The 142,309-nt window shown below is 50.1% G+C and overlaps 2 protein-coding genes across 3 annotated transcripts in view; both read right to left on the reverse strand.

The window, feature by feature from the left end:
• Positions 1-44,837: 44,837 nt before the first annotated feature.
• Positions 44,838-119,966, reverse strand: VPS13C (vacuolar protein sorting 13 homolog C). Of its 2 annotated transcripts, none has more exons than XM_044438615.1 (83): positions 119,847-119,966; positions 115,902-115,945; positions 115,495-115,537; positions 114,239-114,334; positions 113,816-113,917; positions 108,970-109,079; positions 108,318-108,377; positions 107,671-107,730; positions 105,811-105,891; positions 104,809-104,866; positions 103,924-104,051; positions 103,373-103,479; positions 102,262-102,433; positions 101,776-101,838; positions 100,820-100,958; positions 100,418-100,512; positions 99,328-99,470; positions 98,576-98,768; positions 98,323-98,437; positions 97,341-97,477; positions 96,232-96,355; positions 94,878-94,995; positions 93,875-94,004; positions 93,570-93,648; positions 92,479-92,621; positions 91,306-91,459; positions 90,834-90,910; positions 90,638-90,697; positions 89,757-89,919; positions 89,521-89,637; positions 88,654-88,757; positions 88,048-88,215; positions 87,158-87,462; positions 86,916-87,063; positions 86,269-86,377; positions 85,507-85,640; positions 85,146-85,302; positions 84,768-84,847; positions 84,237-84,296; positions 83,904-84,060; positions 83,354-83,470; positions 82,773-82,876; positions 81,494-81,661; positions 80,740-81,044; positions 79,995-80,139; positions 79,392-79,548; positions 79,032-79,156; positions 78,157-78,326; positions 76,887-77,125; positions 76,226-76,455; positions 75,355-75,447; positions 74,195-74,560; positions 73,889-73,978; positions 72,425-72,580; positions 71,716-71,980; positions 70,834-70,994; positions 70,286-70,407; positions 69,909-70,203; positions 68,461-68,850; positions 67,747-67,851; positions 66,635-66,799; positions 65,978-66,106; positions 64,978-65,111; positions 64,740-64,866; positions 64,123-64,358; positions 63,668-63,830; positions 62,632-62,772; positions 62,159-62,240; positions 61,997-62,066; positions 61,434-61,545; positions 60,718-60,831; positions 58,772-58,911; positions 58,138-58,219; positions 57,720-57,833; positions 57,173-57,248; positions 56,791-56,954; positions 55,508-55,553; positions 55,027-55,150; positions 53,771-53,885; positions 49,302-49,393; positions 47,954-48,077; positions 47,102-47,191; positions 44,838-46,519 (listed from the first exon to the last, which is right to left on the reverse strand). In XM_044438615.1, exons 1-83 carry the CDS (start codon positions 119,944-119,946, stop codon positions 46,412-46,414), a joined length of 11,184 nt encoding a protein of 3,727 aa, XP_044294550.1. In that variant the 5' UTR covers positions 119,947-119,966; the 3' UTR covers positions 44,838-46,411. The 2 variants fall into 2 exon arrangements, 1 of the variants encoding a protein (XP_044294550.1); XR_006415538.1 differs by lacking the exons at positions 44,838-46,519; positions 47,102-47,191 and adding exons at positions 50,244-50,852; positions 52,121-52,376 and having other exon boundaries at positions 48,059-48,077.
• A 21,533-nt stretch (positions 119,967-141,499) lies between these two features.
• The window catches only part of LOC123027777 (C2 calcium-dependent domain-containing protein 4C-like), a 2,253-nt gene continuing 1,443 nt past the window's right edge, over positions 141,500-142,309 (reverse strand). Inside the window, exon 2 of the mRNA XM_044438983.1 lies at positions 141,500-142,309. This exon is cut by the window's right edge and continues 640 nt beyond it. Coding sequence (XP_044294918.1) covers positions 141,595-142,309 — 715 coding nt within the window. The 3' untranslated portion in view covers positions 141,500-141,594.

The raw sequence follows: 142,309 nt of genomic DNA on the forward strand, positions 1-142,309 counted from the left end.
TTAAAATCATTTGTTCTACTCCCCACTGGTCAGACCTCACCATGAATGCCGAGTCCAATTCTGGACACTGCACTTCAAGAAGGGCTCAGATATATAGGAACAAGCTCAGAGAAATGCGTCCAAGAGGATCAGGAGATTTGAAATTAAGTCTGATGAGGAAAGATGGGAGGAGCTGGGTATATTGAGCCTTGAGAAGATGAGACCACGGGGAATTAGATCGCACTTTGCAAGAATCTTGTCACACCGAAGTGTTCCTCGACCCAGAGCTGTCCCTGGAAGCTCAGGTGACGGCGGTGGCGAGGAGCGCTTTCCTTCAGCTTCGGCTAATCCATCAGCTGCTTCCCTACCTGGAGGACGATTGCCTAGCGACAGTGACACATGCATTGGTTACTTCCCGGTTGGATTTCTGTAACGCGCTCTACGTGGGGCTGCCCTTGAAGACAGTCCGGATTCTTCAGATGGTGCCAAATAGAGCAGCCAGGTTGGTGATGGGGACTGGGCATTATTCTCACATAACTCCAGTCCTCTACTATCGAAGTCCGGGCTCAATTAAAGGTGCTGGTTATTACCTAGAAAACCCTTAACAGCTTGGGACCTGGATACCTAAAGGAACGCCTTCTTCCGTATTTGCGCTCCCGCCCCCTGAGATCGGCAGCAGAGGCCCTCCTCCAGGAACCCTCCGTGAAAGACATCAGGAGGCAAAGTACCCAGAGGAGGGCCTTCTCTGCGGTGGCGCCCCATCTCTGGAATGTGCTCCCCAGAGAAGTCCTCCTGATGCCGTCGTTATTTGTTTTCCAGCGCCAGGCTAAGACTTTTTTACTCCAACAATATTTTAATAATTTTTAACATTAGCTATATAGGTTTTAATCTGCAGCCAGGGTGGATCTGGATTTTATTTGTGTTATGTTTTATTTTATTCTCCTTATGTAAGCCGTCCTGAGGCTATGCAAAAGGACAGCATACAAATACTCTAAATAAATAAATAAAGAGGACGACAACTGGTTCTCAAGAATCCAAGACACAAAGTAGGACAGAAAGTAATACAGGAGGGCTGATTTTCAGCTGAAAATCAGGAAAAATATTCAGATGATGAAAGCAACTGCCTCTGTGACCAGAGGTCTTCCAGTCGAGACCAGATGGCCACCAGTCTGGCAAGCTCAAACTGGGCTCTTTCACTGAGCAGGGGGCTGGACGGGGCAGCCTAAATGACCATTTCCAACCCAAGGCTTCGGCGTCACCACATGCGGTCCAGTGATGGGCAAGCAGCTTTCTGGACAGGTCTGAATAGCAGCTTAGGAAAAAAATTGTTTCCCTTCCCCTTCAGACACAAGCTTTGGAACATGCGGTTTTATGTTTGAACATTGGATATATTACAATAGACCATAATGTTTATATGATAAGCAAACATGTGGAAAATGGACTATACTTGGAATGACAAAGTCCAAGATAAAAATCAAGAATATTCATTTTCTCTCTGCTGTAATACACTTGTGCATACCAATATTATCCTGGATTGCGGGTGATAATGCATTTAACTTTCACCATGCGTATTTCTTCTATAATAGTCCTCCTTTATTAATAAAAATTAGAATGCATGAGTGTGTACTCCAGTTCCCTTAAATGTTAAGCCAGTCTTCCATATGTGTTGCACTACAGATCCCATCATCCACCAGCCAGCCAATCAACCTTGAGTCTGCAGACATCCAGAAACATCATCAGAGATGGGATCAAATCCAGAAGATCCAGCACTTTTTAACAAAAATCTCAGCACCACTACAAGCCTGAGACAAGCTGCCCCCAACACCGGGGGGGGGGGGCAAGAGTGCAATCCTATGCATTGTTAGCTGCCGAGAGAGCATCAGTCACTGGCAGGATCAAGATGGATGGATCGATGGAATGGAATCTCATGCAGTTAACATCTGAGTAGACAGGTGTAGGATTGTCCTATTAAGGATACACATTCATAGGATCCCAAAGCATTGTAATTTCACTCCTGACAGTGCAATTGTAGGCAGATCTACTTAGAAGTAAATCCCACTGAATTCAGTGGGCTTAGGATCCAAACCACAACTCCAAAACACAGCTCAGCATCATCCCTGATACTTTGCCCAGGTTATTGCAGCTATCTCAAGTCAGGAAATTTACACGATAAAGGGGGATCAGATCCATGAATTACTGGAATTAGTGCTTCTTTTCTGGTGCTTCTTTTCAAAGGAGTTTTTTTGCTGGTGGAATCGGGGAGAGAAGAAAGGTAGGTGGATAGCAGGGGTCTATAAAGGGGAAAGTAAAGGAGGGATGGTTCCACTTCTCTATATTTATAGTTTAATGACCTTGGATAATTAGCGGTTCCCTAGCTAATTATTGGTCTCCTACCCTAGTTGCATGAAATGAGCAAGGCAGGTATTGTGCTGGAACCACCTTGAGATCCTTTCTTTGCCAAGACTTTTTAAAGGTCAGCTCACCTTATCTTACCTGGAGAGAAGTGAAGAATGTGTGTTCGATTAGGGCCTGGAAAGTACAAAGAATCTTCTCCGTCCAACCAGTCAGGCAAGTCACAAGCTGAGATGCACAAGCTAAGGCACAGGTGTTTAGACCCAGGCCCCACCTCTGTGCAGCTGCCTTCCCCAGTGGTCAAGAGATGCAGCACCAACGCAATCCAGGAGCAGTGTGCTGGACTGGAGCTAAGCCCCTGGCTCACCCTGTAAGGAGACCTTGGGCACACCTTCAGATGGAGGAAAGAACCCAGAAGAGATGACATTCCATGATGTATTCAGAGGAGGCCCCCCAAAAGGAGGCGACTTTGGTTAATAAAAGGCAATAATCAAGATCAACATATGGAAGAAAACGGTGGGTGCCCGAGGACAGAAGGATGGCCATGAATTTATGAGAGCGTAATTCAGCTCCTTCAAGTCGTGGCCATGAATCTGCATTCGAAGAAGAAAAAGATGTTTCCTGTCTGTGCCTTGAAATACGTCAAGTTGGAGCACCAAGCACATCTAAATAAAAAGCCATAACCTGACACAACTGATTTAAGAACCTGGGGCCTAAACTTGGCTGTCACAAAAGGATTGTTCATCGCCTTCAGATGCACAGTTTATGTCTGTAATATCAAGCACGCTCCTTTCCACCACTGTTGAAGAAGATGTTGTGGTTTTGATCGCTCCCTTAATTGCACTTCCCCGATCCTGCTATTAAAGGACCTTTTGGGTCCTGAGGGTCGGGAAGGCGGAACACTAACCTTTGCAGAAAACTAAAAACAAAACAAACCAAGTCGGTGATTGCTTGGTTTGTTTTGATTCCTGCCTCATAAATGGCATGTAGCGGACAAGAGAGATTGCTAATTCTTGAAGGACACATGAGCCTAGCCCAGGCTTGGACCACCAGCATTTGGCTCATGGCTGACAGTCTTAACCACGAACGCTATCTGAACAACATACCACATGTCCTTCTACACACCATGTGTGCAAAGAAAACCCACCTGAAAAAGGAAAGAAATGACAGTCTTCGAAATTTGCTGACTACAAACCGGAGCACCTTCTTTATCCAGGAATTGGTACCGCTTGGAAAGTGAGGCTGTGAGCTCGAGGCTGGCCCCTCCATTTTTCAGTAAAAAGACACCAGAAATGCAGAACATTACGCCTGCCTCTGGGAATCCACCCAGAGCAGAATCAACCAGCAGATTTTCAACACCCAAACAATATTTTGGTGAAGGAAACTTCGTAGCAGCGGACACTTGAAGAAATGAATCCTTGGGAAACAGAGCCAGCTCGCTATTCCCATATTGGTTGCTCTCCCCCCCTCTCTGCACACACTTGAACAAAACAGAAGAACTAACAGATGCTAAAGGCAAGCCAGCTGCTTTAATTGTAGATGAATTCAGGCATGGTTTTATTTTTCCTGACAGGAAATCTATAGCTTGAGTGGGATGTTACTGAGTGGAATTCTCTGTTCCCTACTCGGGGCTGAAGAAACATATTCCCCACAGAAACTGTCAAAATCTGAACTGAGACATTTTTGATAACAATTCGATAGGAGTCTCTGAGCGATCCCATTTCTCAAACATAATTGGTGGTGGAAGACAAGCTATTAAGGTTCAAAGCCTGCCTGGGATGGGCAGAGAAGCTCGAAAACTCTCCGCGGCCAAAGGGGGCCGTTCAATCTTTTCCCCGAGACAGCCCAGCCCTGCCTGGAGTGAAGTCCTGCTTCAAAGGCCGCGTGGGTGGGCTTGCTGAGCAGGCAGCGTCTCCCATCGGCCCTCTGTGCTGTGGCCACTGCTTTGGGTGGCTGCTGCCAGCCAGACACGGGCCTGTCTCTAAAATCCGAATGCTTGTGGAGCTCTCCGTGGTGCTGAAATTTGGGTGCTGGCAGGGTTCAGCCCCACAGGGAGCCCCCTGAGGATGCCTGCTGAGGCCCGCATTGGTTCACCGCCCACCCCATGGCGGGGCCCCTTCCTTCACACCCACCAGTACTGGTTTGCCTACTGTTGTCCTTGGGATGAGACAGGACAGTACCGCAGGGAGGACTCTGCTGGATACCAGCACCCATCAACCCCACCCAGTGGCCTTAGAGGAAGGGAATTGTAGGGCAATGACAGGATCTGGCGGCCTCCAGAGGATTTGAGCCAGGGAGGTGGGTTTGGCTAAAAGTCACCCAGAGCTCCAGGGCACCCTGCGGCCGGATCCCGGATCCCTCAGCCATCTGCCTGACATTCCCAGCATTGCACTATGCTGGCTCCCACACATTTTGCGGCTGAGCATCCTGGGCGATGCGTGGCCGGCCACCAAGTTTTGGCTTCTCCTGGGTGTTGCCCTTGCTTCAGCCTCTGCAATTGCACCCCCAGACACCCAGCTAGCTGCAGGGGAAGGAGCAGAGAGGACCTCCTTCCCTCCGTGTCCTTCTGCTCCAGCACTGAAGCCCCTGCCAGCAGCTGCAGCAAGAGCAGCGCACGTGAGCATCCAGCCCAATGGAGACCCTGTCACGGCGCCTTGACAATCGGTCTTGGGGAGCTCGCAAACACATTCTCTCACCCCCCACTCCCGCCACTGTCTGGCTGCAATGTAAGAAGAAAACAGAGCGCCGCTTTGGAACAGAGTTCTTGCAACATGAAAGGCTCGTTTTGATTTATTTCTGCAGCAGCAACGAAGCCCATAAATAAGGAAATAAATAGAAGATGCCCACAATGCAAACCATGTGGAGAGTTCCTTCATTCCCGTGCACAGGGCTGAACAGGAACGACGGGTACAGATGCTTCTGGCGCTAAAGGAGTAGGTGAAAGGACAAATTAAAGACATATTTTCCCACCGGGTCAGAGTGGTGATCCTCAGAAAGTAAATTGAGAGAGTGATGTTTGAGGCAAGATCAGAGGAGTGTATCAAACACACGTTCCTATTACCTAGAGGCCGATGCAAGCCTGCGATGCAACATTTGACAGATGAAAGTGAGTACACATGTAACGTTCCGCAAGCCGGCAGCTCCGACTCTGCTGCTGCCGAATGAACAAATGGTTTTCAGGCCAGGCTAGATTAGCCATTAGGTCAACAACCCAATCGTCTCTGGAAAGGGCAGGTGCCCTGGGATGTGGGCGCAACGCCGACACAGCTCCGGAAGGGCACAGGATGCTGTGGAAAGGGGGAGAACGTGCCAGCTCCTCGTTCTTTTAGGGAGAAGGTCCTGGCAGAGGAACCGGCTCATGTCCAGTGGTGCCCCAGCTGAGCAACAGCCGTGCTTGCCGACGTCTTCCCAAACAGGCGCAGGCCTTTCTCCTGTCTGACGTGAGGAGGACTGTGCAGCAAGGCCCGATCAAAACCAGACCGAGGGAATTTCTTGCACGTTCCCGGTTCCAAACCATTTCCTCAATAACCTCCAATTCCTGTAACATCAGTGTGCATTCAATGAGGGCTGACTTCAAAGCACATGTGTAAAAATGTAATTCTAAACATATATTCTCTCGAAATGCACGTTCGGTGTTGGCTTTCTTTGAGCTGACAACAATATCAGGACATTTGGGAGCCAGGGAACTGGGTGGAAAACAAATTCTTCATCTGCACATTTGCCTGGGAAGTGTAGATCGGATTAGTTTATTCATTTGTGGTATTAATACTCTGTCTTGCCCCCGACTCCCTGGCAAGGAGCCAAGGGCAGCTTAGGTGGTCTTTTTTCTCCTCTTCATTTTATCCTTACAACAGCCCTGCAAGGTAGGACAGGCTGGGAGTTGGGGACTGGCCCAAAAGTCACCCAGGGGACTTCAAGGCAGAATTGGGAGTTGCATGCCCCCATTCCCAGTCCACCTCCCCAAAGAAAGGCCCACTGCCTCAAGCACGGCTAGTTGAGGGCGGGTGGGGGTCAGATGTTCAGAGCTTGCTCCTTTGCCTCACTGCTCATGCCCCCTCTCACCACTTCCCCGCTTGCTGTGCTGCTGCTTTTGCATTTCTTTACTCTTCCAGGTTGAGCTGCCATCCACTCTTCCATGGTAGGGATGAATTCCTCACTGGGGTTCGCCCAATGCCATCTTGACTCCCCTTTCAGTGCCAGGCAAAGACTGCCCCTGATATTTCACATCTGGGTTTAATTGGTGAATGGAATGTTATGTATATTTTATACTGCATTTTATTGATTGCTGTACACCATCCAGACAGCTCTAGCTCATGGACAGTACAGAAATATTGTCAATGCTTATATTACTGCTCTCCTTCTTCAACTCAGTTCCAGCTGACCTGCCAGGCCTGATCTGCCAGGCTTGGGCGCCCCACGCCAGGGACACCCAAGACTCTCGCGCCCAAGGGCTCCGAGCAAGATGAGTCCCACCTTTGGAGAAGAACCACACCAACTGAAGAGGAGACCCAAGGTCTGGAAGATGCTGGGCCAAGTAACCTTTCTTAGTTTGGGGTGTGCTCCACCCTCTCCAGTTAGAGCGGGGTGTAAATGGGTGTCCTGCAACCCGGAGGCCTTTATGGCCCCCTCGCACTCCGCTGTTCTGCGATTCTGTGATTCTCAGACCTCCAGAGCGCACCTCTGGGCCAGCCTTGGTGCTTCCCTCGATGCCCTCTTCTGATTCTTAAAGCTTCCCTGGACTTGTTCCGCACACGCATTTATTTCAGGCCAATCCAGGCCTGCCAACGGCTTGCGCTGACCTGGCAAAAAGCAGCTGGAGCTGGGAAAGAAAAGCAACCGAGCTTCTAATCTCTGCTTTCCACTTTGTTCTGGCTTGGAGCGCGCCCAGTCCACCCCTGCCCCCCTGCGGATGGGGCCTGCAGAAGGGGCCCTGACCGGACAGCTCACACTCCGGGGTCCATCGGGCGGCATGCTCTTCCATGTGAACTGGGACCGGGAGGCCTGACAGCTACTGCTGGCACATGGGAGACAGCTCTGGCCCCCTCTGCCAACCAGGAAGGACATCTGTGCGGGCCCAGATGATCTCTGGCAACCAGACTCCAGTCCTTGAAGCCTCAAAGGTCCTCTGGCTGCGAGGATGAGATGCCGCGTTGGCCAAGAAGAGAAGCAGCCAGAGGGATGGCAGGCCGCGCCTTCTCCGCAGCCATCGTGTTCCCACATTTTGGCTTCTTCGGTGGCTCACTCAAGGCAGGGAAGAACACAATGGAGCCCTGATGTTGCGCCTGTCTTTTAGACAGTAGAGGTTGAGGTGAGACCTGCGGCTTCGAAGCCCGACTGTGGGGACCACCGCCAGTTGTTTTCATTCCCAGCTGCCTTCTCGGCCATACTCTTCCCTCATTCGCTTCTGTCACTCACGGTTTTGCTGACACAAAAGCCATGTGCCTTGTGCACGGTCGGGAGAGCGGGGGCTGCTGTCTCCTTGCTCCCTGGCAGGAGGGGAATCTCAGATCACAGCCAGGTTCGTCTCTGCCAAGAAAGGCTATCTTCAAAACACACCTCCCCTCCCCAAAGGCAGCCGAGCTTCTCTGAGCCACTCCCTGCCTGGCTGGGCAGAGGAAAACATGCCATCCCTGGCCATATTGCAGGAGTAGAGGCAGAGATGAATATTTGATGACAATAATTTCTATCATAAATAATTTTGCATAAAGCGTCGCTGCAGCCTGTCAAAGCACCTGCAGGATTGCTGGCTTGTCCGTGGTCCATCTCCACTGCCAGAGCTCCCAATTTCTGGAAGGCGGCATGGAAAATTCACACCGCCTGTGAGTCCTCTAGAAGGCGTCCAAAAGACTTTGGGGTTAAGAGTGGTGCCCCACTCAACTTCCACTTGCACTGAGCTTCCCTGAATGCGAAGCTGGCATTTTTCTCACTCCCAAAACGCCAAGCATAGCTGATTTTTCTGCATTTTAGGAATTCTCTGGCATTTTATTTGCATGTTTATGCCCATCATAATGAATGCAGATGTGTTTAATTTTTCTGTAAACTACCAAGAGGTGTTTCCGTATGTGGCCAGTGCTAAACGAGTCTAGTTAAGGCCCAGTGCGTGTTTTGATCAACAAGTCCCCTCTGTTCTTTGCCCCTTGTGAGTGGGTGGCCATGCGTCAGATAGAGGACCGTACTCCATTGACTGCCCTGGAATTGGAGGTCTGCCATGTTCAGTTCTGGCCTGAAAGGAAAGAACTTGTGCTCCTTGGCAGTTCACATCCAAGCAGGTGGGCACACTGCTCACCTGGTCACAGCTCCACACGACGCTGAGACAAACCGATGCTAAACATTTTGCCGAAGTTTGCACAGTTCAATTACCATATTCAAATCCTAGGCCCATCCCTGTTTCCGGACCCATCGCTCCTTCATTAATAAGTTTCTTGTTCTGGGGCAATTCATCAATGGCTACCGTAGGCCATGAGTGTCAAGGTAGTATTCAGCCCCAGAATGTAGACCTGTGTGCTAAAAAGGTACACCTACCATCTTGCCAGTCTTTCCATCTTCAACAGCATTCTGGCTTCATACAATCACACCCTGAAACCAAGAAACCAGACCAAGCTAAGATCACCAAAATCTGATTTCAGTGCCCAAATATGCAATTAAAAAACCATGCCTCTTTCAAAAAAGGCCATAAGCTTTTTTAAACAAAGGTGCTAATCAACGATCTACCTTTGATTTCATCAGACAACTGAGAGCCAAGTTCCACACAGAGGTCTTCTTTTCCTGCTTTTCTGCCACGTGGCCACCATTTCATTTTCCCTGCTCCAAAATGACCGAGAGAGTCAGAAGCAAAACTGGAGGTCACAATATCACGTAAAAACCCCACAAACTATCCTGAGTAAGGAATCACAAACACACAGGTAGGGCTTCCTGTAGAAAAACTCTCTATAAACATCTGAGCCACACCGGCACACACAAATGTGCGACTTCAAAGACAGCAGATCTGGGCACAGCCCAAATACTAGGAGGCAGAAATAATGCAAATTATCTTCTGCAATCTCCTCCATCCCATATGCATTTAAAATTAAGCACAGTCCAATGCCGCTGCAATGCAATTCAAACCGCTGTTTTCAGCACAAGTCCACATCCAGCAATTACTGCACAGTATTGCACATTTTGAAAGGATACTCCTTAAATTCAAAGTCTCGGCATGAATTGCGTAGCCGTTCTCGGAGTGGACTTGCGCTCCTCCTAGGTACAGCAATTCATGAATAACACCATCACTGTGCGATGCGTCTTCTGAATTTGCTTTGGGCTAATTCTGTTCTCGAAAAGACATAGAGAAGATCACAAAAGCTGTGGAAGCTTGTAAGTTTGATGCCATTTATGTAGAAATGACAGAGGCAGGGAGAGAAAGGAGCCAGCCTCAAGTGGCTGGAATTAAATCTTAAGATTTAGCTTCAACTAGGGATGGACTAGCCCATCTAGCTCTGTTTTTCTTTTCTTTTTTCTTTTTTTGCCAGTTTCACTTGTGTTCCCTCATCAATTCACTCCATCCTTGCATCCCTCTGGATCTCTTTCTAAAGCATAAGCAGTCATGTTTGCTTCAATATGCAACTTACTCTAACAGAAGTAGTAGTTCCTCTATACTCCTCACTAGTCAGACCTCACCTGGAATACTGTGTCCAGTTCTGGGCACCAAGACTTAAGAAAGATGCAGGAAAATTGGAAAGGGTCCAGCGGAGGGCAACAAAAATGATCCCGGGTTTGGAAACACTGCCCTGTGAGAAGAGACTCAGAGAACTGGGCATGTTCAGCCTTGAGAAGAGAAGGCTGAGGGGGGACATGATATTCCTCTAGAAGTACCTCAAAAACTGTCACAAAGAGGAAGGTCAAGATCTCTTCTTGCCTGTGCCAATGTGCAGGACACGGAATAATCAACTCAAGCTGCAAAAACCCAGATTCAGGCTAGTCATCAGGAAAAGCTTCCTCACTGTCAGAGCAATACAACAGTGGGACCAGCTGCCTGGAGAGGTGGGGGGCTCTCCCACACTGGGGACATTCAGAAAGAAACTGGGCAGTCACCTGAGTGGGATGGTGTAACGTGGTGTCCTGCAACAGCCGGGGGTGGACTAGATGGCCTTCTTGGCCCCTTCCAACTCTACTCTTCTAGGATTCTATGAACATGCACATTCTTTTCAGCCTTGTTCTCCCACATACCCATTTTTGTATGCCATTCCTGGGCTAAGAACTGTGCCCCACAGTTTGGAAAGGGGCACCATCCAAAGGGTAGTTGTGTCCTGATCCCGATTGCTCTGGGCAACACGAATTAGATGGGTTTGGCCTAAAGACGGACCAAAGGCAATCCACCTGTGTTCCTACTTCTACCCACAGAGGTTGTGTGGATGGTTTCTAGGGTCGTGTATGTCTTTCTCCAGATACTTGGAGGGGGACAATCTTGTGTCTCTGGATCAGCAGGAACATTCTCTCATGTCACCTGCAGCCCAACTGGGCCAGCACCAGAGTGATCTTTGAGAGGAAGGAAGTCCTCTGGGGAGGAGGCTTCGGTTTCAGTGCTTCTGTCCTGCTCTTTCTCTTCCAGTTCGGTGCACAGTCTCCATTTCTGGTGGATGTGCAACAGGAAAGGGCAGTTACAGGCTTGCAAGGAAGCTGGAAAACAAAATGCTAGTCTAGATGGATAATTAACAACGTGCAATCTCAGCATCTGTTCCTATGCAAAGGAACACAAAATAAATGACAGATTTTTTTAAACCCACATTCTATGGTATACAATTAAATCATAGCTAAAACAATTCAACCAAGCTGCCAAAGTTTTCCAAAAGTTTCTGCATTCTTTTTGGGTTCTTCTGGCCTATTTGCAAAATAATTCTCTGGAATCATCTCTCAGAGATCATCACCCCGAGGTGTAAACAAGCCTTGAACAACAGTAACATCTCCAAGTCCATTGATGAGAGTCCTGGCTTTTTGGGTTTTTTTCTTTTCTGTCATATAAACAGTCTGGAATCTTTGGGAATTTACCATCCTCAGCAACTGAGCTTATGCTAAGCAGATTACTGTGGGCTACTAATCTATAATAAAAGGAAAGCCAGAAGTACCTCTAATTTGGGAGGGAGAGAAAAACTGACCTGCCCCTTTAAGAAGCCAATTCAGGTATGTAAAACACTGCCGGGAATTTTAACCAATCGAACTGGGAGCACCACTTTCATTCATGATAAGGAAGGAGTAGATATGGCCCGTGCACCTTCTCCTGATTTCTCAGCCTTTTTCAGTTTAAGTTGAGATCATCATGAACTTTGAGAATTGCTGTAATTCACCCCAAACTTGGGGGAAATGCATGGGAGTGTGTGTGTGTGTTGCATGAAAATTCACAAGCAGAGTGTACACACATGCTGTGCACTTTCAGAGCAGATGGAAATGTGCTTGGAGAATACCATTCCGGGAAGAGAAGGCTAGTGACAGCATCCTGTAGAATTTTCCTGCAGGCTGCAGAAATTTCCTCCTGCCTGTAGAAAACTAGCTTTAATCCCTAGAACATTTGCATCTATTAATCCAGTCTGGAAGAGAAAGGAGCAGCATCCCGGAGGCAGGCGCATTTCACGACAGGCATTGTCAAGCGAAGTAACTACATCTGTAAGCAGCCATCTTAAACCCATGCCGGCACTTTGATCCCTGGCCAATTGCCTTGTGGCAGAGACTCTGAGGCTCCTTCTCCCACTGGGTGGCCTGCAGGCAGGGTGAGCGCCGAGGCCAGGCATGCTGGGGCACCTGCCAAGGCCCATGGCCCAGCAGGCGAGGCAGGGAAGATCCAGGAGGGTAGGGGCACAGGCAATAGGAAGGCGCAAGAGACCCCCTGGGGGTCTCCAAACCACGGCGCAACAGAGGCATTCAACACCCGTGCACCACTTGTGGCCTTCCGGGTCTGGACAGCCCGTCCACGGGATCCCCCATCCTTTCTCATCACAGCTCAGGCCTCACAGTCCACTGGAGTGAGGGAGGGGAGGGGAGAGGAGGGGAGGGTGGAAAGAAGAGGCCTGTGCCAGCCCCACTGTTAAACCCGGCCCCGTTTCTGGGGAAGCAGCAAGCTGCCTTCCTCCGGGACGCTTAATCAATCACCGTGAAACACCGGCAGGCACGAGGCGGGGACGCGCTCCAGCACTGTGCGTGCAGCATGTCACAGGGGCCTAATTCATCACGCCCTTAACCACGGGGACAGGGGCAGGCCTTGTGCGCATCTCTGGAAGTGGCGCCTGCGCTCGTGTGCAGGCGCATTTCCGGGCGGTGGCACTCCCGACGCTGCTGCCCCACCCCTGGTCTCGGCTTGGGAAGGCCCAGGCAGCAAGGGCAGAGCACGGCATCCCCGTGATCCGTGGACTGGCTGCCCTCTGCAGAGAGGGCTGCTGGCACCGAGCCTCCACGCCGCCAGCACGTGGCATTTCCCCACCTTCGGGCCACCTGTAGCCACTGTGGCTTCCATTCTCCGCTCCGTCTCACGTGGACGCTGCCACCGGTTGGTGTCCGGCGTGGCCTCCAGTGCCACGCAGGCGGCAGGCGGCCGGGGCATCGCAGCCACGCCGCCACGACCGGCTGCACCCGCCGTGCGCTTCGAGGCCCCCTCTTTGCCAAGCTTCTCCCAGCTATATTTAGCTACGTGCAATTTATCCGGCTGCATCCTGTGGAAAATAAACAACAACAAAAAGGTCTCATTAATGCTGCCGCACAAACGTTTCCTCATATATATTTAATAGGATCCCCCCCCCCCGATTTTCCCCCCAACCCTGTTTTGCATTAACCACATCTGAAAAGACGGGTGCGTGGGAGCTTCGGAGAAAAACAAAGTCTGAATTTAAGTCTGTGAGCTCCGTGGGGACGGGGGCCAGTCCACCAGATGCAAAGCAGCCCACCACCGCAACGGGCGCAGGAGGAACCGGGGCGGCATGCCACGCCTGGGAGCAGGGGGGGCTGCAAGACGTCCCCGGTATGTGGGGCCATTGTTGTGGGTCTGAACGGCGGCCCACTTTGGGGAGCCCATCACGGCTGGGACACTGGGGTCGTGGTACCTGTCACATTTTGAACACTGTGCTGTCTGCCCCCGCCCCCCGCCAGCTCCCTGGTGCCAGTCTGCCCCCCACCACTTCTTGTCCCGGTAACCAGGGGATCTTTTGCATTGATCAGGAGTGTGTGTCTACACCAGAGTAAGGTCGTTCAATTAAGTGGGAGATATTTTGTTAAACTCGTTCTGTGTTCTCTTATTGTCGATAATTTTTCATATCTGCTCATTATGCAACTGGATTGTTTTTAAGAGACGCACAAGAATGATTTTTTACTTGGACTGATGTGCATTGGCACAAATATGTCCCTCCAAAACTGGGGAGTCCATGAGACTTGGAAGAAGCCAGGCCGCTGCTGCACTGGAGAATCCGCGGGCCAAATTCATAGAAATCCAAACGGATTTGGCTCTGTTGCAGCGCCCTCCTCCATGGCCAGTCCGGCATCATTTCAGGGCCAGCTTGCACCCCAAAGGACTGGGTTTGGCCCACGGCACCAAAGTTCTGCACTCTTACCGGAGATCCTAATGTGCAGAGATGCTGAATAAAAGAGTCAAGCACCAGCAAAGAGGTACAAGGGTTGGGAAAGGAGGGCAAACCAGTTACAAGCCTCTCCAATGTTTCAGTCTCCCAAATCCCAAACAATGGATTACTAACCGCACGATGAATTGGGCCAATTTGCTCGCTGTTCAAACCTTTGTCAGGCAGTCATGAAACAAAATCAGCTCTTTTCCAAAAAGCAACAACAACAACCTGCACAAAACACACATATCCTCTTTCACCCTCACGCTGGTTTCGGTTTCGGGCTGTCCTTTGCTTTTGCCAGGGCAATTTAGGTTACTGGGTGCAGAGACGAGCTGCTTCTCAGGGAAAGGATCGCATCTGCCTGGGCTGGCTGTGCGGCACGGCCATCTGTCATCTGGGGCTAGCCGGACGGGGCTTGGCAGCGAGGGCTGCACTTGCGTCACCAGGCAGGAATCTTGGAATACGTGGGGTGGCCCCACGGCCTCCTCTGCTGGGAAAAGCTGCACCTGTCAGACTTCACCCTGCTGGGCAGCAGCTATTGAAAGCACGCCTCCCCTTTGGGCAGGGAGTTTGCAAGGATGCGAGAGGAAGATGGGCCGAACGCGCTAAAAAACAAAATCCATTCAACACACACCACATTCTTCAGTTACATCTAAAAGCGTGATTCTGTGCGTACCCAGAAGCAATCCCCATTGAATTCAATGGTGCAACACCCTGATAAGTGGATATTTCAGGCCACTCTGGCTCTGGTAAGCTACCGGAATAAAGGAAGCAAGACAAAAATATGAAAGCAGGTCTCTTCTTCCAAGGAATGAGAAGCAGAGAGAGAGAGAGAGAGAGAGATGTGGGGCTTGGGGTTTATAGACCTATACATCAGGAGGTGCCCTCAGGTGGCCTATTCCTGTGGTGGGAGGAGCCAAGGGAAAGGGGGTGGGGCCAAAATCCCAAGCACACCCAAATTACCAGCAGGTTTAGCATGCCGTCAGGAATTGAGCCTTACAGGAAGTATTTCAATCTCAGAGAATGGGGAGGAAACCGCACAAAATCCAGAAATGTCCCCAGTGATCAGTGGCTTGGAGAAAGGGGGTGGGGTGGATTAGAGAAGGGGCCGTGGTCTTCTGGAGGACATGGGAAGACTCCAGAGGACCGAGGTCCACCGAGGTCGACCAAAGAAGGTCCGAGTCCAGCATTCTCTTCACACAGCCCACAGGCCTGCATGGAACCGAAGTGAGAGCAGGGCCTCCCATGCCCATGTGCCCCAGCAACTAGTATCCACAGCCACACTGCCTCTGAGAAGCAGTGCATGCCTTCCAGGACCTGAAGCGGCTGGTAGGCATCCCCCTTTCAGTGCCATCCAAATTGGTGGCCGTCCCACCTTCCTCCGGGAGTGAAACCCACATGTTAAGCACATGTTCTGAGAAAGGGGACTGCTCAGGGTCTGCTCGGAATCTCCCCACAATCAGTTTGGCGTTCTGGAGGAAAGCTCTCTGCTCCTCTCACTTCCCCACCAGGGGCCTGCGCCCCGGTTTCGCACCCCCACTGTGGCGCATCTTGCCTTTCTGTCCACAGCCTAGCCAGGCACCTCACGCCCACAGAAGTTCTGGGGCCCACAGAAATGTGTTAGGACCGGATCACAGAACCCATCATGTCAACGGCAAGTGAGGGCACAGCCTTGGGCTGCGCTTGCCTGGGATCGTGCCCTCAGTCAGTGAAAAAGGGGTGAAGCACGAGGGCAGGCTCAGGCCGGTTCAGCTCCCCTGGCTCAGCCTCTCCAACCTTGTACCCTACGGATTTGTTGTATGGGAACTCTGGGGCTGACCGTCCAACATACCTGGGCAGCCCCAGATGAGGGGGGACAGGTTTGGGTCAATGCTAGCAGAGGGCCGGCGAGCCCCTTGGGTTAAGAGGAGCTCAGTACCGAGTGGCTGCAAAGTTGGGCTGGAGCTCGGGAGACCTGGGTTCTAGCCCACAAGAAGCTAGGATGCTGCCAGGCTCTCAGCCCAACCTACCTCACCAGGTGGTTGCAGCGAGGACAAGAGAGAGAGAAGATCCTCGTAAGCCGCAAGAGGAAGACAGATGAGGCACACCTGTAAAGGAACAGCAGCAGCAGCAGCCAGCAAGAGATCCACAGAATAATATCGCTCTTTGGACGCAGGGAGGGGAATGGAAAATTGCACCAGCAAATGAAGCGGCACGAGGCCCTCTCCACCGTTCCCCACTCTCAGAACTGCAAATATTCCTTCTCCCCAAAGCTGCATTGTTCACAGAATTTAATGCTCTAAAACTCAGTCCCATTTGAGCTGAAGTAAATCCTGAAAAGGCTCAGGGTGGCATATTTTTCCCCTTTAATAAGAAAGAAAAAGACCTGCCTCCATAAATCCGTGGAATGTCGCGTTTCTTCCCCTTGCTTTTTAAGTGCTTGCATGACTAATAAGGTGTGACATGGCTAAGATTTGCAAGCATTCTTTTCCATAACATAAGTTCTTCCAGCTGACAAAAAAATGGCTAAATTTAGATACCTGGAGCAAACAGGAGCCTTCCAAACAAGTAAGGCTTACAGACTCAAATGGGTTGCGACGTGTTGGTGTGCCAACATACATAAGTCCACCTAACCCCTTGTTCTCTGTGTCATTCGCAAAGTCAGAGGCTGTCTGGGCAAGAGCACCTTGCCGAGCACGGTTTTCCCCGTCACCTGCTCTGCCAGGCCGCCGCCGCCGCCGTGGTGAACAGCTGCCTTTGCTCTGCACATGGCGCACCGTCGTTCGGAGCAGGGTGGAGAGCCAGAGGTCCCCCTCAGGCAGTCATGTTGGTGGAAACACACGGCAAGGAACAAAACAAGGGAAACTCTTGCTGGCTTCTGACTGCCATCAGCCCCGCCGTCTTGGGCGATGCTTGCAGGGACAGGAGTTGTGGTCCAACAGTGGGACCAGCTGCCTGGAGAGGTGGTGGGCTCTCCCACACTGGAGGCATCCAAGAAGAAACTGGGCAGCCACCTGAGTGGGATGGTGCGACCTGGTGTCCTGCAACAGCAGGGGGTTGGACTGGATGGCCTCCGTGGCCCCTTCCAACTCTACTCTTCTAGGATTCTTTGATAAGGTCTGGAGGGTCAAGCAAGTAGTTGTGGAGATGCGAACATGGAAGGGGTCAACAGCAGCTGGCGAGCACAGCGGGAGAAGGTGGACTTCGTGAGGGAGGGAGCCCCTGGGGCTGCCTTGCCCCCCAACCTCAACCCCCTGGAGCCATCACAGACACGGAGCCGGGAACCCCTGCCAGAGCATGTGGCCGAGCCCTGGAGAGCTGCAGCTTCAGGACGGAGTGAACAATGCCAACCCCACATTCCCCACCTCGGGGAAAGTTGTTTCTGCTAACTTTGGCGTGACACTTCTCACCGAACTTGGTTCAGAAGGCCAACATTTCATCTTGTTCCCAGTTTAGAACTGCTGCTTTTAATTAATAAACAATGTCTCCTCAAAGAAAGAAGAAAGGGGTGCTCAAGCAGCTGCCACTCAACCGGGGTCTTTGTTGTTTAATTACCCCACCGCGGAGGAGCCGCTTAGGTGCCAAGTGTGAAGCGTGTTCTTCTCCTACCACAAAGGAATTCATCAGTGCAAAGCACAATGACATGTAATTAAGAAGGAGATGGAAGCATTCTGGCTGAGCTGGTGGGTGCCAGGAGCTCATCAGCAGACGTAACCCCATTAACGACATTAGACTGTCATGTGCTAGTTAGGAGCAAGGAAAGGACCCGGCGATGCTGCATGAAGTTACCTGAGAGTAGTTACCTGGTACAAGTGTCTAGACCGGGCGTGGGAGTGAGCAGCGACATGGGGTCCAATGGACGCATCTTGTCCGTTTGGGCTTTTCACTTTCTCATCTTAAGTTCAGCTCTCCTGTATGTTGAGGCGGTTTAAGGAGATTGCATGAAAATCCGGAAGTCTTTCTGTGCGTACTTATTCTAATGCATGCCTTTTTGTACACAGATCACTTAATATGCACATTTTTTGCATCCAGTGCTCCTGCTAGAATCTTTTTTACATTCTTTCCCAGAATATAGGCGTTTTCTCCATATTTTGAAGAAAGAACTCCATGAGGATATTCAGAAAAGTGCAAACGTCCACAGAACTTCAGTCTGAATGGTAGCTTGCAAGTGGGAAGCTAGGTATCAGAAGAGTCGCTCTCCCCGAATCATGCTTAGTCCTCTCCAAAGGTCATGTGCCACGATCAAGATGAGGTGCAGCTCAGCAACCAAACCACCAAATCCCGAGGTAGAGAGCTGCAGTTCCTGGACCATCCTCCAGGGGCATGCGAGAGCACCGCCTGGAGGGTGGGCATGCAGGGATGGCTGCATTGGACCTGTGGGACTCTTCTCATGCTCATCGTGGACTCGGGCACAACTCCCACGCATGCACAGCAGGGCCAGCGAAGAGAACGTCCCGGGCATGTGCCCCCACCAGCTGCATCCTGCCCACTTTCTCCTCAGCAGCCCTACACAGCACCAGACCTCTGCCACCTGCCAGGGGCAGCTCACCTTGCCCAGCACGGCGACCCCCCGTCGAAGCAATCGCTGGTCCCAGCCATCCATGGCTGTGCGCCATCGACAATGCAAATCCAGTCCTGCTGCGGGGTGGGGGCTCCTGTGGAGGGGGGGGACTGTTTTCCCGAGACATCTGGAGGGAATATTTTACAAATTGCAGCTTGTTCTCCCTCAGGGGACCATTCCATCATTTCATTTGATTATCTGCAATGTTTTAACTACCTCACTGAAAGGCTTTCTGTGCAAAGGAAATTTTGAACCCAGCCTGTGCGAAGTCCCAAAGGGAGAGGCGCGGGGATGCGGGCCCCGGGAGAGAACGAGAGAACCACCGTTAGGCTTAGCTAAGCCAGCCATGAGATGCAGAGCGAGGGCGGGAGAGGGGAAGATAAATTAGGCTATGCAAAGATGAAGGATGTGGAGGGGAGGAGGAGGAGGGAAATGCTGCTGGAGAAGTGCAGCTACCTGTGCGGAATGTGCCAAAAGGTCTCTCCTCAGGGTGGGATCCTATCCATCTTTAGACAGAAAAACGGCCTGTAGCTTCCAGCCAGTCATGCTTGCTGGGGCATGCCAGGAGCCGTAGAACTTTTCAGGTTTCAAAATAAAATAATTATGTTTTAAAAAGGGGAAGACAAAGCCTAAAAGTTGTCTATTTGCATATTAACGAAGATTATTCTTTGTATTTCCACCTGATCTTTCTGTCATATATTACAAGGCGCGTGCATTGAAGGTAATGTTTAAAAAATTATTCTGTGCCATGCGCATGAAGAACAACTTGACAAAGAAAGCAGAAAACAACACGAACTAAAGAGGAAATGCTTCCATGGTGAGAATTATTTACTCAGAGAAATATTTTTCTGGGTAATACAGGACACATGGTTGCAGCTGCAAGCCAAGCAGGAAAGTTTTTCCCCCGAAGGGAATGTGATAAAGGTGGGTGGGAAGCAGAGTCAACATGTTTGGAAAACATGCGCTCCAGTCTCCTTTGGGGATGCGAGCGGGGGCATTTTCAAATGATTCCTGCACTGCACTGAAATCCTCTTGCATCCATCGCTCTCCCTTGCTCAGCTCCTGTTCCAAGACTGGTGCTGGCCGTGGCTGATGGAAACCAGTGCAAACCAGTGCATCAAACAGTGGTGGAATTGCATGAATCTGCAAAACAGCCCCTGCTCAATCCTCAAGCGGCAGATCGTGGCATCTAGGATGTCCCCATCTCCTGGTTACCTGAATTTACTTTGAGGGTTCAACATAAGCTCTGCACAGAGAGCAAAACTCATCCATCCGGCAACCCATGAAAACAAGAATGTTTTGGTTCTCTTACCCATCAAGCTATGTAGATGAAAGGGTGAATATCAGTTGCGTTCACACCGTTTCCTTTCCATATTTAACTTTTTCTTTTTTTACTTTTTCCTCAGACACATTTCAACCAAACTTCTGAGTCTTCTGTTATTTTGACATTTTCTGCGGATAGCATATTTAGTCGCACTGGTGGAGGAAAACACATGCACACACGCACATATTAAATTATTAGCTTGTGTACAACACAGTGAGCTTAAACGCAATCCAGCCTGTCAAAAGAAATGTCTTAATTAGCTAGACGAGAGGCTTTTTTCTTGACACAGCTTGTCAGGCAAAATATCCTACTCTGAGGGAGTTTAAGTGAATTCAGTTGTACGAATTTAATAAGACCTCATTCCGCTTCCTGTGCAGGAGCAGGAAAAGGAAAGGGAACCGTGGTTTGGTGGGGCTTCCAGCTCCTCTGGGACCTGCTTTGGAAAACTGCCTGATTTCTGCTCTCAAAAGCAACGTTGGGGCTTAATCAGGAAAGGGGGAGCCCAGGAAACTATGGCAAGAGAGTGTCAAAGGATTAATTAGCTAAACCGAAACACGTAGGAACAAGAGACACCCCACTGCATTCTCCCCACCCCCCCCCCAACAAAGAAAGATGCCACCTGAACGATGTAAAATGGAAAGGATTAATAGATTGGGGTCCGTCTGCCCTAGGAGGCCAGTGTAGAAATTCAGGGCCAATTGTTGGACTTTGGAGCAAAATTATACCCATTGTGTGGTGCCGGCTATTGAAGGCGTTTTCGCAGTGCCAGGAAGACCCTGGAGCCCTTGCTGCAAGAGCCCTGAAAGAGACAGCTCCGTGGTGTGGCAGCCATTGTCTCTTTCCTTCGGAAAAACAGAAAAAGAAACTAAAAGAAAAATGAGCATGTGGGTTCGCTAGGAAGGTGAGTCGGTGGTGAAGGTGGTAGGCGGAAGCTCCAAATTCACAGGTTGGGAATGTCATTTCACAGGGGGGTCAAACAGACCCCACCATCGACCAGCAGGTCATCCCGCCCAACACACACACACACACACACACACTGCCCAGCCAAGCTGCGGGGATTTTCCCAGTGGCAACCACAAGGTGACCTCCTATGTCATTCAGCCCCTGCCCCTCCATGCGTCAATCGCACCCGTGCACAAGCCATGCTTGTGCAATACACACACTGCACAAATGCACAGCTGCTGAGCACAGCGTTGGACCGGCATGTGGGCCCAGGGGGCGCCCAGCCGGCAGGACCGCAGGCACCCCGAGACCACCGGCTTTCTTACATTTCTGCACGGTCCAATAGTCAAAGTTCTCTGGGCAGTTTACAAAAACCCCTGGAATATCAAGCATAACAGAGGAAGGATTGTCATGCAAGAACGATTTACCGGGCTCGAGGATGACGGTGTTGGCACCAGGCGGGCTTTCCTGGGGAGCACTGAGGGGCCACTCCTGCGAGGTCTTTTCTCCTCTTTAAATAACCTGGCAGGATTTTAAATCTTTAAATTTTAAGTAACCTGGCCCTGTGAAGAATCCTGCAGAGGAGGAAGCTGCTGCTGCTGCTGACATTCTTACTCACAGTGCCGCTGGCACAGTGGCTACTTGTGAACCGCCCAAAAGGGGGCACCTATTTGCATAAAATGCATACGCTAATGTAAATGTGCAGGCACATGCTTACCCATCAGCCTTGGGACTTAGATCCAGATGCAGCCCTTCCAAGAGGGTGCTTGCACAAGGCGCAAAAACTCCAATAGAGGACTGCCCTCGGTCAAGAAGACACCTGGACATCCTGGCTCAGGACAGCCCTGAGCAAATTCATTTGGGGAGTACCTTGGTGAGTAGGGGCACACAGCACCATCTCTTTGCAGCATTCGGCTGGGGGATCCCCAGGATCTTGCACAGGTTGCTACAGCTCCCAGGGAGGGAGATGGACATGCAAAGACACCTTGCTCAGGGCCCCACTGAATGCAGGCCCAGTTTATCTACAGTGAGTCATGAGGACTAGGAGCTTATGCCAAAGGCATCGTGGAAAATGTGGGTTTTGAGGAGAGATCCAAAAGAAGGAAGGATGGCGTCATGCAGGTGCTTCACGGGGGCCTCCTCCTCTTGCGTGTCCGGCCTCCATTCCTTCTGGATCACGTCACGGGTCCCCAGACCACTTGCCTGGCTGCACCTCCCCACACCTTGCAAGACCAGCTGCAGATGTGCTCAGGAGCTGTGGGGAGAGCCAGGGTCATCCTAGCCTGGGTTTCTGTGGCTGCCCCGTGGCCGCACCTGGAGAAAGCTCAGCTTCCACCTGAACCTGAAAGAACGAGGCTGACCAATTCAAGCGGCAGGCCTAAGCTCTGGGAACTTCAGAGACCCTTTCGGGCTCTGGGTTGCAGCAAGAGGAAAGCACACGACGCTACGAGCTCTGCCTGCTGAGAAGGACCCGGTTACGGGCAGATCAGGGCCTAGAGGATGACTCACGTCCTCCCCGGGCTTCTTGGCACTCATTGCGTCACCCAAAAGGTGAGGCGAAAGTGCTAGACTGGTGACAGCGAGCAATCAGAGGGAGAGCTACAAATTAGGGCTAAATATAATAAGCGGCGAGAAAGCTTTGTCACGTTCGGCTGAAATGACCTTCAGCTTCCGGAGTAACTTCCATCCTGACCTTCCGCACTGCCAGGTTCGGCCCGTCCGTTGCCTGGATTCCACCTCTAGGGAATGTTCTCACCACCTAGGATTGCCCTGCTGGCCAAGGCTGGCCAAGGGCACGGAAAAGCATCCCGTTCGGGCCGGGAGCCTGTCTGGGCAGGAGCCCCCTTTCCGTCTTCATGGTGTTTGGGTGTGGTTCTGGCTGGCCCTCCTGGCTCCTCATTCCCAGGGTTCTTTAAGTAAAGTTTTTCTACACCCACCGTCACTTATTGCAAGAAGCTCGTGATGGTTTACAAATTTCACAAACTGCCGAAATCTCACCTTCCTTGTACAAAGCTTTAGTGTGACCAGACTTGCAATATCGTGCTCAGTTCTGGTCACCTTCCCTGAAAAAGGACTCGATTGAGTGGGAAAAGGCAGAGAGGAGGGCAAGGAAAATGATCACGGAGCAGCTGCAGCAACTGGGACTGCTCAGCCTTGCAAGAAGATGAGGAAGGAGGGACGGGAGGCAGGTGTTTGAAATAATGCAAGGCGTGGGGAAAGTGGAGGGGGTTTTCTCCCCTCCCACAAGGCTTGAACCCGGGGCCATCCCGTGAAACTGGTTGGTGGGAGGTTTGGGACAGAGGAAGGGAAGGGCTTTTTCACACAGCGCTAACAAGAAGGTTGCCACCATGGGAAGTGGTGATGCCGCCAATCTGGATGGTTTTAACGGGGACGGGACAGATTCTTGGCGGAGGAGGCTGTCCGTGGCTACTAGCCTTGCTGGCCATGGCTTCGTCCTCCACCAGAGGCGGCCTGGCCTGCCTGCACGCACACGTGGCTGAGGAGCTGGGCAGGAGGGGGTCTTGCACCCCTCCTGCTGGAGGGATCCTGGGCAGCTGGTTTACTGCCATGTGCTGGATTGGATGGACCCGGGACCAGACCCAGCGGGGCTGTTCTAACGTTCTGATGTTCGCATCTGGTCCAGTGGAAGGGGAGGGTGTGAGCAGGGACAAAAATGCATCTGCTTTTCCTTCTGCAAACCCGACTGCTTCTTTAGGAACCCCACAGTGGCCATGATTAATACCGAGCACCAGATTTTTAAAAAATGAAAACCCCACAATTCCAGGAGGAAGGACAAGGGAATGTGCACCTGCTTTGTGAAAACAACCACTACTTCACAAACATTACTCATCTGCTCCCAAGAGCCAAGAGTAGAGAAGCAGGTCCCTGAGAAATAAAGGCTGGGAAATAGTGCAATTTAGCCAGTGCAAGGAGTGTCTTCCCAAAGAGTACAGCAGAATCCGCACATTTGGTGAATGCCACGGGAAGCAAAGCCTTCCCGGGGTTGTTTTGGGTGAAGGCAAAGCAGCTCTGGAATCGCGTTTATGGATTCTGTTCACATCTTGTTATAACACCCCTCCTTGGAGTGGATGAGGTAGTCGGAACGACAAGGGCAGGAAAGGAGGCCGCGGACGGTGTCTGGGAGAGGAAGCCGAACATGTGGTCTGAATTTCCGAGCACAAAATACTTTCTGCTAAGCATAACTAATCAAAGACACACACATTTATCAAGTGAAGGCTTCCTTATGCTTCCCAAAGCTCCCACCCCTCCTGCTCAAAATACACATGAGTGAGAACCCAGTTCTGGTACTCGGGGAGACGAGAGGCAAAAGGCAGCCCCCTCGCAGACACTTCAGCCCCCTTGCTCCTCGCAGGGCTTGTCATCTGGATTTCAGAAGAGGACCCAAGGGCCTGCGGAGCCTTCCCCAACCAGGTGCCCTCCAGAATGCTTTGAATGACAACTCTCCACATTCCTGATCCTGGCGCTGATGGGAACCTCAGTCCAAAACTCCATCAGGCACCAGCTCCAAGAAGGCACTCAGTGGCCTTCAGAACCCAGGACCTACCTTGCTGGACCGGACCAAACAGAAAGCACCTCCATACATACCCCAAAGGCTGTCACAAAGGGGAAGGTCAAGCTCCGTTCTCGCTGGTGCCAGAGTGCAGGACACGGAATAATCAAGTCAAGCTGGGACAACCCAGATTCAGGCCAGGCATCAGGACTTCTCCTTCTCTCCTCTTACTAGAAGTCAACAGAGTCATCCGCTGGAGCTGGTGGGTGGCGGATTTGAGACAGATCCAAGGAGGGCTTGGGCAGGGACTGGATAAATTCAGGCAGCCGGTCCCGATGGCGCTAGGCTGCCTCCAGCAGCAGAGGCTGCCTGTGGGTGCACACCAGCGGCTGGGGAACGGGGGTGGGAAGGTCGCACTGCTGCCCGGTTGCAGCGTCCTCTGGGATGCTGTGGAGAGCCGGCCAGCCATGGGGGGGGGGACCGGGAGCCCCCTGGAAAGCCCCAACAAGGGGCCTTCCATGCAGCCACCTCCTCCAGCCAGGAGCCCCTCTTGGAGGGGGCGTCCTGGGGAGCTGCCCAAGCACACCTGCCCAGGCACCAGCCCTGTGCCGGACCCAGGGTTTCTCTACAGCACAAGCCATCACCCTTGCTTCAGGGAGACTTGTTGCTGGGCAAAGGAGCCAGGTGTCCCATGCCGGGCATCGCCAGATGTCGCAATCACACGGCCGGAGTCCGAACCGCTGCGACGGCCTGGCCAAACAGATGCCGGACGTGCGGCCTGGATGACCTTTGCAGCCCCTCCAAGGCTTTGCGCTGCATTTCACACGCATTGCGACCGGCTGGGAGAAGAGAATAAATCTTTTGCTTAACCCGCAGGCAGAGGGGCGGGGGTGGGGGGGCGCGACTGATCTCTGGGATGCGGCACATCCACTCGCTCTCAGCTTCTCTTGGTGGGGTGGGGGGAGGATTGTTTTCTTCCCATCTTTAAGCTGAAGTTTGGGTCTGTTTACATTTCCTGCGCTGCAGGGGACAGCTTAAATATTTAAATCCCCCAAATCTCCATCTTCATTTATATCAGCAACAATTAATGGGGAGAAGATGACTTTCTGCTTAGAGTTCTCTCTGCATGCATGAGAGAGAGAGGCGCTTCCCACATCTCTCGGCCTCCCAGAATGCCGTTCGCTCGGCCTGGGTGCAACTCCTGCAAAGACGGCACGCGAGTGGGAGCGGGGCGAGGGCAGCAGCTGCCACCAAGCCCTTTAGGAGCACCCCTCAAAGGACGGGTCCCCGGCCGGCGTGAGAGCGAGTGCTGTGCCTCGCGGCCCGGTGAGCTGCCCCAGTGCGGCTTTCCGAGCCTGCAAGGTTACGAAGGGCGCCATGCGAGGAGCCCGGCCCCAGGAAACGGCTCGCGCAGCTGGGGCCGCAGAGCTTGCCGGGGCCGCGCCAAGCGCAGGCGGACGCCATGAGTTCCCTCGGGCAGAGGTCAAGTGGGATGCTCGATGGCGGGGACAGCCACCCGCAGGCGCTTGGACTCAGGGGAAATGCCGTCCCAGCCTCTGGCAGACGGGAGCCACTGGGCGATGGCGGTGGGGAAGGGGAGCCTGTGGGCTGGGGAGGATGGGACATGCAGTCCCAACATGTCTGGAAGTCAGCAGACCGGGGGAGCGGTATCCTCCACAGTGGGGCGAGAGCACATTCAGTTGCTGTAGCCCTTCGAACTCACCGGGGCCCGGGGTGGCCAGGCCTGACTGCACTCAAGGAATGACTAAGACTGCACCCAGCCCATGCATCCAAGCCACCTTGAGGACCAGGTGCTTGAACGTTAGCCAAGTTGGCACGTGGAAGGTGCAGTCCTATGCAACTTGGCAGGAAAAGTCCCATGACTCCCGGCCTTCCCAGCCATGGATTCTGCCCTAAACAGATCTTCCCCTCTCCTGCCGTGGCCCCTCTCCCCAAAACCTCAGTGCTACAGATCGCATTATAATTGCAGCCTCTGACATAAACGGTGGCATTTAAGTTAATAATGCATCACGTAACTCCACGCTCCCCGGGGAAAATGATGTTTACAAATTAAGATGCGCTTTTTAAGGCGGGGGCTGGTAGTGTGCCCTCAGCCACAAGAGATGCAAGCCCAGAACCGACAGAGAGAATATCATGACCAAAAGCGAATCGGCAAAGGGTCGCGCCGCCTGAGACCTCACAGTGGTGCTGGAGGTTCGGCTCTGTAAAGCGCACCTGTGTTCCTCCCCCTTCAACCGTTGGCGCTTGAAACGTGAGCCAACACAACAGGGCTCAGTTCTACAAAGGTCCGAAGCGATGCTCCGTCTTCAAAGTAATAATCTACTTACAACTAATGTGGTTTTCTTTAAAATTTCAAGACTGGGGACAGGCAGAAAGAGACCAAATTAAGTTACTCAGAGCTGCCTTTTGACGTGCGTGTCAAGGAGCCAAAGTGGACACTGGGCCCCCATTTTGGTGGCTTTGAAGGGGGGCCACGGACATCCACGGAGGAGACGGCTATCCGTGGCTACTAGCCTTGCTGGTTACGTGCCATCTCCAGTATCAGAGGCAGTTTAGCTGTGCACACCAGCTGCTGGGAAGCATGTGTGGGAGGGTATCCTTGCACCATGTTGGCTGGGGATGATGGGAGGTGTGGCCTGGCAGGCAGGCAAGGACAACTCTCAGTCGACAGTTCCCACCCTGCCTTGTGATACCAGATTCCATCTTGGTAGCCTTGCCAACCTTCCATCGGGGATCCTTCCGGAGCCTCTTTCCAATCTACAACCCTAAGCAATAATATTGCTTGAGTGAGAGCAAAAGCCCTCAAGCTGAATCACAATTTTGCAACTGCAAAGAACGGCATACAAATATCCTAAATAAATAAATAAATTTGCTCCTTCCCTCACAGTTCTGCATCCAGGAGGCCGGTACACACACCTCCGCAAGGAGACGCACACGCATGAAAACGTTACAGGCCCGTGTGAGATGCGCACTTGCACCACCCTGAAACCTCATGGCCCCCAACGTATATTACGAACCAGCGTCCTTTCTAAGATAATAGATCTTCCATCCAAGCACAAAGGACCTCTCTCAGCTGTAATTTAAAGCTGCAGAGGACTGTCTATTACGGGGTAAATGAAAAAAGCAGCCAGGAGGCAACAGAACTGCCTCCCCACACTGGTGCTCTCTAGATGTGTCAGACTACAACTTCCATCATCCCCGTGGCAATCCAACAGCAGGGGAGGTCTTCTGCAGCCATCCCTGGTATGGAAAGGCAAATGCATTCTTCTCGTTTCTGCATCCCCCTTCATGACGAAACTATTGGGAGGAAGTAAATTCCAGAATAACATTACAATGTACATTTTGCAAGGGGTTCTTTTTAAGAACCAGCAGCCGTAATGTGGGAGTTTCCATCCACAAAAGAAGTATGAGGTTGTTGTTGTCAGTCGCCCAGTTCTGCCCAAACTGAAAGAGGGTTGTGTAAACTCTTGCCGAAGATCAAAATAAACCAGTCGGGCCAAGACAGCGTCTGGCCGGTTTTGAGAGGCAACTTCCTGCTCCATCTCCTTCGCCCTTCGCATGCGAACGAGGCAGCAAGCGAATTCCCCGCGCCACCAACAGCCGTGGCGCCTGCCGGCACACCTGCTGCCCCTTACCCCAGATCACATCGTGGCCGTGAAAAATAGTTTGCTATTTTGGAAGCCCCGGCAGCCAGGAAAGATTGCGGAGGGCCAGGCCTCGTTTATCTTGTGTCAGGACAGAAGCCAAACGGGTGCCGTTTTGCCCCGGAGCTGAAGCAGAAGGGGAGGGAAGAGGCAGAGGAGGAGCCGGTGCATGGGGCAACTTTCCACGGGCAAAAGAGAGAGCACACAGACGCGTTTGTGGGCCTCGCCTCAGCACATGCCCAGAACACAAGCCGAGCTGGACGAGGCTGGGCCACTCGGCACTCATGGAGTAGCTTGGGATGGGCAGGCTTGGCTTGAAGCCAGCTGGCTGCTCTTTGTTCAATACACCCCCATAACGAAACAACAACAGAAGAGACAAAAACCGGACATCAAAGGAGCTGCATGGAGGAGAACTTCACTGAAGCCGGAAAGACACGGCTCTGGATCTGAGTGGGCAGTGGCAGTGGTTTCAAACTGCCTCCACAGGTCGGTCCCCCTTTTCTTTTCTCCCACGAGGAGCTGCCAGTGCCTCCCGCTGGAAAAGAAGACCCGGTCACAATGAGGACAGGACTTAGCCTAGGGGCCCTACCTGCAGGGTGGCATCCTACGGCACGGAGCAACAGCCCTCTTTCCACAGCAAGCGTCGAAGCAAACTGCCTCCCCATCACACGCCTCTGCTCGGGGTGGAAAAATCTGCAACGGGATCCAATTAGACTGGATTTCTCTGGATCCGTTCCACAAATCCTGCCGTGGACCAGCTTTTCCCGGGTCACATAGATTCTGCAAATAGACCATTTTTTAACTTTCCATTAACTTAGACAAAATCAGTGGCAGATAAGACACATTTAAAAAGAGTGACCAAAAACACACATTTTTTCTTGCACAGACCAAATGGCATTTTGCCTTTTGGGGGGAATTGTGTCTTTGGCGGAAATTTGCACCTTTTCTGAAGCACGATTTCCCTTAAGTGCAAATTTATGCAAATGTGTGCGAACCCATCAGTGCAAAGTCCAAATTTGTCAATGAGTGGACAGCGGCCTGGAAGGTAGCAAAATATCCACAAAGCAGAGACGGACCGGATTTTATGAGTCATGGGTGAGCATTTGTACTGTGCATGAGCTACCAACCCATCCCGACAGCAGAATGTATTTCTGCTTTTAAAAATGGTACTGCTAGGTGCATACCCTCTGAGCATGCACAGAGTGGACTTTTGCTGACACAGCTCACTGGCATAGAAAGAAGGAGAGGAGTGTAGAGAATTGGGAGCAGATCCAGTACCTAAAGATGAAAGTGCTTCTTCTGGAGATGGAGCCGCAAAGCTCTAGTTTTATTGTCGTGATTTGAGGGTGGGGGTTTCACGTGCCTCTCCAAGCCTTCATCCGGTGTGCCGCAGAGCAACGAATCCATGGAAAGGTCATTCTGTCATTCCGGGCTTCGTTCCCCACACGGACCAACCACCTGCGACAGCAGCGATGGAGCGAATCTTCTGAACAGCCGCGCAATAAAAACTAGTGAGGAAGGGCCATAAATTAGAATTTATGGATAAAACACGCTCACGATGGCGGAGTCATAATGCTCCGCTGAACATCCCTGTAAATAATGCAGCCAGATCCCTCCAAGCTCTGCTTTGATCTATCTGCACCTCACAAAGCGAAGGCCCTCTTCTTTGGGGCATCGCTGCCCTCTGGGAAGGAAGGCGAGGGTGGCCGAGAGGAGCCGCTGCGGTGGCCTGGCCTGGCCTGGCCTGGCCTGGCCTGGCCTGGCCGAACTTCCCCTGGGATGAAGCCCTGGGCAGCTCGTCTCCTGCAGCTCAGGTGTGAGTCAGAGCACCTCGGAGGGCTCAGGCGGGTCCTTGCTGGGCTCCAGGTTCGGCCAGAGGCCAACTCCAGCCGGCCCAAGGAATGCCGGGAGGTGCAGGCCAACTCTGGTCAGATCTAGGGCTGGGTGCAGAAATGCAATGCAGAAACCCAGGAGAGCGCTAAGCAGGCATCCCTGGGATGGATGGGCGATTTTTTAACAGACTGCACAGCAACTTTCAGCAAGTCGGTTCCTTCCAAATGCGTTGGATTACGAATCCAGAATCCCACCGCAATTTTGTCCCATGGGCTTCTTGTTTGAAAGCTTTTGGCAAAATCCAGCACCCTATACTTTTTAAAATCAAACCTTTTCACTAAGGTGAAGGAAGTGCAGAATTGCCCCAGACAACACACCTGGCTTGTCCTTACTTTGTTTAGGAGAAGCAGGCCAGGCGTCTTTGCAACCGGCCTTCTCTTGCCAAAGAGCCATCCGTTTGAAGCCTTCCTTTCCAGCTGGCACTCTCATCCCTGCAGACAGTTTGAAGCTGGGCATCTCTTCCTCCAAAGGAGCACAGCCCAATTTGCCATATTTATCAAATGCGTACGATAAGACTACAAGATGGCATTTTCACATTGAAATCCTTCAAATTTAGCACATCTACTCTGGCCTAAAGATACCAAACCCATCAAAATGGGGGCAAACTGCCTGCATCTGTAAATGCCTCTTTAGCTTGTGTTTAAAAACCGGTTGCAGTGTCTCTCCTGGGAAGGAAGTCCACAGACGGGTCCACCTCGGAGGATCCCAGCATCCAGAGCACTTTGCCTCCAACACCCATCTCTCCAGATGACACCCACAGATGCTCACTCTCGGGCAGGAAAAACCCAGCAGGCACCCCGTCCAAATATCTTTCCTAGCCTTTTTTCAAAGTGTGTGCGCGGCTGAGAATAAACTAGGACAAGTCGTATATCAAAGAAATGGGCCGGTGTCGTTTTGATGGCACGTCGGGATGTTGGGCGCATCAGCATCTTGTGGCCAGAGACGCACCTGGCTGAGCCGGATAAAAATAAAAGCCATGTGGGCTGCCACAGTGTGCACGTTTTCCCGGGAGTAAGCCCATGCTTCCGGGCAGGACTGCCAAGCAAGAAAAGCTGCGGGAGATGAGGCTGGTGTTCTGCATCCGGACAAATGTCCCCAGATTAATCATCCGCCCGGGCTATTAAGTGGGTGTGGAGGAGCACAGATCAACCCCCCTAGAGTTCTGCTTCCCCCTTCCACAAGTGCCCAAGGGCTCAGCCCCTCCACAATATCCTGCACCAGCCTCATGAAAGGCAGCTGCAGCCAGACCTCAGCAGAGGCTGAATTGATGCATTTATTTACTTACAGGTTTTATAGACCGTCCCATGACTGGCATCTCAGGACAGTTTAAAACAAGCACAAATAAAATTAAAATGGCACAGCATCCAGAGATTAAATGTTAAAACCACAATTAAAACCAATTAACTATTAAAATAATGGGAAAATAAAAAGGGATGTGCCTGGTGCCAAAAAGAAAGAGGTGTCGGCACCAGGTGAACCTCTCTGGGGAGCATGTTCCACAATCGGGGTGCCACCACAGAGAAGGCCCTCCTCCGGGTAGCCACCCTCCTGATCTCCTTCAAGGAGGGCTCCCAAAGAAGGACCTCCGCCTCAGCTCTCAGGGGTCAGGAGAGCATATAGGAAAGGAGGCACTTCCTCAGGTCTCCAGGTTTCAGGCTCAGGCTCAGGCTCAGGAAGAGGAAGCGCAGCCTGGCCTGGCCCACCAAGGAAGGGACCGAGGCCAGGTGTGGCCAGGTGTGGCCAGGGCCCACCCCTTGGCAGTGGCCAACCGGAAGGGCCCTGGATCAGCGCCGCCTCCTCGGCATCGCAAGCCATATGTCCACCAGCGTCCCGCTGCAGGTGGGGCGGAGGGGCTGCTGAGCAGGAGACAAGGCAGGCGCTGCGGCTGGCTTTTCCCCAGCCCACCGCTGTCCATCCAGCCGGTGGGCAGCGGAGAGGGAAGGAGCAGAGGGGCAGGAGCCGGGGGGCTGAAGGCCACCCCGTTGAGGAGGAAGCCACTCCGACAGCCCAAGAGCCCTCCAAAATCGGCCATGGCCAACGCTCCAAGCGTCCTCTCATCCCGCATGCGGCCCTCCCCCTCCCCACAGCGGAATGAACCCCCCACCCCATGGTTTCTTTTGAGCATCCCATTAGAAGAGAGAACATGCCCAGGCTTCTCCCCTCCCCTCCCCACACCGCACCCCCGGCTCGGTTTTTTAAATAGTCAGCTCATGCAAACCCAAATTTGTACCTCCCTATTCGGAGCTCCTGTCTGCCATCAAGATTGAAAACCTAATTTTCATTTCTTCTACTTGAATTGAATTGTTGTTATTATCCAGTTTTCCAGATGTGAAGATCTGTCAGGCTCTGTCAGCGTCCCCCCCCCCCCACACACCCCGCAGCCCCCTGTGCGTCTGAATTTGTATGGAGGTGGCAAGCCGGCGGGCGGGTCCGAGCCCCTGCTGAGCAGCTAAAAGGGGAAAAATGTAATTTCTTTCTCTCTGACAATCAATGCCCCATTGTTATGAGTGCAGTCTTGTCTTTGGAATGCACCCTATTATTTCTTAATAATGTGTGTAATGCACCTAATCGCCCAAGAGGCCTCCAGTTGCACACCTAAATCACAAAACCCGTTCCAGAGATTAGACTTTATTTGACACTGTGGTGCTGAAATTTTTAGCACAGCAGCCTGAATAATCCGGAGTGAATTATTTTTTCAATAACATCTCCCTGCTTTGTAACCGGGGGAGGTGGAGAGGGGGGGATACACCCTACAATCGCATCGCAAATAACAACACTGACAAGAAGGCTGCCTGTTCAAGGAAAACAAACTCTTCCTGGGGATCCGCTTCCGAGGGCCGCCGGCGGGGCAGGTGGGAGAAGATGGGGAGGCCAGCTCCAGCCGGGAACAGTGGCCGCTTGCCCCAGACGCAGAGGATGGAAGAAGGCCAACATGGGCCCACCCAGCACAGCCCGCACAAACTGGCAGCAGCCGCTCTCGGGGCTTTCTGGCCACGCTGGGGGCAGAAACGGGGGCTCAGCCACCCAGTCCCCTCCCCTCCAGGGAAGGGGCTGCTTCGGGCGAGCCAGACTCACCTTGGGGGGACACTAGGGAAGAGCAAGCCCCCGCAGGCGGCAGCCGTGCGGTGAGGACAATCCCCCACGCTCTCTCTCAAAACCAGGTGTGATCCCTGGCCCCAGAAAGCGGGGGGGGGGGGGCAGCACACGGACCCCTCCTTCCATCTCCCTTCCCCTGACCTTCGGCAGGCCAGCCCCACCTGCCTGGCCTGGCCGCCAGCCGCCTCCCCAGCAGGACGCAGATCTCGAGGCTTGTTAACCTGCCCGGGATGGAGCTGCATCCCTCTGGGAAGAGCAGGCTCGCCATGGGGGGCACTCCTGGCCCCTCGCGGCCACTGGGCTCGCTGCAGGGGCCCGGTGGGCCTTTGCACCGCCACCAGCCACATCTCCTGCGCCAGGGCAGCTTGGCCAAAGAGGCACAGGGATGCGCGCTGCATGGGCATTCCCTCCAGGCTGCTCTGGAAGATGGAACATGTGCAGAGCAGGGCAGCTCGGCTGCCTTGGGGGGCCACCCCCTTGCTCAAGGAACGGCACCGGCTGCAGAGCCAACCGTGAGGCAGATGAAGGCGCTCACATGAGTGTGGACGTCTTTCTCACCAACCCGCCCAGACCCTCTCCTGGGGGTTCCACAAGGACCCACGGCCTGACTGCAGCAGCGCAGGAGGAGAGTCCCCAGTGTGGTGGCCCCATTTCTGGGGAACCCTCTGCCCCAGGAACCAGCCCCGCGTGGTTCTTGGACCCTCCCTCTGGGAAGCCTCTTCATGCTCCCCAGCCAGGCTCTTAAGCTCCTCCTGTTCCTAAACTTCTTTAGTGGCTCGTATTGCTTTTTTCTGGTATTGTTACTGCCTCAAACTTCCCATTGTCCTGGAATCTGCTCGGAGGTGGAGCAGCAGCGACATCCCGGGAATACATAATAAATAACGGCACTCACCCCGTGAGCATCCCTTCTGGTTTCTCCAGTCATTGCCCGTCCGGTGCAGAATTGCCACCGGCTTTGCGCTCCCGAGCAGCTGTGGCAGGCAGGTCCCCAGGCCCGGGACGGGGACATGGGTGTGCCGGGCACACACTCCGCGTTGGAGCCCCAGCCAGCCCCGGTCACGTCCGTGCCGCTCCACGAAGCGCTCGGCATCGTTCAGCCGGCACGTTTCCCAGCAGCGCTTCAGGGCTTCCATGCTGCTTTGGGCAAAATGCTGTATTATAAATCATCCCCCATCAGGCCGAGTCTGACCTCCTGGTTGATGCATAATAAACTGACTTAATTTGGAGGATTAACTACACATTGTGGCCTGGAGGAGTGTCTGCTCCCCGCCTGCCCCTCTTCCGAGCCGAAACACTGAATTATACAAGAATTTCTCTCTCTTTCTCTCTCGGGTGAAACCAACAAGCAAATAAATCCCCAGTTCGTCCCCACTCACCGAATACACCAGGAGGGAAAATATTGTAAATCTGAAATACAGTCATATTGCAAAAAAAAATACACCATACAAGACATTTAAAAAAATACCTCTGTCTCTCTCTGGAAGAAATAAATGTCTCCACTGAAGCATTTGAACTTCCGGAGAACTCATCACAATCGATCTTTTTCAGGCGCTACATAATGACTTTGATGTATATAAGCCAAAGAGAAGCAAACCTGCCCCACAACCTTCTGTTCATCAACAGGGAAGTAAATCCCATTGAGGGGAGTCAAGATTGGTGCCCAGAAGGTGCCGAAGAACGATCTCCGGACCCAACTCAGTGCTGGGTTTGGCCCTTAGCACCCTGCTGGGTTCGGGACCACACCAGCTGGTGGATTGCCATCCCTCACAGGTGGATGCTGCACATGCCGAGCTGGCTGCCCCTGCTTGGGGTGGCCCACCTCTCTGGATCTCTCTGCCCAGGGAAAGCTGTGCCGCTTCAGCCTTGTGGTGGCTGTTTCGCTTTTCTTTTGAACATGCTGCAAGGAGACCTGTATGTCCGCATCGGCCGACTTCCACTGTCCTTACAAAATAAAGCCTTTGGCTGCCCTTTCGCGCTGCTCGAGGGCACTCTGGAGCGTCTTCCGTCCCTGGAAGCCACCTGGAAGGGCCCTGCCACTCAGTGGCCGAGCCCCTGCTTTGCCCGTGGAAGGTCCCAGCTTCTGTCCCCCTCAGCATCTCCAGGCAGGGCTAGAACCGAATCCAGCCTGACCATTGGAAGAGCTGCTGCTGCCAGCCAGTGCTGGCAAGCCTGGCCTAGATGGGCCAAGGAGGCTCCTGTGAAAGGCGAGTCGGAACAGTTGGACTACATTGCTTAAGCAAGCTGGTCCCGTCCTGCCAGGTCCTCACCGCTGCTTGTTCCACGATTTGAGCACGCTAGGGGACAGCTTCAGCCATGATGAAGGCCACACGAGCGAACAACTGTCGAGAGCATGGAACAAGCCATGGGACCTGGGTCCCATCTGCCCCGCAGCCATGAACCTCACCCTGGATCAGTCTCTGAACCCCTGAATGAAGTTGCAGGGTCACTGTGAAGATACAACGTGAAGGAAGCCCCTAGAAGGAAAGCAGGACACCCGGCATGGTAAGAAGGTGACCAGAGCTGGGATCCAACAGCAGCCCAAGCACGGTGACGATTTCCTCCCCAACTGGCACAGTGGCTTTCCCGACATGCCCACTCCCTCCCCTGGCTTGGATCTCCCCCTTCACTAAGCGTCACCACAAAGTCCTCCTCCAAGTCCGTCTGTCCGTCTGTCCATCTGAAGGTGGTGGCAACAACGGCGGCACCTACTTGGTGGTGGCCCCATATTTTGGAATGAACCGCTCTGTGACACCTGCTTGGGGCCCGGTTAAGATCCTCCTCGGCTCTCAGGCATTTGGCAGCACATGCCAGGTTTTTGACCAGGTAATGGGAGAGATTATGCTCAGATTATGCTTGCCGCTAAACTGTTTTTATATTCTGCGTGATGCCAGGTTGTTTGTTTGTTTTTAGGCTCTTAACCTTTGTAAACCAGAGAGCTTTGGCTGTGGGGCATTACAGAAAAGTAATAAATGAAATGAAAACAGCATCCACAGCTTTGTCATTTGCCTAATAAGATCCTCCCAGTTTTCCTGCTGAAAAATTAGAAGCGGAGAGCACGCGAATATAAAAAGACTCTTATCAGCAAGCATGTACTGAGCAAATATTTTGACTGCTAGCCCAGCTGCTCCCAGATTTCAAGCAGCAACTGCTTTTACCTGCTTCAAAGCTGCCCTGATCCGCCACTCCCTGATAAGACACCCCAAGTCACCCCGCTGTGCTCAGCACAACGATCACCTCTGGGAGACATGGATTTGGGAGGACACCCTTCCTCCTGAGGACACCCTGCCACCTGTTCCGGCCAGAACAGGGGGGCTTGCACCTGGCACCTTCTCCAGCAGGGAGGTGGCCCAGGGAGGCACCGGGCCTTTCCTCTTGGGGTGCACCACACACTGGGGGCTCCCTCCCCAGCAAGCTGACGGCTGCACAGGGAACCCACTGCAGACGCCTCTCTGATTTTCCAATGAAGGTGGGCCAGGTTTTCTGCAAATGCTCCCGTGGGCACCCTGCAACCAAGCGGGAGACACAGACATGAGTCGACACACCTCGGCACGAGCCTCCTCCCGGAGCAGAGGGAGAGGCCTGGGGTTGCTCCGGATCCCAGAACGGGAGGCCGCCTGATGCCCCTCAGTGCTCCGGTGGAGAAATCTCTCCAATTGCGCAGGCTAGCTCCTCACCAAATTTGGATGAAGGATGCTCTTCAACCATCTGGTCCCTATTTAAATTTTTAACCACCTCTCACTTGGAATATTTTCCTGTCTTTCTTTATACTCGTTCTGTCTTAACAAATTGGCCATCAGCTAAACGGCACCATCTGGGGCTCCCAGTAAATACAACTGTTGTTAATGAAATTACCCAGCTCCATCATTTTGATTTAAATGTCTCGCCTTGCTTCGCCGGCGACCTTTCCACGGCTTGACATCAAATCACAGGTTCCGCAAACCGAGAGACTCAGCCATGTAGGTCAGGCGTCCGGAAAGCCGTCCTGGTGCCAAGTTTGCTCAGCAAGCTGGCACTGAGCGCCGGCAGTGGTGCTGAGAAATCGAGCTCAACTGGTACCAGGCTCTGGGGCAGAACCCCTGCCGGGTCACCAGTCGGTCACGGGGCGGCCTGCGCTCACCTGTCATTTGCTAGGCACAGAACAGGAAGGGGCTGCGGGCTCGCTCCACCTTCTGGTCCGTGGCCACACATACTTTTGATCCGGGGGCTAAGGGAAAGCCAGGCTAAAGGTTCAGGGCCTCCAGTTAAAATAAGCAGCTTCGCCAGTGGAGCGAGGGTCGGGCTGATGCCTGGGGCCCTCGGCATCCAGGCCACAGTGCGATTGGACCACAGGGGCAGGTGGACCAAAGTTCTAGGCTGCTCATCTCGCCCTCTCCTCTAAATGCATTTTCCGGGGATACCTTAGCTAGAAAGACAAAAATGCAATGATCCAGCCAGGTGGTCACGGCAATTAAAATGCTCTGGGGGCCCCTATAGGCACTGAGTACTCTAGATAGGTATGTTCCATGTTAAGGGAGAAAATGAAAATGCGAGGGACGGCTTTTTCTGGAAGGCTATTAGCATCATGTTGCAAATAAAGAGACTAAAAGCTGAGTGGGAGGAGGAAAAAAAGATGTCTGGCACAAATCGCTTTGGATCAGGTGGGCAGGGCCTCCCCGGGGAGATTGTATTGTAACCAGGACCCTTTTCCTGGTCAGCAACTGTTGGGGTTATAGAAGGAGGGCCTTGCAGAAGACAGTCCCTGCGGGTGGACCTGACTCCCGTCCTTTGAAACATCGTTTGAGCGCATTTCACACGGCTCCATGCACATCAATACTCGTATACTCCCCTTTTTAACTGAAAAGTCAGCAAGGCGGTGCATGGCAATTTAAAACCCTGGTCCTTAATGCAGAAAAAGCGACCACCAAGGAAGTCATGAGCGGTCACAGGTGCACATCAAGAATGCTAGGCTGGGAGCCTGGAAGTCCAAGTTCTGGTCCCCGCTCAGCTATAAAGCTCATGTGGTGCTGTCGGGCCAGGCAGGGACTCCCAGCTGAAGCTACCGCACAGGGGTGTTGTGAGGATAAAGCCGGGGAAGGGGGACCATGCAAGCCACACCAGGTTCCTGGCAAGAAGGAAAAAGGCAAAAAAGACATTATAAAACAGAACCCTTTTCTGACGTCCGAAGAGACTGGATTTGCATGCTCACAAAGACAAATTCAACGGGGGGGGGGGGAGCAAAGAGCATTTCAGTGTGGGGATCAGCTGCTACCCCTTCCTCAGCCCGCTCAGCCAGCCAGCCAGCCCCAAAGCCACCTTTCCGTGCTTTGGGGTAAGATTCAGGCTCGCTACTCACTTTGTATTCAGGTGCACAGCACAGGCCTTGTTGCAAGGAAGAGAAGGCCAGCGGGGACATGGGCAGTCGCAGCCCTAAACGCCTGAGGAGCACCAGGTCGGAGCTATGTAAAGATACCGCTATCACTAAGCCAGTGGTTTTAAAAACAGACATCGTACCAAAGTTGTAGCTATGGTAAACTGAGGAAGGATGGACAGAAGGACAGGAGACCCTTTAAAGCTGGTCCCTTTGCTAATCAAGCTGCAGGAAAACCTGCAAAGGCTGTTGGCTCGTCTCTTTCCCCACGGGAATTGCGCTCCCAGAACGAGATGAGACACCTGTTCAGCCCTCCCATCAACAGGTTATCTGTGTGTGTTTTTCCTGAAATGATTATCGCTAATGAAGGCCAGCGAAGCTTGGAAGAGGATAGATGTGGCTCGAGGCAAGCACAGGTGGATGGAGCTGCAGGCCAGGTCAAGTGTGTGGCGAGAGAAGAAGATTGATCTTTTGTGGAAAGAAACGAGCAGAAGAAAAATAACCACTCAGACGGTGATGCACCAAGGTGAGCTGAGCAGCTGCTCATACTGGGACAAGCTGGTCAGGGAAGGCAGGCTAGAAATGGTAACCATGGGGCCATCTGTCAACCCAGGACTTTGCACCTTCCAGCTATGACACAAATTTGTCCTCCAAGAGCACCAGCGGTGAAGCTTCTCCGAGCCACACAGGCACCCGAGAAGGGCATGAAGGCGAAACCAAAATCACACTGTCCCTTCCATTTCCAAGACAAGAGGTCTGGGCAAGCCGTTTCTCGACTTCGCCATCCAGGAACTGGGGATCAACCCAGCCCCCTAGGATGGGCTTGCCATGGGCCAGCCACAGGTGGCTTCCAAGCGTGAGTTGAAGGCGTGCGCTGTAGTGAAGGATGCGACGCAGGGTTCAAGGGCCGGCAGCACCGGGGAGCTCAGGCTAAAGTCACCTCGGCAACCCAGAAAGCCATCACTGCTGGTCGGCGCTGATGGTCCCAGGTGACGAGACCCAAGCCAGGGCTTGACTAGGCAAAGTAGCTTCCAACTTGCCTAGAACTGCTGACCTGTTGGAGCCAGAAGAAGAGCCAGGAGATGCTGGGCGCTGCTGAACCAGAAATATGTACCTGTTCTCGATTCTCTCAAGGAGGCCTGCAGGGAAAGCTCCCCGTGCTCCAGAGGCCAGTCTCCAGTGCCTGGGGTTGGGAAGCCTGCAGCCCTCTTCAGTAGTGTGCCAGCCTCTGATCTGTCACCACTGGCAGTGCTGGCTTTGGCTGATGGGGACTGTAGTCCTAACCAAACTGGCTTGTGTCTTACGCCGCCAGAACTGAGCTCCAGCAGCAGGTGCCGTCTAGGCTGCAGGAATGAAAGTCGGGAGAAAACAACGGACTTGAGCCACACACTCAAGAAGCCCTGTGCTGACAAAGGGTTTAAACCCAGCTCTTGCCACCCCGGCTCGATGCAAGTTCAGCATCTTTCGCAGCTTCGTGGATCTAGCTTTCTTCAATTTGCTAAATCCACAGGTTACGAGTCTCAGGAGCATCTTTCGGCTGATGGCAGCTTCGGAGACATCCGTAGGTGAAAATGTCAGTAGGTGGACAGCCTTTAGCGATGAGCGAAGCCACACACACTCGGAAATGCTGAGGTTGCTGCTGGGGGAAAGCATGACGCATTCTGTCTGAGAGAGGAAGACTTTGCTGAAAGGGTCAGGCAGGGGAAGTTGGCTCACCTTACTGCATTTTACAGCCAGGTCACACATAAAGAAGTACCATTAAAACGCAGCTTGATCATTGCTTTGCCCAGTGTCGCCTTCTCTGTATATTTTGCTGGCCTCACACAATCTTCACAAATCGTCCAAAGAGTTTCCCTGGTTGGAACTTTAAGAAGAGGGCATGCATCTTAAAGAGATTGCTTTATAAGCAATACTGATCGCTGGCCCATTTTGGGGCCCCATTCAAAGCATCGGTTAGGAGCTAGAGGGCCCTAAACCCAGTGATCGCCTTCTCCCACTGGAACTTGTCTGGGGCGGATCATTTTTAAAAAATCAGAAAGCACAGTCTATCCTTCTTTTGTTCGTTCACGATCGACAACAGATAAGGGCAGGGGGGAAACGCTTCCTTCTCCCGCAGTGAAACGGGCTTCTGAAAGGGCATTCCCGCATCCCAGCCAGCACTGCAGTTCATGGATTCGCTCTCCCCTCGCCTTTTCTGCTCTCTGGCCTTCCTGGACCAGCTCGCCCCCTTCCTTCTTTGCTAGGAAAGGATCATGGGGTGCAGCAGAGATGCCAGAAGCATCCTTCACGACCTGTTGTGCGGCTGCTTGCTGGCGTTGTCAGTAAATCTCTCTCGTTGGGTACTTTGTGTTGCTGTCAGGGGAAAGAGGAGTGCCCGGTGTAAGCTCTCCGAGCTGCGGAACACAGCTAAGCTCCTTATGTGAATTTCCCTCGCAGAAGAGAGACTGCTTTCTGTGTACTTATTTTTAAATTTTCCCTTCAAACAGTGAATTGCCTGGGAAATGTGATGGCTTGGCAGTTTTGGAGCTGCAAGGGCTGTCGCTTAATCCGGAGAGGAGAGTTTAATCAGCTGCACGTCCACTCTCAAAAGCCTCGTCCCCTCCAGGTCTCATGGGTTCAGATCAAAACGTGGCCATCTCCAAACCCTCCACTCTATCCGAGTTTGGGAAATTAACTGCGGAGACCTTTGCATGCAAGAGTTCGGGCTCTTTGCTAGGTCGAGGAGGGACCAGGAGTGCTTCCCTGGAAGTAGGCCGGGAGGGGGGGCAGAGGCTCCCTTTTAAGGGGAATCAAGGGGGGGAGTCCTCTGAATCAGTGAGGCCACTCAGGCGGTGAACTGGCCCACGCGAAGGGCAAGCCTCCGTCTCTGAAGGCGCTTCCATCCTGAAGCCAGGCGTGGTGTTGTGGAGTTGGGTTTTACGGGGTGTGCACCACCACCGCTTGATGAGCATGATCAAAGACATTTCCCGCCCTGCCTTGCAGCTTTCCCTGTTCCCTCTGAGCCGCGATGAGATCCCTGCAGTTAGTTGGTGGCAAAGGAGAGGGCAGATTTTCCAGCCACGCGGGCTTCCAAGTGGACCAAAAGCTTCACTTTGCAAAGCACAAAATGAGGGCGAGTCGAGAGTTGTCCATGCTGTACTCTTTCTTTCCACCCTCTTCACTCCAGATGTCTCCCTTCTGGGGCCCGATGGGAGAAAATTGACAGAGATGTCATTTGAGAATTGGAACAAGGGCACCACCAGAAAAGACAACTCTGAGGAGAACTAAAGGCTGGCAGTGCAAAGCAGCAAACCGGCTTCAGGCAGCTTGCTTTTTCAAGGAAATCAAGAGCGTGCAGTTGCGCATACTCACGCCCTGCAACATGGCCCTGCACAGATTTGTCCTTCCCTGCAGAGATGTCCGTTGTCTTGGGCTTGGCCCAAAGGTCAGGCCTCAGCAGAACTGTCCATCTTACCCGGCTGTTTCAAGGCTTGGCGCTTTATGAAGTTACCCTCACTCACAATAACGACTCTGCCCTGCTTTCTGTGGCTCTGTAAGGAAAATCTTGTCCAATTACCATGCGTGCGCACACAGGACCCTGGAAGAGGGCAAAGTCTGTTCCAAGACCAGAACCAAAAGCCTGATCGATGCTATGGACAACAGCACCCCCAAATCGGAGAGCAACTCGACTCTTCCTGGCCAGCATGAGGACCCTTCACCCACGGCTAGCGGTACAAGCACGTGCGTTCTGCAGATTTGAGCTCCACAATGCAAGCAAACCCCGGGAGCCCCCAGTGTAACACATAAAAATGCATTGCCCTCCACCCGGCACAAAAGCCAAGCTGAGCCCCCCCTCGGCCCCAGGGGCAGGGGGCTTTTTGGCTTTGCTGGTCTCCACAGGGCCGACTGGCGAAACAAACAATGGCAATTGCCATGTGCCATTGATCACCTGCTGCAGGCCGAGACGAGCTCCTTAATCATGGTCTCTCCGGGAAGAACACAATTGAGATGGATACTGTAGTGTCGCAGGTGGAGAGCCGACTGCAACGCATCCATTAGGAGTGCTCCAGCAGACCAAAGGGCCTCCACACACACACACACACACACACAGACACACACACACGAGAGAGAGAGAGAGAGAGAGAGAGAGAGAGAGAGAGAGAGAGAGAGAGACTCAGATTGACTTTCCTTGCCCTTTCTTTCAGCCATCTGGAAGGCCAAGGGCTGGTGGTGGTGTGACACAGAAGGGTGGTGTCAGGGGAGGGGGGACTGGGCCTCCCCTCCCACGAGGCACCTCCAAAAGTTGTTGACCTGGACTCTGGTTCAGATGTGGAAAGGAAGCTCTGGGGGTGCCTCGAAATGCCAAGGTCCCTGCACGCAGAGCCGAGCCGAGCCACACAGAACCGGAAAGTTTCAAGTTGGCGGAGGGCAGGGTGGCCTTCTGGAGGCCAACCTACATTGGCTGGGGGGGAACCAACAGCAGCAGCCCTGTGATCTGGTGCCAGATTAAGAAGGTGGCCCAAGTGAAAAGCACCGGACATTCCTGGCGACTGGCCGGCGAGCAGCAGGGCTCGCCTTGACAGCTTGGAAGGGATCGGAGTGATTGCATTCAGAATCAACTTCATATACTGAAGTAGAAAGAGCATCCCACAGGACTCGGCTCTCCACCTGGAGACTTGGGAAAGGCCCATTCACTCTGCGGAAGTCGTGCTCTGAACATTCAGATTTCTCGGCTGCTCCAGCACACACAGGAGCACACGAGCGGAAGGGACTCCTGGCACCTTGAAAGACTAACACGTTTATTCCAGCAAGGCCTTGTGCTCCCCCCGTCACCGCCTTGGCCTGTAAGACACCCAAGTCTCTTCTTCCTGCTGCAACAGACCTGAGCTACCCCTGAAGACAATGGCTTTTCTCCTTCCCTTCCCCTTCCCCCTTTCTATTGTTCTTGTCACACTCCTACATAAACCGGCAACAGTCCTTCAAATGAGCCGCTCTCCAGCACAACCCATCCTGGCACGATCCATTCGTTCCACGCTGTTTTGCACTGCACGTTAAGTAAAAAAACCTATTTCTGGGCCTGATGAAATGCAAAGATCTCCTGGCTGCAGCAGAGTTCAGACTCATTCCTGAGACACACGGAGGTCTCTTGCGCCCTTCTCCCTGAATATTTATGAACTTTAAGATGTTAAGAGGTCTTCAAGAACAGCTCTGAGGAAACCACGGCTGGCTCAGAGATTAGTGCTCTCACTGAGCATCCAAATGCACTCGCAGCACAGCTAAGACCTTGGGGCTTGGTCAGTTGTCACGATACTGGAATCTGAGAGCGCTCGGTTTCCACACTGGCAGCCAACCAAAGGAGGTTTTGGTAAAGGGAGCTGTTGCTATGCTGTTTCAGAAACCCTGGTCTTCGCAGGGCAGGTCTGCCTAGCTATATCAGATCTAGTCCATTTCCAGCACAGCCTCCGGGCACTCAAAGTACGGTTGGGGGTGGGCATCCCTCCCTTATTCAACCTCTGGCATTAAGAGGATCGTGCTTTAGTTGGCTAACATGGCTGAGAGCCATCAGCCTCGGATATCCATCCACCCATCTCCCCTGATTGCATCCATTCCTTTTTAAGACGATATTGCAGTTATGTCTTTGAATCCCCCACTCTTTTGGGAGTAATCCCCAGCTTCCTGAATCCCTTAAAATCAAGCACTGCTGATAGCGAGCTTGCCACTGCACAGCTTTGGCAGAAGACTCCCACGTTGGCGGGAAGGTCCCCATCTGGTCACACGCAGCTCTTTGTTCTGCCTCACGGAAAAACTTCCCTCCTCGTGCATCAGTTCGGGCTTGCTCACAGACCCTGTTCTGCCGCCTAGAAGCAGCCAGCTTGGAGATTTTGAAGTAACAAGGGCTCCAAGATAAAACCGAACCTCATTGCTAAGCATGTCAAATCTCTTTCACTATTTTCCCGTTGACGCCTGATTGAAAAAGCCTTCAATATCATTTAAAAATGATGCCCTTTTGAAGGGCCACTGTTTGCAAATGCTCCTTTTTTGGTATGTGCGCGCACGCAGACACACACACACGTTCTTCCGGTGATGCACATAGAGGGCAACCTTCCACCAGAAAAACAGACGCTACTGACAGCACTTTGCCTCCCCTCTGCAGGTTCCCAGGCACACCCCAGATGTGCTCCAACATCGTACATAATTCAATCACTGAACATTGTTCTGTCCTTCCTAGAATTGTATCGCTTTCAGAAAACATTTACATGGATGGTCAAAATCCATACCCAAACCAGAATCTCTGTCTATGCAAGCGACCCTCCATCACCCTTTCCCAACGGAGAAAACTTTATCATGAGTTCCAATGATTTTGTGACAAGCCTGAGAATCACAGCCCTGGACAATACATTCTGCCAATACTGCAAAAAGACCAACAAAAGATCAGTTATAGCGGTGAGTAAATACCACCATCTTGTGGAAAGCAACAGAAAACCATCAAAAAAATAAAAGCACTCACCTCTTTGTAGGCCGAGTCACTTGCGTGTTTTTGCTTTATTCTTTGCAAACCCATTTTATTAAAATCCTTTGGCAAGGTATCAGATTAGCTTCATCCCATCAACTGTTTGCCATGAAAGCCACAGTGAGTTGCATATAAAATCTTTTATTTGGCAGAATTATAGGCATTACAAAAGTAAACATACCAAAAAAAAGTGCAGTTTATGGGACACAGAGTCGAAACATACCTGCTGGCTCGGACTGAGCTGCTAAGAAACACACCAGCGATTAGCTGTTGTGATGGTTTTACTCTTCATGATAAGTATACTGTGATATAGGAACTCACGCTAAAAACAAAGTTACCCCAAAAGAGTGTTCTCCTATAAAAGGAAACTAAAAGGCAAGTCAGAACTTGGACGGCCAAGCCTCAGCTTGCAGAGCATTCCCGTTCTCAGGGCTATTCCCGGTGATTTGGCATGGACTCAAAATCGCACCTGACTGAAGCCAGAGGCAGGTATGCATCGGCATCAAACTCCCTCATCACTGGGAGATTTATTCTTCTGCATTATAAAATATGCACGTGGCAGCAAAAATCATGGGCAGCATCTCTCTGGCAATGTTCCTGCTAAGCAGCGTCAGAGAAGCAAATGAGCAGGCGGCAACCAAAACCAAGAAAGGTTCACAAAGGCAAAAACAAGAGCTGTCACAGAAAAACAAAGTCCAGTGTAAGAAACACCAAGTTTGAGAGAGGGGTCCGTTCACCTGAGAAACGAAAATCTGGCAACCAGAATACGGGGTTTAGACCGGCCCTGCTTAACATACCCAAGCGCAAAAGAACAGCCGGGCTCCTGTAAACACAACACTCCAGAGAAGTCAGTGCCCAGACTGTCCTCCAGCACATGTGCCTTGTCGAAGCGCAGTCTAAAATTCAACAAAGAATTGGGTGCAGGGAATGGCTTGGCCCGTTGATGATCTTGCGTCTACGTACGTTCACAAGCACGGTGTCTCCCGAGGCACAACCCCATTGTGTTTAGACAAGAAGTCTGACCACTCTTGGCATTCCACAGCCAGCGTGCGGGATTCAGTCCAAGCATGCGCAGAATGCTACCCTAAGACCATTTATTTCATTCATATCAGCTAAAACACCCAGTAGAAATGCTGTGCCATGATCATTACCAGTGCGTTCTCTTTCAACAGTGATATATTTTAAAATCAAGAGATTAAGCTAGGCCTATATTATATAAACCTAAACATGACTGAATGTGATGGAAGCCTATTTACCGGCTGACACATAAGCTATCATTGCTAGTGCAAGTAAGTGCTCGTGCAACTTTGATTTTACTATTGTGCAACTCACGTTCTCCATTATCTCACTGAATCATGAGCTAGACATGAGTCCTCCATATTAAAAATTCCATCTCTGCGCCATGCAAGCCAACCTGCATGAGGATGGTTCTGCTCAGTTATTCATATAAACGCTGACTTAAAATTTATTTCCAACTATAGCAGATAATATTTTGGACAGTTTCCCATGAGCCGAAATTAAAGCTGAAGGAATGGCAACATTTCCCTCTTTTGAATCTTTGTTGTGGGTTTCTGATTTATATCGTGATGTGGAAATATGGAAAAGGAATAATTTTGAGAAAAGAATGATCTAGAGAGCTACGAAAGAGGTCTGAGGACCCTCATGCATTCAGAGAGTTTCCAGAACACGCAAAGGCCATCTAAAATCGCGACATTTGCCGCGGACTGCTTATTTTCAGAGATGCTTGTTTCACCAGCTTCTGCTGAACTCTGCTCGCTCTGGCCTCATCAACGGCATCGCAAACCTCCTGTGAAGCAAACAGAATTTTCCATTAGATGTGAAATGGCACGTATTTTTAAGGGACAACCTAGCTGCTTATATCTTGGCGGGGTGGGACCGCTTGAACTTGGCCCTGCCGATAGCAAGCAGAAATAAAACCTAATAAAGGGATGTTTGGAGAGGCATGGAGACAAGAAGCTATGAGAAAAATAGCCTGGATTTTTGTTAAAAGCCCTCATGCACAAAAAATGACTCCGTCAGGAGCAGAAAACTGCACTGGCCTTTAGATCCACACCCAATTTCCCCCCTTTTTATTAAGGCTTGCAAAACCTTTCAAACCCAGCTCCTCCTACGTTTATTCTTTGGACTGAAGACCCTTCCTATAACGAAAGACAGCACTAAGATCTGTACAATCCCTAACACCTTCTCAGTGGTAAACAGGGGTCCTTCGCCACTGCCTTTTAAACTTCCAGGTGGACAACCTGTTGGATGTTCAAGGCAACCGCATTTCAGGGTCAAAGGCCCAGGGTTTTATTGCTAACAGCAGAAACTGTGTTGACGTAGTTTAAAATGTGAAGCAACTCAAGGTGTTCAGTGCATCTATTGCTACCATTGCTGAAGATGGATTCCTGAGCGGGATTCGCCTCACTGTCTCTTGTCCTGAGCCCTCTCTTTTGTGGAATGTCAGCAGCCCTTGGTCCTGCAGGGGAAAAGCAACTTTAAAAGCTTGCACAGAAGTTCCGACATGCAACGATGCAGAAGGCCATCCTCACACCACAGCTGTTGAGGTCTAACTCTGGCCATAATTGTAGTTACAAAAGAAAAACAGAATTCGAACTTGACATTCGTGAGTTTACACACGAGAGCAGAGTGCCGGGTTATGAAATTGCCACCAAGAGAGCAAAATGATTTTTCTCTTTGTACCCATTCAACGCCAGCTTGCCAGAAAATCTTAAAGAAACTACCTTTGGGAGATGGAATTCCAGAGGTATAGCAATTTCTGACAGCACAGACTTTAAAGACCCGTACAGTTAAAGATGCAAGCCTTTTTGCCTAGAGCCCACTGGGGAAGGGTTACATCACCCTCAGAAATATTACATTTTGAGAGCTACAGAAATGCAAAGTTCCCACGAGGGCTTCAATTTTGAGGAAGAACCCCAGGGCCTGCACAACTTCACTGTGCAATGAATTTTATTGTGCTGCAATTTTACCAAGGTTGGGTTAACTCAGCCTACAGACGATGCAAGTCAGCTGCTGTCCCTACTCAGCTGGACAGCCCAGCTGATCTGGCTGGGGAAGTCTGACGTACGATGGAGGCGGCGTTTTGGTCTGACTTGCTGAAGCTGCCAGAGACTTAAATTAAGGCGATTCTGTTAAGAAACTGATTGGAGCAGCTTCTCCGCCACCTCTTTTGCAACTTAACTCTTCCAAGAATAAGCATGAATATGTTTCTCTACCTTACCCTAACAAAGATGCACAGCATGTTTTCAACCACAGTTGGAGGCCGGGTAAAATCTTCGTATAAGTAATCCCAGTCTGTCATGAGATGGCCCAGGATCTCCACCTCCTTGACCAACATGATTCTCCTGCAGGAGGACAGAAATGAGGCACTCCTGGTTCCCGTCCGTGGGAAACTTCTCAGAGGATGGGTCTCTATTTCCACAGACGGTGCAAGCAGCACGAAACAAAATTCAGCTTCAGCAGAAAATATTTGAAGTTCAACAGCTGGAGCTACAAAATGGCTTGAACAAGGGCCAGATTCACACGGAAGCTAATTATGCTCTTCTGCACACAAGTGCGGATGGAGGGGAAGAACCACTTCTCCACCCACAGAACATTCAAGGGGAAGAAACTTATCCCCAAATCGCGCACTGGGGAAAGGAATGAAATGTGGATACCAGGCTGCTTCTTCATCATCGTCATCATCGTTTTCATGCACTCAAACATACAAAAGAAAAACAGGCCTGCCAGAACAGAAAAGTTTTGCCTGCCTCCAGAAACACAGCCGGTGGAGCCCCCTCTAGCCTCCCTGGGAAGGGATCGCCAGAGCCTCGGGGCAACCACCAAAAAGGCCCTCCCCCGAGTTCCGCACAAGCGTGCCTGTGAAGCGATGGGACCGAGAGAAGGGCTCCGAAAGGCTTCTTGGGAAGCATGCTGTCTTCCAGGCAGCCCGGGCTTCGGGGGGCATAACCAGCCACACCTCAGCAAGCAGGCCTCTCCCTACAATCCAGCACGAGGGCACCCTGCTGCCCCTCCGGGGCAGCTTCCCAAAGGGGGTGACCCTCTTTGGAGCACCCTCATCCCTACCGCCACTTGGATTTTTGTGCCCCGGCTCCCAAAGTCGCTGCAGCTGGGAGTGGGGGCAGCTTTGCTGGCCCCGCAGCTGCAAGGAAGCTGGCAGCACATTCTGCCTGGGGAGGGGCTGGCGCTCAGGGGCCCGGCACTGCCGTGCAGCTGGAAGGAGCTTGGCTAAGAGGCCGGAGGGCTGCGGCCAGCAGGGCGAGCCATGCTGAGGAGCCCTTGGCACAGCCAACACTGACTCTCGAGTGGTGCTCAGCAACCAGGACGCCCAGGACCGAATCCTGCCGGCGAATGCCCCCAACCAGCCTCCGAGAAGCCAAACTGGCATTTTGCAGTGCACCAAACCTGAGTCGCTCTATACGATTCGAAGCTACACACAAATATACGGTTGAAACAGAGGTCCCCATCAGGAGGACTGGGACTGGAATGGCCATCAGGCTGTAGCCACCATTCTCCCATCGAGAGTCTGGGAATACACCCAGGCTGCAAAGCTAAAAGTGGAACCGTACCTGTTGGTTACGACGATGTGCGCCTTTCTGCCTCTTGGGAGAACGCAGTGGTACCGGAAAATCTCTCCCTCCAGCTTCTTGATCTGAGAGTTCTGGGGCAAGAGGGGAAAGGGCGACCTTTCAGGAGAACGTGAGGCGTTTCTTGTTCTCCCTCACCACCTCCAAGCTCTGGGCCGAATGGCAGAGGGGGCAGCCCTCCCAGGAGCCGTGGCTGGTGGACTCGGCCCCTCTTGCGCCAGAGAAAGCTCATTCCAGGTTTGGCAGCAGGCCAGCTCTGCACAGGGGGTCTGGAGCCCCAGACTGAAACCCGCTCTGGGATGAACCTCAGAGAACTAGGAAGGTGCACCCCAAGCGGCATGCAGGATTCTCTGAGCATGCCAACACTGTGAGATGCAAGTGCCTTACATCTGCCTAAAATATCCATGGATCCCAAAGGCAAAGCTGGAAGAAAACTGCCTCTGGTGTCACATTAAAAAGCCTCCTACACACAGGGTTCCTTGAAGGGGTGCAGCACTGGGCAGCGGCTGCCCCCCACAGCAGAAACGGGCTTGCGGTCGCTCAGCGAAGGACTACGTGGCCACTCCACAAACTGGAGCACCAACTTGGACAGGCCTCACCTTGTGTGTTCGAGGCAGGATTTATTTGCACCAGCCTGAAATACTTCTTCCAGATGCCGTCATGCCATTAAAACCCCCTCTGAATGCGCCACAAGGAAGGGAGGGGCTTTTCCATAATCAAGCACAACTGTGAGTCATGCAACTGCAGCATTTGTTGGATCAGAACCCGAGTGCCCACTTAATAAACAAGACCTCATTTGAAGGATATTTTATATGAACTGGCCTAAGGGATGCCTTATACTTTATTAATGTTACAAAACTGTAAAAAGACCAATATATATGACAATTAAATACAGTAGAATGTTAGGAACACAGCGATAATCACCTTGAAAAGCAGTTTTTACACATGGATGTCACTTTCCATGTAGGGAAAACCAACAACCGCACATCTTGTTTATCTCCGCCATGCGTGATAGAGCGAAATGCCCAGATTCTTGCCACTTGTGTAGACATTGTGGGTCTGACCAATGCCTTAAGCGTCCATGCTTTATGAAGGTATCTTAAGAAACCTGGCCTAGGAGATGCCACCACACCCCCTTTTCTCCAATGTGGCCTCAAAAGACTTCCCCCTACTCAAGGAAGCTTGGGGTCATTTTCTAACCCCACTCTTTCTGTTCTGTCAGCTAAGTTAAGGCTTGTCGATGGCACTGGAGTCTAGTCTTTTCGATTTTGTTAGAAGAGCACTGAGTAGCCGCTGCAACGGGGACATTTTAGGATGGCCAAAAACCGAGAACTCAGGCAGAGGAAGGAAAGAGATACCCACAAGCGAGAGAAAAAGCAAGCGAATTGCGTGGACTGTAGAAAATAAGAAGAAGCAGAACAGCTCGGCCTGATCCAGGACTTTCCTTTCCAAGCAAAAGTACTTTTCTTTGGGCTGGACATTTTGATGCGGATATTATCCATCAAACTGTTCTTATAAATGAAAGCCAGCAGCCTTTTAAATGAAGACAAATGAGTGTGCACGATATTATATTTACATTGGGCTTTTTAACCATTTATTACAAGATACATTTGAGAAAATAAATACCTAAACACATTTGAGTTAAGTTAAATATTAAGTTAAAAGCATGAATGGGATTTATTTATACGTTCCTGAAAACATACCTTGAGAAAGAAGTCTGCTAAGTCACCCAAAAGGACAAGAACAGGTGGACATTACCATTTGTTTAAGAGCTGAGTGAAACTTTGTATTTGCCACCAAAGCAAACCAGGCATTTCTTCACTTAGTATTAACAAAAGCCAGCAAGTATCTATTGCTTCAACAGAGACTGGAAGTCCGTTTCTTCCCATTAATACTACAAAAATGTTTTCCACCATCATACAATAGAGATACATTGTTCTCAAACATATGCTTCTCCTTTAAATCAATAACATCATACTGAAAGGAAACAAATACATTTCTTAAGGTAAAATGGATAAATAGTGCTGAACAAAAGCAACGACAAAAAGTTTCCTTTGAGCAACAAGGCACTGGCTTTACTTTTTAAGAAGAGTAACTCCACCTCCTGGGGCATCATTTTTTGAACGCCATTGCTCTATTTTGGGGGATTAACATATCCGGAAAGAAAACATTGTGCTGTTCACAACCTGGGGACGGACTCCCAAGAGACTCGGCGCGACAAGAGAAGGCGCTGCCAAAGTCAGGCGCAAGCACAAGGACGGGATTCCGTCACAAGCAGCTGGCCGGCTTGGGGTTCCCAACTATAACCAGGAAGCTGCGGCCACATGGAGCGGCCTATTGAGCCCCGGCCAGGCACGCTGACCCTCGCAGCTGCCTCCCCACCCACCTTCCACATCCCGGACGCCTACCTGCCTGCCTTCCTCCCTGACAGCTACTTCCAAAGGTGTCTTTTGGGAGAGATGCTTGGAGGGGGGAGAGCTGCCCCTGTGGGACAAGGGCAGCCCCCACCTAGCCTACCTGCATTTGAAGCCCCCCCACCGAGACCACGCCTGCTACACGCGGAGGAGGAGGAACAGACTGGCCACGTCCACCATGTTCTGGCCTCCCCGGCGTGACCTAACTGAACCAGTTCAGCAGTCTTATTCCACACCTGGGATGCCTCAGCGAGCGAACAGCTGACCCATCCTGACAGGAATGTCTTTGGAATACCGTAACTCTCCGGGCATCTCTGGAAAGCATTGGCACATTTACAAGGCAAACTCGCACCCCCCTCCCTCGTTCCCCGCCTCCCCCCTTCCTACCAGTCTCCCGTCCTCGCTGCCTCCGTCACACCGATTTTCCCAGGGAGGCGCCAGGCCCAGATGCAAGAAAGCATTTTGCCTTCCTGTGAAAGGGTGCGTTTAAAACTTGGCCCCGGTGAAAACTAAAGGCTCTGCGGAAGGCTGAAGTAGGTAGATCCCTACGGAGTAACATCCTTAGGGTTAAGATAAACCAAGGCAGAATAAACACGACCAGGAAACTAGAATGGGAACAGTGGCGCCATTATTCCAGCTGCTCCTGCGTACGCGTAGTGGGAGAGAGGAAGAAAGAAGAAATAGGTTAGAAATGGATCACATGCTGTAGCCAACAGACAGGAAGACTGCGCAGAAGGCGAGAGCGAGCCTCATTATATATTTAGGACACTTTTGGCGGGAACTTTATTCTTGATCTGTTCCAATGAACCAATAAAGGCAAGTTACTTCTGATCATACTTAGGTAGCACATTTTGGCTTTACTGATCTCGTATAAGCAAAATGGAAGCTCCCCAGATTTTACTATGTTTCTTGCCAATGTGGAAATCAAGTCCTTTTCTTCCTTTTCAAAGAAACAAGTATCACACAATTTGCCGTTGTGTGAAACAAATATCACACAATTAATTAACAAATGTCACACAATTAATTAACAAGTAATACCAGAGAAAAGCATGGCAAAATATGGCAGGTGCACGGATCCAGTAAAGAGCTAAGATTAATAATAGTTCCTAACTTAAAGAGTTTCTATCTGAACTATGGTTTATTGAATCATAGTGTGACGTTACCTCGTTTCAAGCAACCTATGATTGCAACTAGCCTATTTCGCTGGGTCTGCATGACAAAGCAAGCTGCAATTAATCAAAATCAGAAGCAAAAGTGAGTTGCAGCCATGCCAGACAGAGTGGGAAGGAAGCGTGTCGGCGCCAAGCTCGCATACGCAGCTCCCTCTGCGAGAAGTCTTGGTCTGTCATGACTCTGGGCACAGCTAGTGCAAGCAGCTGAACCATTTCAGGGCTTTACTTGGCACCGAATTCCCCCACAGGCGCTCAGGTATGTCCATGGCCAGTCTTTCAATGGGGAGATGCAGGTGGCAAGGGGGCCCCAAATGTTAAAAAGGCAGGACAGCAACTAAGGGCCCTCAGCCTGGTTCCCGAACGCTCCTGCTTGGACAGGCACGGGGGCAGCGGCAAGGAATCTACTCTCAGGACTAAGATTCCCCAGCTGTCATCCCCAGAAGTCTTGGACTTCCACCCCCTGGTGGCATACGAAAGACAGCCATCATCTTGACAACTGGCCTCTGGAAATTCTATTTCTAGAATTTGCGAGTCGCAAGACTGCCCCCGACCAAAGAGCTTTTGGATCCAATACGCACTGGATTCAACAGGGAAAAAATTCTTGGCACCTTTGATCCTGCAGCCGTGTTGGAGTGCTAACACACACACACACACACACACACACACACACACACACACACACCCCCCACGAGAGCTGCTGCCGCATTACATTGTGGTGTATATCTCACCACTTTCGAAAACAAACATTTCCACCACTTAACTCCTGGCTTTACCACAGTTCACTAGCCAATTTCTCTTGCAGAATCAGAGAACTTTGAATACATTTATTGCAACTGCTTGCAGTGATGGCCAGTATCAAACATACCTCAAACAAGTCGTAACCCTCGGCTTCACCTCTGTCGTAGGGCCGAATGATGCCGTCTTCGTGAATGAGCCGGGGAGGGCGGAGGGGCGACACTTCTTCAGTCGATTCCGCCACCCTGTCAAAGAACATTGTTAACGTCCACCGCCCCACCGTTATTTTAATTTCAACAGGCGGCACATCTGGGTGAACTGATGCCCTGACGATTCCACGTGGTTTCCTGAAGCCCCCTGTTCTTTCAGGCCGGCACGTCTGGGTGCAAGATCCGTGGGGAAGGCCCTTCTTTCTGTGCTACCGACAGATGCAGCTCTTTGGGAGGGACCTGAAGAGCCTTCTCAGCAGAGTTTCTGGGCTCTGCACCAATCCAGCCTAAGTCCTCATCGCCTTCCTTCAGCCGAACAAGAACACTGTTTACGCGGTCAGTTACAGCCTTTGTTGAGTTTGTGGACTTGTGTTAAGTGCTTGATGCTCTTATCCATTCTTATTAAGCTTGCCTGACTTGGTCTCACCTTCTGTTACTATCTTGTGCTTTCACAGCTGCTGGCTGCCTTGAGCCCCACTTGGTGGAAAGGCGGGACACAAACCCACAATGAACGAACGGACGAAATGCAAACCCAAAATGCAAGATGCTAAGATACACAGCACCCCGAGGGCTTTGTCTTGGTGAGCTGCGCAAGAACAGCATCCAGATCTTATGGAGAAGGCGTGCACTCAATACCAAAGCTGAGCTTTCCTCCACTCCCATGTTCCCCAGCTGGATGGCTAGAGTGCCTTTCGGGACACATAGGAACTGCCAGAGAGAGACTGGCCAGTACTCAGAGCTGCACTAGGGACAGGAAGGCCCAGCTGGGCTGACTCGACTGCCGGAAAAGGAAGCTTCGGGAGGCCAGGAATGGCACAACAGTCGGATGCAGGCCGCCTCCTCTGCACTGTTCTACAAGCATCACTGAACCGGGCAGTTCGTGCCTCCAGCACTCATGCACGGCTGTCGGCAGGAGGCGACCCGCTGCCCCACACTCACAGGCCGGGCCCTTCCTGCAAGAGTGGCCACGTGGCTTGGCCATGTGGGCGTGACGGCCTGTGGGGGACATTTGCCCCTCCTGTGGCCTCGTGGACATCCCTGGGCCTCCCCGTGGATGCCTGGCCCAGCACGCCAGCCCTTCTTTCGGACTAGACCGACTGCCCCGGGGAAGTCTCATTATGCCTCCGGGTCACTGCAAGAAGCCGGGATGCAGGCGAGCGGCCCCGGCTGCTTTTACCTCTGGATCCCCTGGAACGTGCTGCTTGCCATGTCCACGATGCCCCCCGTGGGACGGGCCACCACGCCCACGAGCCCCTTCCCGATCCCTTTGAAGAACCCAGCAGCCCCTTCCTTCTTGGCTCCTGCCAAAAGAAAAAGAGAACACAGAATGGATCTTCCTTGCTGGCAAAGGCCAGCTTTCCAAAAGGTTGAGGAGGCCTTCTGGTTTTCCTCTCTGCAAGAGTATCTGGCTTTCAACATCAATCCTGCAGAACGATCTCAAAGCAACCAGAGTCGTTTCTCAAGGTTGGCATGGTATTACTACGCCCTTTCCAACAGATCCATATTCCGCTGCACTCAGTACTTGCTCGGCAGGTCTGACTGCTCCGTCCTGGAAGACGTCAAGCGCATCCCCCGTGCAGCCCCTCGCCAAGCCCTTCTTCCACTCGGGAGACAGGAGAAGCCAGAGCCTGAGCTCCTAAAAAGCTCCGCTTGCTTACCTTCCACGGGCTTTGTGATGATACCGGTCACTCCTCCGACAACCCCCTTGAAGAAAGCCAAAGGAGAGAGGAACAGAAGCATGTCAGAGTGAGAAGGACGCGTGGCCATTTCCCCCACAACCTCTGGAGGAATATTTTCACATTTGAACTTGAGGTAGAATCTTCAAAATCATCCCCTGGGTCCTGATTATCCACTCTTCCATATGGGGAACCCAAGAAGAAGAGGGTCCATGAAGGGACCACATGAACACCAGGTGTGTACCTGTGCACACACCCACCAGCATATGTAGTATTCCATCTTCTTACTTCTAAACTACTATTTAAAAAAAATAATAGTTTGGAGCAATATAGCTAGAGATACATGATAGAAGTATGTCTAGGAATATCCCCACAACAGGAATGGGCATTTCAGTTGAGAGAGGCTGGAATACATGCACCTTCCAAGCATGGAAGGATCTGGAGGGGGGTCCGCAAGTGCCCCAGCCAGGCCTCGGGAAGGGGGCCCAAAGGTGAGTTACCCCCAGACCCACCTGGGCACTGCAGCCTGCAAGACCGGAGCAATGAGCACGGCGATCCCGGTGGGGCTGGGGGCTGCTCGTCTATTTACCTGTGACAGTTTGAGTGGGGCCCCTGTTGCTGCTGTGCCTGACACACCTGGGCCACCAAGGGCCCCAGGACACAGGCAGGGCAGTTGAGGGCAGGGGGCTGGGCTGGCTTCTCAGAGCGCTCCAGGCCACCCTGCCTCTGGCTGCTGGCGAAAACTAATCCGGAGCCCCACATTGGCCACGATGGAGCGGGAGCTGCATGACGACTCTGAGCTGGCCGTCCCTGATGTTTATCCCACGCAAGGAAGTGGAAAGGGAGTTTTGCACTGCCTGCAGGATTTCACACCTCCTCTGAAGATGTTGCCCGTGGTTCTCAGGAAGAAGAGAAGGCCACGGCTGCTCCCACTTCTCCATCTCTTGCTTTGTGCTGTCTCAACACCTCGCCTCACACCACTGGCTCTTGCCAAAAGCCCAAGGAGCCCCGTGAAGGCCACCTGAGCTGCAAGCATGCCATCCCTCTTCCAGCCTCTATTGCCCCCTTTATTTCCGTCTCTTTATGCCTCCATGCCACAAATCCAGTCCCTAAAGCTGTCTGCAAGCGCTCGAAACAAGCTTCCGCCTCGGGAACTACTTCCAACCTCCGCCTGCTTCACAGAACAAGGCCGATTTAAAGCAGTGAAGGGGAAACGCCCTTCGGATGGCTCAGCTCGGGATCGAAGAAGTACGCGAGCAACGTACGCGCAGAAGGCCCTTCCCTCCTTTGGCAAGGCTGTCCCCAAAGTCTTTCGGCTGGCGCCCCATCTCCTCTCTCCTCTTCTGCTGGTACTCTTTATCCATGGTGATGGCAGCCAGCCCTTTTCCCACGGAGCCAGTGATGCGGGAGACCATCCCTGCAGCTCCACCTGCAGCCAAGCAAAGAGGGGGTGAGGCTCCGCCACCGTCTCAAGGTGGGACACCTCGTGCCAGGTAAGCACGGGAGGGCAGACCGAGCAAACATGGGAGGCACCCCAGCGTAAGTGCTGCCCGGGCCTTTGGGAGGAAGACAGGATGGTTCACTCAGTCAAGGGTCTACAAACTCTGCTCTTGCAGAAACATTCCCGCTGCCTGTACATAGACGTACCCACTGTGTGGCCAAGCAGGCTTCTTACGCCGATCACAAAACCTTCGGCAAACTCTTCCGGTCCTTGGACAGCTCCCTAAAGGGAAGTGATAAACCATCGTGTTTAATTTTTGAAGCCCACGTGGGCACACACCTCACTACCCTTCTATTACGCGCAGCTTGGGGAAGCGCTGGAGAATTCTCGTGACCACGTTTGAAAGAAGTTGCTTTCTGCTCATCAGCCGGCACGTCAATGGTTGCAGGACCCCCGACTCTGAAGCTCACGTGAGGGACACAGAGGAGTAAACAGACATTCGGACCAATTCCTGCCCTGACCGCAGTTCCATCCTTCCGGCTGTTTAAGAAACTGGCTGTGGCACCAAACTGCTGGCAGGGCAGGGCATTATGGATAAACTCACCTTAACCGTTCCAGCTAGAGACAGTGCGTATATCGTGTTCCATGCACACTTTTTACACCAACCTTTTAGAAAACATTGCAAAGGGTTGCAGAAATGGAAGGGGAACATGAGAAACGGAGCAGAATCAAACATGACCGATGAGCTCATACCTGAAAAGGCTCGTAAAAAAAGGCCTCCACTCCGGCTGACAGGCCTCTGATTAAGCCGAAAGGATTGCCCAGGACGTCTAAACCCAGCACGAGAACGTACATCTGCTTCAGGAACTGAAGTTTAAAAAACAGAGTAAAACAAGTTGGGGTTTCTGTTCCAAAGCCAGAAATGAGAATGCAAGAATATGTCAGAAGAACCCCTTGACAGTGGCTGTAAAACAAAGCTAAAAAGTGCAATACGCCATGTTTACAATGCGAGCGGTGAGTATTGGTGGGGTGGGTCCTCCTGCTGAGGAACTGCGATTTTGTGTGCATTAGCTTCCCCTGGATACCGACATTCCCCCGAGATAAGCCTGGCCTACACGGAAGCACCACTGGAGGTACAGGGGAGGACGCGACCGGAAGGCAGGTGACTTACTTGGTCTCTGTAGTGCTGGATGACTCTCCATATTAATTCATCTCTTCTGTAAAACTGATACTTGATTTCAAAGAACGCCAGCCTGAAAGAAGCAACAATCAACGTCAAGGCAAACGATTGCCCATGGTCTGAAACGTCTGGTAACTGTTCACATTTATGCAATGCCTTTACTTCTTAAAGCACATCACACACATCTTTGCAGTAAAGTGTGCAACAATTCTGGAGTGTGGGTTGCTGTTGCCCTCAAGTTGTGGAGGCAGCGCTGAAGCTGACGAGCTGCAAGTGGACGCAGGAGGAGAGCTCCCGGCTGCAGCAAGAACTGCACCAGGAAACTCAGTTTGTGCTCGAAAGCATGTTCACGAGATCTGTTCGTATAAACCGCCGTGGCCGTCTTGCAAGGAAAAAGGAGGCGGAATATACAAGCACTGTATCCATAAGAGCATTTCTCCATCTATGCTGATAAGAAAACTCCATGAAGGAAAGTTTGCCTCTGCACTTTTCCCAATTAGCTATGGGATCCTGATCAACGCTGAGGGGCGGCATGCAGTAACTGTGACCAATATTACAGATATTGATCCTCAGTGTGAAGGAACCCTGTGAGGTGCCCCAGAAAAGAAGTGCCTGGCCTGCTTACTTGAAGATGAGGTCATCCACGTCCGTGAGGGTGGCCCCGATGCTCTTCAGCAGCAGATTCACAGAGTGGATGGCGATCATCTCACCCTTGCCCTTGTCGGATGCTTCTCCGCCGGAGCCCAAGGAAAGACTCAGGTGTAGCTAGCAAGACAAAGGCAGATCCTTAAATGCACCACGAACACTTGGGGGATTAACGGGCAAATGAACAGAGACACGGGAAGGCTCCATGCACGCCTTTGGAGAGGAAAAGCAAGCAGCGGCTAGACCTTGAGGAGCGGAAAGAGCTCAGCTGTGCTGCTAATGGCACACCCATCGTCCTTTCTGCATAACAGAGAATTCGTGTTTACATGGTATTACAAGAAAGGTCCACAGAAAATCAGATGCTGCCTTTTGCCTGCTAATTCAGCTTCGTTTCTCCCCCTCTAGTGTAGAATGGACTGGCAGGAAAAGAAAAGACAGCCACTGAAATTCCTGAAAAGCTTTGCTAAATTCCTCTAACCCTTTTTTTTTTTTATGTCAGCTAAGGTCAGAACGGGGCATGCCCATTTCAACAAACTGCTTGTGGTCAGGTAAGAGAGTAGAGAGAGCTGACCTAGGGTCCACCTCATCCAGAGGAAGCCCATGGGGGGACGTAAGGACAACAACAGCCCCCTACCCAATATCCCCAGGAGCTGGCGTGGAAAGGCGAACAGCCTCCAATGCTGGGAGACACGGGTAGCATCATCCTCCAAATCTGCCCGCCCCTTTTCAAGGCCATTAGACTGGGGGCCACCGCTGCACCTTGCAGAGGGGTGGGGGACTTCAGAGCTCAGCTACACACTATGTAAAGAGTCCTACCTCTCCAACTCAGCATCACGGGACGGCCCCTTTGGGGTCTAGCATCATGAGACGGGAAGGGAAAGGAAACATCTCCCCAACCCTGCTTTCTATACCAGGCATAGCCTTGCCTAGCCCCTTCATGCATGCTTCAATTTAGCTGCATTTCTGTAAGCTACAGTGCCCTTTTCCGGACTTTTCCAGCTTTACAATATCCATGCTTTTAAGTGCAGTGACTGGAATTGCAGAAGGTATCCCAAGCATGGCTTAAGAGGAGCTAAGCCGTCCGTTCCATGGAGGGTCCATCAGCCACGCTGTGGGACCTTCAGCCAAGCTTCACACTCTGCTTTCAAAGGCATTAAGAGCTCCTTGAATGCTACCCAAAACTCAAACAGAAAAATGAAAGAACCTTGCATAAGATAACTCACATGCATTGAGTTTTTAAGCTGTCGACAGTTTAGCACAGACCCAAGAATTCCAGGACAATATTTGAAGGGAAAACCTAAAATATTTCACGGTTTGGGGCGAACGGACGATGGCCACTAACGGTACACTTTAACCGCTACTTCCACGAAAAGCAGCAACGTACGCAAACCATTGTTGGCTAAGAACAGCTCGACTCTGGGCACTATTTTTTGTTTTGGTTTAAAGACACACATTCAAATCTAGGGAAGGTACCACAAATTACTTGGCAAGATCCCAGGAGACATTTTCTTCCATCTAGTTAGTTCGCTAATGGGGAAGCAAATTAAATTTACCACATGGAAGCGGAGCAAGCATGCGACCAAGACGCCGAGCCGAACTCTCCCCACTGTGCAAGCTGTGAGGTTATAAACAAGGAAAATGAGACGTGGAGTGTGAGCCTCAACGGGGAATGTTCCAGCCGGCCGTGCCCATTGCCGAGACATGTATTTTTGTTACTATCTGTGAAGTATGTGAAGCATCGGCAAGCGTCCACAAGAATGACCTTGGAACGTGCTGCAAAAGGGGTGTTTTATCAAATCTGCTCTTGCAATTGCCCTGCGATCTCTGCGTATGACAGCGATTCCACCCCAGCTCGAGCACCGTCCCTCCCTTAATCTATCCCTGGGCCTTCTCACACAGTCCAGCGGAATGAGCCTCTGCTTGTACCTTCAGCGGAGAAATGTGGAAGTGCTCAAAGAAGCTGAGAGGAGAGATATCCGTCAAGGAAGACTCCATCAGCTCCGTGTTCAGAGCATCGATATCCCTTTGGATCAACTTCACCTGTTAAAACAGAAATCATTTCCACGGAAATCATGAATTAGGTTCAAGCCTGAGCTACGCCAGACTGATGAAGTTCGATGTTTATAATATCAGTGCTCATCTTGGTCCAAGGTTTTTTTCTAAGAAGATTCCCTAGCAGCTTTGAAATTACTGTAGTTCTTCCATTTAATGCCATCTTCATGGTGCCTTTTCATGCATTTCTTCTCTCTCTGTTTCTCTGACTCAAGTTTGTAACAGGCCCAGGCGCCCTGCTGATGACACACTGAAGTCACACACAGCTAGAAACGCCTGTACCTGATGGCTGTTGAAAGTTGCAGGTCATGGGGTGGGCCCTTCATGGCTCTTGATCACATCCCAAGCCTGTCACTACGCACTATGCATCTTAGAAATGCTTGGTATATCTTTCATGCATTGCTAAAAATGTTGCCACTCTCTGTATTTGCCTAGTAATAACCTCTGGTATTAGGCTAGTCTCTGGAAAAATACAATTGTTTCCTACTGCAGACACGGGGACAGGTGGAACACGAGTGGCTCGTCATTTACAGGCTGGCAGGTTTAGAAACCGGACGATTGAGCAAACCCAAATACACAAGCTGCAATACCCTTTGTGTTTCAGCTTCTGGGTCTGTAGATGGAGTGAAGAGCTCAATAACAGCTCCGAGGAATCCTTGATCGATTCTCAAAGCCATCTCCTGAATGAGAACCATGGAATACCTGGGAGCAGAGGAAACATCAGGAATTGATGTGGAGTTTTAGTACTAGGATAGTGACATTGCTCTGCTTGGCTTTTGATGGAATTAGCATGCAATTGGAAATTTCACACTGTGATTTTGAAGATCCTATGGTATGTGTTTGGAAAACCTGTAGCTAGTTCGAGAGTCTCTCTCTCTCTCTCTCTCTCTCTCTCTCTCTCTCTCTCACACACACACACACACACACACACACACAGATGACCATGTACCATGGAACAGTTAAGGTGAAGTACTTCTTACAGGAACCATTTCTATCCCAGTAAAGACAGACTCTGACCAAGGATCAATTTGACCTCTTCATCTGAAACACGCAATCTTTTCTGTCTTCTTTTCTTAACAACATTTCATTATTTAGTCTAGGAATCACAGGAGCATGATGTATGTTTCAAAAACGTTAAGTATATTTTACTTACTTGAACTGCAGCACTTTACTGTACTCATTAAATCGAATGATGATGCTAACATCAATGAACGGCTTTGGTTCTGAGAAACAACAAGAGGCGAAATGAATACCTGTTTAGCCATGCAGTCTTGACTTGCTAGAGAAGCATCCAGAAATAATGAAATAGCATTACCAGAATCTAATGCGATGGATTTGGGAGGAGCTACAGGGTGGAACACGATGGGGAACACTGACCCAGGCAACTGGTTATCAACCTGCAAGGGAGTAAAACAGCGTGTGACACACAAGACCTTTAGAAAGCGTTTCTATCTTATTATAGGAAAAGCCTCGTCAGCATTTGCATAAGGAACACACTGCTGGGTCCCAAGTGATTGCAGATACATTTCAGAGCTCAAAGCAGATGGAGAGCTATATCCTACAAAGACAGGCCAGCAAAAGCACAGTTTGAACGTTCTCCTCAGTTAGTAGGGCTTCACTCATCCCGCAAACCACAACCGTCCTAAGGACATGCCTTCCGCATCGCTGCGAATCGGCCACGGCTGATGTAGCTCCCAGGGCCCCCTCCCACAGCCCGCCACTACTGCCCGAAGAACCCCGGCTTCCCGGCCCGTGGAGGGGTTTTTGCTGACATCCTCCGTAACTCACCTGAAGCCAGCACAGCTTGGCCCGTAAGCTCTGCTGGTGAGCGGACTGCTTGAATTCAACGTCGATGCCTGACAAGAAGTCGCGCCTGATGGGGCACTTGAAGGGAAGGTTCATTTCCATGGGCATCTTATCAAAGTTCACCTGGCAGTGGAAGTGCACGTTCAACTCTTGTTATTTAGGAACCATCAGTTCCGCACGCTCAGGACGCGGGGAGGGTCTGGCCAGGACCCCCGCTGCGTTTCCGGCACGCGCACACCTAGCGGCATTGGCCCCACGTCCCCGAGCGCCCTTCTACCACATATTATTCAGGGGAGCCGAAAGCGCTGGCCATGGGCTGGGGAGACCCGCAGGCTGGTTGCGGAGTGATGGTGGCCTGCGCCTATTCCCTTCCCTCACCACAAGATGGCCAGCACGGCCCGGCATCTTCCCCCGACCCACGTCCTCCTGCATGGCCTTCCCCAGGTGCACAGGTAACCCAAACCGGGGCTTTGCACAGTCTCAAAGTTACGACCTGGCCTTCCACTGCCGGCCTCACGTCTTGTGAGCAGCTTGCACATGGGGCTTGCACAGGGGTTCAGAGGATGCAGCCAAAAATACTATGGAACTTTCATGTCGGTGACAGGACCGTGCATCCTTGTGGAGCCACAGTCCATCTTTTCTGTGTGTGTGTGTGTTAATTATAGGTACGCACCTGTGTGCACACGTTTCCCTCTCTCCTCGGCTCGCATATCAGTCCTACCTCATCATACGCCCTGCCTCAGTTCACTACATGTATCGCCCACATGCTTGCTTTTCGCATTTAGTGAGCCTGTTCGGCCTACCCTGCCGCGACTGGCTCTCTTGCTTTTGCTGGCGATACCAGTTTTCATACCCCAAGACACCTTTTGCAGAGTGAAGGAATAGCTCTGCTCGCTCCCTGAGCCTCAGCGGGTCCCGCCTCCGTCAAGAAGTGAACGTGAGATTTTGCAAACTGTTTGTTCTCAGTTGCAGAATTGCGATGTGTGTGGTTTCTCCCACTGACGCGGGCTCCACATACCTCGAAATTGTTGTCTATTTTAACCCAGCCAGAAGCCTCCACAGCTCGGAGGCTTTCGGATGCTATCAGGTGCTTCTGATAGGCCTGCTCCAAGATGGTTATCCGCTTCTGATTAAATGGCTTCCACTTCTGCTTTGGTTTTAGTTCCCAGACCACACCTGAACTGCAAGGGAAAGAGCAGAGATTAAATAGGCAATTTAAGAACTCCAGGGAAACATGGCTTTTCAGGGTTCAGCAGTGTGTGGATGCAGGCTCCCTGGTCAGTCCTCCTTCAGTAAGTGGAGCAGGGAACCCCGGCCCCCCAAAGGGTGGTCTTCCAAGTTATCTTCACATTGTGAAGCAACCAAAGGTATTTGGGCAAAATGTTGTTTTAGAGAAATACAAATGACTCGTTGCTTCAGTGCAACAGAATTCCTGCGAATGGAGAGGGAGGAGCCACGGCTTACTCACAGTACCTGATGATCCCAATGTACGAGATTTCCTGTTTGCTTTCGTTGTTGACCAACGAGAGCCCGAGGCTGTGCAGAGCGAGGTGTATCTCCCGGTCAGGCTGTTCCATCTCTTCTGCCTCCCGTGCTTTGGAAACCAAGGCCACATCGTCTGTGAAAAGCAGCACCCTTTGCCGGCCATCCAAGAAGGAGACCCAGTGGATCTGCGTATTGGAGTTGTAAGGGAACTGGCCACATTCATCCTAGGTTGGCAGGAAGGAAAGAAACGGGCTCAACGCTCTGCAGCGAAGCCACGGCTCCGACATACACGTTTTAAGTCAAAATTAGGTGACGTCAGCAGCAAGCGCCACCGTGTTGAAGTATGAAGGGAAAGCGGTGCACAGGCCCACAATGCTCCAGAGTTGCCTCTGGGAATACGCGGCGAAAGAGACTTAAAGAATTAAGCTTGCTTCGGATGCGGGCTCTGAACGAGCATTGCCCCCACCTGTTGCAACATAACCAGTGTGCGCACAAGGAGAGGGGCAGCCGTAAGGGAAGCGCACCATCTGTACAAGTGTGCAAACTGCTTTCATGGGGCACAGTGGCCTGGATAACGAAGCTGGTTCTCTGTGGATGCAAAATACCTTAAGGAGGTCGAGTTCACCCACGTTGTGCGCATACGTCCAGGTTAGTTTTCTTATTCCGGTGGGATCCATCCATGTGAACAGCTTCACCTCCCTTGGTTTTAATTCTGTCTCTGCCTGCGAGCCGCTGCATGGATGAAAACACAAGGTGAGTAATACCGCTGCACAAAAGTGTAACGCAACCCAAGCATTTTAGCCCACCGTTTCTTTCGAAAGGCAGAAGCAGACTTCCACATACCTTTGCTTGTATTTCAGAGCACACCAAGGAGTGTGATTAATGATCAAAGCTGGAGCAGCTCCCTCGTGGTAGTCTGAGAAGCTGATAACCGTCGAATGCTCGGACACGTTCACGTCGACTAGGATGCCTGTGTTCTGTGGGATGCAAATGGACACCGTACAGAAAGGAACTCGAGTCTCAGCATCACTGTCACAGGTCACAATGGCAGCGAGCAGCCAGGGAGCACTGCTGGTCAAAAGACCCTTCGATCATTCGGTGTTGTGGACACTGGAGCCCAGACGAGGGCAACCAAAATGGGGCAACCATGTGGCCACACAAACAGGTCTACACGAAGTACGACAATCTTGTCTTCAGAGCAGACAGCAGCTTTCTGACAGTATCTTTAAAATACCCCAATTTAGGGCTGTGTTTCTTATGCATCTGGTTAAACTAGTTACCTTTGATTCAGGGGCTAATATTATTTGTATATCACCAGGAACCGTTCAATGCAAATTGGCTATCACCACAATCTCTGACACCCTAAGTGTATCTGCACAATTGCACACATTTCCCTCTGATCAGAGATTAAACGAGGTGGCCCTGGATTTGGTCCCATCGCTTTAGGAAATAGCATGTGGAGAATCTCAAAGGCCAGGCTTGCCCGGTTCTGGGAAACCTCCGCAGGGAGATGCACCAAACCGCCAGGTGGAAAGAGCTTACTAACTTCTCCATTCTTGAAATTGCTCGGATCGCACTGAGGGTGAAGAGTCTTGCTGCCTTTTATTTAAGCACTCGCTTGATAGCTTGGACAATGAGGAATTTCATACAGAGGGATGAGACAGCTGTTGAGGGAGGCAGGGACTGCTCTGGACCCCTGCCCTGGTCACCAGGAAAGCACAGTGGGTGGGAGGCAGCAGGATCCATCCCCTCCTGGCAGCCTCCGCTGTTTGCCGGCTCCAGCTTGCACCTTCTGTGTCACCTTGAGTACCTGAAAAATGCTGACGGCATTTACAATCCTTACCAGTTCTTCCACGCTCAATAAAGTCCCGTTGTCCTGCTGGTTATAGAAGAATGGCTTGGAGAAGTGGTCGCAGCCAATGACCTTGATGCAGAGTTTGCCAGACAAATTTTCCGGCCAAAATGGAAGACACTGGTGGGAAAATAAGAGTTTCAAATTAAAACCTGGTGTTTTGCTGCCCCCCTCTGCCCAAAATTGATGGCTAAATGGAAGTACTCTAGCTATGTTTGGAATTCTTTCTCAAGGAATCAATATCATAATCTCCAGCTAATGGGAGAGATGCATTAAGTTTGGCGTGATATTTGAAAGTGAGTATGAATTCGTTACTTCTGCATATTTTTAAATCAAAGAGCAATAACAACTATTCTTTAGCAGAGGAGGGAACAAGGAAGGCCTCTTGCTCCGGGTCCTGGCAAGACATTTTCAAGACTGCCACTGCTTTCTGTACCCTAATGCCCTCCAGACCTTCAAGCTGAGCCTGCTTGTCTGATCTGGCCGGGGGATTATAGGAGACATAGTCAAACATATCTGGGGTGGGGGAACACGTCTGAGGAAGAACGGGCTAAAGGCTCCGGCTATCAGATTAATCACAGTTGCTTCAGAACATTTCACATTCAAAGCCAAGCAGTTAAAGTGAGAAATGCAGCTTAAATATAGTACCTCTGAAGAGGCGAAATAACTCAGTTTATTAGTAGGAAGCGAACCATCAGCGCCAACTTCGCCCACTTCTATCTCAAAGGAAGATTTATTGGCTATGGTGTAGAATGGCGTCAACGTTACGATCCGGGTGAGATTGAAGCTGCTCATTTTAATGCTGACACCAACCTGCAGAGTGATGTTGTTATTAAAATTTGTATCTCAAAAGGTTTTCCTACCATAGGATTCTAGGCATCAAATAAAATCTGATATGACAAACTAAATTATGTTTGGGCCATTTTTACCTTTCCTTGGGTGTGACCATTCAAACTGGGAAGGGTGCAGGCCAAGGTAGATCACCTGTCTAAAAAGGTGAGGCAGCCACCTGTTTGCCGAGGACGGACCCTGAGTGACTGGCAGCCCCGGTGTGTGCTCCAGGACTTTCCTGTGGGACACCCCAGCCTGGTGTTCTTCCTGACGCACAAGCCCACTTTTCCCTTCATTTCCATACCACATTTATTATTATTATTATTATTATTATTATTATTATTATTATTATTATAGCATTTCTATGCCGCCCCTTGCCGAAGCCTCGGGGCGGCTTACAACGCAATAAAATACATTGAAATACAATAGAACATAATAAATTACCATTAAATAGAAAAATACAAAAAATACATTGAGTTACAAACATAATAATATAAAATTAAAATTATCAGTATAAAAACCACATGATGTCCCCAATGAGCACACCCCGTTCCTCCCATACCTCTCAGGTATGCAGGAACTGGAACCATTGGCTGAGATGAAACTGAAACGGAAACGCCCTCCAAACCGTGCAGCCGTGGCAACAAAAGACCACCCATGTTTGTTCTTTGGGTTGACTCATGGATACGGAGTGAGCTAGCAAGACTCGGCCATAACAACCCACCCGCCCTTCAAAAATACCAAGCCACCCCCCGTTTCCATCCCTACACCAAGGCCCACCCACCCCACCCCAGATATCAAAAGGAGAGGAGCCACGGAGGAGAAGAGGAGCAGGTGTCTGGGGGAGAAAGCTTGCACATTCTGAAAAGCAAACTGGGTGTTAGTACACATATTTGGTGTTAGCAAGAAGGATGGAGGCAGAGCTTTACCAGGAAAACCATGGAACTGAACGGGCACTTCACACATCCATAACTTCCGACTGTATCCAAAGAAAAGCCGTTGGACCACGTACTGGTTGAGATGCTTAACTGGATCTACATGGGGTGGGGGGAGAAGGAAAGGAGAAAGAACAGGTGATGGCAGGCCAGAGTCAGAAAAAAATGCCCCCCTCCAATCCACCTGAGAAACCGCATGCTTGTTTCACAGTAACTTTGCCCGGTTCTAAGTAAAATTAGCCTTTTTCTGTGCTTTGGTTCAGGACACCAGCATAAGACGAAAAGAGAACTACCAACCTGGAAACCAAAGCATAGAAAATAATCCAGAATGTCAAACCTTACACACTTGTGGCCATCTCGGGAACCCTGGTGCTCTGCCAAATGGTGTTAAATTGAGATTCTGTCCAAAGTAGGCTTCAGATTGCTTTTTCGTACTTCGAAAATGGAGGGAGAACTCTGAGCTTTTGACTTTAAAAAAATTCAGGTTCTCAATTTAATTTAGAAAAACCGTCTGCACGATGTAACCACAAAATCAAATGGATAGCAGTTTTAGCTAGCTTACACCTCATACAAGCTTCCACAAAATTAACATAACAGAAGGAGTCATACATAACCGATTGGAATAAATCCCTCTCCTCCTCTCAAATAAAGTTGATCAATTAAGAAAAATCCTCAGCATTGTGCAGTTAACTTTTTTTGGGATCATACCTTATTTTTGCTGAAAATGTTCTTTTTCTTAAAGGAGAACAAGATAATATCCCTGAAGTCCGCTGGGTGTTTTACATGCACGTCCTCAGCACGGTACTGCAGAACCCGAGAGGTTTTATTGATGATCCAGTAAGGACTGTACACCGACAGGACCATGCGGCTGCCCTCTTTCCGAACGTGGACGTAGATGTCAACTGTTGCCACGTCGGCCGAATCCGAGGTGAAGCACACGGGGAAGAACTCTGGAAGGGCATCAAAGAGCCGGATGCGCCCATTCCAGTTTTTACCCTGATATTTCATTAAGAGCAGCTCCATGATTTCTCCACTGATGGTTGAATGAAGCACGTCGGCCGTGCTCCCTTCCAGAAGCTCATGGGACTCGGCTGTTGCCTGAAAAGAAGCATCAACCATTGCAAAATTGCAACCGACGTTGGGGCAAAACAAGGACAACTCCGCTCATGAAGCATTACAGACCCTTTCTGCTGCTCTAGAAAGAATTAAAACCTGGAACGTTTATAAGAGCCGTGAAACACAATGGGCAGGCTCCACACTGCTGCCACACTCCTCTGTGAATGCTAGTGCAAATGGAGCTCCTTACTTGTGCAAGAGAAGGCTGGCAGTTCTACACAGCAAGCCTGAAAAGAAGGGGGGCCTGCTCATTTTTGCAGGGAAGCAAGTCACTGCAGCTTCCTTCAACTAGCTCTGCTAACCTGCCCGGTTTCAGGTAGCTGGTCATGGGGCCCACAGGTGTGGAAGGAGGCCTGAGTGCTGTACCATAGAACAGGTTTTCTTGCTGCAACCTTTTGGGAAGTTTATAACCGGCTTATTTTTTTGTGACGCTAAAATATTAGGAGGACAACGGTTAAAGATGAACCAATAGCAGTAAAAACTGGCACAAAGAAAAACATAAGCTATTCCTTCAACACATTTAAAAATGGAATGGAGAGAAATTCAGGAAAATGGCAACAATCTTACCCAAGATATTCTATTCAAATGGTCTATTTAAATTCTAAACACTTTTGAAGCATAAGCCATTCAAATTGTCTATTATGTTACAAAAGTGTTTAGAATTTAGTAATAAATATCTTGTAGTTTCAAGTGTTTAGAAATTAGCAATAAATATCTTGTAGTCATGTTGTTCTCTTTCCATTCAGCTAGCCAGGCCCTGCTGGAGGCATTTTTAGAACACGCCCCAGTACCAGCTCCAGGCCCGTCAGCGCCACTAGCCGACTGAAAACATCGCAAGACGAGAAGCACTGGACAAAAAGCAGCTTTTAAAAATGGTGAATCACTATTCAGATTTCCAATGGAGCCACCATTTATGGAGGTGTCACTAACAGTCCCACGAAGAATGAAGGCCCTTTCCAAGCTCAGTCAATCAATACAAAATGAAACTTATTTCTACCCCACTGCACGGCCGAAGCTCTCTGAGCTATTTCGGTGCGTACCTCAAGCAGGTAGCGCAAAGAGTAGGGCAGAAGATTCCGTAGGGTGAGGGTGGGGTACAGGTGAAGGATGTAGGCTGGGTCCCAGCTCTCCCCATGGGTTGCAATGAAGTTGAGTTCGTCGGGCACGGCAGCGGTGTTCACAATCAGAGGCAGCAAACTGACTTCCGTGGACGGGCACCGCAGCACGCTCGTGACCTCCCTGCTCCTGTGCAGCGCCTCCCTCCAGGATATGCAGGTGGTCGACGGCTCAAACCTGCCTTGCAAGGCCCCACCGGGCTGGACAAAGAGCTGGCACCTAAGGCAGAGCAGAAGCCCGGTCTTGAGAGGCTTTGTAAGTGCAGGAGTACCCCAGAAACCAGGCGAGCAAAAGCGCTTACCTGTACGAGTCTAGTGGGACGTGGAATTCCTCCTCGGGCTTCGACACGCCTATGGGCTGCAACAGGTCAGTGTTCTGAAGCAGCTTGTAAATTACAAATGGAATAGAGAAGTGGTTCTTGATCTGAAATGAGAAACAGCCCTTTTTTGCACGTTTGTGAACGAAATACACCCGGCACGGCTCATTCAGCCCTTCTGCCCTTGCTTTCCTTCTGCCCCCCTTCTCCACTGTTTCCCCTCCATCTGCGTGTCCACCCCTTTTGATTCTTCTTCAGGTCCCACATGCACAAATGGTGCTATATAACCACCACAACAGCACTCAGCAGATGCCATGTGATCCCACTTCGGAGATGTGCCAGGGGAATGCCAGTCCCCAGCCACGGGGCCCCTCTCCCAACCAGCACCCGACAACGAGCAGGGCACCTCACATTAAAACCCAGGAAGCGTGCGATTTCCCAGGTGACGTTTTTGCAGCGTGCCCTGGGATCCGAGTGCTTCGGCGCACACATCGTCCGTTCATTCAATGGGCACCAAGCGATCGTTTATTTACCTGCAGAGGCGAGCGTATGGTGATAACTTTGTTGCCTTCCTCCGCATCCGTCTGTACCAGAACGGAGTCCGAGTGGTCGTGGCAAGGATTCCTGACGTTGTGCAGCCTTCTGCCAGGCTTGGTTATGGGGACGCCGGCTACCTCCGTGTATCCTTCAGGCGCTGTTTGCAACAGTGAGGTGGCTTAAGGAACCCTGCCCCACCATACTGGGCTTTTTTTCCTAGCACTGATTTGGGCAGTTGTGTTGCAGTTCCTGAAGATTAAAAGGCTGGCACGTAATCTATCAATCTATCTTTCTTGGAGCCAAATCCTTTCAGGCCAGTACAGGATAAGAAAACATCCAAAACTTCCTTGGCAGTGACGTGCCAGCTTTTAGGTAGAGGGGCCCTAAGTCCAGTCTCCTACTTGAAGTGCCAGCCTACGTACAGATTTTCACTTTTATTTGTCATGCATCTAATCCTCTGTTTCCTAAACTGATGCCTGTGTCTTGTTTTCCTTCTCAGTGTGTGGAACAATTCCAAAGTAAACTCAAAACTGCTCCACACAGTTTGCTATGCAATGGGTTTGCTGTTCAAGCCAATACCCAGGCTAATACTGATAAAATTAAAATTATTCTAAATCCTACCATCCCCATAATGTTCATGTTCAGAATTTTCTCTGTAAAGGTAAAGCTCAGAATGAAAATGGAGGACAATAGTCTCACTACTCCTGAAATAAGCATTGCTGAATAGCAGCCCTCAGCTCAGAACCACAAAACCCAGGCTGATGTAGAACTGATGCTGCATGAATTCCAGGTGTTCTGTTGGACTGAGTGGCACCGTGCCTTTCCGCAAAGAAAATGGCACTGAAGGCAAGGACCTCGAGCTTTCCCGCTCCTCTTACCGAAGGTCAGCGTGAACAGAGAGCTCTCCTGGCGATGCAGGGCAGACAGCTTCCCTTTGTGCTGGGACTCGAGGGTGGAATAGTCCAGGTCTAAGTGCTGGCCGGCTCCTACATCATGAATGTCATCGCTTGCGGTCAACCCGACGACCTGGAGATTTCTGCACGTGTGCACCTTCACAGGAATGCCCAGAGCATTCTTCACAGTAAACGGAGCCCTGTCCTTCAAAGCATAGTCAAAAGTGGAAGCAGTGCCTTCCGAGAACCCCTAAGGCGAAGGAGACAAGGCATCCGTCAAGAAGAGCCAGGCTTCGTGGATTGCGAATCCAGATCAGCTGCCACCAGTTGTCTCCAAGAGGGGCACAGCCAGTGGGACACCAGCTCCCTCCTGTGTGTGGGGAGCCACGAAGAGAGGGCTGGCAGCCCAGCCTTGGCCGAACAGCTTCTCTGCATCCTCGAGCCTCATCCAGCAAAACCGAACCAGTGGTTGCTCTGGAAACCTCCGCGAATGGAACCGTTTGAACTGCAGCGAACCAAGTAATGACGGACGTGAGCATCACTGGCCGCAGAGCTCAGCACGGGGTGCTTCCACACCACCCACCACTCCTCTCCCTGGCTGGGGTGGCAGCAGGTCGCCAGCCGGGGGAGAGCTACCCAGCCTTCTGAGAACAAAGGAGATGGACTCTGAACCTTACGACGCATGCAAGGCTACCTTGGCTAGATTGCTAAAGACGGCCAGCGAGCACTTGGATATGGTGATATTCATGGTATCCTTAGAAGAGATATTTATGACCGTCTGGGGATCCGGTAGCACAAGGAAGTCGTCTCCAGGCAACAAGCCTTTATCTTGCACAGGGTTTGTGTTCATCTGGAAGAGAACAGCAGCCGGTCGAAACATTGCCACCTTGATCTGCGCAAGCTGGAGAGTGGAGGCAACGATGCAGGCAGCCCTTCCATCCGGGCTCCCTTTAAACAGCCGTCCCGCTTCTCTCGCCAGTGCATGGCCAGCCGAATGCTAGTCTCAAGCCACGTTGTTAATGGCACGGTCCCGAGTCCCCTGTGCGTGAGGGACAAGGCGAGCTGACTGCGAGCGGCAGTCTTCGCTGCCTTGTGCCAGCATTTCATCAAGACCCCAGTTTTCAGCCTCCGAGATGAAGCACCAGGGAACAGAGGAGGCAGGGGTGCTGCTTGGGTACAGGGAAAGCCACTGGCCCAGCCTCCCGTGAAGCATGGCCCTTCAGCCCTCTGTGGGGCTCAGTTCCAGACTTGGAGGGATGACTGGCAAGACTTTCCCAGGCTGGCTGAGAAGAAGCGTGGAGGGCTGACACTGGGAGTCCCCGCTCCTAAGTCGCAGAGCTGGGGCTCCAGCCCCCTCCCCAGAAAATCAGGGCACCTCTGGGCAATGTTGGGAGACCATTTGGCTGTGCCCTGAACCGCTATTAATGTTGCCACTTTAGATAAAATGAAGATGATAAATGGATCATCAAGAATTTTACAAATGAACATTTTAAGGAGCAAGAAGGCTTTTGCCAGCATGGACTTGGTCTAAGATGCATAAATATTTGCTTTAGAAGTTTAGAAGAAGCTTGCCAACATTACATTCTTTTTGGTGCCAGGCAAAAACCTTTTAATTTGCCCAACATTTTAATATTTAATTATTTTAACTAGAGTTTAACATTGTTCTGCTCAGCTATGCTCTCTGTTCACTTGTTGTGTTATGTTGTATTTATTTATTGTTTGATTTGTGTAGGGTTGTAAGCTGCCCTGGGATGTTTTGTAAAGGACGGGGTATACATATTGTTAAAATAAAAAATAAAAATAAAAAAGTTTCTAATTCATAAAGTTACTAAGGCCTTCCCGCTCTCCATGCTTAGAGTCTTGAATAACAAGCGCTGCAAGAGGAGCTGAGCATCTCAGTAACTTGAATACACTCCATTAGTGAAACAGCACAGGGTTGAAGTTTAAATATCTGGGTTTAATCCTGGCGTAATGGAAGCATATGGCAGTGTGCATGCTGCTGCCCTGTATCCCGTCAGCCACTCCAGATGTTTGCTGACTTACAAGGAAGGCCAGCTTTGCCAAACGACCTCATGGCAAATATCAACTCTTCGTTTCTAGCGGGTTGCAAAGACCACAAAAGATTGAAGCTGCCAATTTTAAAAAAAAGTTTGCCTACCTCTACTGTTAAGTTCCACTGGCGTCTTTCTTTGTCGACTCGCTCAATCAGGGGCTCCCAAACAGCATAGGTTTCGTTGTAATAGTGAACCTGGAATACAGCAAATTACAGCATCAAACCTCTTAATTTTGATTTTGATAAACTGTACCCCAACTTTAGGACCACATAAACATAGAAGCAAAGTTCTACATGGGAATCAACCCCCAAAACTAATTGGCAACAATCAGCACTTGACCGAGTAACAACAGGATTCAACAAAAGCAACGTTCAGACATCATACGCGACGCATCGCTTACATTCACCCACCTCGAGGGTCACGTCTGCAGTGGCAGCCATGAGGGAAGACCAGTTCTTCACCGTTCCGCCCAAAGTAGATTCTACTAGTAGCAGCGGAACGGTACGATGACCCAAACCGCACTCCAGGGTGATCTGGACAGAGGCAATGTGCAGCTCACAGTTTTCCTTCTCCCTCTCCTGCACGCCTTCTTGGGGGGTTTCAGTCGCTTCTGTGGCCATGTCAAACCCAAGAAACCAGTGCCGACACTGGTCGACAGACCTGGTCTCCCAGAGATTCCCCGTTCCGCAGGTGGCCCCTTCGGATTCTTCATCCTTCGGCTTCGGCTTCATGGCAGCCAAGATCGTCATCACAGTATTGAGAATTATTGGCGAAATCTTGAAAAGGAAAGCAAAGCTGCATTTTATATAGTGTGCGTGTGTATCGAAAGGTAGATGGGTCACCTTACACCACTGCTCAGCACAGTATCCACCAACTGGACCATGCAAGAAAAGAGGCTGAAATCCAAAGAGCAGCCCTGCTGGATCAGACGGAAGGCTCATCAAGCGCGGCATCAGGTTCTGGCGGCCCAGATCCACAAGCAGGTGGCACGCCTGCTGCCACACACTCCCCAGCAACGGTCGGGTAGGGACAAAGTGCTCGGGATCCGGGAGATGATCTCTAGCCGCCAGGACTAGAAGCCACTGAGTGGCACAAGCTGCGTGAAATCGGTGACTTTCTATCCATTTCCCTCATGCCAACAATTGCTGTTTCCTTGCGTGTGCTGGACTGTCTCTGAAGGGGAGAAGCAGTACTGCAATGGACTGAAAAGCTCCAAAGACAAATCAAAGCAGGATTGTGCGACTGACAATCAGCATCAACAATTACTTGGCAAGACAGAACGGAGATGAGCTGGTGCGGGTGGAGAATATTTGCACGCCTGGGTACAGAACTAGGGCAAATGCCATGAAATGCCCCAGCAGCGGCTGCCGCGCACCAACACCCTGAACCAGCCGGTGCCAAAGCATTTCCCCTTGATCAGCACGTAACCTAAAAAAAAAGCCGGCCCACCTCTCCAAACCAAAAGCAATGCACAGAAAACCAGGGCTATCTTCTCCGCAACAGATAGATTTGAAAGCAGCATTCTGGAAATACAGGAGTAATGAAGTCAATACAGTAAAGGCTGACCCACCTTCACAATAAATTCATCTAGTGACAGAATCACAGATGTCACTCCTGAACTATCCATCTTGGCTTCCATAATTAAAGAGCATGGCTGCACAACCTTGGACAACACAAGCAAAAAATAAAATTTTAAAATTTAACACACATACATACACGTGATTTTTTTAGAATTTGATATAGCAACAAAACTAAAGTTCACTAAAGCAACTTGTTTTAGGAAAAATGAATGCCAAGCAGCTCGTAAAATCTATTCCTTTCTGTGGCAGGAGGAGCAACGAACTAACTAAGGGGCAATTCGTTCGCTGGCTTTGGGTAGGCATAGCCAGGTACCTTTGGAGGGCTCTCTCTCTTCTACGGCCTCCTCTCATTCTCTCCCTTGCCTGGCACAGCCGTGGCGAGAAGGGGCCCGGAGGTATCACTGCCTGGCTTGCTCTCCATCAAGCAGCCCAGCAGCTGCAATGATGCAGAAGAGGAAGCTGAGTGACAGTGGCTGGAATGTCATGGGGGGAGCCAACCCCCTGAGCAAGGGCCTGCTGGGCAGATCTTGCCCTCAAGCGCTTGGAGCCAACTCTGTTAGCAAAGCAAGGCAAACCAGAGGCACGGGCTGCCAGGAGCAAGTGTCGGATGCAAGTCTGAGGGCCCCTTTGCCGAACGCAACCAACCACCAGGCAAGCTTCGTGGACGCTGCAGGCCTCAAGAAGCAGCATCCCGAGATCGTGCCGTGCAAGGGGAACGGAGACACGGAGCTACCCCTCTGATTCTGCGCCCAGCCACACGTGGAGAAGCAGCTCCCCGGCACGGCGAGGAGAGGGCAAGCAGGCCGCAGGAGGCGTTCCCACGAGCGCAAAGCTGCTTGCCAGGTGCGGGGACGCACTTACCGTGGTGACGTTCTTTTCCCCTTTCTCTCGCAGGAAGGGGCAAGCCAGCACTTTGAGGTCGAGCACCTGGGCGGTCATCTGCCGAGCGTGGGGGCCGCTGGACAAGCTGAAATCACACTGGAACGAGGCTGCTAAGGCCGGAGCACCAGCCTTTGTCAAGTTGGCGACAAACACGATTTCGGGATCCATGATCCGTGCTAAGATGGTCATGTTGGGCCATGGAGATCCATCTATAAGGTTTAAATTCAATTTATTATTGACCTAGCAGTAGAATCAAACGTATGCACTGACATTTTTATTGCGGCAGCATTGCATTTCCGAAAGTTCACCCTTGGTTTGCACTTGGGAAAGAGAGAGAGAGAGAGAAGGAAAGCAGAAACAAGCAGGCAAAATTCCCACTGGATTCTAGCTCTTCTTCCTTGTGCCAATAGAAGGATCCATACTATGTTACGAATTCCTTCTCAAATTCCCCCCAGGGGATCATAATCTTACTTTTCCAGAAACTTCACGGACAGCTCTCACAAAGCCATATTTGATGCACAAAGACCCTGGCCCACACCATCATAAATCTTGGGTGAATCCAAGGAGCTTCAACATGGCAGCTGTGCTTATGGCTTTTGGAGTAACAGCAGCAATCCCGAGATGCGCTATCTTTGCTGACCTTTCTCCGGCCGAGGTTTTCCATGGGTGGTGTGCTTTAACTGAAACTGGGTAGATGCTTCCGGTGAGGCTGCAGGCACTGACTTGACAAAGAAATCAGCTACCGTCAATAGGAACTCCACGCTGGCGCACAGGTACAGCTTGTCCAGGACAGCAACGATTTCACTCCTGCTTTTATTCTGCTTGTAGTTGATCTCGATCATGACACTGTCCATTTCACCGTCTTTCTTATCTATCATCCTGAAAAATCAACGCATGGTCAGGATAAAGCAGCTGCAGAACGGATATGCCAACACCCATCATGAGGATCCGTCTTTCACCTTTCTCGTTTGCTTTTTATTTCTGCCAAACTACTTTTGATGAAGTGGTGTATGAAAAGGATACGAAAAGGCAGAACCTGCCACGCTTAAGACGGCAACATGGGAAGTGCCTCGTTGACTCAGACAAAAGGCCCGTTGAGTCCAGCGTCCCGTTTGTGCGGTGCCTGGCTGCCATTTGTGAGAAGCCCACAAGGAGCAGGAAGTGCACTGGTGCGTCCACATTTGTGGTCCGCGGCAACTGCTACACAGAGAGAGACTGACACCACCGGTGGCCAAATTTAGTCTGTGATCTACCACTATCAACTGCTCCCCTCGGTTGTCTGCATGGTCTCCTAGACCAGCGGCTCCCAAACTGTGTTCCGCAGAACCCCAGGGTTCCACAAAAGCCTCACAGGGGTTCTGCAAAAAATCTCAAAAATCAAATTTAAAACAAGTTTCACGATAGAATCACAAGGCCAACTATTCGATCGTCAGTTGGCTTCCAAGCAGCAAACCAGGAAATGCATCCCATCATTTGGTTTCCAGGACTCTGTTGTGCAGTGTTGGAATAATCCAAAGAATTCGTTTGGGATATTATCATATAATCACTTTATTCATTTGTTATATTTAAAATGTTTTCCCTTTATTTCCAAACCTACGACATTATGCAGAGCACTCAGACAAGAGCAGCAGATGAGGACAGGTGTTGAGGGTTCACAATGCTTAGTAAAAATCAGGGATAGAATTAGGGTTCCACAAAAATAAGCGTCTCCAGAAAGGTTCCATGACCAAAAAAGTTTGGGAACTGCAGCCCAAGACAATAAAGCTTAATGGGGGGGGGGGCAATCTGGTTTTTTTCATGTATGACACATAGTTATGGTAAGAGCTCTCAAAGTATTAATCATGCTATCTCTCAGTCTCTAGAATCCACAGGCAAAAGGAGGTGTTAGGAAACATAGCAAGGTAACTCACCTAGAAGTTGCCCTCAGGATCCCTTCCCGCAGATCATCCAGCGTGCATGTTTTCAGCTTGGTATTGAAGTCTAGAGAGCCATTTGAAAACATCTGCCCAGATGACCTCATGAGGTGCAGCCGGAGCTCCCCCAGGCGTGAGCTCTTGTTGTGCAGGGAAAGCTGAGATTCCTGCAGTGTGCAAGAAGAGCCAAGACAAGGAGTTGCACGTGGAGCCCGGAAGACTCTCCGGAAATGCTTTGCTATCCTCTAGCTCGGTGCAGTACAGAAAAGCACAAATCCTTTTCAATTGGGTTTTAAGTTTACAAAGGGAAAGAAATGCCAATCCAGGGACCTCTCTTGTAAAAGCTGCAATGCTTATCATGAACAAGGAACGGAAATTAGAATGGCAACCCAGAATCTGGTTCTCAAGTGTGTAAAACCCCTCTGTCTCTGATGCTGCACCATGCGTGCCAAAGTTTATGTTGCCAAATTGCCCCAACTAGCACACTGGGGCATGTGCCACAGGCCTGGCAGTACTAAATGTCTGGTGAAAGATTCCCCAGAGCAAGCTTGCACTTCACCTCCGTTAAAACACATTTCTGCATAGAGATATGAGAGGGAGAAGGAGGCGTGCAAAATAAAAAAGGAACGGAGATTAAAAAATAGAGAGGAAGAGGAATGACTTGAGCAGAAGGGAGGCAAGGGGGGAAGTGTGGAGCTGCATGGGAAAATCAATCAGGCAATCCACGGAACGTGTTTTGCCAGCCACCCATGCTAAATTCAGCTGACTTTGTCTTAAAATGATGGGATAGCATCCCACATTAGGTTGCTCTGATTCAGCCTGTATGTAGCAGAGACAAACAAAACTAATTTACATGCCAGGATGTCACAGACCTGATCAACGTCGGTATTGTAGAGCACAATGGAGAGGGATTCAAAGTTAAAGTGAAACTTGAGTGTCACATTCTCCTTCGGGGGAGTTTCACAAAGATCTTTCTCTCCTGAAGCGGTCACCGTACCTGAAATATTTAGGAATGAAAGATGCATGCTCAAGGCAGCAGCAGTGTGGCCCCTGAAGATGAATGCTTTGAATTATTCCCATTTAATAATTATAAAGAGATACGTAAAATGCTCAAAACCCCTGCTCAAGGCTTCATGTTTCTATTTTACCTTGCTGATGATCATGGCAAAATAAAGAGCTTCTGTCAGACCCCAGTTTACAAAAAAGTAGCTCAGCTTCGGGAAGAAAAATACCTTTGCCGAGATCAGCAACAGCTTCACTTTTGCCCCTTTGGAATTTCTGCCCCGGAGCTTCTGGCAAGGTCGATGGTGCGACCCTGGCGCCTGTATCAGCAAGATTTTCCAACAAGATTTTCATGAGCAGTGTTAAGTCATCTTGGCAGAGGGAGATCTGCAAGGTAGGAAAATCCATTATTCGCATCTAGGAAGCCCATTTCCAAAGCAAAACACAACAGATTGCAATTCCCATCTTCACAGCCACCCTTAACAAATGCGGGACTGATTCCCAGTCCCTGTGATGCATTAATGCGGGTGAAGTGGGCCAAGGAATGCCCGCTGGCTTTCCTGGGGTCACAGCGCTTGGGGGAAAGCATCACAGAAACCGCTCTGGTTTTATGGGCGTTTGGCCCTGCGAACATGCGCCTGGGAAGAGTCAGGAAAAGCAGTCTGACCTGGAGAGGGAGGTATGCCTAGCTGCAAAATGCTTTGTGAAAGAAGCCCCTTTTGCAGCAACAGGAGCCTTGGTGCAGCCAAGATCGACGTAGTCCAAGCTGGACTCGCCCCCCCCGGCTTCACCTGCATGGCATGTGGTTCTGTCACGATCTTCCAGGACCTTACCTCCATAGCCTTTAAGTCCCCCTCGATCGCAATCCCCGGGATCTGCGGATACCATGCTGCGGCCAGATTTCTCTCCACCGACAGAAGCATATTTACTGGCTGCAAAATTTCAATCTCTGGCTGAGCACCACTGGCTATTACGGTCCTGCAAGGCAAGGGGAAGGGACGATGGGAGGCAGGCCCATGTGGACGCAGGTGCCCCAGTCAGAGCCAGGCCCTGGTCCATCCAGCCTAGCAGCACAAGCTTTGGCTGGCTGCACGACTCCAAGGCCTACCAGGTCCATCTTTCCCTGTGGGTGGATCACTCCCCCCCGGAGAGACTGCGACTTGGACCTGGGGTTTCCGGCACCAAAGTTTATGCTCCGTCACGGATGGAGCAATGACCTCCCACCTCAGTCTTTTGATAACCAACTGGATACTACGGAGAACACAAATATATAAAGCTTCATGTTACTCATCTCTGGAAAGCCACTTCATTCTTATTCTTTTTTCCTTTTTTTGCTTCCCATTAATCAAACCCAGCTGCCACCTTCAGATGACCCACCCCTATAACTATTTCCATGTTCCGGTTGGGAATCAGCTTTCCTGAGCTATGTTAAAGCAGCGTCCCATGGCAAAAATCCCACTAAGCTGATCGTGGAAAGTTTCTGTGTGCTCCGCTCTCCCCCAGTGTGACATCTGCCTTATTGTTTTCTTTCGGCCAAGGATTCTATTCAAGCGAGAAAGGAGAGTGCAGCACTTATACCTTGACATTTTTAAGTGAGTTAGATGCACATCCATTTTGTCAATCACAGGGGGATTAGAAGATTCCACTCCAGGGACCAGGCTGAACCGATTCCGGACTGTGATCAAGCCAAGGTCGGCTACCAACACGTTGTAAGACACAGACGACTGTGGGATCAATATAACTGGAGCTTTCAAATCGATGTCCACGGAAAGGCGAAAGCTCTTCTGAGCAAAGTCCTTCATACTGGAAGCAGCTTTTTCTGCAGCTTGGACGGTGGCAGCACCCAGGGCTTCTTTTGCCGTTTGGAAGTTATTTAGGAAGTTCTGTGGAAAGGCAGAATGGTCCGTGTCATAAATGAACAGTCCCTCCAAGCCGCAAAGTTAATCAACTGACCGGACTGGACAGTATTCAGCCCCAGACGACGACATGTTCCTTACAGCCTGGCAAGACGTGTTCACGTGATGCAGCAGTGAGCAAACAGCACCCTGATTTCTTTTCCGGTTTTTGGTGGCAGGTCAAGGATTCACGTGCCTGAAACCTCGATGTGGCGTCCCACTCTTGCCAAGGCTCATGTCCCATCAGCACCACGCCCACAAAAGGAAAGAGGCAGGGATGCGAAAGGATGCTGCATGTTCCAGGCAACGGGGGGGGGGGGTTGCATTTCTCAGGCTTCATCCAGAAAAAAAAGTGAGTCTTTGTTTGGGAACAGCTTTTAGGACACATTTTACAATGGAAATGCGACACCAATGAGAAAGAGAGTACCATGTCTTACCAGCAGTGACATGAAGAACTGATGCAGGTATACAATCTGAATGCAGCCCACTTTCAGGGACACCTGGCCATCCACCTTGGAGGTGTCACTGTACGCCTCTCCCTCCGTCGCGTCAGGATAAAGCGACATGGCAAATCGGAAGACTTCGTCTCCCACGATCGAGACCGTCTGCAAAGACCACATTCACCACAGTCAGGTTCTTGCAGGCCTCATGCCTGTTATGATGGCGCATCTTATTTTGCCCTTTGGCCAGAAAAGGCTCTCAAAGCAGCTTGCAAAGGTTAATCGCAGGTAACCCCTGCCGTTGGCTTTGTCGTCGAAATGAAGTGGCATGAAAAAGCTAAGTACTGAGGAGGGAGGAGGGGAAAAACCAGGGCAGGCATCTAAGTATTTTCTTTCTGGCCCGGTGGGAAGTGAGCTTCTGCAGCCACCTCTCTGGCCAAAGGAGGGGCCCAGGTTGCTTCCCCCCAGTTCCGATGCTCTTCTAGGGAGGCAAAAGGTGCCACCTCCCAGCAGCCTTTAGCAGCCTTTGGTCCCCGGCCGATGGCATGGCTGAGCCATTGCTTCCCTCTACCTCTGCAGTACATCTCTCAGAATTTTTTTCATCAGGTTGTGGCAGGTATTTTAGAAATAGGAGCTTCAGAAGACATTAGGAAAAATAAGGCGCAGGTCCTTCAACAAACGAAAGAGCACCTTAACTATAAACGGAGTCTGCACAGTGTTTAAGCATCACCCAGCCGTGTTTCCAGATCTCTTTGCTGCTACGCGCACTCGAAGTGCGTTCGTGACACACACGCTCCACCTCAAGCCGCAGCCGTCCGGCACCCAAGTGAACCTGCATGCGGCCACACATGGACTTCGGGAGGAGAGCAGGCTGTGACGTGCCACGAGGCACCCGGCCCCTCGGCCAGGGCCAGCTTCTCCACCTGGCGAGCGGCAGGTGGGCAGGGAAACGCGCGGGGAAGGAGGCGCAGCCCCACCCCACTTCTTGCCGCTACTGATTCTCCTTCCGTTTTTGCTGACTTCCTTGAACCAGGCGTCAGGCGAAAACCTTTTTATTTTCCCGTCATTTTAATGCTTAATTGTTCTTAACTGGGGTTTTTATTCTACTCATGTTTTACTGTAAACCATCCTGAGACACTAGTGGTAGACAGGTTAGGAAAAGTGTGTAATCAATTAATTAATCCATCCATCCATCCATCCATCCATCCATCCATCCCGCCCAGGATGCACACGGGGCTTGCCCGCCACAGCTGTGCAACACATTTCTGAAACTCACCTTTTCATGAACTGTCTTGGGGTCCACGTTTGTTATTACGAAGTCCTGAAGCCTGGCAAAAACCTCCGTCTGCTTCACCGTGGTAAAAATAGATGCCTCCATACCTAAACAGGACAAAAATCAAAGGGGGGAAATTCAGCATTTGAGTACCAAAAGCAATTTGCTAAGACACAGTGGGGCTCCTGAAGGGAGGAGCACGTAGCTATCCTGTGGTGAGCAGCCCTCCCCTGCTCCTGTCGCCCCCGGCCCGCCCGGAGCTGCTAACCTGACAGCAGAGGCCAAGCCAGACTGCCACAGTCCTGCTTGGTGCTGGGGGCCCGGGCGAGCAGCTCTGCACTCCCTCCAGAAGCCCAGAGCACAAGAGCGTCAGCCGCTGGAAGCCGACGGCTCGCCTCCAGATGCCAACTCCACCGCCCAGAACCGCTTGGGCAGAATTAACCTCTCCGTTAAGCGAGAACTGGCCTTCATTTCAGGACACATGCTGATCCTACCCATTCAAGCACTCAACGGGGGTTGCACTTGCAAAAAGACAGGAGCAATTCTCCCTGCTCCTTACAGCATTCCAGTCGGAGGGAACTTGCCTTGGATCCGGATGTCGGCGATGTCTCCCCACTGATCGCAGACCCGCACGTTGAAGGCGCCCAGCGCGGCGGTGAGCTTCAAGTCAAACACGTCGCTCTGCGCTGCAGCACCGGGGGCTGTGCGGGAGGAAGGCGCCTGTGAGAAGGCCAGCGGCCACAGAGCCGGGAGGCACCCCTTCACACACCCCACCCCCAAGTCTGAAAAGGGAGTGACTCGAGGCCAGCATCAGTTTCCCTTTCTGAACCTTGCAATGGGACTCCCTACGCATTCGTGGCAATTTGCACAGTGTTTGTTTTCTCCAGCTGGGAGGCCAGAGGTCTGGAACGGCCACTCAGACACGCAGCACGTGAGCCAGGACTCGTAAAGCTTAGCCTGTGCGGAAAGCCCTTCAGGACGAGGCCTTAGCTCGGTGGCGGAGCGCGTGCTTCGAGCGTAGCGTGCGGCTCGCCCTTTTCCTTCCCCTGCTAAAGCCATCGGCAACTTGCAGATGAATTCATCCCCGCAGGCCTTCATTATCGGAGTTCAGAGAGCGGGGCTGTGTTAGAATACCTGGTTTCGCGGGGACAGCTTTGGGCTCCTCCACCAGCGTCTTCGCCCCCGCCCCCTTATCGGTAGCTGCAAGGCCGCTTGAGGCGTAAGTGAAAAGGTTCATGATGGAAAGCAAGGCCTCTGTGTGCAGCAACAGGTCTAGTGACGAAAAAGACACCTAAGGGAGACATCAGAGGAGCCAGTGAGAGCTTAACATTAGCTCTTCTCTTACATGACCCTGCTCTTTCTTTACTGTTTTGCAGAACATTTACGATATTGGGTTTTTTTAAGAGGCGACACCCCAAGCACACCTTGCTCTGGGCAAACAGCTCAGCAGTCCAGCTCAAGACTTACTTTTAACGCCTGCTTCGTACTTTCGTAGACCTTCTCAAACTGCGGCCCATCCGGATCGGCCTAAGCAAAGAACCGAAGCACTGGGTTACTGCATGAGCTGAAGTAAGGCCAGGCCGTGGCCATTTTCAAGCAGAAGGCCCTCCGTACCTAATGCCACAGGCAGCTCTGGGCACATGTCCCAGTCCACTCTCTCCCTATCTCTGCACATGCACGCAAACACCCCCTTGCTCACCCAGACCAAGCCTGGGGGCCTGAGCTGAGGCTGTCACAGAAACACATCGTCGCCCGACTGAAAGGTAAGCATCTTTTGGAGCCCTAACTGGAGACCGTTATAAAGAGTGTGATTGTGCTCTTCGCATGCCTTGTGACGTGATTTATACAATCCCGCCATGCAATGAATTGCTTTTACGTGCCACCGCCTCTGGCTCGAGGTGGCCCTATGAACGGACGCTCTCCAAAATGTCCTGCCCTTTACAGCTCTGCTCAGCTCCTGTAAACGTGGAACAAACATGCACAGATAAAATCAGTCACCTTTATATACTCCAGCTTTAAAAGATGCTTGCCAGTTTCATCTGAAGAACTAATGATATTCAGTGGATCCCCTTTGGCATCTGTAAATAAAAGACAAGGTGCATTTACAGGTCCCTGAGCTGCTTACCACCACAATATTTATTTCGCAAGATCGTTAATGCAACCAACTCTGTAATTTGGCAAAGAGGGGTCTTGACTAGCTCGCTTTAAAATCAGAGCATCTAAACACAGCTGCAAATAACCCGATGGACAGGGAATCAATGCTGCAATGCAGAAATGGGGCTTGTCAGAAGGCGTGGGGGACCGGGGCCACGCAGAGAATTGCCTGCATCATCCAGCTGCCCTCCTCTGCCACACACTCTATTGCGCCACACTCACCGGTGAATTCCAGGCATTTCATTTCAATTTTTTTGAGATATGCTGTAGCTGTCATATCGTGAGTTTTAACTCGGCTTTCTGTTCCAAGCTGCAGCACTGTTAATATATGCAAGGGGAAGCTCTGCTTCTCGACCTGTTTCATCAACCTTACTACAACCTGAGGAAGAAAATAAAAACGTATTAGAGGAACTGCATTATAATTAGAGATGATCTCAAGGGGTTGTTCTCTCTCCAAAAAAGCATATTTTACACAGCAAAAAGGCCCACTGTAAGAGACTGTTGTTTTAAGTTGATGAGAAAGGTAGAAATCCCACCCAAAAGCACTGATGGTTAGGCTTACAAAACAAAAAAGGTTCCGTACCCTTTGAATTTCGAAGTTAAGCAGCATACTGGTAATGTCTTCCTTTAACACTTCTTTTGATGTGCCAAATACGCTACCTTCTGATGGAATACCTTTCTCAGCTCCCAGCAACTCTGCCATGTCTTTTGTGCCACCTGTGAATTATAAGGACAGATTAGTTCCACTTCAGAAGAAGCATGATTAGAGTTCATTTGCCAAATACTTCTAGCTGTCTTTAATTCTGTCCTAACCAACCTGGATTGTTAAAAAAATAATGCCTGCTATTTTTGTGCTCTGATGCAACCATTTCTCCTGCAAAGTATTTTTCAATATTTATTATTCCTCAACAAAAACCATTCATAATATGGTGTTGCCCACTGGGATTTATTCACTTTTTAAATAAAGAGACTGCCTGTGGATTGTCAGGTATACTTTAATTAAAATGCTTCTAATAAAGGTAACTAACAAAGCGGCTTTAGTTATCCGGGGAAAAAAGAAAACAAAAAAGTCTTGTTCAAGCAGAGAAGGCAGTCCTTCCTTTAGCTTTACAGTATTCATTGGTGCTGACTGAATAAGTTAAAACAGCCTTGAAGCTTTTATCTAAAAAGAATATCATTTGTTCAGGAGATTCAAGGCCTCCTGTGATGGAAGGACTGCTTCTTCCCCATGGCTATGAAAGGTCCTAGAAATGAAAGGAGAAATCTCAAAGAAAAAGCTGTCTACAAAGAAATGAGAACACGCACACATTTTACCTTGAAGACTTGACAGATATTAACTTCTTACCTCCAATTTGTGCTCTCGGTTTGGCACCGCTCATACTTTCATCTGCTTCAGCAAGGTTTTCTGTCACTACTTTAAGCAGAACATTCAAGTCCTCTTGATTTAGGATAATCTGAAAGGTAGTGTAGAAAATCAGTCTCTCTCTCTTTAATCAAAATGGTCAACCTCCAGTGAAAAGGAATATACTAAGCTATCCACAAGAGGGGTTATTCACCTGGAAAGCCTGCCTTTGCCAATAAATTGTGACTAAGGGACACCCTAATACATGCGATGGCTTCCTCAGTTCACCCCAGATTTGTCAACAGCAAAGCATACAGTTCGTGGCTCAAAAGACTGGAGGATAAATCAAAGTCAGTTATGGATGTTCTGGGGATAAAGGAAAAAGATGAGTGCGGCACTCACCGTTGCTTCTTGCGCTGTATTGTGGAAAGCCCCTAACAAGCAGAGAACTCTTAGGGGCATTTGTGGATAGAACTGGCAGTAGCTTGTGATTCTGGCAGCGCCCCGACAATTTTCCTACCTAAGCCAGATGGGATGATCCCAGGCACTGTGCCGGAGTCTCCACTGCCTAGGGCCTAACATCTTCCCAAAAGTTCTGTGAAAATAGCAACTGGTACACAGGCACACCTTTGAAAGAGAAACTGACTCACATTCATTTCATCGAGACGCCCTTTGATCTCCAGCACTGGTATTTTGTGATACCATGTTCCAGCGAGGTTGCGATTCACAGAAAGGTTCAGATTAATAGGATGGAGAATTTGGATGTCGGGCTGCGAGAAACCTGGCTGCAAGATGGTCCTAAGTAAAAATAAAGAGTGAGACTGAAGAGATCCCAAGCAGCATTCTGACGGCTCCAATTAAGCCATAAACAGAAAAAGAAAGCCTCACTCACCTCGACATCTTCAGCTGTGTCAACTCTACATTCATTTTATCCATGATGGGAGGCAGTGGGCAGCCCTCAGCCAGCACCAAGCTGAATTGGTTTTGTATCTTGATTAATCCAAGGTCGACTGCTACAGCGTTAGAGGAAAGTGAAGACTGAGGGATGAGGATAACTGGAGCCTTAAGATGAATATCCATGGCGAGGCGGAAGCTCCTCTGAGCGAGGTCCCTCACACTTGTGGCGGCCTTTTCCGCAGCCTGGACTGTAGCAGCACTCAAGGCCTCTTGGGCAACTTGCAAGCTATTCAGAAAATTCTGCAAAAAATGAAAGGTGAGGGGGAAAGACTGCTGTTTATTTCTTCTGTGCTGTATTTTGTTAGTTATATTGCATTCTTTCCTTCCCCCAAAGATGGCTGGAGAATATTGTTCTATTTTAATATTACTGAAAATGTATCCCATTAACACGACAAAATTAGAGGACTTCAGCAGAGATCTTGGGCACTCAGAGCCAGAATTCTTTCATGCCAATATTGTCAAGAGATGGCAGCAACAGAGGTAAAAGTTCTCTCCCTACCAGAGAGCCTGTCAGTCCACTGAAGAGGGATGTCCATCCAGAGTTACCAAAGAAATGTCTTGAGAGTTTCTGTACATTTAAAGCTAGGCCAAGCTAGGAATAGTTGCAGGATACCAAAACATTTGCTCTCAGGTTTTGAGAAGAGGCACAGAAAGGAAAATATCAGGTGTAACATCATGCTGAATTTTCTCTCTCAGCCCCCTGCAACCCAGAGAAACAACCTCTTTTCATCGCATCATCCAGCCTACTAATCCAATTGGACTTGGATCTCCTGCCCTCTACGAATGGAACCATTAAAATGAAGCCCCACTAACTGCCGGTCTTACCAGGAGCGACATAAGGAATTTGTGCAGATATATAATCTGAATGCAGCCCGTTCGGAGGGAAAGCGCCCCATCCACTTTGGACATGTCAGCATAGGCTTCCCCGTCAGTTGCATCCGGAAACAACACCAAGTTGAAACTGAAGACCTCCTCGCCGACGATAGAAACCGCCTGAAAAGGGAGAGTGTGCAGGCAATTTCACTTCCAGAGCTGTGTGCTTGCATGTCGCCCATGGTGCGGTGCTTCCGAACTCAAGCACATGCAGGGACCACCCAGCACCGTCGCAGAGGTTTGTGCGATCTTGGTGAGTAGATAGACCAGCTCAGGTGTGATGTGCAGGTAGTTCTATTCAACCCACTTTGGAGGCAGGATTCTTGGTGTCTGCTGACCTTTCCTACATCAAGTCTTTCAAAGCCAGCAAGCATTCCTAGACAGGAACCCCGTACTTTACAAACCTATTCATGGTATCCTAAAAGCTTCCAACTAGTCTGCATGCCTGGAATAGTGAGTACTGCATACATTTTCCCCACTTTGAAATCAGCCCTAATGAAAAACTGTTCCATGAGTGACATCAGATATTAAAATGAGAATCGCCTTAGCATGCGATACCTTTCTATGAATTGTCTTTGAATCGACATCTGTAACGATTATGTCTTTTAACCGTGCGTAGAATGTGGTCTGACTGGACTGAAGAAACAGAGATGAGTCAAGACCTGAAAGGGGAGAATTGGCACGTTCAGTTCCAACCGTCATGCAAGCCTAATGGTCCTGAGCGAGCGAGGCTTGCTTGAAAAAAATGCAAGGCTGTTAATAGGTGCAAAGATCAGCAGCCTAACATGTCAACAACACTGTGCCCACCTGGTTGCAAATACAGGTTTTGAGGCTGTTCGGGAAAAATATTTGAGACACAGGTTCTGTGTGTAGTCAGCCCTTGAGAATTACAATTCTAGCAGGACCTTTAGAAACTGCAGGCACCACCTCAACCTGACAGGGCCTGGGGAGTGTCTTACACCAATGGCCCAGGTTGCACGTTCGTTCCATGCTGTCTTTGGGGAGCCATTTCAGTGCCGCCTGGGGCCCAAAGTATGTCTCTTCTCCTCACGTCCTCTGCTTATTAATAGCCTTATGGCCCACCTATCATGCAACTCAATGCAGGGTGCACAGGACTGCCCGGATGGTCCCGACCCAGCCATCAACAAGACTAAGGCCTGCTCTCCTTTAGCATCTTGTGCTTTCAGACCATGTGGTGCTTTTCAGGTCCACCCGAAACTGTATTGCTTTAAAGCCATTTCAGTTTCGTGTGTTCAAGCTTGTTGCCTACCTTGCACCTGAGCCAGAAATAGGAACAAAAAGGAATTAGCCATAACCTGCAAAATTATTAGAATCAAGGCCTTCTGATATATCATGGGAAAGTTCTGAGCTCATTTTAAACACAGGATGTAAATAAGCCAACACCCCCCTCGCTTTCCCCTTTACCTTGAATTTTGATTTCAGCAATGTTGTTCTTCTCATCACAAAGATTTACACAGAAGGCATCTAACTGGGCGAGCAACTTGAAACGAAACACATCCTTGTCTTTGCAGGGCTTTGCCACTGTCAGGAAGAGATTTTTAGAACACTTTTTTACCGTGATGCAGATGGACCAGTGAGGGTAATCTTTTCTAAATGCAGCAACTGGATACAGGCAGAGAGATTTTTTAAAAAAACACAACCTTTCTTTGAGTCAGTCTCTTTATGCTGCTGCTCATCCAGTTTCTGCAGAGATGGGGCATCAGGAGCATCCTGGCCCCTTCCCGGGATGACCGCCATGAGATAGCTGATGGTTGAGAGAAGAGCCTGTGTGTGGAGCAGCACATTCAAGGACGAGAAAGCCACCTGTTTGGGGGACGGGGGAGAAAGAAGTCACATGAAACCTTCTGGCCATTTTAAGGAAAAGGTAAAGGTTTCCCCTGGACGTGACGTCCAGTCATGCCTGACTCTTGCGGGCGCTGCTCCTCTCCGTTTCCTGGCTGAGGGAGCCAGCGTTTGTCCCCAGACAGTCTCCGTGGCCATGTGGCCTGCATGACTAGACACCGAGGTGCAGGAACGCTGTTCCCTGCCCACCGAAGTGGCACCTTTTCATCTACTTGCATTTGCGTGCTTTCGAACTGCAAGGTTGGCAGGAGCTGGGATGGAGCAACGGGAGCTCACCCCGTCGTGCAGATTCGAACCGGCGACCTTTCAGTCAACCAACCCAGCAGCACAGCGGTTTAAACCACTGCGCCACCTGCATTGCTTTGGTCATTTTAGGCAGCCACATTTTGCTGGTTGAGAGAAAAATAAGGAAACCCGTGAAGGAAAAAAGCAGCAGCAGCAACCGGAAACAAATAGACGAAGATGCAAGTGTGCGTCCAGGGGACTGCACCAAGGAGGTAACCCTGGTCCATTTGGAGCAGTGGGGTCTTGTACCACATGAATGGAGATGCACCAGTGAACGGCCTTTCTGCTCTCAGGGCCAGAGCCCCAAGGAACCACATATGGCTTAACTCAAGATTTTCAGCTGCAAGGTATATAATGCAAGCAGACCGAGGTCTTTCACCTAGGTTTTGCTTACCTGAACCATTTGTTCAGTGTTGTCAAACACAGTCTGAAATTTGGGACCGTTCTTACAAGCCTAAAGGAAAAACCAGATGTGTTCCATAAGAGACAATCCCAGTATTGTATACACCAGCCAAAATGTAACAGTCGCTCTGCTAAAAACTTATATTATCAAACCGTATGCAATCAAAGCTTTTTTTTAAAGCACTTACCTTGGTATATTCTACTTTCAAGAGATCTAATCCAGGTTTATCTGAAGAGCTAATTAAATGAAGTGGCTGTTTTTTGCCTGCAAAAATAAATAATATGAACCATATTTTTATTTATTTATTCCCATTTATTTATTCATACTGCTCCATATTCTAGTATGTTGATTCCAGAATGAATGATAAATAAAAATAAAAATGTGTAAAGACCCAAGAGCAGACAGCACTGCATCAATAAAGCCAGTAACCAAATCAGCATTTAAGAGCAATTCAAAGCACTGGCATCTGCATTAAAATCAACAGTTTTTCTATTTTCTGCAGATCTATAGTTCTAACACCTTTCAAGATAATTGAAAGAACATAGCTAGTTCTACCAAAGAAATTCACTGAAAGCAGTGTAATTATTTCTTTGATTAACACAAGCAAAGAAAAGGAGCACTTTCTATCCATCATTCCCATATTTTATCCCTTGATTTACCATGGATTTCATGATAATCCAGGCTGATTTTCCTCAAATAAGATACGGCTCTTAAGTCATACGGTCTTACAACTGCTTCTGTTCCAAGCTGTTTTACATCAAATACAACGATCGTCTCCTCTCTCTGCAGTTGTTTGGTGAGTTCCAGCAGCACCTAAATACATAACGAAGTTCCAAATGCTTGTTTCAAAGCCACTGGGGGCAGACTTAGCCTTGGCATTCCAGAAAGGGGGAAAAGCCTTACAGGACAACCCCTGGCAGATGCAGCCTTGGAAAGGCATCCCGTCCTCCGTGCGAGGGAAGGGAGCACGCCTCGTCTGAGGTCACGCGTCCGCTTGCTTTTAAAACAATCCCAAGATGCGCTAATCCAGGCAAGGACGACTGTGGCTGTCACGGTTTGTGCACCCCGGCGCCGAAAGGGAGCACGCGGGACCGCTGCGCCCTGTAGGAAGGCGTGTGGTGGGCACGGCCAAGCCCCTGCACACCGCCTTGCCCTCCAGCCGAGACCGACACCACCGGGCTTGGTGTCGCCAAAAGGGGGAGCTGCGCACCCCACGGGAAGCAGACCCGGAGGGGCAATCCCCCCAGTTCTGCAGCAGGAAGGGGCAGCCAAAGCGGGGACGGAGCCCGCCTTGCCTCGGCGCTGCCTTCCATAGGGGCAGAGCTAGCCAGCAGCCTCCAAGGCGGACCTGGGGGCAGGGCCCTTCTCCGTTTGGAATTTCAAACGGACTTCCAACACGGAGCAAGGAAGGACTCTCTCCTTGCCTCCTGCTTCTCAGCTTCTCTCCTCCTCGCCTTGTTGCGACAACTTTCCTATTTGTTCCAAGAGGCAAAACAAGAGACACATGCGTGAGGAGCCCTTCCTTGTTGCCCTTGGGGGGACATCTTTGGTTTCGGGGTGCCCGGTCCCTCCAATGCCACCCAGTTGAAGGAGCGTGTCCCCACCTGGCACTCACACCTGCTTCTCACTCCAGTCCCCTTCACGGGTCTGGAGAGGAGGGGGCCTTCCTGGGCGCAGTGCCGTACCTCCAGCTCTTGCAGGTACGGCCAGGGCCCTGTGCAGGGCTGCCAGCCACACCTGGCGGAGAAATCATGCCTCCTTCTTTACCCCAGCCTGTTTCGTGGGCCAGGCAAGGGATGCTGCGGAAGGAGAAAACGGCAGGCCGCACTTGCCTCCCGAATTTCAAATTTCAGCTGAAGATTCGTGAGGTCTTCCTGAACCGCCTCGGTCTCACTCTTTAATTCCCTTCCTGCGACAGAAGCCTTCCCTTCGAGCTTGGCAAACTCTTCGGTATCAAAAAACTCATCTTCTGAGTCTGAGGAACGAAAGAGATTTTGATCGCACGTTACCTGGGGACAAAACAGTCTCCCGGTTGTGTATCGGCCGGCCCAGGATTAGGGTCAGCCTTGCCACTCCTTTATCTTGCAAGGGCGTCCAGCCACTTCAAAGGCTGCATGACCTCCTCTTTGCAGGCAAGTCTCACCAGCCGGACGTTCTACTGTAACAGAGATCGTCCACCCAGCCCTGAGCAGGTCCAACGAAGCACACGGAAAGCGCAAGAACACATTTCATCCAGAAGTCCCCAGAGTGCCCTTTTGGAGATTAATCTTCAGCCCACTTCCCGGCCCACGGCTGGCCCGGGGGCTCCTGGGCTGCCTGACCGGAGAGGTACCCCCCCATTCTTCCTTCCTGTGGGCCCGCAAGGCGGATGCACGCATCTCTCCCCATGTCCTCCCCCCCACACTGTCGCCGTGCAGCCCAGAGAGGGAGAACACAAGTGCTGAAAAGAGTCGGCGCTGAATGAGAAGACCAGAGCGGCACAGGAAGGAGCAAAGGGGTCGTGTGGAGGGTCCTGCCCTGGGTGAAGGTCAGGAATGACTGGAGGGGGGACCCTCAACGGGGGGCTACGCAAGAGCCTGGTCACAAATTCCCTGCCTTGTCTGGCCCTGGCATGACCCGCCATGTGCACCTCCAATGGGAAGTGGGACTGGTTATACCGTCAAGTTACAGGTCAAGAGGGAGAGCTAAACTGGGAGCCAAAGAGCTTCAATGGCTCCTTGGCCACCCTTCCAGTCTGCCTAGACCATAACAATCTACAGCCAGCGCTGACCATGCAGTAAGGATCAGAAAAGCCCCAATCCTGCTCCCCTAAGTCTCCTCCCATAGCCTCTGCACACTACCCACAAGCTGCGCCGTTGCCAAACAAAAACGTTCCGCTGCCTTAGATTTACCAGCTATTCCCAATGCCCAAATAGGTTTTTACCTGATGGAACTTCATCCAGTAATAAAGATGACTCAAGAAAACCTTTGCTTGCATCAGTAAGAACAGGAATTGCAGGTTCCTAGAGAAAAGCGCAAGGTAACGTTGACGGGACATTGTTGCATGTTTTCCAAAATTCCCCCAAGTTTTCCTGTACCCGCCACAGAGCAAATCATCAAATTGAGCCTCTCTCAGTCGCCAGTCTTAAAGGATAGTAATTTTCAACTGCTGTATCAGTCATATTTTCAATTTGTACTCTCTTTGAACGCTCTTCCAAACCCAGAATTTGATTTAGGTTATGTATTTACTTTTGAACTTGGAGCTGAAACAGATGGCTTCTGTGGAAGTGGAATGCTATCAATGAGTTCTAGGACACCTTTGATCTTCTGATCAGAAATTCTTAGATGAACCAAAGGAAGTTCCCCTGATACTTTGAACCTAAAGCACAGCATAAGAAGCATTTCATGTTATGCATGGCACAAGCCACAGACTAACTTATTAAAAACAACTTGGATGCAAAAATGAAATCTACAAGAAGAAAGAGGGAACTGAACAGTCCTGAAATCCATTTGCTCTGCACAAATTGCTTACTGCAGCTCATCTTCTGAGGACACACACTAAAAAGAAGCAGGAAAACGTAAGATGGCTTTGGCACATGGGCTTCAGGTTTGCTGTTAGACACTATCAAGCCGTCAGCAACTTACAGAGATCCTCCAAAGTGTTCTGTCTTTGGCAGCCCTGCTCAGCTCTTGCAAGCGTGGCTAAGAAGGAAGTTTTGAGTAAATGCCAAGGAATAGAGGGGCAAGAGAAACAAGTTTGGAAGATTACTGAAGCTTCCGCATGGGGAAGAGCCTGGTCACACCCCCCCACCCGCCACCACACCTTCGGGTAACCGAATTTTGTTGTTAAGAGTTCCACGACCTGGGCCTCCGCTTTGGGCAGCATATACATTAATTAAATAAATAAACTCTATGCATCACGAATTATGCGTTTCCCCTCTCCTGCCCTCCTACCAGAGCAAAGAGTCTGCTAACTGGGTTGTTTTATTGTCATTTTCAAAAATAGGTTGCAATATCAACACACCTGGAGTGCATTATGGTATCTGAGGAGTTGAGCATCAAGCCAACACAGCCAGAAACATTTCGGGACTGTTAAACACACTTTTCTAACAGCAGGGCAAAAGCAGGGTTTGTAAGCAAGGATGGAGATAACTGCATGGAAAGTTCCTGAAACAGGGTGCCCTACGCTCCGTTTTTGTTTCCTTTCATGCATGACCCACGGCTTAACCCACATTTAAAATGGGGACATTACTTGGGTATCCTCGTGTCCTTCTCCACCATTGATTTGGCAAGCTGCACGTGCAAGTCCATGGGCTGTAGTATGTGTAGAGTTGATGGATGCTCAAACCGCGCCTTTTTCCAAGCTTCACCTGAACAATCAAGAATTTGCAAGCGGTCATTGTTATTCCAGCGCAAGACTAAATGCCATGCATGCATAAATCCAATATAACATTAATCAGTAACTCCCGAGTTACCACAGAAGACAAATATCTGAAGGAGCAGACAGAGGCAGCTGATGAAGAACAGAAATGCCAGCACACTGGGTCCCTGTTTCAGTACTGAAGGAGCGCTTACGTCCATATACGCCCGCCCAACCCCTGAGATCTGTGGGAGAGGCCCTTCTCCGGGAACCCTCCGTGAAGGAGATTAGGAGGGTAGGTACTCGGAGGAGGGCTTTCTCAGCGGTGGCGCCCAATCTATGGAATGCGCTCCCCAGAGAGGTCCGCCTGGCGCCGTCGTTATTTGTTTTTCGGCGCCAGGCAAAGACCTTTTTATTCAAACGTCATTTTAATTGCTAATATTATTTGCTTAATTCTTCAGCCAGGGTGACTTATTTTATAATGTTAATGTGTTTTATATTTTTAGTGGTTTATATTTTAACTGATGTTGTAAGCCGCCCCGAGGTTTCGGCAAATGGGGCGGCATAGAAATTTTTAAATTAATTTAAATAAATACTGCCAGAACTTTCTGTAGCATGAGACCGTTCAACGGCATGGAGCAAAAGCTGAAGGAACTGTGAAGAATCTCTGGAAGCAGGGAAAGTCTAACTCCAAGCTTCTGGTGTCCCTCTGCCCACGTTCCTTCTCCTGACGGCCCAACCCCCATTATTCTCAACGCAAAACCACCTTGCTCTGCAACTAGGACTTTCTGGTGCCAGATGGAGACTCCACCTGGACCACCTTTGGCGACAGAATCCTACGCCCTCGGCGACCAAGCCTACGCAAGAAAGAACGGTGTCTCCAGGAGCTGAGCAAGGAGCGCTTCTGCTTGCCCGCACAGGCAGCCGGACGCCGTGACTGCATTTTCTAAATGCGAGTGGGAAGGGGGCTCGTTACCCTTGACCCCCACTTGCGCTTCCCCATAAGAGCTGTCCCAACTGGACCACCTCATCATTAAGCCAACAGGGCAAGGAATGAGAAGCACAGCTCAGACCTGCACCAGGTCAGATAACCTGGCAGGGAAGTGACCCTTCAAGATGTATTTTGCCCATGCTCAGGAAACCGTGTCTCGGAATAGGATTTCTAAAGTGCTACTTTCAGCTCCGTACCCCAGTCAGTAGTAAGAATGGCTTTGAATGCATCCATTTTTGGTTACGGCTTCACTACCTGCTTTGCCGAACAGGAGCTGCACATTCTTGATTTCGACGTCAAACTTGTCGTAAGCTTTGTCCATAATCTCTTCCAGGGATGCGCTTGAAGAATGGAGGTTGCCTTGATGGACGCTGTTCAGCTATCAAACAAGCATCGTCACGTTGTTTAGAATGCACTCACCATTTCGGGCTTCATCTTTCCAAGATAAATCAGCACCAGCTGATTCTCTAGACACAGCTTTCCAAAGAGATTGATTTATGTTTATGTTGACCTGGCCTATCTTTTGCGATTAGCCAATACTTATTTTCAACCTATTTCTAAATCTGCAAAGAACGTATCTCCTGAATGAAGTACACCATCTTCTGTATTCCAAAATATTAAGTCCACTACTTTTCATTAAAAATTACAGCTTGTATTTTTTTACTGTTATATGCGTTCACCATTTCAGCACACCGACTACAGGCCACAAAATTACACTCTCTTTTCAACGTAAGGAAAAGGTAAAGGTTTCTCCTTGACGTTAAGTCCAGTCATGCCTGACTCTCGGGGGCGGTGCTCATCTCCGTTTCCTGGCCAAGGGAGCCAGCGCTTGTCCGCAGACAGTCTCCGTGGTCATGTGGCCGGCATGCCTAAACACCGAGGTGCACGGAACGCTGTTCCCTGCCCACGGAAGTGGTGCCTTTTTATCTACTTGCATTTGCATGCTTTCAAACTGCAAGGTTGGCAGGAGCTGGGATGAAGCATCGGGAACTCACCCCGTTGTGCAGATTCGAACCAGCGACCTTTCGATCAACCAGCCCAGCAGCTCAGCAGTTTAAACCTCTGCGCCACCTGCATTCCCTTTTTAACATAGTATGTTACTATTTCTGCAAAATGTGGCTATTATAAATTTAAATTTATAAACATAATATGCTGTAATTGTTTTACTAATAGGCTGCATGTTGAACACACTTGGTATAGATGCCTATGATGAAAAATCTGGTTTTCCAAGCACTGCCAAATCTCCTTCTCTTCCACAGTCATTTTAAAGTTACACTTAGGAGAATAAGAGTCTTCCATGTAAAAGCAATTTAAAAGGAAAGACATTTTAAGCTTCCATCCTTCAAAGTATTCCCATAACATACCTGAAAAGTACCAAAATCCAAAATAAGAAGGTTGGACTTGTCATAGCAGAAGCCTGTCTGTGGAACCAGAAGATAGGAAGGTTTCAGATTAATCCTCAGGTCAAGGACCTTTCGCGTTTCAATAATGTGTGTAAGACCTACGAGAGAAAGCAGAATGGAAGATCATTGCTACCCTGCCAGCCATTAGAGGTGCATAATGGAGTTACAAAGCGATGAGCCAACACTTTTTCTACCACTGGAGCAGAACAGTCCTCGCCACACAGGCCAGCAGCTTAATTTGGCCCAGGAGCTGAAAGGGCTCCCCGTGGGCCAGGCTGATGCGCTACACGACCGGCAACAGCAATGAAGCCCATGTGCCTGCACTCCGTCAGAGGAGTGTGCAGGAGTCTCCTTGTTAGAGATCAGAGCAGACATGGGAATTCCACTACCCGGATCAAGGGGTGGGGGCTCAGGGAGAGGCATGCCAGAGGAAGGGTCACAACCCACTCTTGTGGGCAAGAGTGGGCAACGCCATCCCTGGATTAGGCCCACGAGCTGGAGGTTGCTCGCCCCAGCTTCAGCCTTTGAAGAACCAATGCCCAAGGGCACAGCACAAAATTCATGCCTAACTCCTCTTCCAGATTCAGAGAGAGACAGAGAGAGACAGAGAGAGAGAGAGAGACAGAGAGAGAGAAGACAGAATGAGAATCCATGCTCACACACACAAAATCTGCAGCAAAAGAAAGCAGGCATTTTGCTTTCTTTTTCACACAAATGCAAGTTTGTGCGAAAAGGTCTGTCTTTGGCTAGTGATATTTTCGAAGCCAATGAAAATGTTCTTTCAAGAGGAAAGAGTGGCAGCCATGCAAAGAAAAACCGGTGCAGCTGAGAACTATTGAAAGAGGCACATTCCCTGCAAAAGGAGACTCCGGTTTTAATTGCTCCGTGGTAGCCTAACAGGCCGGTCAGCCTTCTGAAGCCCACCCGAGGCTTCTAAAAGTACCTGTCGCGGTCCTCTCTTTAATTTCTTCTAGCTTCGACAGTGTGGCAGTAGTTAAGCGTTCCAAGTCCATGCCCCGGTTCGTCTGGAAGAATTCCACCAGTGCATTGATTGTTCTCTGAAAGGGGAAGATTGGTTCATTGGCAACCGGTTCCTACATCATTTTATTTACAGAACTATGAAAAAATAAACAGAGAACACCAGAGAGTTAGAAGAAAGCTATCCTGGCAGCGTCTTCTTATGGGAGAGCACCTACCGCGTCGTATATGATTTCCACAGGCTGTGACTGAACCAAGCAGCTCTGATCCGCAGCGCTGTCCTCAGGATGCGTCTCATACTCGATCGTGAGCAGAGACGAGTCGGCATCCCCGATCGAAGCCACGAGGGACGGGACGACGTTCTGCTGTTTTAGGCCCGTCACGTACCAGTGCTCGAGCTTTGCTTCTATCCTGCAAGCCACGAGTTGGAAATGGACACTGAGCATGTGGAAGGCACGTTCCTCTGCACTTAAAATTTACATAGCAGGGGTGACTCGACTTGGCCATGTCTAACTGGTGGCAAGGAATAAACCAGGGAATTAACTCGGCAGGGGACCACTTCCCTGGGGCCGCAGGGTAAATGCACGTGAGGACTGGAGGGATCAAGGAAGGGCGTGTGCAGGAGGAGGGCTCCAAGCCCAGGCCTTCCACAGAAGACGCTCCCTGCATCTGGGGCAGATATTCCCCCCTCCCCTCCAGGCTGGACTCTGCGTGAACGCAGCCTGCTCCACGGCCACCTTCAGCCAGCTGCCCAGTTTAAATGATCCACCCACGGAGGGCTACCCGGCACCAGCTCGCCATCTTTCCCTTTTCCCTATTGCACACGTGTTTACGAATTGCTGTTTGTTGCCGTCGAGTCGAACTTCAGAAACCCGGTCACAGAGAAACAAAATGGAGGAGGATGGCCAGGTGCAGGGAAGGAAGAACTTGAAATATGGGCTGAGTCAGTTCTGACTGGTTGTACACTTACTTAAGGGCTTGTGCTCCCGGCCGCTGTGATATTTTAGTGCTGAGATCAATTATCTGGATTTTCAGCATGTCGGGAACATTTCGGTCCTCTTTAATGGTAAAGCAAGTGCTCAACAGTTTCAGGGACATCACATGGGCAACATACTAAACACAGGGGATAAAAGCATTGACAGAATTAGTCACACATCCAAGGACAAACTCTACCCCATTAATGGCCGCTCAAGGTGGCATGTGTGTAGCGTTGACCTCTTACATTTCTGTTACTCCAAAACTTTCCCAAAAGCACACCCTAAAATATAGCAGCATTTCATTACTCCGGCCCTGTGCCAAAACAGGGCCATGTGTCAGGACAGCACCGAGCCACCGCTGCGAACGCTCCCTCATCCAGCACAGGATTCCACATGTGCTGCGGGGGCCACCACGGAGAGGGTGCCACAGCTGCTTCTCAGCCGCAGAGTCAAGGCCGGTGCAGGAAAGGACCTTGGGCTGCATGCGCGGTTATTGCCCGGGGGAGGGGCAGCTACACATTTCATTTTTATCTATTTATTTAAAGCTTTTATAGACCATCCTGTTACTAATGGTTTTCGCATGGGCTACTTTAAGAGCTGAGAAAGGTCCAGTGAATTTATCTAACAATCCTACGAGTGCAAAGGTCCAATTTTCATGCAGTGGGGAACATTCTGAAGAGACAACACAGAATAACTCTCTCACCTAGAGACGAGCGGCTTGTCTTTCACACTGGCGTTTGGTGACAAACTGCAAGTTAATTAAGCCACAATTTGTGGGAGGGGACACTCGGCCCAAACTCTGTCACTAACAGCTAGTTGGCAGGATCGGAAGTTAGCTATACTGCATGGGAACCCAGTCCAATGGGTTGTTGAGTGGCAACCAACCTAGAACAAAGGGGGGGTGGCTCTCGCTGAGCTACCCATGAGTGTGGGTACGCACATCACGCAGGGAGCCTCCAGTCGGAAGTTGTTCAGCAAAACTGGGTGTGTGTCACAGGCAGCAAGCCTCCCCACTAACTGTGGGTTAAATCACCACAATGTGCAGCCAAGACATGGGTTACGTTTACCAAACAATGCAAATACCTTCTTGGGTAATGTGAGGTTGTGAGAACTGTCGCTGTAACCAATGGCAGTGAAAAGCTTTTCCTTCTCCTCTGGTGTCATCAAGTCATCAATAGCTAAACAAACGAGTGATGGCACAGTCATTACAGCATTTCTGTATCATTCAGAGATATCTCCATCCTACTTAAATCCAATTAAATGGTTAAAGTGTTTCCCAGAATAACAGGAACAGTGGACCTATCGCCTCCAATTTACTAGCAGCAGCGAACTTTGAAAAATTACATCATAACGATCATCTTGAATTTAAGGATGATCTGAGCGCCAATAGGCTCTCCGGGAGGTGTGAATGGAGTCTGAGCCACACACAGAAATGTGGGTGAACCAGACAGCTAGCGTTCCAGAAACTTTTAGAGCCAAACCTACTTTCAGGAACCGATGGTGTTTCCTCATCTTCTTTCCTTTTAGAGTCCTTCCTACCCCACAGTCCACTAAACCATCCGCCACCTTTTTTCTCTCCATCAGCAGATTTCTTCCTCAACAGCTTTTGTCCTGACCTTATAACCTAAAAATCAGACAGATAGGAAAATGCATGCACCAAATGTCATTTCACTATGCCACAGAGAAATCACTGTAAAGGAAAAAATGGAAAATGAGTAACACTGAAGGACAGTCTGGTAAGCTCTTATTTCGCCTTGTTCTTATTTAAAAAGTTTCCTGGTTACCCTGGGGTTGGGGTTGGTTTGGTTTGTTGGTTGGTTGGCATTTTTGCAAAGAGAATAGAAGTTATTCATGATGGGCAACGGGCAATAACAGCCTACAAAGATGACAAAGAGTTTCCAGAGGAGAAATTCAAATGAGTTGACACAAGCTGGTTGCAGCTTTTCCCCAGAAGCTACCTGAACAGTCGCAGAGATGCACGGCTGTTGTCGCCAGAAACCAGCAAGACCGAAAGCAGGCCGTGCGCCATGAGAGGGCAACTGTACATAATGCATGGAAGCTATCCATCGCTCCCAGAAAAGCTATCAGTTGCACAAAGATGTGCTTGTTTGCTGGCCAAGTCAGATGACAGTGCTCCATTTCTTGATCATGATGGAGCTGATGTCACTGAGGGTTTGAGAAGCCAGCTATTTCTTGAGCTGAAAAGCACCTTGTGGGAGCTACGCCCTTAAAAATGGCTTTGAGTTCATTGTAAGAAAAAAGGTGGGATGTAAATCTAATAAATAAATAAATATTCATATTGGAGGGCAGCACACCCTTTTCTAAAACAAATCCAAACATAAAAACTGACTAAACAACTATGCATGATTTTTAGAAGCTCAAAGCACTTCAGTATTTTATAGATCTGTGTTTAGGAAATTAGCATAAAAAATAGAACATACCTCAGTTTGTGCTTGTTGTCTTGCTAGAACAATACTGAAAACATCCAGATCTTTTTCCAAATCCTGAGGAGTAAATGCACAAATGCAACTGTAATGCAGCTTCTAAGTTGCCTATAAAACGATCGCAGGAAAGCTTTTCCTGGCTCTAACTTAACATCCTTTGCAATCCTAACGCAAGGCTGTGGAATTACAGCAATTGTACCAGACATTCCCATGGTGTTGAGCATTTCCTCTGGCCGTTCAGCCAGGACTTTTGCTATACACCTATCATTAATTTCATTTTATATGTTGCATTTATATGTCACCAATATTATCCTTATAAATGCATTTGCAAGAGAACCTTCTTTTATCTTCAAACACGGAACCGGCTGAAAATCCAGTACTGTGGTATTTACAGAATTGCTTCTTTGTTACCCATTCCTAGCAGTACAGGTCAAAAAAACATCTTTCACTTTCCATCTTAAGCACTAGAATGATACTAAGTACCTTCATTTTTTTCTGTGTTTCTTCTGATACTTTGGTCTGTGTCAGTTTATCTTTATAAATATTTTTGTAACTTTTCAGAAGCTGCCTGTGCCCTTTTATGTTGCTCCATGACCACATGCGAGTGCAGCGTCTGATATGAACCTCAAGAATACTATTTCCCGCATACTTCCACCTGCAAGGAAGAGACAGATATCCTTTTCACCTTCCATTTACGCCAAAGGAGAAATAAAGAAGGAGTCATTTGAGCAAGCAAAAATAATCTTGCAGAGATGGGCAAACGAGTTTCAATGGCTAGGCAAGGAGTTCTAGGTTCCCGTAGTCTGACTGGGCTACTGAGAGAGAAAAGGAACTGGAAGGAAAATAGGAAAGGATTCATGTGCACAAGAGCTTCAAGCTCGCTTCTAATGCTGCAAGTCAAATTCCTGGACTGAGCGTGTGCTCAGGTACACCCTGCATACCAAAACCGCCGCTTGGAACACATTTCTGGGAATTCGCATCCAAATAAGCACGCCCAGGAATGCACTGCAGAGCTTCCCCCTGCACACACAACACAGACACAACTCCTGGCACACATCAGCAGGCAATACAAAACAGGGTTTATCAGTCCCTGGATCCTTCCCCTTCCCCTCCATCCACTCTTCCCCTGTTCCCCAAATGTCTTAGCAGCCCTGTACAAATGCCACCTGCACATGCCACAAGGCAGCTGCACAGCTGCAGACGAATTAACCCACAACTGAGCCTGTGAGCAAGCCTCGTTTTTGCCACTCTTGTCACCGCCTCCAAGGTCTGTCAAAACAAGCCAAGGACAACCCATGGTTTGGGGTTCACCCATCTGAACAGTCCAGAGCCTCCAACTCAACTACAGATCTCGGGTTCTCTTCCTGAGTAGTTTGTTGTCAACAAGCCGCAGTGTGGTAGCACAGCTGAAGGTCACACAACACCAACCCGTATCAGGGGTCAGTATGATGCACAAACCTGACCAAACCACACCCGCGGTGAACACACACACAGCACACAAGGTGAACTAGTACCCCACCTCCCTGGAGAGTTGCAGCACTGAAGCAAAATTGCTACCAGATTAAAAACAATGCAGGAAGAGTTTCAAACCTACCATAGTCTGGCATTCTTATGCAGCGGTACTTCTGGTCTGTACTTTCTGTATGGGACATTTCGAACCATATAATCTATGGATTCCAGAAGGTCAATCATACTAAGGTACTGGACAAAGGAAGCAGGATAAGGTAATTAGCCACCTGATCTTTACAATATTTCAAGCGTTCACTGAGAAAGTACATTTTGTCTGACTAGGCTCAGAGGAAATGTCTATTTTGTTCAACACTCTACCATGCAAATGTTGCTTTCCATGCATCACTCGATTCCAACTGAATGCTAAGCGCATTAAATGGTTTTTCAAAGGAGATAGTAATCAACCTTGACTAAAATATGAGAGTCAGACTAATTGCCAGAAAAGCATTCCTGATGTCAAAATGCTCAAGAAATCGTTGCAGAAAAACGATGCGAACTGAACGCGTTCATCGCGTAGCCTCCTCATCTACATTCTTCTGAGAGAGCATGCAGAATTTCCAGAATGAGCGAGGAAGCAGCCCGGTGAAGGAGGCTGAAGAAGCCGAAATGAAATCGACAAGGTACAAGTCCTCCTACCTGCGGCCGGGTCAGTTCAACAGCGATGCTCTGGACCTCCATGCTCCAATCGACCTTCGGCGTTTGCAGCTCAACTGCTGCATGAGGGTTAATGTAGAGTTTTGCAGAGGCTGATATCGGCTTAAATACTTCAAAGAAAAACATGTCCCAGGTTTTTCAGCTTACTGAACTAAGTCACTGCCCAAGTCAATTGCTCCAATTTAAAAGCTGCTGCATAGAAACATGCTTTATTGACCTGGTTCATCCCAGGACTACAGCGATGCAAAGGCAGGAGCAAACGAAGGAACAGGAAAGCAAACAACCCAGAGATCGGGGGCGGGGGGGCATGCTTTGTTGCAATGTCTGCCAGACAAACAGTGGGTAGGGAGGGCAACAAGCTACGGCTTAAGCCTGAGTCAAATAAACCATGGGTTTATTCAGCATTATGTGAGAACCAGCACATTATGTAGGGAACTGAGGAAGGATCAAGCCCAGAACTGCATGGGGCTTGAAGGGACCAACTGGGGTCACCCTGACCCCTCCTGCCAGCCACTTCTGAGACACTGGGGGCAGCGAGGGCATATTTCTTAGCCTAAATCCCTCTTTACAACACATGCCTCCATACTATGAGACCCCATACACACCGTACCCACTGTCCTTCCCCTGCCAAACGTCGGCGTGCACCTGGTGAAGTCACATATGCTGGAGGCTCCAACCCCCCTCCCATAACCATGGGGCATTTCGGCAGCATTGCAAACCAAGACATATCATGAGCAGCATGCAAGTTCAGGGACCATTGAGGCCGAGCTGTTCTCTTGACAATCTGCCCGCCCAGCCCCAGGGCCCCTCCGTGGGCTGCCCCACGCCACCAACGGAAGCGACACTTCAGTTCTGCCCAGCACTTACTATACTGATAATCTGGAAGTTCTTGGTTGACAGAAGGGATTCCCTTTTTCAAGCGTTCCTGCAAATGGCAAAAAATCGAATTGCTAATTCATCGCAAGCACATGAATTACAACAGTATGGTGTGGGGAACATTTTGGGAAAGCCCATTTCTGATGTGACTTCCTCATATAAATCAGCTCGTGTGTGTGTGTGTGTGTGTGTGTGTGTGTGTGTGTGTGTGTGTGTGTGGTGCTTGCAGAGAAGTACTATTTGGGAGACTGTTCCACCCTTTTTCCTCCAAGATAAGTTTCAGAACTGTGCTTCCACAGATGCATGCTGTATCTCTCAGAACAGTCTCCTTACCCTAATGAATTGTTATCTAATATTCATGGTAGCATAAGCACAGCAAACAACATAACAGTGCACTAAATATAAGCAAGAACCATCTGCCGGCCATTAAATATATTAGCTTATTTTCAAGTAATCACTTTATAGAATAAGCCTCACCATGTAATCTGCTTAAAAGACAAGGAGGTTTGGCAAACAGGGCCCCTCTACAAGGAGCCGGGAAAAGCACAAACTATTTTGGACTTCTATCAGGACTAAAATATAAAATGAACTGATTTGACATCAAGGTGATTTGGCTTGCTTCGGGGTTTTATGAACTCCACAATCCTAACATTTAGCAGACTGCCTGCCAAAGAAACAAAATACAATTGCTTCAGTGCAATGAACCACTGAAAACTAGCTAGCTGAAGGAAATGTCTGTCACTTTTATTCTGCAATACAAGCTTCCACTAAAATGTTGTTTCTTAATGTTTCTTGCAGGGGGATTCCTACTCTGCCACTAGCTATAAGTTTTAGGCAGCTCTGGGCTCTGATATAGCATTCAAAGGGAAACATCTCTCAAAAGGCCTGCTTACTCATCTCGGTTCCTAAACCAATGATATTCTCAGCCATGTCAGCCAAGAGAAAATAATCCCTGTTTGGCATATACAGGAAGTATCTTAAGACTTTAATTACCAAGATTTCCTCCCGAGAAGCATGATAGTACATTTCACTGTCCACATTCCAGTACACACTGAGGGAATCAAGCCGCAAAAACTGAAAGAGAAACATCTCATTAGCTGCTTCCTGATGGCCAAAAGTGTCGCTTCAAGACGGGGGAGCAATTTGGGCCAGGAGTCCGAGTGTTTCTGTAGCTCACAGAGAATGCACACAATATGCTAGAAATGGCAATGGGCTCAGTGCAACAGCCAGTCGCTGTGCGCCGTGTCGGCATCCAGCAACCTCGCAAATAAATAAGCAGAGAAGAAAGGTGTTTGTGTAAGCAGGAACAGAAAGATTCTGGGTCGGAGTGAGACTATGCCATGGTTGGAACTGTTCCGGGGGACTTGTCTGACTCTCTCCCTAGAAGAGGCCTGCTCCACGGATGACTACTTCTGGACCTACCTTAGGAAGATCTGAGCAAGATGGCAAGACAAGGACGGAGTGGGAAAACTCTCCTTTGTCACGTGGTGAGGCTTAAGGCTTAACACCACACTTCTAAAGGATACCGTCACGTTTCAGCCACTACCAGATCGCTTTGGACAGCCCAGCTGCTGCAGGGGGTCAGTGGGAGGGGGGGCACTCAGGAGCCACCAAACAATAAGGGGGAAATCAGAGTCGAAATATACAACGCAGAGGAGAGTTTGCATTGGATTCAGGGTGCAGCCACATTCATTCATTTAAAACATTTATATCCCATTCTACACAAGAAAGATGTCCCAGGATGGCTTACGATATTATAACAATTGACAACAACAAAAAACAGCAAAAATTATAACAATTCGTAACAACTACAAATGACCACCATAAACAACAAAAACACGATGCCAGCACAAAATCCGAATCAAAAGGGAAAAGGGAAAAAAGAGACTGCAGATGTTAAAACCAATTAAAATTTCTAATTCTTAAAATGACCGGTAAATAAAAAGGTTTAAAAATTATACCACACACTCATTGTAGAGGGACCTGAATGCTTAGATCAGGGAGGGATTTTAAACATGCTAGCAAAAGCTTCCCCTTGAGGCAATACAGATGTTAAAAGGGACCCTGGGTGGCATGTAGACGTGGCGGGCATTACCAACGCGCTCTTTCCCAGGGTGCCCACTTAACAATGCAATCGGGTGACCGGCAGGGCCAGTTTCCATTTGGCTTTCCACATAGAGAGTGGCTCACTCCACAGAGCTTGCCAATCTTGAAAGACATGGAAGACAAGCATTCTGAAGGAGATTAAAGCCATTTAAAACTTAAGTATACCCTGCAGCATTAAACTTCAAGTAGCTGAGGTGACAGAGCATTGCTGGACTGGATGTACCACTGGTCTGCACAAGCACTTTTAAGTGTAGGGCTGTATAAATTAAAAAAAAACATATGAAGGGCCTTTCCATGTAAATGAATAAAAATGCCTCATTGTGTTCAGCCCATTTAGACTCTTTGCAAATGTAAGGACATAAAATCCAGCCAGGCTGATTTTGAACGCCTGACTTTTGCACAGGCCGTGCATGTGTTGGCTGTGATCCAAAAGAACTGTTCGGTGTGTCGCTGTACTTGCCCAAGGGGGCCTCTGGGCTTGTGTTTCTCGCACAGCAGTGTGTCCATTTAACAAAACTGCTTCTGAAACTACAGGGGCTTTCAAACACAGGCTGTGATGGAGGGAGAGATCACATGGTACAGAAGCGTGTAGTCAGAATGCCCATTAAGACATGCTGAAGGAAGCCTTTGGGCTTAAGTAGAATAGCCTTTTGATTCCTGGCAATTTATGTTAGTTTAGCATCAAGGAACCACAAGAGAATCAGAAATTCACATTTCAACCTCTGGACGCAGCAACCACCCCTGTACCTTGTAGATGATCTTTGCCGCCTCATTTAAAATGCAAGGACTCCAGTTTTCATTGGTAGTCTAGAAATGGGAAGAAGTTAAAATTCAGTCATTTGCCTTTTATTCCAATCCTTTTCACTGTTATACCCATTTGGAAATCAGGCATTTTCCATCACTGGATACAGCAAATGTAATTCATGCCTGACAAAGATAAGTTTTTTGGGGGGGGCAGGGGGGAGTGAAAAAGGCAAAATCTTGTAACTAAAAATTTCACTTGGCATAACACAACTGATTTCCTATATTTTGATGGAACAGCAGGTCTGCGTTAAGATCTACGCAAAATTTTACGTAAATTACAAAATGTTTCCAGTAAAACATGGCCATGTTAACTTAAACCAAAAAGACTTTGCAGGAAAGGTAACAAGGAAAGACACTGTGGGTGCAAATCCAGAGAGGATCGGGTAGTTTGACATTCAGAACTTCTGCTTTAAGGAAATATTGCCTGTTCCACAGTTTTAAAGTAGAGGGTCCTCCCCCTAAACGGCAGCCAAAACCTTGTTTTAAATAAACCGGTAAGAGAGATGCCACAGAGATAGTCATTTGCAAACACCTTGGTTCAGCGCTTAATGCAAGAAGCACTCATTCTGCAAGGAAGAGGTGAGCATTACCAGTAAGCTAAGTTCCCCCAGTGTCATTCCTAGGGAAAGTGGTCGGCTAGGATCTGTGATCTACAAAAGACAGAAGTAGATTATTAGGTCGATACTTAATACAGTTCCTTAGTACAGTTGACGGCCTGCTATTCACAAAAACATTTGCTCCTATTTTGTTTGCAAACAAGTGATCGGCCTCAGACAGGGAGGCAGCTGTCTGCATCTGCAAGTCGTGCACTGAGAAGTCACCAGGCCTTTCAGAAAGTCATCCTTAACTGTTCTGTTAGTTCCCCCCACCTGCCCCTAGCAGTAGAATCCTGTGCATACGCAGTTGCCCAAGGGGTCTTGTAAGCATCCATGTAAGAACGCAGCCTTAATCCTTGGATTTCTCACTGTGTCTCTTTTGCCTCTCAGAGTTGCACTGCTATTTGGGTATGCAGTGGTTTTCCTGGAAACGAAATGCCTTGCTATGTGCAATCGCTTTCCACCAGCAGCTCCTAAAGCCCCCATTAGAAGACCCACTTTCCAGAAAATGTTTTAAAAAACGCAAAAGTGTTTTAAAAACGCAAATGGGAACTTGCCATGAGTTTCAAACGGCAAGTTACAGAATACAATATTAATTTATTATCGCCTGTGAAAAAACAAACAATCAGGAATTCATGCTACTTACATCATCTTCATACTTGATATGGATGCCTGTGATTTTGACTTGAACATTTTTGATAATCTGTGTTGCAAGCTTTTCCAAAAAAGTATCTTTCTTCTCTTCCTTTGATTTGTCTAAAAAACAGTTTGCAAGTCAGTCTCCATTCAGGCTCATGCATAGCTCAAGCATTTTATCCAAGATTCAGATCATCAGATTAAACACCCTGGAATGGCATACTATTTGCTCAGAAGGACACTCCGGTCACTAGCATATTGCACTACCTGCAGCTCCTGGATCAGCCTCACGGACAGCGTCACAAGCAGCACACTGCAGTAATCCTATCTCAGCACCACCTGCAATGGATCCAGGGACACCTCGAACTGTCAACCTGTTCCTTCAGGGAAGCGTACCTCCATCCGGAATGGGCAATTCCTAGGCATGGGAACCACCACCCACAATGCCTCTGTCCTGTCAGGATTCAGCTGCCCTAAACCATCCATCAGACCAGGCAGAGCTTTCCCAGGCATGGGAACAACACTAAGCCAGAATGGGAAAAAAGGAAGCAAACACTTCCGGTCGCTACAGGGCCGCATCTGATGAGGGCAAAGAAGCAGCCAAGCACAGCTTTTACTCCTCATCACGGCGAGTCGCAGTGCAGTGCCGCTTCCAAATTTTGCCCACCTGGCCCCCTGACCCTCAGCTCACCAGAGATGAGTCAGTAATCTCATCCATTTCAAACATGTTTCAATTTTTATCCAAGAACATGATTTAAGTTTAGAGGGTGCTACTCCGAAATAATGGTACAGAATCAAGAAGATTGCCTACCTCCAAATCAATGGTCAAACATAACCATTTACATTTGTCAGACTTATTCCTTCCTATGCTTGCACAAAGATTTCTCTATCCTACATTGCATATTGCTCATTTCCTCCCAATGCTTCCAGCCACATGTGGAAGAAAATCACAGTTTATTTAACTTCCACAGGGGTGAGTATTGCTGGTCAGTCGTGCCACAGAAACTGGAGGTGCTGCAGCACCCTAAAGACCAACAGATTTCCTGGACCAGATTCCACCACAACTGCCAACATGGATTCTAGTCCACAAAAGCTTATGCCATGATCAGTCTGTTGGTCTTCAAAGTGCTGTGACATTCCCTGTTGTTTTAACATCAGTACTAATGCTGCTTCAAATTAAAGTCACCTAAACTAAGTTCCTTAAGACCTTTGTCAAATGTGTGAAGAGCAATTGGTTATTTTTATTTGCAAAGGCCTTGTTCACATATAATACCAGGTCGTGGATTAAGCACTCCATGAACTGGCAGTCCAACACAAGAATAAGCCTTCTCGCACCCTCCAATTCACAACCTCCGATTCCTAGGCTGTTAGTCATGATGTCTGAATCTGATACTTTGAGCTGTGAACAACCCGTAGTCCGAATCCCTTGTTCGTTGTTGGCTTAAAACGCTGGGTTGTTTAACCCTCAACAGGTCAGAGTTTTAATCTAACAACACATCATGGGTTCAAATTCCTAACAACCCAGACTGTCATGTTCAGATATCTCAATTGACAAGCAGGAGTGCAGTGCCCCAGGTTTTAGGCAAAAAAGCAGGAGCGAGACAGTGTATTTATTTGTTCCTGACAATCCATGGTTTAAAGAACCCGTGACTTACTAGCGTATGCTAAGGCTGAATTAGCACATAACCAGTCTTACAGCTAAAGCTATTAAGCAACCAGCAATTGTTTAAAATGCTGAAAGAAAACCTAAAGCAACAGATAAAAAGAAAGTAGACAAAAATAATCGAGATTGTGAGAAGGGTATCGAAAGCATAAACAGAACTAAGGACTAAGTTTGTAAGAACAGGACAGATTTCATCAGAGACCTGAAGGAGTTCCAGGAGAACATGACTAATCATATGACTTCTCTAAAAATAGCTTTTACACAAGCTTGGAACTCTGTGGACAAATATGTATAAGCATCTATTGATATTTAGTCTACATACTATCTTCATTTTGACTGATCAAGACATTTTAAAATATAAATCTAACTAGTCCAAGGTAAGATCTTGACATCAGACTCTTAATTATGAAGGCAAAAGCCTTGCCGTTTATTCATTTCTTTGTTATTTAATTTTATACTGCCCAATAGCTGAGGCTCTCCCAATTTAAACCATGCAGCCAGAAACCTTGGATAAGCAGTCTTATTTCACTATCATGACAATTTCCCTGAGCGCTCTTTCACCTCTGGCTATTACTCTCATTTTTTAAAAAAATCTGGAAAAGATTTCTGAGTGGCGGCTGCTGCTGCTACTAGTAGAAGAGAGTTCCTCCAAACAATGGCATCCCGGCAAGCAGCCAAAAGCTGTTCAGGCACCAATGCATGTGGCCTTAAGGTGAGTGGGGTGAGGCCCTTCCTGCTTTTTCACCCACGCCAATGCATCGTCGCAACTCTTCGCAGGCACGTGGCCTTGCTTTGATGCGGTCAAGCCCCATTCTCAGTCACTCACGATCGGCGTAAATGAGGTTGCACATAGAACGGCTAAAATGAATGTGCAGCAACAACAGAAAAAGAGACGCACTGAACACGGAACACGCTATGCTAGTTTTACCCACCTTTGGAGTGATCATGAGCTTTAAATGGTTTCTTAAAATGCTTTTTAGTCTTTTTAGATTTACGTCCTTCTCAGGGTAAGCAATTTTACGGAAAGAGGATAGATTACAGTTAGGCAAGTGTCACAAAGCGAGCAACAGAAATAAAAGACACAGAACACACAAAAGGTTTACTGAGGAAAGATGCGACCTCTTATCACTTAATGAAGATATTGATTTAGGGTTTTTTTTATTAACCTCCAGTAAATAATATTTCCAGCTGGTTTGGAGTTCAGCTCACCGGATCCCCGGCCAGCTTGCCCAGTGGTCAGGAATGCTGGGTGCTGAAGCCCCAAATGCCCAGAGGAGACTCTGTTAATCTGCTACAGCCCAAACACTAATGCAATGCAAGCGTTTCTGTTGAAAGTGGGAAAACAGCCTGTTTACACACACTCCTGCAACATGCCTTTCACAATTTAAAGACCAAGTTTGAGGCTTTTGCCGCCAGAAGCTAAGAGGCCCCTGGGGAAAAACAGCGTGGTTCATGGAACAGCTCGCATTTCCTGAGAGCAGCTGCAAAGGAAACAGTCCCCGTGCTGCACTCAGCCGGTATGAAGAGAGGAGCAATGCTGCAAGAGAAAGCAGGGCTCCTCAGAGCCTTGAAGAGTCTCTCCTCTTGTCCTCGCTCACAGACCGGTCAGGACTTCAGTCCAAAGTAGGAAGGGACAAGGATGGCTGGACTGCCTCATGCAAATCAGACAGACCAGCAAGGCTATGATCGAGCAGCACCTGCAACTATATCCTCTGAATACGATGGAAAGGAAGCTGGACAGGTAGGCTTGGGTGCAGAAAGCACAGCATCAGCTACCCCTACCTGTCTGGGAATGCTCATTACTTGTACTAACCAGATTCCTCCTAAAATTCAGGGGGGGAAGGAGGGAGGGGGGGAGGGAGAGGGGGGGTTGTGTGCTCTGGTTAGCTAAGAAATCATTCTAACAAGAGGGAAGTGCCTTTTATAGCAGTACAGCTGATACTCAGAAATGACTGCATTGGAGAAGCAGCAAATTCCCAGGATCCTGCCTGTGACCTCAGCAGAAACACCACCTGCCCTCCTCTTCTGTTGAAACAGATTTCTGTACTGGCGATGTTTCCGCTCCCTTCACAGAAGCATCGCTTCAAATGTGCATTTAAGTGCCGGCTGCATAAATGTGCCGCAGGGAACCTGGGCAGGTAGTCACCAACCAGGAAACGGTTCCGCATCGGCCAAGTCCTGCTCCAGCCCAGCAATGCAGCGGTCATTCATGCTCCAAACCTCCCCCAGTATAGCCAGTTAAGCATACCCACCCGGCTTGGCCTCCTTGTACACAAGGGTCTCCAGTCCGTGTATGATCTCTGAATGAGCTCCTTCATCCGTGTGACAGCATTAATCAAAGACACACATTTTTAAACAATGGAATCGGCGGTTCAGTCTGAACTACCAACACGGATTCTGTCATGCTGACCTGATGTGCACAATCGTCACAGCTTCAGCAAGTCACTGGACTCTGTTTCCAGTCGCAGCGTGTGTCCAGTTACCTGCCCAGGCACTGCTTGCCACATCACCTGCACCGGGGCAGCGTCGCTTGTTGGAAACAACCCTCGACTCACATTTGAGAATTGCTTCCCCCTCCAACAAACCACGTGATGCAAGCCCACACACTGTTCAAACAAGCCACTGTGCCTTGCTTAGGACAAGATAAACATACAAACCAAACCACAATGAAACAAGCAGAATAAAGGGCAGCTCAAAACACCAATACCTGTTTAAAAACTCCTGAACGCCTGGGGAAATTAAAATGCCTTTGCCATTTGCTTCAGGGCCAAACCTGCCCCCCCCCCGAAATGTGTTCTCAAACCAGGGTGTGGCTTCTAGCTAGTGTCACTTGGCTGCAATCATCTCTAACACAGATAGATTTAACATCTGAGATGCTCAGAAATACAACTCCATATACTGTTTTTGCCGTTTTTTTAAACTGCTCACCAAAAGAAGGCAGGACGGAAAAGGGAACCAAGAATATAAGCCCCAAATATTCTATGCCGAGATCAAAAATAACTTCTGCAAGGCTGAAAAGAATATTGCAAACACTTAACCTCCGGTTTCAGATCTGTAAGAGGCCAGGCAATTCAGCTCCCTAATTTACAGCTCTAACCTAGTTCAAGACAGTTTTCAGAAGTAGTTCTTAAATGCCAGTTTTGAGGAACTGAAATGCATCATTTCAGAAACCTCAAGAAGAACCATACAATACCTTTTTGTGCTGCTTTTTGTAGGGCTTCCTCAATTCTAGACAGTTCCTTCTGCTTCTTATCTTGTAGGTACTTTTCTTCTTTCTCTGCATCGTATTTAATGCCTAGGCGATAAAGCAAGACACAATTAGTGTCTTAGGAAAACAGCACGAAGGATGGGAAATGGATTAGTGTGGTCTCCTGACCAAGACAGAGAGAACACCCACAGTCCCAACACAACACTGCGAGTTGCAGTGTTTGTTGTCTAAACATGCACCAAAGTGCATCCTAGTTCATTGACCCCTCACCTAATCAGGGGGCTGAAAATCCTTCTTGCCCTCCAATTTTATGCTAACACATCAACTTCATATTTCCAATATAGGCAGCACGGTTTAAATTCACTATCACTCCCACGAAACATTGCTGATTTCCCACCAACAACGTACTTGCTCCAGGAACAACAAGAAGATACAAGCCCTCCAGCGTTGCAACAACTGCATCACCGTACAAATTCTTCCAGGGAATCTTCAGGGTAAGCTTATCTATGAGCAAAGGATATTATATTTAGAATTTGTTCTTTGTTTCCTTGTCTAATTTTAATATAAAGACAAAATTAATAGACCGTGCTTTATAATTAAAGCATTAAAATTCACATTATAACACCTGTTTCATAGACAGGTATTTCAGTGTACTGCAGAGAGAGGGATCTGTGGTAAGACTAATAAGTTCCAAGAAAGAAAGAAAAACCCTAATGTTTCCAGATGACATGATCAACCAAAACTGCATTATGCTAGCTAAGAAATTAACAGCAGAGGAGGAAACTTTCACTTGCTGATTCAAAAGCGTACTAGATTTCTTCACTGTAGATTTATTGGGTGAAAAGGCAAAAATTAGAGCATTCTGGTTAAAAGTGTCCATCTTCACCAACGAAAGGGAGATGGCTTATTCCACGTGCACATGGGAAACATACAGCTGTTTCTTTAGAAGGGACACAAAACGAACTATTAATAGTCTTGGCATGGAACTGCAATCTTAATCTTGGCCTTCGCTTACTACATCTAAGGTACACAATACAGGAAACGCCTTTCTTCCTGCATTCTGATTTACATTACATGAATTCAAAATATTGTCAAGTCAAAGACTGACAGCTTAATTATACATTTTCAGTTATTAGAAATAGTTGATCAAAGTGTTGTTTAGCAGTCACATGATTTACAAGCATGTAAAGAACAGCATCTGGGTGTTTTAATAATTATTAAAGGCACTGTATAAAATCATTACAAAACTATTAAATGCAATGCATAAAAAAATTTAAAAAACCATTTTTTCCTAACTTGGCCCACCATTCTGTTTAGTTTTACATGGTCACAGTAACTATCCGATAAAGTATATAGGACTATTTGATTTAGATGTAGTGTAACCAAGCTACGCATTTCCTCTGCTACATTAACACTGTTAAATGTATATATTTCCAACCCATTCAAACACTAGAGCAACTACCTTAAGACTGAGGGAGAACCAGACGTCTTCCAGGATGTGGTTGAGAAAAAAGACTGTATTTGGCCTAACATTCTGGAAAAGGAATGCAGCTTTTGTGTCTATCGTATTCTAAGGCAGAAATGCGTGAAGCGCCAAGACACAGCAAATCCCCCTGCATTTAACTATCGGCAAAACAAAACACAGATGAGAATGATCTGCTTACCTATTTGTCCAGCCTTGACTCTGAATGGCGCATCTAACTCACTCTAATAACAGCAGGAAAGGAAAGAAACGCTCATTACACAGATATATTTTATCACTCATTCCGCTGCACAGTGAAAAAGGTTGAAAGTTGAGTTTTCACCACCCCCATGGTTGCTTTCCTGTTAAAATATGTCTTCCACACAAAACTTTTATTACCCTCTCTGTTGCACAGTGGGAGCAGGGGAGAGAAACACACAAAATTATGCCGATATATAACACTAAAGACTAAAGGGGATGATGGCTATCTTCTAAAGAGCATAAGTTCTTTAGCATGTCCTTTAGAATTACTTTTTATGTTTAGTAGAATAAATACTGGGATCCAAAGTAAATACACAAGCATTTCCTCTTCAGATCAAAGTTCCTTACCAAGGCATTCTCCTTTATCTGCAAATTGTCAAGTGCTACATTACCTAAAAAGAAGAGAGAAAACACCTGCATTACTGAGGGAACATCATCTTGTACTCCAGCTGGATTTTTGCACATGCTGACCTCTGGTTTTTGTCTGTTTTTGTGGACACAATACCCACATGTCTGTAGAGAAGCACAACGCATGCAACTAGTCCAGTCCAGCCTCAACTTCAGTACCAGCTTCATTTGAACCTCTCATGATGGTACCCAGAAACATTTACAGAAAACCAGTGAAGATGAAACTCAAATACTTTGACCACCTAATGAGAAGGAAGGACTCCCTGGAGAAGAGCCCAATGCTGGGAACAATAGAGGGCAAGACGGCAGAGGATGAGGGGGCTGGATGGAGTCACTGAAGCAGTCGGCAAGAGCTTAAGTGGACTCCGGGGGATGATGGAAGACAGGAAGGCCTGGAGGAGTGTTGTCCATGGGGTCACGAACAGTTAAGGTACCTTACTAGAATAAGCACAGCAAGTTCACTTGCAAGGTCTTTCATCTCTGTTTGTTGCAAAATTCAACACAGCAACCGCCTCCAGACCTGCACTTTACCCTTTTGTTCAAAATTCCTATTGAGCCAGTTTGACAACTTTTGAAGCAAAAGAGGAATGTTGAGGATTATTAACTTATCCAGTCTTAGAGAGAGGTACCGTTTGGCTCATCTCAATAATCTTAGAAAATACTTTCCTTTACCCAGGATAAGCAAGAAGCTGTCTGTCTGTGATACAGTCAATTTCTTTTTGATATTGTTTAAAATAGTTCTGCACCAAAAACAGAATATATTCCGCCAATTTCCCCACTCCATAAAATGCACCCCATTGACACCATCTTTCAAATGGTGTAAAGCAAGAACCAAGTTTCACAATACACCCAAAAAGCAAAGAAAGGGTTTTGTGACATCACCATGTAACCAAATCTACACAGCATCACCAGCACAAACCCCAGTACAGCCAGTTCAAGTCTGGTCCCTCAATCTGACCAGCCATGGGGCTGCCCTGACATTCCGATGGTTTGCAAAACAAAAGCCATATGACTCCAAGCTCCTACTCCAGCCCTTACCCCTTCTCAGTCCGTGTACGGTTGGCATCAACCAGGTGACTCTGAATCGAGATTTGCGATTGGGTCAAAGCTTCATTTCATGTTTTGGCTAGAATGAGAACCAAACACTGTGGAAGCAGAAGGGAAGCCAGAAGGGATGGGGGAAATGTTCTTTTCCAAGAGCAACTTTTACCAAAAAAATATGATGCTGATAAAGCAGAAGCCACAACTTGTTCGTACAGGTCCACTGCGCAGCTGCACGGTGTAGCAAGATCCAGAGGCAAACAGCATCCAGAATTGAAGGGCAAAACCTGCTTTTGTGCTGAGAGGTCCTTGCCCAAGCCAAGATGGAGCACCAACATTTACTGTGGTGTGGCAAGTGGGTTCTGTGAGGCAAGCCTAAAAAACTGAGCTTTCACAAAATTCAAGACCTCCTGGGGTGCAATTTGATGACTCTTCAGACAGAAATAAGTACATCCTCTCCCAGTATCCCCAGCCAATATGGCTGCCTGCCAATGCAAAGATTTGTTTGTCTCATCCTCTGGTGTTCCTATGGATTTTGATCAAAAGATTACCTATACATGTATTTCCAAATGATTCTGCAAAAAAACCACCCTGCTTTTTAAGAACAAAAGTAGCTATGTTTTGTTTTGTTTTTTTTAACTGCTGCCAGATTATTTAGGAAGAACCTCTTAAAATTCTGCCACTCAATTGCCAGAATATTAAAGCACTCCAAAAAGCACAAGCCCTTCCCAGTAACAGGCAGGCCCGGAAACGCTGCACTTTCAACATGCAATTTAGTCATGCTTTGGAAGTTTACCACCCCACAAGCAACTCATGGTCTTCACTCACATGACCTGCAAACTTCTCTTCTTCTAACACAACTCCTTCGCTATCACAGGCCAAGTCATGTTTAATGCAAGGCTGGAGCCTTCTGCCCTCCCTCATATGCCTGGCTTTAGCCAGATTCCTGAATCCCGCACAACACAGCAAACACGGCTCCACCTAAACACATTGCAGGAACCAACTCCACAGGGAAACTACGCCCAACTTCCACCAGCATGACTTCTCTTGTTCAGCGAGAAGAGAAAGCCTTCCACCTCTTCCTGCAAAAGCAGCGTGCAAGAACAAAAAACTTTATCTGGAGCATTTGTGTGCGGTCTGTATGCATTCCTACTGGCTTGGACCCACACAGGGTCCACAAAGCATCCCGAATGCAAGCGGAACAGGTAGGCGCAACTCCGCCACCCTTCAACCTCATCCCTGAGCAACCCCAAACAAGACCTCAAGGCTCTAGAAAGCTGTTACGAGCAAGAGGGACACAAAAATCAAAATCACTTTCTTTTTTGAAGCGACAGCTTCAGTGCCTCTTTTTTTAAATGCCCCTGGTTAAAGTCAATGTAAATATAACGAGATACATAGCTTAAAACCTCAAAACAATCACACGCCCTCCAGCCAACAAACACTGGGCTCCTTTTTTATACAGGGGGAAGCAGGAAAAAAGTATCTACCTTTTGAAGCATTGTAAATATGGCACAATAGTCATGTACTATATTTGTTACTGTGACGTGACATATGCAGAAGACTGAACTGCAGAAAGAACAAAACTATGCATTATGAGGCCTCTTTTAGACAGAACTGACTCTAAATTAACTGATGCAGGGCAAAAACATTTCATAATCCAGTATATTTCCTAGCAATAACTGAACTCAGTATGAATGCTCAATATCAGGGCCTGACCTTATGAGGAACACCTGGGGAAAGATGATCTTAAAGGTGAAGACTAGAAATTAAGAATTTCCAAAAAGAGAGAGTTCTGTTTGTTGCTGCTTTTCAGGAAAGCAGACTAGACGTGTAATCCTATGAAAATCTACTTATAAGATTGCATTCAATTGGGTTTGTTTTGAATTGCATTTTAAGAGATTTAGGTCAACCCATGGACCACCAGATTTCTTATGATATAAGCTTTCCTGGATGAAGGGCTGCAAGATTCTCTTGTTTTTGCTAGAAATTAAGGACATGCATCTCAAACAATTAGGGACAAGTCAACTAACTAAAGCTGCCTTCCAAACAGCAGGTTTTATTTATTTATTTATTTAAAACATTGCTATGCCGCCCCATCGCAACAAAGCCTCTTTTCTTTATAAAATGCAGCTGTGTGCCCATGTTTCAATGCACACAGAAACTGCATGCAAAGCTACCTTTGTTGAAAAATACCTGTTTTGAAAAACAGGGCGTTTTTCAAAAAGTATTACTTCCTCCAACAGGAGGGCACAGGTGCTCCGAGAAAGGATTCCAGCCTTTCCCAACAGAATACCTTCCAGGCAAATTTACCTGAACAGGTATGCTGAACGGAACTCACAGGACTGAACTGATGCACAGTCAACCAGGCTACCGATCCTGCACACATTCGGGGAGGGGGATCTGCCAGAAGAGGGCTCGGGCCATGGGGCACGAGGTGGGGGGGCGGGGGCAGCCCAACTGGAAGAGGCCGGAGGGGGGTGCGGAGCCAGCCCCCCGCAGCCCGGGAGAGAAAAGGCCGTGAAGCCGCGCCGGGAGCAAAGGGGGCAGCCCCCCGGAGGAAGCGTCGCCCTCGCACCCTGTCCCTCCCTCCCTCCCTGAGGAGCCCCACGGCCCGGTCTGCAAAGCCAACGAGCCCCCCCCCCCCGGCACAACGCGGACGGCAGCAAGGGGGCAGCACCGCATTCCGCGGGGGCAGCGGTGGGGGCGCCCGCGGGCGGGGGGCGGGCTGCAGAGCCAGGAGGGCGCCTGGGGAGGCTCGGCTGGGGGCAGCACCCTCGCGGCCGGCGGGGCGGGCACCCCGGGCGGGGGGAGGGGAGGGGGGAGGGCCCAGCAGCCCCCACTCACCCCCCCAGATGCCCAGCTTGAGCTGCGACTTGTTCAGGTTCTCCACGTAGTCGCCCAGGAAGCGGTTCAGCAGCTCGGCCACCACCGACTCCAGCACCATGGCGGCGGCGCGGGAGGGAGGGAGGGAGGGAGGGAGGCGAGGCGAGGCGAGGCGAGGGGACGGGCCGCGCTCCGGCAGCCACCGCGCCAGCCCGGCCCCCGCGCCGGCGCCGCCTCTTCAGGCCCCCCGCGGGCGCGCCCCCGGAGCACCCGCGCCGCCCACGTGACCGCGCGCGCCTCCGCGGCTGCGCCTCTCGGAGGCTGCGGCGCGCGTGACCCCCGCCCCGCCCATCGGCCCCGCCCCTCGGCCCCGGCCAGCCGGGCGTGGACGATGGGACTTGCAGTCCGGAGGCGGACCGCCTCGCCCGCGGCCCGAGCGCAGCGCCCTCCCCCCACCCTGCGCGCGCCGCCCCTCCCCCCCCCCCCCGGCCGGGCGGCCCGTGACCCGGGCGCGCGATCTCGTGCGGGAAGCGTTCCCGCGCCCCTGCGCTCGTCGGGGCCGCCGGGGTCCCTGGGCGCGCGACGCTCTGGCGGTCCCTTGAAAAAGCTTCGGGGCGCAGTTTTGCGGCAGAAAGCGCCTGAAGCCCCGCGGCTCCCAGCGTGGGCCAGCGGACCGAGCCGGCGTGCCCTCCCTCTGGAGCTGCGCGCTTTCTCCGACCGGCCCAGGCTCGTGCATAAATCCGTGCAGGCTGGGGAAGATGGGAGTGGTGTGCATGCACAGGCGAGGCGCACTTTCCTTCTGGAGGAAGGCGGCTGTTTGGAAAGGTCCTGGTCAATATCACTGGGACCTTTTGACACCCCAAGTGAAATGGACAGAGCGCCGCGGCTGCAGGAAGGCCTGCACAATGTGTCCAGGACAAAGCGGGGAGTAACACATAAATGACACGGAAATGCTAATGAGCAGGAAGGCAGAAGCTTGTGAAAATGCGACTCTGAGTTTACCTGCCACCTCACAATATGGAGCGCAATAGGAACACTAATTGTTGCCGATTAGAATCAAACAGCAGTGCTTGGCGGGCATGTTTTCAACGAGCACAGTATTTCAACTGGAATAACGGTGTTAATGGAACACACGTTCCATCTGAACAATCCTCTTTCAAATTGTTCTTCCAATCATCGCAGGAGCAAAGGGCCCCTTGTAGAAGAATATTCCAGGCTGAGGAATGGTCCAGGAACGTCAGGAGGGGCTTGGGGCAACTCGCAGCTCCGGGCCTTCTACCCTCGGTGCAACACCCATACTCCTCTGTGTTCACCTGGGTTTGCCTGGATGCAGGATTCTCCTTTTCCCTTGGCCGAGATGCACACAGGTGTTGCACACGCCAGTTTGCCCCACGCTCTTTGCACCCGGGAGAAGCTGCGGCAGGGACACGAGCCGAGCGCCGGCCCGCTCAGCTCAGCCGGCGAGGGAAGCAGGCCGCCTGCAGTAGCGCTGCGTCCTGAGGGAGGCAATCGAGCTCCATGCGAAGGAGCAGCGGCCTGCCTTTGCCAGTGCATCAGCTGAAGGTGTGCATATTTGGAAAGTGCCTCACTGCGTCACTGAAAGGGCCAGCACCTCCGGTCACACTCGCCACACCTGGCCCGACGAACAAACAGTATGTCTGAAAAGCGGGTTAGTTGATTAAGAGATGCATATGCTGTCCGTTGTTATCAGATCACGCGGCTGTGTCCAGTAGGCCTGAGAGCCATTTTTTAAAAATTTTTGGTTTAATCCCCCATGAGCTGAGGCACCCACTGGCCTTTTGGTCTCTACGTGGGCACAGCCTGGTCCTGTGGGCAGGCGCTGTTTCCCTCCCTACCCAACGGTGAATTGTTGGGAACGTTCTACAGGGCTTCTGCTACAAGGCAGGCTAAAAATTAAAGAAATAAATATTGCTAATATTTATTAGCAAGAGAGGAATGCTGGTATACTTGCACCGTTGGCCCAGCTGGTTTTCGTGTTTGGTCCCAAATGCCATGGGGATGCAGCAGAGAAAATAACAATTCAGCCCCAGGGCCCACAAAAGGCTGCAGCAAAGCCAGGATATAAGGTGTGTTCACCAACTCACGAGCCCATCGTCAAAGAGGGGAGCCCGTATCATTTGTTTTTCAGGGGGTGGGACAGTTCTTCAGATTGTCCTTTACCATAAATCAATGCGTAGTCTGGAGAAAGTGGAGCGGGGGAGATTTTTCTGGCTCTTCCGTCGCACTTGAACCCGGGGTCACCCATGAAACTGGTTGGTGGGAGGTTTAGGCCGGATAAAAGGAAGCCCTTCTTCACACAGTGTAGAGTTAAAGTGGAATTCACTGCCGTGGGAAGTGGTGATGGCTGCCAACCTGGGTGACTGTGGCTACGAGCTTTGCTGGCCATGTGCTGCTTCCTTCACCAGAGGTGGCCCACCTGCGCACACCTGTTGCTGAGGAGCAACAGTGCGGAACAGCAACGCCTCCAGGTGAAGGGGATTTATCTAACCAATAAACTGCTCACATGAAAAGAGAGCAGAACTATCACCTGTGCCTTTAAGCTATTTTTACTCCTGAGTGAGCTTGTTTTCAAACAGGCACGGAGGTTGCTGGGATGTGAGCATTATTGATGTGCGGTATAGCGTCATACATCAATGCTCCCTAACCCAAACATTAGCTGCATCTTATATTATTCTAGATTTGATCCTGCTGGGAGCTGAGCCCCATTGTTCCCCCAGCAGATGCTCAGAAACCTTCAAACTGGGGGGCTTAGAAACATAGATACATAGAAACAGAGCGAGTCAGAAGGGGCCTCCCGGGCCATCTAGTCTGACCCCCGGCTCCAGCCGGCTGCACTCACAACATGCCCACCATGTGGATGTCCAGCCTATCTTTGAACACCGCACTGATGGGGCCTCAACCACCTCCCGGGGAAGCCCATTCCACACCCTCGGGGTCCTGACTGTCAGGAAGTGCTTCCTGGCATCTAAATGGAGCCTTGGTTCCCTGAGCTTTGCTCCATTGGAGCATGTCCTGCCTTATGAATGCTCAGCACAACACACACCAGGGATGCGCTCCCCAGCTCCCTGCCTGGCACCCTGTGTCTCCGCAAGACAGGCATTTTCAGCTGCCTAGGCTTAGTGGCAGGGGAGGGGAGCAAAGGGGGCTGGCCCCAGCAGCCCCCACCCGGTCACTCAGATGTCTGCTGAGACCCAGTCGTGACCTTGGGAGATCCAGAGACCTCAGTACTTGGACTCCTTTGGAGTCCAAGATCCTTCAGGAGGCCAAAGGATTAAATATGTCCTTAATTAAAATCAGTAAGTGACTCACGATAGTGTCACCATGCCCTGAGAGGGCCAGCATATTATTGTACTTTGAGGCTAGGGACAGCTGTAGCAACGGACACTCGGTGGCGTTTGTGTTTGGGAGGAAGTATTCCACGGGATTCTGTTGAGTGCTTTTGCACATCTCTGCCAGATGTGATTGATGCCTTTCCCCATGAGTCCAGAGGAACAATGCAAGCTCTTAAACGTTTATAACTTATGTGGGAAACACTTGTTTTATTTAAGTCAACCCTCTTGCAAATGCCAGGCTGTTTCCGTGTACCTAACGAAGGGCCTGGGGCTCCCCAGGCACTCTTTTCTGTCTGTATGTGCCCTGAATGTATGAGGGATCTTGCTTAGTTCTGATAACGCATTAAGAAACTGGATGGACTGTTCATTTCCAAGGACTCTTTACCAAGCCCATTTTCACATCTTTGCTGGTGACACCGCATAGAACATTCTGTTCATTTTCCTTCTCTGGTGCTGAAAAGCTGCTGAATTGTGGACTGAGTTGTTTCATCGGCAGGACATACTCTCAGTTATTTCATCCTGGGTACATGGAAGACTATCATTGCATTCCATTCCTGGCTGCTCAGCTAGTGTAAACAAAGGTTCTCTGCCCCCACAGAGCTCTCGGAAGACTTCCCGGAAAAATAAGCCACAATTCTGGAACATCAGAAATGAGCAGAACCGATGTTTGCCTTCATGTAATGAAAGTGCTTTAAGAACACTGCTTCCCCAAACCCTTGACGGATCTGCAAGGTGCGTGGGGACACACCATTCTTCTCATTATTTTTTTTTTCCAATTTATATCCTGCCTTTTTCCTACAAAGGGCTCAAGGCAGCTGACATCATTCTTCTCCTCCATCTTATCCCCACAACAACAACCCTGTGAGGTAGGCTGGGCCGAGAGTCTGTGACTGGCCCAAAGTCTCCCAGTTGGCTCCATCGTGCACCTTCCCCCTACCTGCAACCCACCTGGTGCTGCAGAGGGCACCCATTGGCAGGAAAGGGAGAGATCTGATGTGGTTCAATAGCTGCGAGGAGGGATCAAGCCACTCCAGCCCCGAGCTTTCAGGTGGAGGGGGCAGCAGTGGGGCGAGAAAGAGAGAGACACCCTGGGGAAAGCTGGCAGCAGAAGCAGGCATTTCTGAGCACCTGCCAAAGGCTCACACACCAGCCGGGGCCCCATCAGCATGTTCTGCCCGCAGTTCTCCTTCCATCAGGCCCGCGAGTCGGAGAGGAGAGGAATATTCCGGCTGATGCTCTGCACGGAAAACATCCTGGTGGATTGTGCCCTGCAGTCCTGCGATTCCTGGGCAAACAGTAGGCAGAAAACTCCATGCAGCCCTCCAGCTCGCTTCATGTGCCCTCCAGCTGCCGGCTGATCTGGGTCACTGGAACAGGGACAGAAGCGTTGAGCTCATTACCTCTGGTGCAGCCCGAACTGCAGTGGTCTGGAAAGGACTGGCTTATGTTTTTCCATCCCCAGGGCTCGCTGGCTCACAAACCTCAGTTGAAAACAAGCTCATGACATGGCAGCCAGCTTATCGAGTCTCGAAGTTACACCTGGGTTATTCTCAGATGGCATTTCAATAAGGTCGAGGATCACAAGTCTGAATATGGACGTTTAGGATGATGGAGATGCAAAAGATCGAACTTAGATGTCAATAGAACATTGCCCATCTGTTCTCCTCTAGATCTGACTCCATTGCAGGAATTGCTTTAATAGGCAATGCCGACCAGCTGTTTAAACATGCATGTTTGGAAGGGGCTGCCCTCTCTGGTAAACAACCCTCGGCAAACGCCTGCTCATGGCAAAATGCTCTCAAGTTTTCCTCTCTGAAGCCACAGAATGAGAGCCTTCAAGAAAACCAAGGCTAAAATTCGGTGCTTACGAGAAGAGAATCAACACCGTGGTGGCCCAATTTGAGCTGATAAAACCCCAGGAAAATAGCCTCTCATTACTTCCAGCCTCCTTAAAAGCTCTTCTGTGTGGGGGGCTTTTACCCAAGGCAAGTGCATCTATCTTTACGATACAAAGATAAATTAATGCTGGGCTTCAAAAGTCACTCTCTCTGGAAGATGCAAACTCTCGGGGAAAGGGTACGAGCGTAATTTAAATATGGCTGAATAGGACACCAGGAGGCTCAGGGAAGCCACTGCAATGAATGCATCATGCAGAAAATGGATCTGAACACCCTCCCTGCCACCTGAAGCAAGGGATTCGCCCTGCGTCATGGGGAGGCTGGCCTTGTCACCCCTCAAGTCCTCTGCGTATCTGACCTGTATTTGCTCCCAGGCCATGGATCCTCTGGCTCCGCCACCACACAGGCCTTCCGCCTCTGGCCCACATGCCCATCAGACCTGGGATCAGTGGCAGCCCATGGTCAGCAAAGACCCAAGCCTGACCTTCCCAGACTCCATTTACCTGAGCACAGCCACCACTTCTTTGAACACAACATCGTTCGAAGGGCATTGTGTCCCAAGTAGGGATGTGGGTTTCGTGTTGCCCTGAGCATCCTGGACAAGGAGATCCACAGTTCTCCTTGCCCCATCAGTTTTGCTGTTAGTTGTTCAGGACGGGTGTCCCTTGCATCAGAGGGGAGGTGCAGAAGGGGTAAACGAGAGTGCTGGAACATGGCATATGACTCAGGAGCTATTAGCTTATTTGGAGGGTGGAAGAGGGAGGTTGGCTTGATGGCTAGGTCCTTACAAATCACGCTGTTTCCCATTCTGCCCACGTCATCATTTTTTCATATCCTATTGAGCCTGGACGCTGATCGTAGCCTTCTGTTTGGACAGCAGAAGTTGCTACGGGGAGAAGGTGCTTTAGATCAATATTTGACATTGCAGCCTGGATTAACAGGGCAATATTTCCAGCTTTAACTCCTGCATTCTGGGAGCCACAGAGATCATAAACAAGGCTTATAACGTTGGGGCATATCCATTTCCCCACCTCCCGGGGTGCAGCTCCATCACCTCGAACTGTAGAAGTAACGATCTGCTTGAGGGGATGTCTCCAAAAGGCCACGTAGATTACTTTGCTCATGAAGCACGCAGGCATTTCTCTTCTGTCCCCAGGTACTATCGTTTCTACGCCCCTGATACATTAGAAAAACAACAAAACAGTTTGCCAACACAACCTCGATTTCAAACACGGCAGCCCTCCATGGACATGCAGGTTTGCATTCTGGTCACACATGAATAATGAACAGCCTGAGATCGCATGTCGAAAAGTTGCTAGGCACTGCCATGGCCAACTTCTCCTCTGCTCCCAGACCTTTGCAGACAGAGACTGAGTTTTTATGCCTCGGTTGTGGCAAGGGCAGTGGGCACTAAGTGCAGCTATTTCCTCGTGGCCGGTGTTCTTAATGGAGAGTTTGGGGGCTGTTCTGTGTTTTGTGTGTTTTAATCTGTTCTGCCCTCAAGACTCCAAGAATGCGGGGGAACCTGCTTTAGCTGCCATCAACACCTGCTGGTCTCTGCTAGCCCTTTGCAGGGTGGCCGTTGGGCTTCAGCCCCCTGGCATTTGGCCCCAGATAAATCCATAGCCTCACTAGTATCAGCAGCTGCTGCTGATTTCCGTTGTTTTCGCCCTTCCTTCTATAAAGACCCGAGGTGGCTTAGGACAGAGAAACAGGGTGCCTGGGTCTAGACAGCCGGTGGACTTCCAATCCAAGCTCGCACGGCTCCTCTTGGGCTTCCAACACTCCGCTCTGCTGATTGCCGATAAAGGCCCTTGGAAGGTAGCTCTCCAGATGTTCGAGATATCAACTTTGATGGCACAACGCTGGCTTGTTTGGATAAGGCCATGACATTCTTGCAAGCCAAGTCCCCTGGCACACATGCTCCCACAACATGGGGAAACTCCTTAAAAGCCTTGTATTCCCTGCTTGGTGTCAAGTTGACCTCACTGTGGAGAATGTGCCATCACTGAAAGGGCCCTGCTCCTTTTTCCCTTCCTCTGAAACTCCCTAGGTGGTGGCACTCTAGGGAGGGCCTTAGATGTTGAGCAGAATCTAAGGGTAGGTTCCTACCATGAGATTATCAAGATAAGAGACCACCAGAAGCATAACGTAAGAGGAGATTAAGGCAAGTTCAGTCTTTCACTGCCAGTTCTGAATCCATCCATCTGAATCCTGTTTTTGAACAGATGGCCTTGCAATCTAAGGCCCGTTTGTGCCATCAGGTTGTGCCTGCCTTTACATACAGACTTCAGAAGGCAGGAACAGCAAGTGCTGGCAGGTTGAAACCTCTGAAGCCTGGGGTGAAAATGAGGAACTCACCTTTCTGCTTCTGCAGGGTGGTCAGCATGGCACAGGAGTAAGACTGCTGGACTAGCAAGATCCAGGTTTGCCAGATTCATTTGGGAGATTATATTTTCCAAAGATTCCTGCTCCCTCCCTCCCTCCCTCCCTCCCTCTCTCTCTCTCTCTCTCTCTCTCTCTCTCAGGACCGACCGCTGAAAAGGGCCCATATTCTGGGCCATAACACGTAGGGCTATTTCTTGGAAGAAAACCACATATTTTTCAGCCTTTTTTTTTGCAGGGGGAAGCTCTCCAATATGCAAGCAGACTCTGAGCAAAATCTGATTGTCTTGAGCCTGAAGTGCCTGATCCTGCCTAATCTTGGAAGCTAAGCAGGTTCAGGCCTGGTTGGAATTTGGATGGGTGACTTATTTTTGTAAACTGTCCAGAGAGCTTCAGCTATGGGTGGTATAGAAATGTGAAGAAGAAGAAGAAGAAGAAGAAGAAGAAGAAGAAGAAGAAGAAGACTATAATCTGCCCATCACCTGAAGAGACAGGAAGTTTTAAACAGAACGTACTTCCAGCCCCTCAGAGAATAAAGTCACTGGCACACAATATTTCCAGCTCCCTCCTGCCAAACAGCACATGCATTGCTGGCGAACATTCTGTGGAATGTGGAGGCTGAACAAGGAACTTCCGAGGTGCTTGGGCGAGCTGTGCAAGCCTTTGCAGGACCAGGGACAGCTCTTGGAGCAGGCTGTGGGAGCACTGGGCTTGTGCAGGGAGCTGCTTGCTGGCCTGCAGAGTGACGCCAGGCCTTTGGTGTCTTGCCTTGCAGGTGGCGGCTCTGTTGAAAGGAGCTTTGAAGGTGCATCAGCACCATCAGGTTGGCAGAATCTAAAGTGCAAGCACCCCGTCATGAGACACCCCCTAGCAGCCCCCAAGGAGACCCCAGCAATGCCGACAACCGTGTCGCCGACTATCCATATCTGTCTATCTGCACACGCAGCAAGAAAGGCTGGAAATAAGAGAACACGGCAACAACAAAAGCTTTCACCAGCACATTGAACAGCAGAAACAGACTGGAAAGCACTGTCGACCTGTGATCATTGAAACAGAACAGAGACCAAGACAGAAGGGGAAAGATGCATGACACACTCATTGCAGGAATGATTCTACGTTTCGACTCATAAATGCAGCAAGCACTGCCGGCTTGCAAAATTACAGCCAGGTCGCCAGCCAAGTGGCTGTTACTTGCACCGCCTGGGTGGGGTAGCCAGCACCCTTTCCTGGATCAGTGCTGTGTACCTTCACCAGCTGATTAGGCATGCACTGATAAATTATACGCCAGAAGACACGGAGTCTGCAGAGAAGCCATAAATGCCAGGTCAAATATTCTGAATATTAATTGCTCTGCAAACAGGCTACCTTCTGTCCCCACAGCCACGTCTGCCAATAGGGCAGGATACGGCCCAGGCTGCAGCATCTGTCGGCCCATGCCAGGTCTGCCTTGCAGCCAGTGAATGTCCCGGCCCCCCATGCCTGGATGGGCAGCAACATCTCCTAGTAATTTTGAGGTGGGAATCATGTGGCCATGATCCAAGCGCCTCATAACCGCCTCCCGTTCACGACAGAGCACCTACTTTTCAGCTAACCCTCCCTACAGTGTGCCACACCTGACTAATGGGGTGCAGGCCAGAGCTGTTCTCTTCTGATCCAGTTTGGTTGCCAGCATGTGCAACCTGATCCTTTAGGCATCTTTAAACACTTACCCTGAATGCTGTGACCCTGTTTATATTGCTTTCATAGATGTTTTAATTTGATGAGTTTTCATTGTTTTTAATGTGTGTTATTTTATTAAAACATTTCAGGCATTGTGAGCTGTCTAGGAAGGCACCCTATAAATACACGTATAAAATCAATAAGTAAATAAACGGGGCTAAAGAAGGTGAGGTGCAGCACAAGGGGATCCCAGCGCAACTCGTGGTGTGGCCAAGAGCAGTGGCACAGCCATCTTGCCAGCCTCCAGGCCCTCCAGCCGCACGGCGGCTCCTCAGCCGCTCCTCGCAGGGGCCTGCAAAGGTGTCCCTGGTTCTGCAAGCCCTTGCACACCCCCAGCCTGACTCCTTTCACACCGGCCTCTGCAGTTCCACAGCGCCACCACTGGGAATGGCCAGCGGGGGTACTGCAGCTTTCTGAGCCAGCAGGGCCCCGGGGCCGTGAGTGCTGGTGTCCCCAGCCCGACTCCTGCAGGCAACGCCTTTCCGGAGCCTCCCCGGAACCGGCAGGGTAGGGCAGAGGTCACAGCTCCGCGCCCTGGCGGCGGCCCAGGTGCCCCCGTGTGCAGCCGCACAGGAGCAGAGGCCCCGCTCTGGGTGGGAGAAGCAACAGCTGTGCATGCACCCAGCCGCCTGCGGTGCTCCCGTTGCCTGGGCGATGGCCATTATCTCTCTGCCGCGGCCGGCCAGACGCAGCCCTGGAGCCAGCGCGGAGCAAATCCACTTAGCCAAGGCGGCAGGCGGCAGGAGCTCCGTGGCGCTGTAGTGCCTGTCCCAGAAAGGGGTGGTTGAAGCCCCAGCTCTTGTCGGGGTCCAGCGGCCAGCAGTGGGAGAGACGTGCCCACGGGGAAGCACGGGTACGAGGGACGGGGCTGCAATGGAGGCGTATGCCGGCCGGCCTTCCCTCTGAGGTCTGGGGCTGCCCCCTCTGGGGCTCCGGTTCAGTTCTTCAGTGCAGCCCTCCAAACTGCATGTGAGGGGAACTGTGTTTTCATGCCTGTTCCCTTTAAAAAAGAGCTGCAGCAGTCCTGCTGGAGAGAAAACAATAACCAGACGGCCAGGAACTGAATCAGCAGCAACCGAAATGCAAAGCAGGGCCCCTGGAGAAACGCCCCGTACAACACCTTAGTCTGCCTAAGGTTGTTCTTAAATTTCCTTGCTGAAATGCAATTTTCTATAGAGGACAGGGAGTGGTTGTACTCCAGTACGACTCCCTTTTGCACTGCCCTATTTTAAATCTTACGTGCATCATACTCCCATTGAGCTTCTCCTGCTGGGCTCACTCTTCAGCACTTCATTCTGCTGAGAGGGGACTTAGAAAAGGAACATGCACAGAATGGACACGGGGCTGCATGAGCTGGGAGCACACCATGAAACAGAGCCAGGCCCGCCTGCACCGCGGCTGCACGGGGCGCCTGGAGACCCGCTCCTGGCACTTGGGGTGCTCTGCCTGCCCCCCCCCCCCCCGGTGAGTGGGCCTGTTGCAGGGGCATGCAGCCCGCACCGGTGCCTGGGGAGGGTGGCACCATTAGGCATTATCATGGTGGAGCAGAACCACCGCTCCAGAAGGCCTGCCGTTAATGCACGCCCCGTGCACGGGATCCTTATCTCAGCAGCCATCTCTCGCCTGGCTTTTAGCAGCTCTGTCAGAATGGGGCCGCTTGGACCGCCACTGCCTTTCCAGAGAATTGCCTTCCCAGGCGGCTGGGGCCAGGGAAGTGAACACATACCTTGACTTGCCATGTGTTGCTCGTGCCACGGCCAGCCAAACCAAGCGATGCCCCTCCCCGGCTGTATTTGTTTTAGCCACGTTGCGGTTGTGTTCTTCCCACTTCTTCAGCTTGCTCATTTGCTTATTACATTTCCAAACCCCCAACAGCCAAAGCTCTCTGGGCATGTTACAACCTCGAAGATACTGGAGGACTGGCTGATACGGTGGAAAATATTTGCATATGCAGAACACAAACCACTCTAACGATCAACCATAAGAAATTCAGGGACCCATTAAAGTTCCTTTATGCTCTTAACTCCTGCCTGTGTTCCCCAGGAAGTGGGGTGCATAGTCAGGCCGATGCTGGAAGCTGGCAGAGCTGATGTCCCAGACAGCAGTGACATCCGTGATGATGTCCCGAACGCACGCCTGGAGATCCACCTGCGGAGGGCCTGTATCTGCAGTCAGCAGAGCTGAGTGTTGGGAGCCCAAGAGGAGCGGTGCGAGCTTGGGATGGAAGTCCGCCAGCCACGGAGTGCAGTCACCCTGTTTCCCAGAAAGGCCAACCAAGTGCCTCTTGGAAGCACACACGGAGGGCGTGGATCTGCCCCTCTCTCCTCAGCGACTGGTAAAACCGTCCCTGGGAGAAGCGGTTCCTTCCAATGCCAGTGCTGGGCACTGCATGCCCCGACTCCCTTCTGCACCCTCAGATGGCCTGATTCCCAGGACCAGCACCTGGAGAGCACCTATCATGGACACCTCCCCAGCAGGTGTCCACGACAGCAGCCCTTGTGGAGTTTCTGCTGCTCCTCCCACCACTGTGAAGGTGATGAGGAGAAGGCAGACTCCTGAGAGGACCGCCCTTGGGGATCCAGAGATGCCCCACCAAGGTGCTCCTCCCCGTGGTAGTGTGGGAGACCTCCAGCTGGCCATGCTGGGTGTCCTCAGTCCCAGGTCACCTGCTAAGCCAGGTCCTGGCTCCAGAATCCGGGAGGCTAAGAACCCTGGACCCGGGATGGAGTTCACGAGACATGACCTCCTTGTCCTTCGCCCTTGAAGAAGATAAGGCCGCACCAGGACTCCTGTCCCAGCCCACACGTGACCGAGTGTTTGTAGACTGCACCGTGTTGTTGGCTATCAGAAGTATTTTCCATTCGGGCTTTCGTGATTGTGACCTGATCCAGCCAAGCGGGCAGACACGGCCTGAGCACACAAGCTGAACGTTACTGGAAACTTCTCGGCATTGCCCACAGCATCACCCTGGGGTTGCATAAGACTTCCTAAAAATACTCTTTGTGGCAGCATGAGAGGAGAGCATGTCCTCCTAGAGCTTCCCACATGCTTGGAAGGTGAAAGTCAACTCATGCAAGATAAAGTACTACAGAGCAAATATCAGCTTGCACTTAGGAGAGAGCTTTAACAAAAACAAAAAGCAAACCAGAGTCCCCAAGGCTGATACTGCAGGATTCAAAACACGTTTTCATCAAGGGCCAGCCAGAACTTACAAAAATAATAATAATAATTCCGGTCACCTACAACTCACGGTGTGAGATAGCCCCTGCAAAGGCAATATTTGTTTACAACCTGAACATTAAGTGGAAATATAAATATGAGAGATTAGCAGGACTCCTGCTGTGCTTAATGTTCCACTATTAGATCTGCTTCTTATCAATGCTGTTCCTGAGCATTTCTTCCCCTGCAGATTATTAAGGCTGGATTGCAAGGCTGGTTGAATGAACTGGTGGGGGAAATGCACCCACCTGTCCAATGCTCAGGATTGGGCCATGGACAGTACTCAGGTGCAGTGGTGAGCAAGAAGATGTTGCCATGCAGGTGTTCATCCGCATGGGCCCCATACCCTGCCCGCTGAGGACAGCCAAAATTGCAATCCATCCATGAATTTCTTTTTTATCGTTATTATACTTTGATACTGCCAAATAGCCGGAGGCCTCTGGGCAGTTTACAGAAGATTAAACCTTTAAAAACACAACATAAACATAGGAGCAAAATTATGTACAAAGCAATTTTAAATGCCAGTAAAAATCTGGGAGCCGAGAGCAGTGCTTTCCACTCTGTGGCTGTTGCCAGTTCCAGGTTTTTGCAACTCGCAAGTCATCCCAGGGTCTAGACACATGTTAAACCAAGGCCAGATTCAGCACATGGCTGGAGCAACAGACTCTCAGGTTTCTACCTCTCTGAGGCAGCCGTTTAGTGACCGAGTCCCCAGAAATTGGCATCGGTGCCCGGTGCCCTCACAGCTCTTTCTGAACCGGCTCACCCCTGTGTTGCGGCCTCTCTGTGCACAGCCAGTTATGGAGTCCGCAGGTCATGGAGGCTATCGTAATTCAGTTAAAGTGGAGGATACGTGACGGGACTACCATGAGCAAATCCCCATCTTATCTCAGTGCCTGGGCTCAGGCTTTACAATTTCATTAAGTGGAAACACAAAGAATTGAGCTTGATTAGGGGTCAGCTGGAAGGTCTGCATGCAAAGCAAGGGAACCACCCCTCCTTTTTACCCCCCCCCCAGGGCACCTGCAACTTATCTGTGGGCCCCTCCATGTAGTTAAAATATTTGGTTTAGGAGGCGGAGTTCACCTCCTACACGCAAATGTACACATTTGAGAGCTCTCCCTCTTCCTCCCTCCACGGCTGTGTCCTGAAATTGACGTAGGACCAGAAGCCTGGAAGAGCAAGCGGCAAAGCATTGGGAGTTCCCCAGGAAACTGCAGATCTTTGGCAAAATCACATCCAGCGGTGGTTATGGGTACCCGAAGGCGACTCCCCAGTCTTTCCCGGGTTGCCAAAAAGAGGGACTGCCCAAGGCCGCTGAATGCTCCATGAAGCTCAGGCAGGGAGCCCAGGTTCTCCAGATATTGTTGGACTACAACTCCCAGCATCCTGTTCACTGCCCAAGCTGGCTGAGACCAATGGGGTTGGGTTGGCATGTCTGCAGGCCACTGATTTGCCCTGGCCCAACCCCATAAAAGGAGAGCACCAGGTACCAACCATGAATGTCTGTTTAATCATAGCCATGAATAAAAATAATGGGTACGAAGCCCAACATAAATGAGGAGCAAAGAGTAAAATTCCTCCGGTGCATAAAACCAAAGGGAAATGGGCAGCAATGAAAGTGATCCAAAAGCACTCAAAGCGTTCTTGAAATGCCCAGGAGACTAGAAAGGTGTTTACCTGGCAGAAAAGAGGCACCAGGTGAGCCTTTCTGGGGTGGGGGAGGCACGTTCCGCAGCCCCGAGGTTACAGCAGCAAAAAAGGCCTTCTCCCTTCTTGCCATCTTTCCCTCTGTGGGGCCAGCTAGGGGATGGCCTTGAGCAGAGGGTGCTAATTTGCATCATATTTGCATACACGAACTGATATCTGCAGGTGGAGATTTAGAAATACTAACAGTGGCTTAACCAGGATGACCTTCAAGTCCAGATAGGTCAATTCTAATTCAATAAAATTCAAATTCTCCTTTAAAGGTATGTTCATTTTATGTAATCATTTCTTCCTTTCCCTCTTTGCGGCCAGCCTTTTGAAAGTGATACCCAACTGCAGTTCTGAATGAGGGGAAAGAGCTCAAATTAAGGCTGCACCATTAACTCACTAATAGTTATTAATGCCCATGGCCTATTCAGGTGTTACAACATCTCAGCTTCACTCTCATTCACCGAAATGCCACTCCAGCATTCAATGACCAACCCCTTCTTCATACACTTGAACAGTGACTCCTCCAGTACAGATAAGAGAAGCACAAGTTACAGGAACAATCATTACACCTTCACACCTGGAAAAGGAACTGGAACATCTTGTACCCCTCTGGATGGCCATACGGAATGTTAGGGCAGTTAGACAGAGAATACCTTGATCTAAATTGTACTCCATTTCTTCTGCAGGGTTGCAAGATCATCAAGAAGCCCCATTTCCATCAGTCAAATATTTAAAAGTTCCTTTTGGAAAAGCTTATAAAAAGTTTTAACATTTCATGTGTATGAATCTACAGGCCAGTTTGCTATTCGTTACTGCAGCCCCTGGAAACATCTTGATTTCAGGATAAAGTGAAACCGGACTGATTCTGTTTTAAACTTTGCTTTATTCTTTTTCTCTGCTGTGTCCATTCACTGCTCTCTGCGCCAGGACCTGTCTAAGATGCGGGGCAGGGTGGAAATGTATCCAAAAGCATCTGCACTCTCCTTTGCCCACACACAACTGGTTGGCCTGCTTGCCTTTGGGCTCCTCCCGAGCAGCAGTTCACCGTCCCTTCTGGGGACCGAGTTCAGCACCATGGACAGCCACGGAGGCAGGCGATTCCTGAGCAAGCCCGGCAACGGATGGGGGCCCTGCTCGCTCGCCCGCCTCCCACCCCAGGGGGGCTCAGAGCGGGCTCCCAAGAGGACGGGAGATGGGAGCCAACGCTGGTGCTCCCCCCTCCACCAGGCCATACCGCCTGCGCTGGGAAGGGCAGATCCTGGCCCAGAGTGAGCCTGTGCTCCCAGGATCACTCAGCTGGCTCATGCTGGAAATAAGGCTGTGTGACACGGGCCGTTTGATCCGGCCAAGAAACATAATGCTAGCGGTGCTCTCGGTTGTTTTTCCACACAGAGGAAGTGACTCACCCCTTCTCACGTGGATGCAACGGGTAAGCGCGGTTGTTGTTTGCCCTTTATGGTGAGGGGGAATAGAAATGCATATGAAAGGCTCCAGCCCTCATGGGTCCTCTTCCTGACGTCGGCCTGTGCCATTTGCTTTGCTCAAACATCCCGCCACAGCAAAAAAAGAAAGCCAGCGTGGCGTGTGAGTCATTCGTCACCCGCCGGGCCTCCATGGAGCCCATCGGCGTCAAGCGCTGCTTGAGTGAACGCAGCCGCTGCTTGTCTTCTGCAAGACCCACGAGCCATTTGAGGCGATCCCAGTACAATTCACAACTGTATCTATCTACATTGAAAAGCAGTTTGATCATTTTTTAACAACAACAACAACAACAACAACAAAGCAGTTTGGATTAGGCTCAGTGCCAGAGTTAAAGCAAAATGCATCCCCGATGAAAGACCATCTAGACTATGTCCTGAAATTGGTTTAATATTCACTGCCAGGAGTTCTGGGAATGGGAGGGCCGTTTCTAAGAGTGCAAGCCATGCATGTTTGGCCAGATAAATCTTGCTGATTTCGGACGTGGCCTTCCGAAATGGCCTTCTTGGAGGTGGCACCAAAACAATTCAACAGTATTCCCAGGGTACTTTCTTTGTTCAGGCTGCCTCTCCATCCCTTGTTTTCTCCAGACAGGAGAAATTCTCGATACTCATTTTCCTCTGCTGCATTTAGTTTGTGTTTCTACTGCTTCTTTGTTTGTTTTCTTTTTTCTAATTTCTTTATGCCTTTGTTCTTGGTATTTCTAACGTGTCCCACTCTGAATCATGGTTCTGGCACAGGAAAGTGAAATTAAAAAGGAAACCATGAAATGCATAAATAAATGCAATGCATTTTATGGCATTTATTCAGACAGACATGCTTTGTCCCAATAGGAAATATAAACTATCCCTGTGAAAATGAAGCTTTGTGTTCATTATGTGTACAGTTCAGGAAGTATAAGCAGTTGATAAAGCCCGTGTTTGTTTTGCTTAAGTTTCTTCTGGCAACGGGGCCTGCAGATTCAAAGCAGTTTAGCATGCTGGAGCTCAGCTCCCAACGCGGCCCTGCGGACACCTCTCCCACAGCAGCCTTTTCATGGTGATGCGCAAGAACCACTCTCAGGTGCCTGACGGGCTCACGGGCCCCAAGAGATCGCTGCCCCGGCTGCAAGGTCAGTCCTGGAATGAGGGAGTGGGCCGGGGTTCAGGCCCCCACCTGCTCTGAAGCCCCATGGGTGACGGGGAGCAGACACTCTTCCTCAGCCAAACCCCCCTTGCAAGACTGCAGGAGGCATCCACGGGTGGGGTGGAGCAGAGCCTTGTGGGAAGCCCCGAGCAACTTGGAGGATGGCTGGAACAGAGGTGGAGGGGGCAAAGCCATCCAGCTGGTGGCCTCGAGAAGGGAAAAGGCCTTGACTCTGAGGCGGGTGCTGAACCACAGGCCTGAGGGATGACGACATGGGCAGACTCTGTTTGTGCACCTTCATCCAGGCCAGGCCAAGGGAAGAGCCGAGGAAAGGAAGCCTGGAGGCCGGAGAAGCCGCCTGGTGCCAACAGACCGAGGCGTGTCAGGCGGTGTTGACATGTCCTGGGTTTCTGGCACAACAGCCTGAGCTTGCTCAGCTCACGGGAGCTGGGTCTGTGAGTCAGTATCCATGTGGGCAAGGGGGCACCCCTCCGGCATCAGCCCGAGCCACCAGTTCCTGGCCTCCCTCCGGCCCAGAGACACCCCAGAGCTTTGCCCCTGAGATGCAGCAGCTCCTCCGTGCGCCCCTGCTTCTGCTGCTCCTCCGTCTTCCTGGACCCCCTTTCCACCTGCAGTGCCTCCAGCCAGCTCAGGCCTCGCCCAGTCCCCTGGACTGTCATTAGTAGCCTGGCAACAACAACCGCAGTGGCTTCCCGCTCCGTCTTCACACAGGAGTATTTGTTTGTCAGGCTGCCCTTTTCCTTGTTTTTCTGGGAAACGCAGCAGGAGCCCAGGACACAAAAGGCACACGGGAAATTCCGCATCAACACGCTTCGCACTCTCCTCTTTCTGCCAGGCCCCTGACTCGAGGAGAACAGCAGCACCCCGTCCATGCCCTCAGGACCTACCCACAAAGCGCGCATCAGCTGCACACCCATGTCGGAGGCGTGTTGGCCCTTGGCCCTTCCCTGCACCAGGCATCCCTGCGGAGCTCTGTGTCTGTGTGAAGCCACTGGCTGAGCCGTGGGGAAGGGAGGGGGTGCCGTTAAAAGCAGCTACAGTTCGCTATATAGACACAGGCTTTTTTACGGCCTATTATGTAACATTAATGTTTTCAAATGGCAGTGGAGATTTGGTTCTGTACACAAGCCGATTGCTCTTGGCCCAGGTTGAAAGTCTGGTTATCGTCCTGGAGAGTCAAGAAGGAAAAAACACACGTGGAACAGTCCCTTCACCTGTTCACGTGCCTTTTCGGCCAGGGCAACTGGTGTTGACATGCTCTGGAGCAGCACAGGTGGTCGACACGAGCCAGCGGGCTTTTACTGGACCAGCCGACCTCACACCTCATCAAAGCTGTGCAGGGATCCCACCTGGATTCTTTTGTGAGCATCTCTGAAGAGGCGGCTGGGGTTACTGAGGGAGACCAGTTGCCCAGTCCCATCCCCGAGATTCCACATAGTTTTCATTATATACATTAAACAATATTACTATATTTATAGCACCCTCTTTCCTGCAGGAAACCCAACACAGCTTCTAGAGATCTCCTCCTCCATTTTAACCTCACAACCCTGTGAGGTAGGCTAGGTAGAGAGTCAGCGACTGGCCTAAAGTCTCCCGGTGAGCCAAGTCGGGATTAGAACTTGGGTTGCCCAAGTCCCAGTGCAAGCCCCTAACCATGAGACCACATTGGCCTTCAAGTCCACACTTAAGATTTTTTAAATATATGCAAGAAAAATGTGGCATGTACAGCTGAAAAATGCACCGGTTCAGCTAATGAGGCTTAGCAGCCCCAGCCACTGACTGTCTTGCCCCTTCCTTGGTTTGGGTCCGCTGAAACTTTTCTGTGCTACAATTGCCACTATTTTCCCTTGAACTGTTTCAAAGCAAACAGCAAAAATAACAATGATCGGTTATAGAAGGGCTTGCACTGAGGAGCTTCCATCACCCACAGGCATGAAGCTGGAAGCACCCACCTCCTCCGTCCCTCCGAATTTCCTTGCGTTGTTCAAAGCAGGCCTTTTGCTTTTCACCCACGGAGCTGGGCAAGCTTGCGCACTGTCAGGACTAAGTGAGCCGAAGTTATGCCGTAACACCAAAATAAGGCCGCCAAAAGCCCAATACAGACAAGAAGAGCTTTCGACTCTAGACGAGATCCCAAAACTATGTTGCTTTCAACTGTCTAGATGGGATCCCAGAACGATGTTGCTTCCTCCAATACACCCTGCACACATTTTCTAACATACTCCCTGGAGAAGGCAATCAAGTTGGGGAAAGTCAGAAGAGGAAAGAGAAGACAAAATATGAGCTAGGTGGACTCCGTACAGGAAACCACAGCCTTGCACCTGGAAGAGGGGAATGGGCCAGTCATGGACAGCACATTTTCGAGAGCTCTCAAGCATGGGTCCCCATAGGTCACCATAGGTGGAGACAACTTGATGGCACCTAACAGATAGACCCAGTGCCTGTCTGCCCTGAACTCTTCTTGTTTTGTCCCTTGTCTTAATTCGCTCAGCGAGGGACTGGACAAAACACTGCAGCCCTGTGTGTTGGATACCGCTCCGTCCCACTTCCTCCTTTCCCAGCCCTCCTCGAAATCCACCTTTGGAACACACTTCTTGGCACAACTCTCCAACAGGAAAGTCGGAAACAATTTTTCAGGAAGAGCCATAATCTTTGCTCAAAAGAAGCATTGTTAGGTCCTCTGGGAAAACAGAAATGAGGATATTGTGAAGACAGATTTAATGTCTTTGCCACCATCGCAGGATGAGAGCTCTTTCGGGGCCGATAGATTTCCTTAACTGTTACCCTGCAGGACATGAGCTCCTGATTGCTGTGAAGAAAGGGAAGCAAGCAATTCACTGGCTTATTTGGTTCCAAAAGTCTTTGCTTCAGCAACTGATCCCAACAGTAGCAGTTGCAACAATACAAATCTCACTTAAGGTAAAAGAAAGACCCGCAATGGCGGGCATGTCATGAGCGGAGCCGGGGGTCAGACTAGATGGCCTGGGAGGCCCCTTCTGACTCGCTCTGTTTCTATGTTTCTATATGGCATTATAACAAGCCAGCTCGCAATCACGACCAGAATTTTTTGACATTTTGCGGAAGCCAGATTCCCTAAGGCCGGTATTCTTACCTAGTCTATGCCTTTTGTCACTGGCCTTTGCAAGGCCCTTCTTTGTAGAACCAGGCCAACCTGGCCTGTTCTGAGAATGGCCTGGCCTACTTGGAAGGAGCTGCAACGTTCCTCTGGGTCAAATGCTTTTAGCGGATGGCAATTAGTCATCAACCCAGTTTTACTGTCCCGTTTGCTTAAATTGCTCTACAAAACAACGCACTTCGTGCACGGATGGTTCTGTGCCAGTGAAGACATCTGGACTCCGGCACAGATGAAGAGGTTGGAGCTGCTAGCCACAAAGTCACCAGTTCAGGTTCCAGATTTCCTGTGAGCTCATGAGCAGGGAAGCCACGTCCCTTTTGGGCTAATCTTATGCAGGCTTCCCACTGTGATCAGACTGGCTCTACTTGAATAGACATGTATTGAATTTCTCACATGAACACCATCCTTCCTTCCCACCCAGTTGTGTCCTCACAACAACCCTTTGAGGTTGCTTGGGCTGAGAGACAGACTGGCCTTAAATCCAGGAATTCCATGAGGATTTGAACCCAGGACTCCCATGCCTATCTGGACACTCAGACTAACCTCACTGCCCTGGTCTAAAATACAAGGATACCTGAATTATTGTGCAGGGCAATACCGTAAAGCAGCCTTCCTTGATGGCTGTGCTGGCTGGGGATGATGGAAGTCATAGTCCCAATGCATCTGGAGATGGCAGATTGGGGAAGCCAGACATAAATCGTTTCAGATGTTCAGGAGAAAAATGCAAATATTGAGGTTGTCACCCTCTACATGCTTCCCAAGGAGTCATCCACACACTGATAACCCCCAGATTGAATGGGTGTTCCACGTCCTGCACCGAACAGTCCTTGAAAACTGCCTGGAGGCTCCTGACGTTTGGAATTCAACTGGTACCATTCTGGGCAGTTTTCCTAGGTGCACTGCTTTGAAAGAAATTACAAAGGACCCTGTGTGCTACCAACCCCCATGTAAGGTGTTGCTTTCGTGCCTGAAGCACCTTGGAACCCGAATACCTGGAGGAGTGCCACCCCATACCATCCCGCTGGTGCAAAAAGGTCAGAAATTGCCCTGCTTTCCGGGCTCCATCTTCTACCAAAGACAGGGCCTTTTCCGTGGTGGCACCCTGGCTCATGAAGGCCCCAGCACTATCCCCCTTTTGGCAACCAGTCAATATGCTTTCAATTGTCCAGGGAATGTCATGCGAAGGTGTACTCTTCCCTGGGATAGCAGCGCGTCTCCATTTTCCTGCACTGGTCCCCTTGCTATATATTGCTTTGATAGCATGTGCTTGGTTCACCAGGACTGATGGGAGTTGTTGGCCCAGAGAGCCAGAAGCTTCCCTCCCCATTTTAAAGAATGTACGCTGCTGCGGGATCCCTTGGGATGAAGACTGGCCTAGAGGGTTTTTAGGAAATGGAATATGCAACTCGGCCCTACAGGCCTTGTGTCTGTGTGGACGTGTGCAAGACCGCAAGGGCAGTGTGAGTCTTTTTTCCCCCGATGTAATTATTGAATAACTGCATCGGGCACTGCGGGTTGGCGAGGGGAAGCCAGGAGTTGTAGTCCAGCACATCGGGAAGCATCAGGTGCGGGAAGGCTGACCGATGGCCCACAACCCGCTCACTGGCTGACCTCACAGACATCACAAGAGCCATTCGCATGCCGGATGAAAGCACTGTTTATTAAAAACGGGTGCACACGCTCCCCAAACGGAATAAATAAATAAGTGAACAGTGTCCCTGGCCCGGAGCTCGAGCTCAGGCCGCCAGCAGCGTCACCAGGGCCACGTGGCTTTCGCCCAGGAGCAGGTCCCGCTTCATGCTGCAGCCCTTGTTGACGGCCTTCATGCGCACGGAGAGGCTGTACACGTCGTCCTCCGAGATGCCCAGGAAGAAGAAGTCCTCGTTGAAGATGGGGTTGCGGCTGTGCTTGATGACGGTGCTGCGCTGCTTCTGCGCCTTGCCCGGCATGAGCGCGAAGGAGACGCAGCAGTTGATGGCGCGCGGCTCGGCCGAGGCCTGGTACAGCCCCTCGGCGCTGATGAGGCGCAGGCGCAGGCGCCGGTTGTCCGGGCAGTACTCGCAGGAGAGCCGCAGCAGCCCGCCCTTGTCCAGCAGCACGGCGCCGTCGCGGCCCAGCCTCTCGCGCCCGCCGGGCAGGTCCCGCAGGAGGCCGGGCAGCGGCGCCAGGCCGTAGGCGCGGCCGGGCGGCGCGTCCAGGAGCGCCTCGGAGGAGCGCCGCGTGGCGCTGGGGCTGCTGTCGGCGGAGCTGGCCTCGTCCATGGACAGGGAGCCGGCGCGGCCGCGGCCCCGCAGCGCCCTGCAGAGCGGCCCGTCCTGGCTGTGCGCCTTGAAGAGCGCGCCGAGCCGCGGCGGCGAGCGGCCCAGGCGCGGCGAGCCGAAGGGCGAGGACTCGGTGGAGGAGCCGGTGTCGCTGCTCTCCCAGGCGCCCCGGCGGCCGAGGAGCGGGCGC

Source organism: Varanus komodoensis, unplaced genomic scaffold, assembly GCF_004798865.1.
Source record: "Varanus komodoensis strain SLA01 unplaced genomic scaffold, ASM479886v1 scaffold33, whole genome shotgun sequence".
Lineage (NCBI taxonomy): Eukaryota > Metazoa > Chordata > Lepidosauria > Squamata > Varanidae > Varanus > Varanus komodoensis.

Coding starts and splice junctions, on each gene's coding strand:
- VPS13C (XM_044438615.1), bottom strand. CDS start 119,946: ATGGTGCTGGAGTCGGTGGTGGCCGAGCTGCTGAACCGCTTCCTGGGC. Junction 104,052..104,808: donor ACTTCCAGATTATCAGTATA/GTAAGTGCTGGG, acceptor TTTTCTTTGAAG/TATTTAAGCCGATATCAGCC. Junction 63,831..64,122: donor TCGTACATTGGGATCATCAG/GTACTGTGAGTA, acceptor TTTCCCTTGCAG/TTCAGGTGTGGTCTGGGAAC.